Source organism: Sturnira hondurensis, unplaced genomic scaffold (assembly GCF_014824575.4).
Source record: "Sturnira hondurensis isolate 20B ecotype Veracruz unplaced genomic scaffold, ASM1482457v3 Scaffold0001918, whole genome shotgun sequence".
NCBI classification, from domain to species: Eukaryota; Metazoa; Chordata; class Mammalia; order Chiroptera; family Phyllostomidae; genus Sturnira; species Sturnira hondurensis.
In genome coordinates this window covers 594,321-738,499 of record NW_028074549.1, presented here as the reverse complement: position 1 = coordinate 738,499, position 144,179 = coordinate 594,321, and the positions used below count along the sequence as shown (strand labels likewise).

At 38.2% G+C, this 144,179-nt stretch overlaps 1 protein-coding gene across 8 annotated transcripts; it reads right to left on the bottom strand.

The window, feature by feature from the left end:
• Positions 1-34,268: 34,268 nt before the first annotated feature.
• Positions 34,269-140,333, bottom strand: RNASEH2B (ribonuclease H2 subunit B). Of its 8 annotated transcripts, none has more exons than XM_037037751.1 (12): positions 140,006-140,333; positions 88,314-88,385; positions 86,179-86,286; positions 83,640-83,716; positions 78,321-78,435; positions 76,742-76,864; positions 63,300-63,364; positions 61,446-61,551; positions 59,310-59,391; positions 57,474-57,516; positions 42,624-42,666; positions 34,269-35,007 (listed from the first exon to the last, which is right to left on the bottom strand). In XM_037037751.1, the coding sequence occupies exons 1-12, from the start codon at positions 140,067-140,069 to the stop codon at positions 34,850-34,852; spliced, it is 1,056 nt and encodes a 351-aa protein (XP_036893646.1). In that variant the 5' UTR covers positions 140,070-140,333; the 3' UTR covers positions 34,269-34,849. The 8 variants fall into 8 exon arrangements, with proteins under 8 accessions (XP_036893646.1, XP_036893669.1, XP_036893684.1 ...); XM_037037759.1 differs by lacking the exons at positions 34,269-35,007; positions 42,624-42,666 and adding exons at positions 50,950-51,368; positions 53,590-53,670 and having other exon boundaries at positions 140,006-140,292; XM_037037769.1 differs by lacking the exons at positions 34,269-35,007; positions 42,624-42,666 and adding exons at positions 51,291-51,368; positions 53,576-53,670 and having other exon boundaries at positions 140,006-140,295.
• Between the last annotated feature and the right edge of the window lie 3,846 nt (positions 140,334-144,179).

The following is a 144,179-nucleotide window of genomic DNA, read 5'->3' as shown; positions in this document are numbered from 1 at the left end:
TTTCCTCTTTTTTCTTTGTTACTAGAAATAGACAAAGTAAAATGGGTGGAGGTGTTTGTCTACTTGCTCATGGAAGGGAGAAAGACAGAGCCATAGGCTTTAGCATCAGGATGGGACAGAGTCTTGCTTGAATGGTGTGCCTACCTCATACACGATACTACTGCAGGGCTTCCTAAAGTTTCCACTTTGAAAAACAGGATTCTATAATATAGTCTGTGTTAGTAGAATCTAATACGCTTTCAGTTTGGAGTTAGAAAAATTAAACAAAACAAAAACAACCAAGTAGAAAATTTGTAATGGTTCCTCAACTGAAGAACTGATATGGACCCTAGAAACAGGAGGGAGAAATGATATACAGAAAGGGATCGTTAGTCCCACTAGACTCTAAACAGAATCTCTGTGTAAACTGGGAAAACGAACCTATTTGAGAGTGTGTAGCTTCCAGGCATGGATTATAATACAGAAAAGTCACTTCTTCCTCTGGGCTAATGCCATACTCCACCAAGTTTGATCCCCTTAGCCAGGTACCTCCAAAGATAAATGGCACAATCTTGTGTTCAGAACCCAGAGTGGGCATCTCAGCCTCTTTTCTTTTTGTATTTGTGCACATTTTTATTGCCTTTTTCCTCATTAGCTTAAGATTTCTTGTGTTGAGCATTAGCTCTTAACACTATGAGGAAGGGGATGTCTGCCTCTCCATGCCTACCCTTCCACCCTCACTGGAGCACAGCACTGGAGACTCCAGAATCCACAGGAAGGTCAGGACTGACACTGCTTCTTAATCTCAGTTACTTCAGAATATGACCCCATTAACCATCTGGGGCTGAGTCTTTCAAAGCTGGCTATGGAGAGGGGATATAGAAACACTAATATGCATGCTAATGTTCTTCCTAAATTGGCCTCATTTCTCAGATTAGCTACCACAGGACATACAGGCTGGATTTCCAACAGATTTTGCGGAAGCATGTAAGGAAATACCCAGGGGCTGCTGATGTCAGAGGCACTGAAGAAAGTTTCCCTACTTCTACCACTCATGAAGTCTGCTTACATGTCTCTTCTCACCTTTCCTTCTCCTCATGATTTTCTGCAGAAGCAAGTGCTCAGGGAAGTCAATGCAGCAAAACTGTTGCTGTCATGAAGTATACAGACAGCCAGCAGATATTCCCCAAGAGTGATGCAGCACATGGTGAGTACGAGACCACTAACAAAGATCCTCAGTATTGGCTTGCATGTGAAGAGAACTGTGGGTTCATTAACTGATATAGATAATGGGAGATGAGAAAGAGCCAGAAAGGTACAGCTCAGGTGGAATTTAGTGTCTTAGAATAGGATGCTTTGCTGTATTTTGAATATTTTTTAATGCTCTACCAACCCACTCACCTCCCCACCCCAACTGTCTTGGGGTTGCCCTCTGAGTACCTCTAATACTCAAAGAAACTTATTTGTCTCCATGTACCCACTAAGTGAATTACTCTGGACACTGTGCCCTTAGCACATGCCTCATAGCTTATGTTTTAGTAGAAGGAAATAGACATGTAACAAAATAAATGAGATCATTTTAGGTAGTGAATAATGTTAAGAAGAACATAAAACTGAGCAGTGGAGAAGACCATTGACAGCTTCTCTGGGGGAATAGCATTTAAGCAGAAAGTTCCGTGAAGAGAAAGAACGAGGCACATGGTTGTCTGGGTAGGGGCTTCTAAGTCAGGCTATGCTCCAAGGCAGACACAACATTATGTAGAGAAGAGTGGAAGTAGAAAGAAGCAGCAGGGTATGGGGTCAGGGAGGTGGGCAGGAGCCTTGCACAGTGTGGACTTGAGCTTTGATATCCACACACAGAAAGTGTGAGCATGACGTCTGGGACAAGGGGAGAAACTGCTGCCCCTCCATGGGGACATTCAAAGGGAGACAAATGGCTGTTCCATAAATGGCTCAGAAGGGCAGTGGTGTTGAAAAACTGTTTATACTCCATGATGGTGAACACATTTATTTATTAAACTTCTGCTGCATGGGGGCTCCTCCACTGGAAAAACCAACAGGGTTAGTAGGCAAGACTTGACATCTTACTTAGAAGGAGGGGACAGAAATTTATCAACTGGAACTCTGATTCAGAACCTCTTCTAACTCTTGCTTTCTGGAACAAAAACCAATACCAACAACTAGAGAAGGAGAAACTGAGGTTACCCTAGTTTAATGTGGGGGAACTGGAAAGGTTGACAGCTGGCATTTGTTGGGTAACTACTTTGTGTTGGGTGTTTTACCCACATTATTTCATTTGATATGACAGTCCCATGACTATTCCCATAACAGAGGTAAGAAACTGGACATTCAGAAAGTTTATATAATTTATTTCATGTCCCACAATTAGTAAGTGGAAGAAATAACACTTGATCTTCAGGCTTATTTGTCTGTGGAAGGCCATGTCCATGTGAGCCCACTGAGTAACAGAAAAAAATATAATTTCATTGTTTCCCCAAGTGAGAGGCCCTTGCACTTGGACTTCCTGGCTTCACAGTGACCCAGTCATGTTTATCTCAGATCCTCTGGACTCTATCTAAACAAATTTCTGATTGTTGTCTGTGGTAAGCAGGTGTATTAAAAAGAATAGCTGACACACTACAGGGGGCTGATACAATGTGCAATGTAAACCAGAAGCTTGGAGAAATGAGATCCAAGCCAGGTGGGCTGTTGGACCTCATCCTAGCACCCAAACCCAGATCTAATTAATCAGAATTGCTTTTCAAAACTTCAGCTTCTTCTTTATTCCAACGATTGGCAGCAGACATAGAATTTAGCCTTGAGGGATCTGTGTCACCTGCTCTCAGCACCTGCTTTTCATCATAGTTTAAGTCCCAGTTCTCATGGGTTTTGGCTATATGTTATTCTTTTTTTTAAGATTTTATTTATTTATATTTAGAGGGGAAGGGAATGAGAGAAGTATCAATGTATGGTTGCCTCTTGTGGGTCCCCTGCTGGGAACTGGCCTGCACCCCAGGCATGTGCCCTGACTGGGAATCGAACCTCGATTGTGTGGTTTGCAGGCCCGAGCTCAATCCACTGAGCTACGCCAGCCAGGGCGCTATATGTTATTCTTATCTCTGAGGTAGGTGAAGCCTGCCAGAGTCACTTTAGGAGCCCCCACCCTCACCTCCAGCTTCAGGGTCATTCTATCTGGCCCCTATATGGGAGTCATTTTAGAAAGTATTCCCATCCATAGCCAAAACCTGTCAAGACTCCGAAGATTAAATGATCTCCCTGTTTTCCTCTGGGAAGTTGGGAGAACATTCTAGGCTCAACTCATTGATCACTCTGCCATAAACCTCACCAGGTTATATTATCTGGTTGACAAACTTATGACCATTCTCTAGGGGCATTTCCACCTGACCAAGCTCCCTGGTGCAGGCAAGGCTCTGACCTGCCTACTTCCTTGTGATGACTCTGGTTCCTGAAAAATACCTCAGGGCCTTCCCATCAAAATCAGCTGCAGTGGTGCTTTTACAGAACCCAGCCAATACTGTTCTGGAACAGTTGTAGGGTTTGATTACTCACTGCCAAGAAGTGTAACTCCCAGTGCAAGAGTTTGGTGAAAAAGAAAAGGGGTTGTTTATTTAAGGTTATATAGATTTAGAACAATGGCAGATTTCTGCCATTAAGTCCCACTCCATTTAAAACACCCCAAAACACACAATCCTTCCCCTTTTCCAAATCAGGCCAGTTTCAGAATATGCCAGTCAGAAGTACCATCTTTCAGGAAAGCAGAAGTCTGCACCTCAGCACCCCCACTTACAGTTCAGCTTCAAGCACCCCTTATGAATCCATGCTTCACTTGGTGGGTTCCTGCATAACTTTGTTGGCTCTGTCACTGTCTTCTCCAGGAAGGCTTCCCAGCAGGCCTTCTCTTTCTTACTCCAGACCTCGTGCCATGCTCCTCCTTTATCCAAACTGTGTGGCTTCCCTCTTATACACCAGACCTTGTGGAGGACCCCCTTCTCTTTCAACCTGCCCTCATTTTTTAAAATTTTTTTATTTAACTTTTGTTCAAGTACAGTTTTCTTTCTTGTATTCAACCTGCCCTCATTTTAAATGCTCAGCCTAGAACTTCCTATGTGACCTCCTATCTGGCCTCTCCTATGATATGTTAGCATCCATCATTTTTGCCAGTTCACCCGTATCTGTTACCTTCTTTCAGCTTCCCTCTTTAGTCAGGGCAAGAGTTCTCAGGGACATGGGGTCATCTTGGGTGGGTCTTCACCTGCCCTGGCTATGTCACAAGTCACTATATGCTCTTAAAATCACTGTGCACCTTTCACCCTTGCCAGCAGTCCTCTTCCCTTTAGGAAAGGCATGACTATTAACTTGCCATTGCTATGCAAAGTACCTTAAATGTTGTATCATCAACAGGGTTATGGGGGATATGCTCTACTATTTTCAGGGTCCTCTGCCATTTACCCCATCATAGTGGCAAGAAGCACACCAAACTGAGATGTGATACTTGCCCCTTCCTTCAGCTTTCTTTAAAGAGGAGGCCTCATTGAATGGCTTCAAGATTCATCCAACTTCTGCAGGTCAGCTGGGGCAACAGGAAACACTTCAGTGAGACCCAGGCCTGCAGGCAGCACCCAGAACCTCATTTGCATTTTGATAACATGCTTTTATTTCACTCCGCTTTGTCTCAGTGGAGAGACTCCCCAGTGCAATTAAATGGAAGTATTGACTCATAGTAAAATTGGTGTGTGCTGACTCAGATATTTAAGAAACTACCTTTCAGTATTGACTAAAGAATTGGCCTTCCAGCTGTCTTTGCTCACAGGCTTTATTGGCATCTTGTCAGACCCCTATTAATGTGTTTTTTTAAAATTTCAACACGCTTCAACTTGACTCCTACTTGATTTTCCCAGTGATTATAATGAGTTTCAGGCTGGGCATCATACAGCACTTAGGCAACTAGCCCTAGCCCCTCTCTGTTGGTGACCAAAGGTGTCCACTTGCTTGATTCACAGCAGATTAAGTCAGTTGGAGGACTTCTTACATCGACTTCTAATTGTTCCTCTCAAGGACATTAGTGGTGAGGGTCTCTCTTCTGATTGAGCTAAGGGTTTAGTGGTCTATCTACTGAGGGGAAAGGGGTGCTGATTCCTCCAAATTTGACTCTACCTTCCCCACAGAAAGAACTTTACCACTATTTACAATCCCCCTGATGATTCTTGAGTGGTTTTTTGGTCACTTATTGCCAGGTCCTTGCCCCTTACTTTGCAGTCTTGACAATACAAGTGCTTTTTCTCAGACATGTCCAATGACCTGAGGTCCAGGAGGTTTAGAGCCAAGTTAGGGAACTAAGCTCCTATTCTTTGCTTTTCAACTCCTCCTGACCTTTTCTACTTGGGGCTGATGGATGGCATAGCTGTTTTTTTTATTTTAAATTTTATTTATTTATCTTTAGAGGGAAAAGGAAGGAGAGAGGGAGAGAAATATCAATATATGGTTGCTTCCTGTGTGTTCCCTGGTGGGAACTGGCCTGCAACCCAGGCATGTATTCTGACTGGGAATCGAACTGCGATCCTTTGGTTCACAGGCCTGCACTCAATCCACTGAGCCACACCAGCCAGGGCTTTGGCATAGCTGTTTTTAACCTCAGTCTTTCTAGGAGTTGAACTGTTAATACAGCACTGTTCTATAGATGGGATATTGCTTCATTTTCCTCATCCTAAAAGCTGAGGTCATAGAGTGCTTGCTTTCTGAGATAGCTTGAGGACTAGATGAGATATTATGTGAAGACTGTAAAGTGATAAAGACATGTCAGTTATGCCAACCACATAATCACTTAGAGACCTTACTGTTGGTAATTAATTCACTTAACAAATGTGTGAGTCTTGGCACAAAACTGTAAGAGACACTATAGGTGTTTAAAAAAATAAGAATGATTGCTGTGCACAGAGGCTTTAGATTATCAGGCAGAAAGCGATCCACACGAAAGTCAAGACGTCAGCCAAGTGCAAGGTGCTACAGGGCCGATGGTGAGCACAGGTGATGCTGGAAAGACCTCAAAGATTTAGTAAACCTCAAGCAAAGGGTGCAGATGATGGCAGGAATGGACACCACAAGGAGGTGGCTTCTTCTCTGATCTCTGGAAAATTCAGGGGCTTCCAGAAGATGGAGATCTAGTCTGGAGGCTTGATGCTATTATGTAAGTTATGCACAAGGAAATATTTGGTATGTAACAAACAAGATGTCACAGTGTGGGACAAAAATATAATAATATAGCAAAAAGGCTAAGGTCTTGTACCTTTTCAGACTGGGCTGTGAAGATATGCTCCAGCACAGGAGATGGGAAAGAAAGCGTTCAGTGCCCACAATGTGTTTTCTTGGGCCTGGCTCAGACAGAAACCCACTGACTACAGAGACCAGTCTGAAGCTTAACTGATTTGCTCACCCTTCTGTCTTGTTTCAGATTCTGACAAACTGACATCTGAGGAGAGTCCAGTGACTGGACAGGACACATGGAGTCAGCTGACAGAGAAGAGTCTTGAGATCAGACAAAGACACATCCCTTTCTTAATGAAACTCTGCCCCCTGGTTTCTGTGCTCTGTTGTGACAGAGGGAAAATGAACACTTTGACTTCATTTTTCCCCTACTCAGTTTTATTGTGACAAAGAAAAGTAACTTCTTTTCATTTCTCAGCTCAAAACTTCTGAAGCTCCATCTTTTCTCACTGTCTGAGAATAAAAGTCCACAAATGAAACACAATCCTGACAAGCTTAGAAAATGTGCTTTTGTATTCTCAGTTCAAAGGCAACCCCTACATTTTGAGACTTTGGGTCTTGATTATTCTCATAGATCACAAGTTTGTCTGTGGGGCCTGTTTCTGTTTTCTTCTAACAGGAGTGAAAACTTTTCTTGCTCACATCACTATGGTTCCACTGAAGCTTTGCCTCTGAGCAAAAGCCCCAGTGGCCACCATCAGAGGACACCCTGACCTCACAGCTTGGAGCTCATCACATGCAGTATCTTGTTTTAAATGATAATGAGATTGGAAGGAAAGGAGGACAGAAACCCAGAGCTGAAGTTTATAAATCACCCCATAACATAGCCAGGATGTGAAAGGCCTTCATCCAGGGCTTATGAAGCAGAAAATTTTCATCCTCAGCCTTGGAAATTACATGAAACAATGGAATGAAAACTGCATTCCCTAGAGATTTGCTGAAGTAAAATGGATGGGGAAATGTGAAAGTCAAAGGAAGGGAAGCATTAGGAGAGATAGGGAATCAAGGCAGAGTGCAGTAAGATTCCAAGGGCCCTTGAAAGCTCCTGCTCTGCTTCCTGCTGCAGGTGTGGAACCACTTTCTGCAATGGAAAGGGTTGAATATATTCTCAGAGGTGTGCAGTGTGGGAAGAAGTGGGGCAGAAAAGTGGTCTATGGGCAATGCATCTGCACTTAGTGTTGGTGAGAAAATAAATATTGTTATTATTTTTTACCTAGATAATAAAGAAAATATTAAGGGCACACAGAATTTTGTGATTCATGCTTGCTACGACCTTACTTTTCCCTAGAGGCATTAAGTTGCAACACTTCCCAGGAGGGTATAGGCAGGACCTGACTGTCTCTAGTCAATCCTCAAGAGGGGAAAGAAGTAAAGGGAAGGCGACAAGAGTTGAATTTCTTATCTTTGCAGAGAGTGAACTGTACCTTGGCTCTAGAAATACTCAGGTGTGGCACATAGTTCTTCAGGGCTACAGCAACCAGGATTAGACTGAGGGCAAAGTGCAGAATCAAGAGATATGGTTCTTGGCCAGAATGCACCACTTGATGGCTTGGTATTTCAATTTCACCAGCTATAAAATGGGGCTAGTAACAGCTGCCCACCTACCTAACAGGTGTTTTTTGTTTGTTTGGTGGTGAGGATTTATTGAAATACAAGAGCCAAAACGTGAATGCAATACAATAACAGTAGCTACTAACATTTATTGACCATCAACCACATACTAGGCACTGGCTTCGTACATATGTTACATGTTATTTCTGCTCCTGGCAAAAACCCTGTAATAAGATAGCTCTTCCAGGCACTTGATAGATGAAGAAACAGAAACTCAGAGACATTCAGTGGCTTGAGATCACACCATTAGACCTAGTGAATAGCTTAAGCAGGATATGTGTTAGTACAACATCAAAATAGGTAGGATAGCCTGGAGATATGGGCTCTTGAGCTAGGTAGAACCAGGTTTGAAGCCTGGCTCTACCACTTACCAGAGTTTGGAAAAGTTGCTTAACATCTCTGTGCCTCAGTGTCCCCTTTGTAAAAAGGGAATGGTCAGAGGACCTGTCTCATAGGGTGTCATGAAGATTACATGAAATATACATAAAGCACTTAGAAGAGTTACTGACACTTAGTAAGCCCTTTGTACACGCTAGCAATTTTTACTTTTTAAAATGTTCCTATTGTGGTCTCTCTGCTCAAGTAGGGGCAAGAAAAGATGAACCAGCTTGTGACTCTTGTTACTTTCCCTGTATACTTGTCTTCAAAAATCCTGTAACTTAATTATGAGCAAGAACCCAACCCAGGACTATGAACTCTTAGCCTGAGAAATGAAGAACAAAATAGTTTGGTGGAGTGGCAGCCTTTTGTTTTGTTTTTGGAAGAAGAGCAGGAACCAGGGGGATAGCTCCCAGCTAACAGCTTGATTTCCTTCCTTGGCCACGATAGAACATGCCAGTTTAATGCTCAACTATACCTAAAACTGCCAGAAATTGTGGAGCAGGTGCCCTAGCCCTGGTTCAAAATGGAGAGGATTTTGTTCAGTGTTTATTATGATTGAAATAATAAATTTCCACTGTAAATGAATGACAACATCCTGCATTTGGTATCCTCCTGAGGCGTAATATTTGCTCTGGATTAAACATTGGTAGAGACAAACTTTGAGAGCCCAGGAAATCTAGTCAGGCTGCTGACATGTTCCATGAGCCCCTGGAACTCCCAGGGGAGTGTTCTTTCTTTGATAAACTTCTCTGGTCTGGAGCCCTCAGGAGTCACTGTGCCAGGCTGGAGTATGTGAACATTCACTAAGAGGGCAGAATAGCTCACAGGACATGTGCCCCTATGCACACATCTGAATGTGCTATGCTCTGACACCAGGCTCTGGTGCTTGCTTGATATCCACCTGGCTGTCTCTCCAGATAACAGATTTTTGTTTATAAACAGTGAATGCTTTGCTCAGCAGAGAAGAAAGAATAACTCCAGGCTGAGCTCCCTTCCAGCCTTAGGATCTTCCCGGAGAGGAGCCCTCCCACACTAAAAACCTGTTAGGTTCATTTTACTTGTAACCCTGTCTTGCTCCAGCCCCCTCACTCCCTTCATCACAGGGCACAGCCCCAGGGCATGGCAGACTGATCCAAGCAGATGGCTGGTCCAATTTCTGATCTGGTCCAGCAGGCCAAAGACTGTTACAAACTCACAGGCCTCTAGCTCATGAAAAAAGATGGAGATTTTTATTAGTAAGAACTTGAAAATACTTTCCACACCTTCCACTACCCTTCCCCAAGGGATTCCAGAGCTTAATCTCATGGCATCTATAGCCAGTGCTGCCACACCTCCCAACCTCTTACACATCAAGACTCTGGAGGCAGTGTTCACAGATGTGGGCAGAAGGGATAAGGATAGTCAGTCCTTTGCCTCCCTTTCTTCTTCCTTTGTGGACATCTGAACCTGGTTTTCCAATGCTTGGGCCTAGCCAGGGGCTGGTATTTCACTCTTTTTCATTGGGGCTACAACTGGATCATTCTTAGTGACAACCCAACCTCCCCTGCTCCTTCTGTTTCACCCTTTCTTCTTTTCCAACTTTCCTTCAGCTCTAGCTGTGTGTGAGAGAAAGTAGACAAACCATGTGCCTGGCCAAGGAATGAGATAATTTCTCTCCCCACCTAGCAGGTTTGCTATCTGCTAGTCAGGGTTACTGGAAGAAAGCAGAGAGCTCCAGTTCCACAGGGAGACATCTGGCTCCATCAGACTCTTGCTGATGCTAATCTGTTGGTGTCTTATTCTTTATTCTTTTTTGTTTGTGTTGTTGTTCCCAAAGACCACTTCACTGTGGCTGCAAATTCAGATCTGGTCCATCTGAAGGCAAGGGTTCATTTGGCATTATGGCCTCTGCACTTCAAGTCCTGTTATAGGTGTCAGGACATCATTATTATCACTGGCGCGTCTATGTGGTTGTAATGTCAGGGCTGTACTTTCAAATGGAAATTAGGCAATTATGTTCCACATGGAGAAATCTGACAGATGCAAAGGTTTTACACCACTGGCCATGTCATGGGGACAAAGGCAGCCAGGGGATGGTTAAATAAATAAAATGTTTCAAGAACACAGAAAATCCAGGAATAATTAACTGCACAATGAGAGTAAATAGATCCTGTGGCTGTTTAATTTCAGATAATGATAATGACATTTCAGTGAAGAGCTTATCTCATCTTTGTAAAGGTGACATTAGAAAACTGATTACAATGTGCTTTCAAAGAGGAAGATGGCTGCTCTGTGCATTTTTTCCAGTTTCCAAATGCAAAGCTTTAGAGTATTTTAACTTGTTTCTTCCACACTGGGGCAGGATGGGTAGGGAGGAGTGTGGTCCCACTTGGCTTGAAAAGGGCTGATAGCAGCCTGATATCTACCTAACCAGCTTCATGTCAACATTTAGTGTAGACACATAGGCATTAATACAAAAAAATATGGTAACAGGATCATAGCTACTGGCTCAGTTCTATGTGTCAAGACCCAGCCATGTGGCCTACTTTTGTATGAGTTATGCACCACTACTATTCAAGTTTTACAGACAGGGACAATAGCACTACAGGTAAGTAGAAGAACTGGAATTCAGATGTAGCCTTGCCTGAGTCTAGTTTTAGCTCTCAGTCACTGGGTTGCATCCTGACTAATGTTTTAACATAATAGGAAAAAATATACACACTAACTCATGTACCCTTTATCAAGAACCCTCACTCATGTACCCTATGTCAAGCGCACTGTGTCAGACATATATAGTTGGAGTGAACTAAATAGGAGAGACCTAAATAAAATTTAAAATTAAAGTGTTCCCCTAAAATATCCTGCTGTTGAAATGAATGGTTAATTTGGATCTTAAAATATGCAGAAGATTCAACACTCAATGTGTCCAAAACTAGATTTATATTAGCTCACATTACATTTACAAATCCTGGCCATTTTTCTTTCATGTTACAGAAGAAACAACTCAGAGCAGGCTTTGGTCCATGGCTTTGGACTTCAATGGTCTCGGAAATTCCTCACTATGTCAGTCTCAGATGACACTAAAGCTGATGATAATGAGAAGTGAGGGGGGAAAAGACATTTAATCTCTCAGAAAAAGTATTTTTATACTAAGCAGATGACAAAATAAATAAAACAGGTTTCCATAGGGATCTCTAATGCTTTCTCAGCTCAACAAGCTCCATTTGAATGTCCATGAGGCCCCATTGTAGGTAGAATACATTAACCAAATAAAACTGAAAGTTTCAGGAGACAAAATGTCTACTAACTTGTTACTAATAAACACTGATCACATGCATAGCACCCTCAGATCAGGAATTCTTTTTACCTTATCCAAGGGTGGAAAAACATTTAAGGAGATTCTAACATCTTAGACCATTTGCTTAGTCTTATGTTTGGAAAAAAACTTGCTTATGGAAAAATTAGTTTGACTGTCTTCATCTCTACTGATCACATTTATTTGAAAATATTAAAACGATGCGCTTACATTGCAGAAATCAGTAACATTATTAAAGTTTACACATCATTAAGATCTTAATTAAAAAGGATTGAAAAAATTAGTGAGCACAAAAGAGACTGAAGTCTCACATCACACAGAAATGGATCACTGGGGTCCTGACTGGTGTGGCTCAGTTGGTTGAGTATCCTCCCAGCAAAGTGAAAGATTCCTGGTTCGACTCCCAGTCAGGTCACATGCCTGAGTTGTGGGTTCAGTCCCAGTGTATGTGAGAACTAGCTCATTGATGTTTCTCTTCCTCTCTTTCTCCTTCCCTTCCCTGTTTTCTAAAAATATAAAAAAATCTTGAAAAAAGTAGATCACTAAGGAACTTAATAAAGCAACAGGAGCATCATCTCATGGGCAGGGTCAACACAGTAAGGCCTTGTTCCACAGAGACCAAGGGCTGATGCCCTAAGAAGAAAAAATCAGAGATAATAAAATGAAAAAAAACAATTAAAAATCAGAAATTTGGCTCTGGCCAGTTGTGGCTTAGTGGTTGGAGCACTGCCTGCAACCAAAAGATTGTAATTTCAATTTCTGGTCAGGGTATATGCCTAGGTTGCAGTTTGATCCTGACTTGGTTAGCATAACCCCTGGTCTGGGAAGCAACCAATTGAATCTCTCACATTGATATTTCTCTCTCTTCCTCCCTCTCTCTCTAAAAAGCAATGAAAAAATGCCCTTTGGTGAGGATTAAAACAAACTCAGAAATTTAAATTTTTAAAAAGCAAAACTAAAATGGAGGTTAACAACCTCAAAATAGATGTCATAGCTAAGATTGGTTAACATCCATGATCAGTTATTAGCATGTATCTTTACCCCCAAAATTTTGTTTAACAACTTCACTATAAGTGGCTAGTTGGATGAACTATCATGATAAATGCTGTACTTCTCCAAAGTATCTGCTATTTGTTCACTACTTGTTATTACTGTAAATCCCATAGAATACTCCCCCACTGTCTTACTGTTTCAATTTTACCCTACCCCTGACCACTTAAGTAAGGAACTTTATCTTTTTTCTCTCTCGCTTTTTCTCTCTTTTATCCTCTCCCTCAGGATAGTCATTATTAGTCATTATTCCTGACTAATAAGAGTCAGGAATAAACCTGAACTTTATTCCTTACTCTTATTAGTTTGCTTACTCCATCCTCTCAGAGTCATTTTTCATTACTGTAGAAATCTCATATACACTTTTTGCTTTGGTACAGTATTCTTATTCCCATCCACCTTTACTAAATTTCATTCAGTTGTGATTGCTATTGACCGTGCTGTGGGTCTTCTGCTCCTGTTGGTCCAGTACATTTTCAATTTTACTTCAAACCTCATAGTATACTCTTCCCTATTCTTATCCTACATTTCCAATCATCCTTGCATATTTTACTTAAGTTGTACATTTTGCTGTCTCCTTCACCTCAGTTCTATGCCAACTCTTATCAATTCTCCTCCCACTTACCACACAACAAAACTTTCCTCTCTTTTAGTCATCTCATATTCCCTTTGTCACATCGTGTAATATCTGTACCCCCTTGTGGGGGCAACTTTGCCCATAAGTCCACCCATCCACCATGGATGAAAATGAAACTCCCAAGACATGATCTGCTTGGGGAGGAGAGGTGGTTAATCTCTCACAGGAAAAGGACCAAGAACCTCTTCTTCAATGGCTTTTATTAGATTGTAATACACAGGAATACAGGTAAAGCTCATCAATCAATGTCAGGTGGCAAGGACCAAACAATGGATAACATTTCAAAGAAATCTAAGGGCTTAATCTGAGTCAGTGTCTGTCAGGTATGGGGGTTGCAAAAACTTTGGGAGATATACTCATTTCCTGCTCAGACCCTTATCATATGAATGAAAACACTCTCAGTAGAGCAGGCTTCACAGGACTTTGTAAATTTTGTCTTATGCCCGATCACCCCGGAACCCGCTCTAGCTGGCAAAGGGATGTACTGCCTTCCCAGTCATAGGTTTCTAGGTTTAAGTGGATTAGAACCAGGAAGTGCTTCTCCCAGAGTAAATGGGGACTCAGGCTATGTCAGAATAGCTGCAGGGTGAGGATCCATCACTCCCTCTTTGCTGCAGCCCCACCCGCCCCCCCTCCCCCGACAAGTCCTTCCTTGAGGGCCTCCCAAGTGATCATATCTGGCTTAGGTTGTCCCTCCTCTGAGGGGTCTTACCCGACACTGACTAACTGACCAAGCATTGGGGGCAGAGAAGCAGCGCTACTGCCAGGGAGATAAGCTTTGTCTCCTTAGTGGCTCACAATCTGAAGGTCACTCACTCAGCCTTATCCATGGGGAACAGTCACAACTCTTGAAACCAGGCAGAGTGGTTCTCAGTAACCCCTCTTCACTTTTATTAACCTTAGCTCTATTGCTGTTGAGACTGGTGATGTTGTAGGTGGGTTCTTATTGTTGGCATAGGTTTGGCAGTCCGGTAATACTGTTTTGTTAACCAACACCTGTAAAACTGCATACAAGACAAGGTGGGAGTTGTGAATATCAATAAACCCGCTGGAAGGGAAAACCTACAAACAAAGGAATCACCAAAGGTAAAACCCAAGTACAACTAGAGAGCCTACACAAAGACAAGAAAGGGCAACCCTAGAGCATACAGACAGGCAGATCAAAGAGACTGCACCAGTGAATTCCACAGAACCTTACCACAGATGTTTACCCTATAAAGACACCTGGAAGAGAGGAGCACCAGGAATCACAGAAACAAACAAAAAGAGTCACCTAAAATGGGGACACAAAGAAAGAAAACCAAAAGGAAAAGAAGACTCCCCAGAAAAGAACTACATGAACTGAAGGTAAGCAAACTATCAGATACAGAATTCAAAAGAATGGTTATAAGGATGTTCAAGGAACTCACAGACAGCTACAAGGAACTAAGTGGGAACTACAAATGCATGAAAAAGGAAGTAGGAATCATCAGCAAGAACCAGGAAGAAATGAAGAATACAATTTCTGATATAAAAAAATACACTAGAAGGAATTACAAGCAGACTGGATAAAGCAGAGGAATGAATTAGTGAGCTGGAAGGCAAGGCAGAAAGAAATACTGAGGTAGAGAAGCTGCACAAAAAATATAAAGATAGCTTAACAGAACTGCAAGACAACATGAAATGCAACAACATTCAAATCATAGGTATAGGAGAAGGAGAAGAAAAGGGGCAAGGGATAGAAACTCGGTTTGAAAAAATAATGAAAGAAAAGTTCCCTAACATGGAAAGAGGAAAAGTCATGCAAGTTCAGGAAGCACAGAGAGTACCAATCATGATGAATTGGAGGAGGCTACTCTAAGACACATCATAATTCAAAAAGAAACATCAAAAGGCCAAATTTTAAAGAAAAAGAGAGAATCTTAAAGGAAGCAAGGGAAAAATAGGAAGTAAAAAATCAGGGAGCTCAGATAAGGCTAGCAGCTGATTTCTCAACAAAAACACTAAAAGCCATATGGTAATGGCAAGAAATATACCAACTAATGAAAAACAAAGGCCTGAAACCAAGATTATTCTACCAAGCAAGGCTTTGAATTAAAATAAAAGAGGAAGAAAAAGTGTGAGAGCAAGAGAGATAAAGAGGACCAAAGGCAAAAGGAGGAAAATTGAATAAGTACTTATCCAAACTAGCCATAAATGTTAATTGATTAAATGCTCTAATCAAAAGACACATAGGGTAGCTGAATTGGTAAGAAAACATGACCCAAACATATGCTGCCAATAAGAGAAACACCTCAGAAAAAAGATTTACACAGACAGACAATGAGGGTTGGGAAAAAAAATATATATATCCCAAGGAAATGGGCAGGAGAAAACAGCTGGGGTAGCAATACTCATGTAAGACAAAATAGACTTTAAAACAAAGGTCATAAAAAGATTCAGAAGGATGCATCATAATAGTCAAGGGAAGAATCCATCAAGAAGACATAAATATTACAGGAACTAGAATAAAAGATGTAAGGACAACAACCTTTAAGGGGGGTGGAAATGGGAGGGAGGTGGGAGCACTGGGGGAGTGGGCTGGGATGGGAGTGAAAGACAGAAAACTGTACTTGAACAACAATAAAATAAAATTTAAAAAAGAAGACATAAATATTATAAACATACATCCAACATAAATATATAAGAAAAGTCTTGGAGGACTTCAAAAAAGATATAGACAGCAACACATTTATACTAGGGGATCTAAACAACCCACTGTTAACAATGGTTAGATATTCCAAACAAAATATCAACAAGAACATTGAGGCACTGAACAATGTCCTAGATTAAATGAACTTAACTAATATATATAGAACCTTTCATCCCAATGAAACAAAATATACATTCTTTTCAAATGCACATGGAACATTTTCAAAGGTAAACCACATGAGGGAACACAAAACAAGCCTCAACAAATTCAAGAAAAATGAAATCATATCAAGCATTTTCTCAGACCACAAAAGCCTGAAACTATAAACCAACCTCAAGGAAAAAAATCAAAAGCACTAAAATTTGCGGAGATTGAATAGCACACTATTAAACAAAGAATGGATTAGTATTGATATCAGGGAATATATCATAAATTTCTAAAAACACATGTAAACAAACACACAACGGTCCAAACTAATGGGACAGAAAGATGGCAGTTCTGATGGGAAGTTCATAGTGATACAGGCCTACCTAAAAATATAGAAACATTTTAAATAAACAACTTAACCCTAACCTACAAAAGTGGAGGAACAACAGAAAACAAAGCACAGAGCAAATAGAAGGGAAAAGATAAAGCAGATCAGAGCAGAATTAAATGACAAAGAAACTGAAAGAACAATTCAAAGAATCAGGAACTTGTTCTTTGAAAAGGTAAACAAAATCGACAATGCTGATCAAGAAAAAAACATGACCAACATAAATAAACAGAAAGAGAAGAAATTACAATGGATACAACCGAAATACAAAGGACTGGAAGACATTAAAATGAACTATATGCCAATAAATTTGTAAACCTCAGTGAAATGGACAAATTTCTAGAAAAATATAAGAAGTAGAATGCTTGAAGAGTTACATAATGGCTAGTGAAACTGATGAAGTAATCAATCTCCCAGCAAACAAAAGCCAGAGTTCAGAGAGTTTCACTGGAGAATATTACAAAACATTTAAGAAGATCTAACCTCTATTCTTCTAGACTATTCCAAAAAATCCAAGAAGGAAGTCACTCAAACTCTTTTATGAAGACAGCATCATCCTAATCACAAAACCAGACAGACAAACACAAAAAAGAAAGTATAGGGCAATATCTGATGAACATAGACATTCAAATCCTCAACAAAATATTAGCAAACTGCATCCAGCTATATATTAAAAAGATCATACCCATGATCAAGTTGGATTCATCTGAGGGGTGCAAGGATGGTCCAATATTTGCAAATCAATAATGTAATACATCATATAAACAAAAGGAAAGACAAAAATCACATGATCATTTTAATAGATTCAGAAAAAACATTTGATAAGTGAGAGCAGTCATTTACAATAAAAACAATCAGTAAAGTGGGAGTAGATGGATAATACCTCAACATAACTAAGGCCATATGAGAAAAACTTTCATCTGACATCATACTCAATAAATCGAAAATGAAAAGACTTCCCACTAATATCAGAAAGAAGACAAGGATGTCCTCCATTGGCACTTCTATTGAACAGAATATTGGAAGCAATAACCACAGTGATCAGAAAAGAAAAATAAATAAAAGGCACTGAAATTCTAAAGAAGGAAGGAAAACTCACTGTTCGGAAATGACATGATAGTGTACGCAGAAACTCCTATAGACTCCACCAAAAAATACTCGAACTAATAAATAAATTTGGCAAAACAGCAGGATACAAAGTAAATATTCAGAAATTGAAGGCATTTTTGTATACAACAATGAAATATCAGAAAGAAATAAGGAAAAAAATCCCATTTGATATAGCAACAAGAAAAGTAAAGCCCCTAGAATAAACCTTACCAAGGTGGTAAAAGACCTGTAGTCAGAAAACTATACAACACTGAAGAAAGAAATAAGGAAGACACAGAAATATGGAAGCATACATAGTGTTCATGGATTGGAAGACTTAACAATATCAAATTGTCCATGCTACCCAAAGCAATTTATAGATTAAATGCAATACCTATTAAAGTACCAATGATGTATTTCACGGATACAGAACAAACATTTCAAAAATGATATGAAACCATAAATGGCCCAGAATAGCCACATCAACTTCAACAAAGAAGAGGAAAGTAGGAGGGATCACAATACCTGATATCATACTGTATTACAATACAAAGCCATGGTAGTCAAAACAGTCTGGTACTGGCATAAGAGCAGAGACACAGACCAATGGAAAAGAATACAGAGTCTAGAAATAAACCCAACTCTCTATGGTCATTTAGTATTTCAAAAAGGAAGCAGAAGCATAAAATGGAGTGAAAATAGCCTCTTCAACAAATGGTTTTGGGAGATCTGGACAGCTACATGCAAAAAAAAGGAAAATCGATCACAAATACACAACACATACAAAAGTTAACTCGAGGTGGATAAAAGTCTTAAATACAAGTCACAACACCATTAAAGTCCTAGAGGAGAACACAGGAAGGACAATTTGAGATATTTCACACATTTATATTTTCTCCAATATGTCCCTTAGACAAAGGGACATAAATAAAAGAATAAACAAATGGGCCTTCATCAAAATAAATAGCTTCTGCTTGGGTAAGGAAAATATCAGCAAAATGAAAAGGAAATCAACCATATTGGAAAACATATCTGCAAATAATACCTTGGACAAGTGTTTGATTTCCAAAATACATAAAGAACTCATATGACTCTAGTCCAGGAAGACAAACAACCCAATTAAAAAATGGGCAAGGACCTTAACAGACACTTTTCCAAGGAGAACATACAGAGGATGCATAGACATATGAAAGGATGCTTAGCATGAGTAGTCATCAGAAATATTAAATCAAAACCACAGTGATACCACTTCGCACCAGTCAGAATGGCATCATAACCAAATCAACAAACAAGTGTTGGTGAGGTTGCGGAGAAAAGGGAACTCTAGTGCATTGTTGGTGAGAATGGAGAATGGTTCAGCCACTTTGGAAAACAGAATGGAATTTCCTCAGAAAACTAAAAATGGAACTGCCTTTTGACATGGTCCTTCTACTCCTGAGGTTATTGACTAAGAATCCTGAAACAGTTATTCAAAAGAACTTATGTACCCCAATATTCATAGCAGCACAATTTACAACAGCCAAGTCTTGGAACCAACATAAATTCCCTAAGGTTGGAACCAACCAAAGATCCACTCATTTACTGATCAACTCAGCAGTAAATGGGTGGATCAAAAAACTCTGGTACTCTTTTTTTTTAAAGATTTTATTTATTTATCTTTAGAGGGGAAGGGAAGGAGAGAAGGAGAGAAATATCAATGTATGGCTGCCTCTCATGAGTCCCCTGCTGGGAACTGGCCTGCAACCCAGGCATGTGCCCTGATTGGGAATTGAACCATGATCGTGTGGTTTGCAGGCCTGTGCTCAATCCACTGAGCTACACCAGCCAGGGCAAAACTCAGGTACTCTTATACAATGGAATATTATGCAGCAGATAGCTAGGAACTTGTGATAGCTAGGAACTTGCTTCTTCATGACAGCATGGATGGATTTGGAGAGCATTTTGGTAAGCAAAGTAAGTTAGGTGGTGAAAGACAAATAGCACAGGATTGAACCTATAAGTGAAATCTAATCAACAAAAGAAACAAGCAAGCAAATTGTAACCAGAGATACTGAAATAAAGAACAAACTGACAGCAATCAGAGCTGAGGGGGGAGTGGGACAATGGGGAAAAATGGGGCCATCAAGGAATGTGTATAAAGGACACATGGACATAGCAAAATGGGGTTAGGATTGAGGGTGGCAGGTGGGGTTCCATAGTTAGGGTGGAATCATGGGGGAAAATGGAGACAACTGTTTTTGAACAACAATAAAAAAATAAACTGGGAAAAATTGTAAATATGATCTGTGAAATGAAAATTACACTAAAAGGAATTAAAAGCATCTATACTAAGTAAAGGACTGAATCCGAGAAGCATAAGACAAGGTAGAAAGCATTATCCAGTCAGAGTCAAAACAAAACAAAACAAAAACCTCAAAAAGAAGGAGGGTAGTTTAAGAGAGCTTCAGAACATCATAAAATGTAACATCATTCTCATCATAGGAATACCAGAAGAAAAGGAGCGAGGGATAGAAAACATGTTTGAAAAAATAATGACAAAACTTCCCTAACTTGGTGAGAAAAGACATCACTCAGGTTCAGGAAGTACAGAGGGTCTGAATCAAGATGAACTCAAAAAGGCCTATTCCAAGACACATCATAATGAAAATAGCAAATATTAAAGACAAAGAGAAAATCTTAAAGGCAGCAAAGGAGAAACAGCTAGTACATATAAAGGGGTTCTGATAAGGCTATCGGCTGAAATCTCAACAGAAAAATCAATTCCAGAAAGGATTGACAAGAAATATTCTAAATAATGAAAAACAAGGTCCTACAACCAAGACTACTCTATCCAGCAAGGTATCCTTTAAAATGGAAGATGAAATAGAGAGCTTACCACAAAAAAGACAAAAGAATATATCTCCACCATGCAGCACTGCAAGACTTTCTAAAGAGACTGATATAAAAAGAGAGAAGAAAAAGAGGGAGGAGATGGAGAAGAAAGAAGGAAGAAGAAGGAGGAGGAGGAGGAGAGGGAGAAGAAAGAAAGAAAGAGAGAGAGAGAGAGAGAGAGAGAGAAAGAAAGAAAGAAAGAAAGAAAGAAAGAAAGAAAGAAAGAAAGAAAGAGAAAAGAACAAGAAGAAGAAGAGGGAGAAGAGGAAGAAGAGAAGAAGGAGAACGAGAGAGAGAAAAGGGAACAGAGAAAGAAATACAGTTGCAGAAAAATGGCAATGAATAGGTACCTGTCAATAATAACCTTAAATGTTAATGGATTAAATGTTCCAATCAAAAGACACAGGGTAGCTGAATGGATAAGAAAACATGACCCCCATATAGGCTGTCCACAAGAGACTCACCTCAAAAAAAAAAAAGATCTATACAGGTTGAAAGTGAAGGGATGGGAAAAAATATTCCAAGCAAATGGACCTAAGGAGAAAGCTGGGATAGCAACACTTGTATCAGGCAAAACAGACTTCAAAACAATGGCTGCAAAAAAAGACCAAAAAGGTCATTACATAATACGTAAGGGAGTAGTCCAACAGGAGGACATACTCTTTGTAAACATATATGCACCCAACATAGGAACACCTAAATATACAAAGAAAATCTTGTAGGACTTCAATAAAGATACTGACAATAGAACATTCATCATAGAAGATTTTAACACATGACTGTGAAAAATGGATAGACCTTCTGAATAAAGAATCAACAAGCATACTGTAACACTGAATGTCACTCTAGACCAAATGGACTAAAGTGATATATACAGATCTTTTCGCCATGAAAAAGCAAAATATACCTTCTTTTCAATGCACATGAAACATTTTCAAAGATAGATGACAAAGATAGGACACAAAACAATCCTCAACAAATTCAAATCAAATCAAGTATGTGCCCAAATCACAAAGGACTGAGACTAGAAACCAACCTCAAGGAAAAAAAAAAACTAAAAAACATTCAAATACATGGAGACAGAACATGTTACTAAATAATGAATAGGTCAATAATAAGACCAAGGAATAAATCAAAAGCTATTGGGAAACAAATGAAAATGATGAGACAACAAACCAAAACCTATGGGAAACAGCAATAGTAGTACACTGACAGAGAAGTTCATACCAGTACAGGTCAACCTAAGGAAGATAGAAAACCTCAAATAAACAGCCTAACCCTACATCTAGAATCACTTGAAGAACAATAACAATCAAAACCCAGAGTTCGTAGAAGAAAGAAAATAATGAGGATCAGGCAGAACTAAATGACATAAAGACTAAAAGAACAATTCAAAGGAGCAATAAATCCAGGAGGTGGTTTTTTGAAAAGACAGACAAAACTGACAAAGCTTTAACCGGACTCATCAAAAAAGGGGGGGTGCAAATAAATAAAATCAGAAGTGAAAGAGGAGAAGTTACAACCAATACCACAGAAATACAAAGGATTCTAAGAAATTACTATGCACAACTATATGACAAGAAATAGGACAACCTGGGCAAAATGGATGAATTTCTAGAAATGTACAATCGTCTAAAAGTGAATCAAGAAGAAGTGACTAGACAGATAACAACTAGTGAAACTGAAGCAGTAATCAAAAAACTCTGGCACATAAAAGTCCTGAAGTGGATGGCTTCCCAAGTGAATTTACAAAACATCTGAGTAAGAACTAACCCCTGGTCTTCTAAAAATACTCCAAAAATTCAAGAGAGAAGACTGCCAAACATTTTTGATGAGGCATGTATCATCATTATTCCAAAACCAGATAGACACAAAAAAGAAAGAAAAATACAGGCCAATATTGCTGATGAACATAGACAGTAAAATCCTCAACAAAATACTGTCACACTGTATCCAGCAACACATTAAAAAGATCATACCCCATGATCAAATGAGATTCATCCCAGGGATTGCAAGGATGGCATATTTGCAAATGAATAAATGTAATATACCATGTAAACAAAATGAAAGACAAAAAACCACATGATTATATCAATAGATGCTTTAAAATATTTGGTAAAATCCAGCATCCTATTAAGTTAAAAAAAACTCAGCAAAATGGAAGTAGAGAGAGCATATCCCAACATAATAAAAGCCATCCATGAGCCATCCATGAGCCATATATGAGACACCTATAGCCAACATTATACTTAATGGGCAAAAACTAAAATCTTTCCCCTTAAGATCAAGAACAAGACAAGCGTGTGCACTTTCATCACATTTATTCAACAGAGCACTGGAAGTTCTAGCCACAGTGACCAGACAAGAAAAAGAATTAAATCCAAATAGGAAAAGAGGAAGTAAAACTGTTATTATTTGTAGATGACATTAGATAGTATACATAGAAAACCTTATAGTCTCCGCCAAAAAAACTAATCAATATAGTAACTGAATTAGTAAAATAGCAGGATACAATGCCAATATTCAGAAATAAATGGCACTTTTGTACACCAACAATAGAATATCAGAAAAAGAAACTAAGAAAAAATCCTATTTGCTATAGCAACAAGAAAAATGAAGTACATAGGAATTAATTTAAACAAAGAGGTAAAAGTCTTGTACTTGGAAAACTATAGAGCACTAAAGAAAGAAAGGGAAGATATAAATGGAAGCACATACCATGTTCATAGATTGGAAGTATTAATATCATTAAAATAATGATAATCACACAATTCAACACAATTCCTGTTAAAATACCAATGGCATATTTTACATACCTGGACCAAATATTTCAAAAATTTATATGGAACCAGAAAAGTCCCCAAATAGCCTCAGCAATCTTGAGAAAGAAGAACAAAGTAGGGAGGATTGTAACAGGGTGCAGCCAGGAGGGGGGCCCCCAAAAAAAACTTGGACTGGGATCCAGAGCTCAGGGTGTCCAGGAAATATTAAGATGTCCTCACATCCCCACCCCCTGCCCCGGGGGAAGGGGCATATGGAGCAGGGCCACTGAGAGCTGTTTTGCACAGCTAACCTCTGGAATGGTCATTTAACATATCTATAACTTTTAACTGGTTTCATAGATATGTTAAATAGCTGTGCCCATGCTCTGAGCCAGGGGGATGGAAGTGACTTCCACCCAAGATGTAACTGGGGGCTGGTCCCCTGAGTTACAGTGCCTACGTGAGAGCTTGGAATAGATTGGCTCTAGGACATGGGGCCATACCTGCCCAGACTAATGATGGCAGCCCAGTAAACTTGTAATAATACATAAATACTAGCAGGTGTAACTGATTGTGGGAGGAGTCAGAAATGGGGCTGCAAAGGAGGATTGGTGCAGGGATTTAAACCCAGACACGGCAGCCATTAGGAGGGAGAGAGTCATGCAGTTTCAGCAGAGTAAGGGTCCCCTCTTGGCGAGGTGAGGAGAGAGCCACACGGTTTTTGGAAGAGTGCAGACCCCTGCAGCCAGGTGAAAGGGAAAACCATGCGCTTCACCAGAATGAGGACCTTTGTAGCCAGGTGAAGAAGAAAGCCACACGCTTTTGGTCAGAGTGCTGACCCCTGCAGCTTTGGTAGAAGAGGCCCACGTGGCTTTGGGATGCTCCCTTTGGCTGTGTGGCCTGGGAAGCAGGAGACACTTTGCCTGGAAAAATGGGTATGGAGAACTCTTGCCAGTGGACTGTGAGAAGGTACCACATGACTTTGGATTAACTGGAGATTCTGCCTGGACAGTGACACAGCTCACGGTGCCAGCAACCTGAAACACAGACGTGTGCTTCTTTTCCTGAGATATGGTACCCCAAATTAGGGCAGGGGGAGAAGGAAGCGCTGTGTGTGTGTGTGTGTGTGTGTGCAGGTGTATACCCTAAAGGACTTTTATATTTTAATGGAGGCCTTAGGCCTGAATAGCATTAAATAAACATTTCGTTTCCTTTTCACAAATCTCTGGCATTGAGAGATGTTTTTCCAATTGGCGGGGGACAGATGAGCCCAGTAGGTATTATTATACAGTCCTTGGGAGGGGCCCCTGTTGTTGAGTAGCAGTTTTTTGGCATCCCTCGGTGGGCCAAGTATTGCCCCCTCCTTGGACCTTTGTTCAATAACAGGATCACAATACTTTATATCAAATTATACTATAAGGCTAGTATAATCATATCAGCCTGGTACTGGCATAAGAACAGGCACATACATCAATGGAACAGAATGGAAAACCCAGAAACAAACCCAAGTCTCTATGGTCAATTAATATTTGACAAAGGAGGCATGAGCATTCAATGGGTTGAAAATAGCCTAAATGGTGTGGGGAGAGCTGGACAGGCACATGCAAAAATATGAAAACAGATCATCAACTTACATAAGAATAAACTCAAAATGAATAAAAGACTTAAATATGTCATAACACCATACAAGTCCAAGAGGAAAACATAGGTAGGAAATTTTCAGATATCCAATGTAGCAATATTTTTGCTGATATATATCTCCTAGAGCAAGGGAAATAAAGAAAAAATTAAACAAATGTCACCACATCAAATTAAAAGTCTTCTTCAAGGCTAAGTAAACCATCATCAAAATGAAAAAGGAACTGACTGTGTGGGAGAACCTATTTGCTAATGATACATTGGATGAGGGTTTGATCTCTACAATATACAAAGACCTTGACCTTCAATCAAATAGGCAGAGGTGGACATTCTTTGCATCCTCACACAATCACAAAAAGGAATTACAACTAAATTTCAAAACAAGTAACACTGATAACTATCAGAAAATCAAACTGTATGGAAGTCTGACAACCAAGGTTTTAGAGGAGCCACATTGATCCAGTTGGGTAGGAAGGGCAGATAAGTGGAGTGATGGCAGAGAAGCCAGGAGATGAGCTGTGGCATGGAAAACAACAGTGATGGTGGAATCAGCAAGGGTGTACCCGAATTCCTGTGTCATGACAGAAATCAGAAGGAATACCTTGGGAGCAAGCCACCACTGCCCCAGACCAGACCGCACAGCCCAGAGTTTCAGTTCCACGAAGATAAACATCCATAACTTCTGGTTCAGAAAACCAGTGTGGGTAGGTATGGCAGGTGAAACTACCAGATATTCAGAAAACTTCACTTCAGGGTATGCCCATCATAAATCATATGCAAACCCAACAGCTCTGGGATTCAGCACCAGGGCAAAGCTGGAAGGGTACCAGTAATATATGGGGAGTGGCTGAAAGACTGGAAACCGGGCAAGTGCTGGGCAAACCCTCGGACGACAGACAGCAGCATAAAGAAGAAATAAACATTCAACCAGAACAGAAGGAAGAAACAAGAATTCAAGAAAATGAGGATAGTATAAGACTTGGGGAAATCTCCAGACATGGCAACATTTGAATCATTGTGACGCATAAGAAGAGAAAGAGCAAGAAATTGAAAATTTATTTGAAAAAATAAGAAAGAAAACTTCCCCAATTTGGCAAAGGAAAAAGTCAAGTCCAGGAAGCACACAGTCCCAAACAAGATGGACAAAAAGAGGACCACACCAAGATATACCATAATTAAAATGCCAAAGGTTAAAGATAAAGACATAATCTAAAACCAGCAACAGAAACACACATACAAAGGAGTCCCCATTAGTTGACTGTCAACTAATTTGACTGTCAATTCAAACTAATTGACAGTTGACTGTCAATTAGTTGACTGTCAACTAATTTCTCAAAAAAAAACTTTGCAGGCTAGAAAGGACTAGCAAGAAGTATTCAAAGTGATGAAAAGCAAGGACCCACAACCCATACTACTCTATCCAGCAAAGCTGGCCTTTAGAATGGAAGGACAGATAAAGTGCCACCCAGACAAGATAAATTGCCATGGTCCAGCCACAGCAGAGTCCAGGGATTCTTGAAAGGTGGGTAACGCGTCGGTGATGGGTAACAGACAACAACATGCCTCAAAGGACAGTGAAGCTCTGTTCCGTTTTTTGCAAGTACGAGCAGGTTTTTATATTTTCATTTTTGGTAGTGATTAACATTGGTAGGTGCATAGCATAATCAGTTAAGTAGAAAAAATCAATACGAAGGTGACCAGGAAAAGTACAAGAATTTCCATAGTTTCAGTTATGTTAAACAAAAGTTGTTTTGACCAAGAGAACCATTAATCAGACGATTTGAAATAGCTCTATGTACAGAGTTTGAATGTCTTATTGTTTATTAAAGGTCTTAGAATTTGACATGGGGCAAAAGGTATGCTAGACTAAGCAGAGGTTAGGAAATTCATTATAAGCCTTTGTGATATCTAACTGAGCTATCTATCTTTCTGTCTAAAATTCTAAAATGTTGTTTTTTTCATGTACTATGGACTCTAACTCTTTGGTAATCATTTCTACGTGCTTAGTTTGTAGTAGCTAACTGGCTTCTCCTATTTCTTTGCCTGTCTCATTCTAATTGATATATATTCCTATTCAAGGTAAAGGAGGGGCTGTTATTCCAACAACTTTTCGACATTCAGGGGTTATTTCACTAGAGGGGATTTTTCCATCCTTTCAGGCAGTTCCGTGGGGAATACTAATGTTTTCCCCTGAACTGTCCCTTCCTCTTGGGTGATTTTCACAGGAATAAGTAAGTACAGTACAATGCCTAAATTCAGTAGCAAGAGTAAAACAATTAAAATAAAACAGCCAATTGTTAACCCATTTTGGATGCCACATTCTCTTCCGGGAAGACGAATTCCTTGAACTCAAGTCCTCCATGCCTGGACCTTGTCAGACAACATGGTTGGAAGAGGACGTGGCAATAAATCTAAAAGAGTTCATCATCACTAAGCCATTATTACATGAAATGCTAAAGGGACTTATTTAACAAAAACAAGAAGATCAAAGCTATGAATATTAATTAGGCAACAAATTCACAACTATCAGCAACTGGATTAAAACAAACACACAGTTAAGCAAACAAGTACAGAAACAGAATCATAGTTATGGAGATCATTTGGAGGAATATCAGTTGGGAGGGGGAAGGAAGAAAATGGGGGAAAAGTACAGAGATTAAAAAGCATAATTGGTAGGTACAAAATAAAAAGGATGATATTAAGAACAGTATAGAAAATGGTGAAGCCAAAGACCTTATATACATGACCCACAGGACATGATTTAAGCAGGGGTGGGGGCAATTGCTGGAGGATGGGAATTACTGGGTAGAGAGAGGCAAAGGGGGAAAAATGGGACAACTGTAACACTATAATCAATAAAACATACAAAAAAAAGAACTCATGTGACTCAACACCAGGAAAACATCAATCCAATTAAAAAATGGACAAAGGACCTGAATAGACACTCGTCCAAGGAAGGCATACAGATGGTTCATAGACATATGGAAAGATGCTCAACATCACTAGTAATAAGAGAGATGCAAATTGAAACCACAATGAGATTATCAACTCATACCTGTTAGAATGGTCATCATTAATAAATCAACAAAGGAGTGCTGGTGAGGACACACAGAAAAGAGATGTCTAGTGCGCTCTCGGTGGGAATCCAGACTGGTGTAGCCACTGGGGCAAACAGTATGAAATTTCCTCAAAAAAATAAAAAAATGAACTTTCTTCTGACCCAGCGAGTGTGCTGCTGGGAATATACCCCAAGAATCCCGAATCACCAATTCAAAAGAACTTATGCACCCCTATGTTCACAGCAGTGCCATTTAAAGTAGCCAAGTGCTAGAAACAGCCTAAGGGCCCATCAGTACATGAGTGGATAAAAAAAACAGTGTTACATTTACACAATGGAATATTAAGCAACAGAAAGAAAGGACTACTTTTTGTGACAGAATGGGTGGAACTGAATATTATGCTAGGTGAAATAAGCTAGTTGGTAAAAGACAAATACCATATGATCTCACCTGAAAGAGGACTCTAATTAACAAAATAAACTAATGAACAAAACAGAACCACAGGAATGGAAACATGGAACAGACTAACAGTGACCAGAGGGAGAGGTGGGGGGAATAACAGTGGAAAAAAAGGGAAGGGACAAAAGGGACTAGTCAGAGAACATGTATGAATGACCCAAAGGCATGAACAACAGTGTGGGAATTGACTGTGGGAGCGAGGGGTGGACAGAGGACACAGGGGGAAAATTGGGAGAACTGTAATAGTATAAACAATAAAAAAATGATAAAAAGGTAAAAGTAAAGTGAAGTGTATATTATAGGTAGGTATGGGGCAATGCTGAGAGGTGGTGTAGACTGCTGGTAGTTGTTAAAGACAGTATTCTCAAAGATGATTTTGTTCCGGACTACAGGGATATTCTGATGAGTGACTCCCTCTGAAATTGACCAGATATTTATAATTTTGAATTATTACATCTGCTTGTCAGAGCTGCTCCCTTTTTCTTGTGCTGTTTGGCTAAATGGTGTTATTTCCTCCTCCTACTAGTCTGCCTGCCTATTAATCTGTTAGTCAGGAAGAGATGGTAACTAGGGTGTCAGTAGGGGCTGTGCAACGAGGTCTGTGTGTCCAGATCAATCATATCGGAATCTTTAAGGCTGAGGCTAGGGATCAGTATTTTTTTTTATAGAAAGCTTCCAGATGATTCTCCATGTGAAAACACTCACTGATGTGGAAACTGTATGTCACCCTACATGACAGAACTGGCCAATACTGTATCCATGTGGTGGGGGAGGGTGAAACAGGAAAGTCAGAGAAGCCTTTTGTGGAACACAGTGAAGGTCTTGGCCCATGGCTCTCCACTTTTCCTCAGAAAACTCATCTTCAGATGAGTTCAGTAACAAAAAACTCATCTTCATGAAAAAAATATTCTGACAGGCTTTGACCTACTAGATTTCCTGAGTCGTTTTTTATTATGCCTTTTTCAAAAATATATACATTCTCTATTTTGGTCATTAGGATATAGTTGATACATTGCAATATTTCTTAGTTCTTTTGAGAATTTCCACAGGATACATTTAGCCTTCGTCCTCTGAGGTCATTTTCACTTTCATTTTAAATATTAAGTAATAAACCACTTATTAAATGTCAAATACTGTGCAACGTTCTGGGGATACATGCTGCATTGAGTGTCTCCAAGACCACTCCCATATTTGAATGTCTGCTAAAAGGAGATCACGGGAGTTGACACATACTTGTACTCATAGCTAAGATTTACTACAGTGGCATAGGATACACAGCTGAATCGCAAGTGAAAAAGACACCACTGGAATCTGGAGAAATCATGTGCAAGTTTCCTTATGTTCTCTCCTTCCCATGAAGGGTCACAGAATGCACTCAGCAGCAAACCGCAAAAATATGTATGCAATGTTTCTGCCTAGTGAAGTCCATTAGACTCCAGCTTCAGATTTTAATGGGGTCTGGTCATAGAAACTAACCCTCTGCCTAGTGTTTCAAATTTCCAGATCCCCAGAAGGAAGGCAGGAGTTCAGCATAAACCACAGTTTACACAAACAATTTAGACACATTGGACTACTCTGACCATACCAGTGTAAGGAGCTGTTTACCACTTAAGTTCCTAGACATCAACTAAAGGCCAACCTTGCAAGCAGACAATGATAGTTTCAGCCTTGCCATGTTAACTCTTTTTCAGAAATGGTAAGCTGAAATGGTCTCTACCTTCTTGAAGGTGTGTTCTGTGTAACTGGGAAAAGAAACATTCATCTAATCATTATACTGCAAACATAAACATGTCTCTGTGATAGTTTTAGGAAGGAGAAGCACAGGGTGCCATGACAGCTCACACAGGAAGATCTTTCCTGGCTGCCAAGGTAAGGAGAATCTCTCTACAGCTTCCAGATGGCAAACCAGGGAAGATCAGAGATGAGGGAAGAGCAGGGCTTAGGAAGTCACAGGGGGGCTTTAAGAACAGGTGAGGAAACATCATGCCTAAAAGTCATGTAGTCAGAGTAAGCAGGGTGCCACAGAGGGTTTGAAAAGGTAGTGTGGCTGTAACAGATGGGAGGGTTGGAGCTATGTATGGCATGCAAAGACTCATGGGGAAGATTAGAGACTTCATCCTAAGCGCAATGAGAAATCACCGAAAAGTTTTAAGTGAAGTGTGTGTGTGTGTGTGTGTGTATGTGTAGGCAGGTGGGAGGGGATTCAGTTATTGCTGTAAAGTTGAACAATTTGGTTACTGTTTCATAGGGGGAAAAACAGCAAAGGCTGTATACTAACAAATGTGAAACATTATTTTCTGCTCTTTCTTCAGTCATGTTTTTTTTGTTTCATCTTAGTTTATAGACAGAAACAGAACTTCTCAGTTGTGGTGGTGAAACACCTCAGAGCATCTGCAATATCTCTAAGGCTCTTAGTACATCTTTGAAGCAGAATCAATTAACTTCACCATTCTTAGGTCAAACACACAATTTAAAGCAAAACATACATTTTTGACCAAGTAAGAAAGGTCAAGGGATTAATATTAGGGATCTGAAACCTTTAAAAGTTTGAGAATAGAAGAACAGTTAGGACTGCTGGTCAAGATAGATGTATAGGTAACATGCCTCACCTCCTCGAACAACTACAGAAAAAATTACTAGCCTACAAAACAATATCACCCAGAATAGTCGTAAAATTGAGATATATGGAAGTCCAATGACCAAGGATTTACAGAAGCCACATTCGTCCAGATGGGTAGGAGGGGTGGAGATGCAGAGATATGCAGAGAGGCGTGGAGAGGCACAGACAGATGCAGAGACATGGAATGTGTCCCATATCTACATGTGATGGATAAAAATCAAGAAGATACCTTGGGAGTGAGGGATTCCAGCCCCTGACCAGACTATCTGGCCCAGGGTTCCAGTGACAGGAAAAATAGTCCCCATAACTTCTGGCTGTATAAACCAGTGAGAATTGGGGTGGCGGAAGAAACTCTGAGATCATAGGAGACTCCTCTTAAAGGGCCCTCAATGGACTGAAGACTTTTGACTTCCTCTGAGATTCAGCACCAGGGCAACAGCTGGAAGGGCAATAATAGCATGTGGGGAGAAACTGACGTGACTGGTAACGGGGAATGCAGGGAGATAGCTTCCTCCTGGGCAAAAACTCCAGAGGTCAGGCAGTGGCACTGTCCCCTCACAGAGCCCTCCCCCACACAGAGCCAGAGAACGGTAACAGGGGTCGCCCCACCCTGGCTCCACCCCATACAACTTACATGTGTGCTTTTCTAAAATGGGCTATGCTACTAAGACAGGGAGTCAAAACAGCTCTACCCATTATGCAGAAACAAACACACAGGGAGGCTGCCAAAATATGGAGACAAAGAAATGAAAGAGTGTAACAAAATTTCAGAATGAACTAAATAAAATGGAGATAAGCAACCTGTCAGATGCAGAGTTCAAAACTTTGGTTATGAGGATGCTTAAGGAACTAGTTCAGTACTTCAACAGCATAAAAAAGGCCAAGGCAGGAATAAAGGTTACATAAAGTGAAGTAAAGAAAAATCTACAGGGAGCCAGCACTGGAGGGCATGAAGCTGAGAATTAAATCAATTATTTGGAACATAAGGAAGAAAAAGGCATTCAATCAGAAGAGCAAGAAGGAAAAGGAATTTAAAATAAATGAGGATAGCCTAAGGAGCCTCTGGACCATCTTCAAATGCACCAACATCCAAATCATAGGGGTGCCAGAAGAAGAGGTAGAGCAAAAAATCAAAAGCTTATTTGAAAAAAACAATGAAAGAAAACTTCCCTAATTTGGCAAAGGAAATACACAATCAGGTCCAGGAAGTACAGAGAATATCAAACAAGACGGATGAAAAGAGGACCACACCAAGATATATCATAATTAAAATACCAAAGGTTAAAGATAAAGAGAGAATCTTAAAACCAGCAACAGAAATGCACCTACAAAGGAGTTCCCATAAAACTGTAAACTGATTTCTCAAAAGAAACTTGCAGGCTAGAAGGGACTGGCTAGTAGTATTCAAAGTGATGAAAAGCAAGGACCTACAACCTACATTACTCTAACCAGCAAAGCCAGTATTTAGAATAGGACAGATAAAGTGCTTCCCAGACAAGATAAATCTAAAGGAATTCATAATCACCAAGCCATTATTACATGAAATGCTGAAGGGACTTATTTAACAAAAATAAGAAGATCAAAACTATGAATATTAATCAGGCAACAAATTCACAACTATCAGCAACAGAATCTAAAAATCAAACAAACAACCAGAACAGAAGCAGAACTATAGATATGGAGATCACTTGGAGGGTTATCAGCTGGGAAGGGGAAGGGGGGAGAATAGGGGAAAAGGTACAGGGAATAAGAAGCATATTTGGTAGGTGCAAAATAAACAAGGAGATATTAAGAACAGTATAGGAAATGAAAAAGCCAAAGAATTTACATGCATGACCCATGGCTATGAACTAAATGGGGAATTGCTGGAGGAAATGGGGGTACTGGGTGGAAAGAGTCAAATGGGGAAAAACTGGGACAACTATAATAGCATAATCAATAAAATGTATTATAAGAAAATAACAATTACTTGATTACTTACAGTATTTGGTAAGCATCCACTTGAATACTAAGCACAGAACAGTAAAACAGATTCTTGCTCCAAGAAGCTTACCAAATAAGATATAAAATTTTTTTAAGTTATACTTTTAGGAAAAAAATTTAAAAACTAATGGTATGGATTAATTGAGTATATTTATGGTTATTGTTTTTGTATTAATGGAATAGAAATATGTATTTACCATGGAAGAATTCTAACATAAGAGAGAGAGGCAGACAGAGAGTCAAGACATACTTGATAAATGGAGCCTGTAGATGCAGCAGGACTTTTTCAACCAGGCTCTCTCAAATTGGTGAAGCCTTTATATACATGGATGGGAGCATGGTGCTCACACAGAGGCTTCCCAGAGGTAAGTCCTTCTGGAGGAGGAAGAGATAAGGGACCACTATCACACTAGGCAGTCCTCTTGCTCTGAGAGGCTAACCAATTAGCTTAGGATACACAACATACTCAGAAGGAAAACTCTGGTGTTGGCAGTTGCTTTGGTTCAAAATATACAGTGACCTGTAAGGGTAGTGTTTGGAATTGTACAAGGCAGAATATGCCAAATTTTAACTCTACAACTGTATAATGAACTATATATCAGGCTCCTGATCCTTACCCAAATGGCCTAGATTTTAAACAAGTAATTCTCATGGAGTGCAATGCTGAATTCCACAGCTGACTTCCAAGAATTGGGTTTGGGAGAGAATTCACTTATCAGCTACAGAAGCACGGAATATTAAAATTCCCTCCTAATTAATAAAAATTTCTATGTGGAGAGAGATATGTAAAAAAATTAAGAGTATTTCTCAGAACAAGGTTCTACTCATCCAATGGTGTTAGAGAATCAGAAACAAAACTGTTTCCTGAAGAAGAGGTTGGGGATCCTGTTTGAATATGGTAAGATCACCCCATTCCTCTTGCATGTCAAGTGGATGACCCAGCTCAAAGCTCTGAACATTTTTGCACAAAACTCCCCACTACTCCCTAAAACATGCTCACTATGTATCTATATATAGATACTTATATCTATATCTCTCTATATATCTATATATATATATACACTCCACATTAAATTACCTTTTTGGCATCCATTTCCGACTCTCCCCCATATCTTACACCCTCACTCTAAAAAATAATACACATACTGTGCAAATCTTTTAAAAATGAAGCAATGTTTATAACTCCAGCACATCAGAAAATGCACATGCTCAGGTATTATGAACTAGAAGCAGCCACTTTTTAAAATTATTGTTCAAGTACAGTTTTCTTTTACTCCCATCCCAGCCCACCCTCCCAGTGCTCCCCACAAAGCAGCCACTTTTTAAAAAGATTTATTTATTTTTAGACAGAGGGGAAGGGTGCCAGAAAGAGGGAAAGAAGCACCAATGTGTGGTTGCCTCTCACGCACCCACTACTGGAGACCTGGACCACATGTGCCCAGCATGTGCCCTGATTGGGAATCAAACCAATGACCTTGTGGTTTTCAGGCTGGTGCTCAATCTTACTGAGCCACACCAGCCAGGGCAGCAGCCACTTTTTGAAAAAATAAGTAAGTAAGGGTATAAATTAGTTCACCAAAGCTTTTAGTGTAGAATCTAATACTTACAATCACCACCTGGTCACCACATACCTAACACATGCTCGCTTAAACCAAGGAATGCAAAACGCCAATTTGGTCATGCTTATGAAATAACCTGAATTTCACAATGAGTCTTCTCCTCCCAATGTTTTGAAATCTGAAGCACTCCAGTGTAAAAATCCACACTTTTATGGTGATAGGCCTGGCACAGAGGGCTGATATGGCTTGAATTCCTCAGGTTCACATTCTGGGGGTACATTCAAGTTCCATGACAGAATCTCATCCAGTGATATAGGTCACTGCCCACTATACCAGTGAAAATGACCAAAGAAACAGAGCATTTGTGGTTAGTTCTTTAACAAACATCTTTTGGCATTGGGTGATTTTCCAGAAAGTGCAGAAATAAAAGCCCTAGCCTTTCGGGGAAGTCTTAAATTACATGAGAAGCAGCCAAGCCTTGGTGGACCTGCTGTCATTTGTTCTTCTTCCGTCTTTGTGCTGCCACCTAAGGAGAAAAGGAAAACATGTTGTAACCTACAGAAGGGGAGGCCCTGAAATTCCAAGCATCATCTGCACCTTGTGTGGACAGAAAAGCAATGCTGGCTGGTCTAATCCTCTGGCGATCAGCAGCTGAGCTTTTTTACTTCTAAAAGAAGATCTCTGGTGAAACAAGAGGTTTTGGTGATGGCTATCATTGGTGATCTCATTCTACGTCCTGGCAAGTGAATGGGGAAGAAAAATACTTTCTTTCCAGGGCTCACAAGGAGTGAAATACAAAACGTTAAAGTTGCCCAAACTTATGGAATAGACACCATCATTTGAGGGGGAAAAATGAAAATACATAAAAAACAAGGTTCTAACATAATTCTTAAACCATTTTCCTTTTTTCCTTTTCTTTTAAAGGTGGATCATTTTTTAAAAAGTAAGAAGCCCTATGTAGACCTTCAATGTATTAAAAAAATAGAGACTTGCTGGTGGGAAGTAGTCCCTGGTATCCTTTTGAAGAATATCACCGAACACAGTTAAACACTATAAGCTGGTTTCTTACTGAGTTCAAAGTCAATCGCATTTTATTCTGAAGCTACAAGTTACCAGAAAAAAATGTTGATGGAAATCAGATTTCTATGCTATAATGTGGATAAGATGTGACAGAGGTTGGACCTTCCCTGAAGGGCTTTATTAGCCCAGTTTTTCCCACAGCTCCCAGTACTACCTGGATGTCTGTCTATTTGCTCCCTAGAACAGAAACTTCTTGAAGGCAAATATTTTGCGACATGTTTTGTGACATATTTGTGACTTCTGCTGAAAGCTGCATTTCTAGTGCCTAGACAACATTTGACACATAGCAGGTGTTCTAAGGAATAAATAAATCTAAGCTTCCTCCTTGGCTTCTTTTGAAAGAACTAATAACATGACTAACTTTTATTTTTCACATATTCTGATTAAAACACATGTATGGTAGCAATTCTTTTAATGTCTGTGAAGGAGGAAATTCCTCTATAAATCACATTTGATGCTTTCCCCCTTCTCAGATAGGATTGATTAGTGTGTCGCCATCAAAATAACATTTTTTTTTACAAAAGTACAGTAAATACTAAAAAGCTGACAGCTGAATTAAAGATATGACATGCAAATACACCAGCTAAGTGGAAGCATTACTTAAATTCTCACTGTTAAGGATAACTTCAGTTGCAAAATTCATTAAGAATAAAGCAAGATGAAATAAATCTGATTTTTTCTTTAAGATTCACAATTAAACCAGACAACTGAACAGTAAGAAACACCATAAAGCCACACAAGGAATGGTTTGAATAAGAATCTTGGGGAGGCAAAAAGGGCTTGAAGGGGACGAGCAGCATTGCTCTGCCTTCAGTGTGTGCGATCTCATTTTCTATAAAATGACCATCTATAAAACAGAACACCACTTTCTGGTGTGCCTTAGGACTGTAGTGAAAATTAATTTAACTGCTGATATGGGACTGCTATAAACATTATAAAGTACTATTAACCATCAGAAAACCCTTTTTCTGTCTAATGACCCTGAGGAGTATATAAATCTAATCATTTCTTCCCATTATTTAGACAAGGTCAAAGCTTGTGGACATCCTTTAAAAACACTAAGGAAATACCCCTACATTTTTTGCCTTCTAGACAGAGAGCTCTTCGTCGTCCATGAAGAGATTTGATGTAGTTCATTTTGGAGATCTCCAAATTTTTTATTAGTGCTGGAGAAAGGGCTATTTGGGAGAAAATATGTGATACATGGCAGCTATTCAAGTGAGATCAACTTTAAGAACAGAGAAAGTCAGCCCTAACCTATGTGAAGAGGCTATATTTCAAATCTGGTGAGGGATGACTTCCCAGGATATAATCAAATCAGAGTTACAGACTCTGAGAAAAGAGAACTTGATGCAGTGTCTGGGAGCTGAGGTCCTGAGTTTAATGTCTTTTTTAGCTGTGTGACCTCGGGCATATAAGCTGACTTTACCTTTTCAACTGTAAAATGGGGGAAATAATTCAATTGTAAAATTAACCAAGTGTGTCATATGGTTTCTGGAAATATTGAGCTAGTATCTCCTTTTAGATTTTCTTACAGAGATGAGATAATCCATCTAGAGTTAGAAGAGTACCTGATGCATAGAAAGCACTGGATGCATGCTAACTCTAAAGGCATTTTTCTCACATATATAAAGGAGAGGCTCCCAGGCAGCAGTGACAGCGGAAGCACATAAACAACTTACTGGTCTAGTACCATCTCACACAGAAGACGTGATTGTGGGCCAATAGTGCTGGTGATTTGTCTCCATGGATCACAGAATTAAGGCAGAACTGGGACAACCATGACATATAATCCAGCCACTTCAAACTGATCTTTTTAGGACAACTGCTTTTACTTTTTAAAAGTAAATTTCTTAGGTTACTTTGAAACATGGTTGGTCATTTTTCACTTCATTTACATTTTTAAAGATTAAGTTATCATTTACTATTATTGTCATAGTTTGCATACAATATAGACAACACTGTACAATTAGTAAGTAAGTAAATGGGTACATTTTAACTTATTACTTCCAAATTGCCTTTGTGCTTTGCTAAGGCTGTAAGAGAAGTATGATCCCAGGAATGGGCTGCAGCACACTAGAAATAGACCCTGACCAACAAAACACAATTCCACCTGACATTCAAATTAAACCTGATGGAGTAGTATGTCCTTAGGAGTGCAGAAGTATAAATCTTTGAAGATAAAAGATCCTGACCCAAAATATATAATAAAATTATATACCTTTCAGGTGTACGATTCTGTTATATGTCATCTATATATTGTAATGTGTGTGTACCACCCCAAGTCAAGCCTCCTTCCATCACCACTTATCCTCCCTTTACCCTCTTCTACCCCCACCTTCCCCTTTGGTAATCAACATACTATTAGTTGTGTCTATGAGGTGTTTTTTTTCTTTTGCTTAATCCCTTCACATTTTGAAAGACCAAGGTACATCAAGATCCTGATTTTGACCCTTATGAAAAAAGTCAAGTCTCAACTAGTGAGGACACTGGTCAGATTATTTCAACCTACCTGCCTAACACGTACTTAACATTTACCAATTGCACAATCTGTGCCTAGCACTGGGTAGGACTCAAACTTGAATAGCACAGTTTCTGTTATTAAATAGCTTACCTTCAATAGCAGTGATAATTCAAATGTTTAAATTGTTGTTCTTTTCATCTTTTGGCCTTTTGGTTGGGTGTTACTACCCTGGCTCATATAGTCCATTGCCCTAAAACTATAGCTGTTTGGGGAATTAAGTGATTTATTATATGTAAGTAGCTCATAATAGTGCCAAACACATAAATGCTATGTAGTGTCTTTTGTTAGTATCATTTGTTATAGATATTATGAAATCATGAAAAATAGGAAATTAGCAAAAGTTCAAAGTATCTCAAAAACAAAGGAGCATTATATAATATAACTCACCTTTACCATCAAAATGTCAGTCATTTCAAGACAAAGAAAGATTAAGAGATTCATACCCTTATACAAAACAGAGAAGATATGACAAATATATGCAATACAGGAGGCGGGTTAGATCATGGAACAGAAAAACAACATTAATATACAAACAGGTGAAACTCAAATTGTAACAGGGTACAGCCAAGAGGAGGGCTTCAAATAGAGATTTGTAATGGGGTCCAGAACTCAAGGTGTCCAGGAAATATCAGAAAAATATACAGGATGTCCTCACTCCCACCACAAAGCTAAGCTGGGGGATGGGGCACATGGAACAGGGCCATTGGGAGCTGTGTTGTATAACAGCAGCTTTTCAGCTAACCTCTGGCATGGTCATTTCACATATCTATAACCTTAACTGGTTTCATAGATATGTTAAATAGCTGTGGCCATGTTTTGAGCCAGGGGGATGGAAGTGGCTTCCACCCAAGATGTAACTGGGAGGCAATTCCCCCTGGTTACAGCGCCTGTGTGAGAGCTTGGAGAAGATTGGTTCCATGCCATGGGGCCACACCTGCCCAGACTTATGATGGCAGCCCAGTAAAGCTGGAAGAATACAGGAATGTTGGCAGGTGTAACTGATTGTAGGATTGGGAAATGGGGCTGCAGAGGAAGATGGGCGTGGGGATTTAAACCCAGGCACAGCAGCCAGGTAAGGGAGAACCACACCGCTTTGTCGGAGTGGGGACTCTGTGGCTTTGGGGTGCTCCCTTTGGACACGTGGCTTAGGAAGCAGGAGAGACTTTACCTGGAAGAAGGATGAAAGGACTTTTGCTGGTGGGCCATGAGAACGCGCCACATAGCTTTGGATTAACTGGAGATTGTGGCGGTGACACAGCTGATGGTGTCCTGAGCCCGAATCACAAACTTCTACATCTTTTCTGAGATACAGTACCCCAGACTGGGGCAGAGGGAGAAGGACTGTGCATCTTTGTGTATCCTAAAGGACTTTAGTATTTTAATGAAGACATTTAGTCACTAAGTCTGTATAGTTTTTAAATAAAAATTTCCTTTCCTTTTTACCTCTCCAGGTGTGATTAGGCGGCCAATATCCTCAGGAGGAGTGCAGAAAAATTCTCAGAGACTGGGAAAATTCCTAAGTCTCACTCTCCCACACCTGGGAGGGCGGTCTGCCATGGGCAATTATTAGCCCACCCAGGGGACACCAAGAACTGATACAGAACAGACCCAAGGGGATGTATGATATAGTATGTATCACCAAAATGACCCCCAGTAGGTTCGCTGTGCCCACTGCCAGAGGAAAGATGTCTCTCAATGCCAGAGATTTGTGAAAAGGAAATATGTATTTAAAAGCTATACAGACTTAGAGTAGTGACTAAATGTCTTCATTAAAATACTAAAGTCCTTTAGGATACACAAAGATGCACAGTCCTTCTCCCTCTGCCCCAGTCTGGGGTACTGTATCTCAGAAAAGATGTAGAAGTTTGTGATTCGGGCTCAGGACACCATCAGCTGTGTCACCGCCACAATCTCCAGTTAATCCAAAGCTATGTGGCGCGTTCTCATGGCCCACCAGCAAAAGTCCTTTCATCCTTCTTCCAGGTAAAGTCTCTCCTGCTTCCTAAGCCACGTGTCCAAAGGGAGCACCCCAAAGCCACAGAGTCCCCACTCCGACAAAGCGGTGTGGTTCTCCCTTACCTGGCTGCTGTGCCTGGGTTTAAATCCCCACGCCCATCTTCCTCTGCAGCCCCATTTCCCAATCCTACAATCAGTTACACCTGCCAACATTCCTGTATTCTTCCAGCTTTACTGGGCTGCCATCATAAGTCTGGGCAGGTGTGGCCCCATGGCATGGAACCAATCTTCTCCAAGCTCTCACACAGGCGCTGTAACCAGGGGGAATTGCCTCCCAGTTACATCTTGGGTGGAAGCCACTTCCATCCCCCTGGCTCAAAACATGGCCACAGCTATTTAACATATCTATGAAACCAGTTAAGGTTATAGATATGTGAAATGACCATGCCAGAGGTTAGCTGAAAAGCTGCTGTTATACAACACAGCTCCCAATGGCCCTGTTCCATGTGCCCCATCCCCCAGCTTAGCCTTGTGGTGGGAGTGAGGACATCCTGTATATTTTTCTGATATTTCCTGGACACCTTGAGTTCTGGACCCCATTACAAATCCCTATTTAGGGCTCCCATCTTGGCTGTATCCTGTTACAAAACTGGGACACTTAGCCAATCTTTCAAAACCCAAAGTGAACAGCCACCAACAGCTGAGACAAATTTCACCTTACTTTTCAACAGAACTCACAATTTCTCTTCCTTTCTGTTTACTTAGGTTTTTATAGGATTTTGTTTTTTCTCTTCTCCCTTTCATATTTGCATTTTAATTTTTGTTCTTTCACTTCGTTTGTATTCCAAATAACACACTACTCTTGGTGTTTTACTTTTTATTCAGATTATATGTTTGTTATCATATGTTTGTTATTCCCCACACAGCACCCTTCCCTCATCTTTTTTAATCCCCTATTTTTTTATTATATACTTTTGAATTTTGTTGTTCAAATACAGTTGTCTGCCTTTCCCCCCCACCACCCCAGCCATTCCCACCTAGCTTCCCTATTTCCACCACCTCTTGGTTGTTGTCCATGTGTCCTTTATAATTGTTCCTGTAAAACCTTCTCCCTTTTCCTCCATTATCCCCTCCCACCAGCCCTCTGTTTACTGTCAGTTTGTTCTTAATTTCAATGTCTTTCGTTATATTTGCTTGCTTCTTTGTTTTGTTGATTAGGTTCCAGTTAAAGGTGAGATCATATGGTATTTGTCTTGCACCTCCTGGCTTATTTCACTTAGCATAATGCTCTCCAGTTCTATCCATGGTATTGCAAAGGGTAGGAGCTCCTTCTTTCTGCTGTGTAGAATTCCTTTGTGTAAATGTATCATAGCTTTTGATCCATACATTTACTGATGGGCACTTGAGTTGATTCCAGCACTTGACTATTGTAAATTGCGCTGCTATGAACACTGGGGTGCATAGGTTCTTTTGGATTGGTGTTTCAGGGTTCTTAGGATAAAAAAAATCTTAATAGTGGAATTGCCAGGTCAAAAGGCATTTCGCCATCTTCCTAAGCTTTATTACTATAATTGGAAAATTTTATTTTCTCTCACGATACCAAGATTCTATCCCTTACTCACTTTCTCCTCCATCTACCTAGCATAAACACTCTGCTTTCTAAAGTCAGCTCACATTCTTTCCCCCCTCTTATATAAGTCTTATTTCTTTCTACCTTTTATAAACAGTGGATAGTTGGGTGAAATATCACAATTACTGTGGTACTTCTTTAATGGAATTCCTATTTGTTCACTATTTGTTTGTATTTTAAATCCCATAGAATACTCTCCCCCTGAACCTTACTCCATTTCACCTTCTCCCTGCCCATGATCAGTTGAGTGAGGAATTTATTTCATTGTTTTCTCTTTTTAATTTTTCTCCCCTCTCTCAACCTGGATTTTGCTCCTTACTGTTATTAGTTTCCTCCATCTTCTCAAAACCATTTCTTTATGGTACATAGCTCATATTCACTTTTTGCTTTGGTACAATATTCTTAACCCTATTCCACCTTTATTAAACATCATTCAGCTGTCATTGCTATCGACCCTGCTGCTGTTTTTCTCGTTTGATCCAATACCTTTTCAATTTTACTTCAAATCTCACAGTATGTTCTTCCCTTTTCTTACCTTTTTGTTCTTATAGCCCTTTTATGTTTTACTTACATTTTAAAATTTTGTTCTCTCCCTTTCTTCGCCTAGGTTCTATCCCAATTCTTATCAATCCTCCTCTCTCTTACTACTCAATATTATTCCCTTTATCAAATGTTATAATATGTATAATTTCTCTTCACTTGTATTAATCTTAGCTCAACTGCATTTCAGATTGCTGATGTGGTAGGAGGGTTCTTTTTGCTGGCCGAGGTTTGGTCGTCTGATAATACTGCTTTGTTAATCAACACTTTGCTCCAACCAACAAAGAAGTCACCAATAGGTAAAGCCCAAGTACAAAAACAGAGCCCACACAAATGGAAGAATGGGCAACCCTAGGGCACCCAGATATGGGGCTCAAAGAGATCATACCACTGAGTCCCAAAGAACTCCTACCAAAGAAGGCACCCCATGAGCACGGCTGGCAAAGCAGAGCATCCTGAAATGCAAAAACAAACAGAAAGAGTCAACTAATATGGGGAGACAAAGAAGAACCCCCAATGGAAAGGAAGAGCTAATTGAAATGGAGGCAAATTATCAGACATAGAATTCAAAGAATGGTTATAAGGATGCTCAAGGAACTCACTGCACCAGGAAGAAATGAAGATACTAGAAGGAACTACAAACAGGCTGGACAAAGCAGAGGACCGAATTAGTGAGCTGGAAGAAACGGGAGAAACACCCAGGTACAGCATCAGTACAAAAAATGACTAAAGTGAAATGAGGATAGCTTAAGGGAACTTCTCAACAACATGAAATGCAACAACACCCAAATCACAGAATACCAGAAGTCAGCAAGGAACAGAGCAAGGAATAGAAAATCTGTTTGAAGTATAAGAACACAAAATTTCCCTAACCTGTAGAGGTGAAAAGCAATGCAAGTTCAGGAAGCACAGAGGTTCCCAATCATGATAAAACCAGAGGTCTACTCCAAAACACATTAAAAAATAGTGCCAAGTTTCAAAGACAAAGAGAAAATCTTAAAAGGAACAAGGGAGAAACCAGAAGTAGCATACAAGGGGGCTCCAATAAGCCTAACAGCTGATTTTTCTATAGAAACACAAGCCAGAAGGAATGGCAAGGTGTATTCCAAGTAATGGAAAGCAACGGCCTATCCAGTATGGCTCTCATTTAAAATGGAAGGCAAATAAGGAATTTCCCATATAAAAGAGGCCTAAAGGAATACACCTCCACCAAACCAGTGCCGCAAGATATGCTAAAGGGACTGCTTTAAAGATGAAGAAAAAGAGTGAGAAGGGAACACAGGTACAAAGGGGGAAAATGGCAATGAATAAGTGCTATCAATAAAAACCTTAAATGTAAATGGATTAAATGCCCCAATCAAACAATATATGGTGGGTGAATAGATAAGAAAAGATGACCCACACATATTCTGCTGTCAAGACATTCACCTCAGAACTAATAATCTACATAGACTGAGAGTGAAAGTTTGGGGAAAAAAATAACAGAAATAGGAGACTTCTGGCCAACATGGAGGCATAGGTAAACACACTGTGCCTCCTCACACAACCAAAACAAGGACAACGACAAATTTAAAAATAAACACAACCATAACTGACAGAAAACTGTTTGGAAGTTCGACAACCAAGGAGTTAAAGAAGAAACATTCATCCAGACCAGTAGTGGAGGGCCGAGATGGGCAGCCACGTACACAGGACTTGCAGCAAGGTGGCAGCTAGAGGTCTGGGGTGGGCAAGGCAGCTGCTGGTGGACCACACAAGGCAGTGGCTTGCAGACTGGGCAGTCCCACATTCTCATGTGGATAAACCAGGAGGAACAACTAGGGAGCAAGACAGACTGTGCAACCCAGGGTTCCAGCGCACAAAAATAAAGCCTCAAAGACTCTGACTGAAAACACTGGTGGAGGTAGAGGTGACAGTGGGAGACACTCCCATCCTCACAGGAGAGTTCATTGGAGAGACCCACAGGGTCCTAGAATACACGAAAACCAACCCACCCAGGAATCAATGCCAGAAGGGCCCAATTTGATTGTGAGTAGCAAAGGAAGTGATTGAAAACCAGCAGAGAAAAGAGCAAATGGCACTGTTCCCTCTTGTACCCCTTCCCCATGTACAGTGTAACAATTCAGAGACGTGGGTTGCCCTACCCTGGTGAACACGTAAGGCTCTGCCCATTACTAAGTAACAGGTGCAGGGAGACAAAAAAAAAGGCCCAAATGAAAGAACAGTTCAAAGCTCCAGAAAAAATACACCTAAGTGATGAAGAAATGGCCAACCTATCAGATACACAGTTCAAAACACTGGTTATCACGATGCCCTAGGAACTCACTAGGTATTTCATCAGCATAAAAAAGACCCAGGCAGCAATGAAGGTTGCATTATGTGAAATAAAGAAAAATCTATAGGGAGCCAACAGTGATGGGAAGGAAACCAGGACTTAAATCAATGGTTTGGAGCAGAAGAAGAAATAAACATTCAATGAGAACAGAATGAAGAAACAAGAACTCAAAAAAATGAGGGGAGGTTTAGGAACCTCCAGGGCACCTTTATACATTCCAACATTCAAATCATAGTGGTGCCAGAAGAAGAAGAGGAACAGCAAAACACTGAAAACTTATTTGAAAAATTAATGAAGAACCTCTCCAATCTGGCAAAGGAAATAGACTTTCAGGAAGTCCAAGAAGCTCAGAAAGTCCCAAAGAAGTTGGACCCAAGGAATTACACACCAAGGCACATCAGAATTAAATTACCCAAGTTGAAAGATAAGGAGAGAATCTTAAAAGCAGCAAGAGAAAAGGAGGCAGTTACCTTCAAAGGAGTACCCATAAGACTATCAGCTGATTTCTCAAAAGAAACATTACAGGCATGAAGAGGCTGGGAAGTAATGAAAGGCAAGGACCTACATCCAAGATTACTCCATCCAGCAAAGCTTTCATTTAGAATTGAAGGGCAGATAAAGTGCTTCCTAGTTAAGGTCAAGTTAAAGGAATTCATCATCACCAAGCCCTTATTATATGAAGTGTTAAAGGGATTTATCTAAGAAAAAGACCAAAAATACTGTTCCAGTGAAATGACAACAAACTCATAGCTATTAAAAACCAAACCTAAAGAATCCAAAAACTAAGCAAACAACTTTAACAGGAACAGAATCACAGAAATAGAGATCACATGGAGGATTATCAATGGGGAAGTAGGAGGTGGGAGAGAGGGGGAAAAGGTACAGAGAATAAGGAGCATAAATGGTAGGTAGAAAATAGACAGGGGGAGGTTAAGAATAGTATAGGAAATGAAGAAGCCGAAGAACTTATATGTATGAACCATGGACATGAACTGAAGTGGGGGGGGAATGTTGACGGGAGGGGGTATGCAGGGTGAAGGGGAATAAAGGGGAGAAAATGGGACAACTGTAATAGAATAATCAGTAATATATATATATTTTTTAAATGATAGAAAAATCATTACTAGATTCTAAAACTTATAGGTTAATGTTTGATGAAGAATAATTCTTCTAGATTAAGACTACAATATCAACAAAAAAGAGAAGGCTCAGTGCTAGATAATTTTACCACTTAAATTCTTTAAAGCTTTTCAGAAACTGATTATTACTATGAACTGTTATTCCTTCCAGAACACTGAGGATGGAAAGCTAGAATAGTTCTGGTGCTAAAACCTAAAAGCAATATTGCTGTTCAATACAGATGAAAAAATCCTAAGTAGAAGTCTTGAAAAGTAGACTTGACAGTGGTTAAACCAGATAGGGAACATCTCTGATGTCTTTTATCTATTGTCAGGCAGGAACTCAAGTACAGTTTAATAGTAATAAATACTCCACAATCCTTTGTGCCAAAGATAGAACTGATACTACATACCCACACACCCCAATTACCAATTTAAACTTTAAAGAAACTCTAAGTATGAACGAATATTTTTTTAAAATGATATTTTTATCATCTTAACAATAGTTAGTGTCAGAATTAATAGTAAAGTACACTTAAAAAACCATAAGTTAGACAAAAATGGCCAATATTATTACTCTACAACAGTATTCTAGATATTCTTTTCCATGGTAATGAAAGAGTGGAATTTTGTAACCTACTCCACCATTCTTTTGATATTGTTTCTGTAAAGGCTTACTTTAACATGTAGCTTGTGCAGGAACATTTTTGTATAAGACTCCAAGGAACTAACTTCAAAAGATACAGATCCTGACTTTCAAGCATCTCAGCTCTTGGTGACTTGCTGACCTTCGAGCGTGGAGCTAGGAATACATGAAGCTGGGATGATGTGAAGCCAGTATGACTAAATTAGGACGATACACACTGAACCATCACTTGCCTTTTTGGAATAGACTGTGGTTGTCTGCATGTAGAGCATTTTGCATCTCCCTCCTTGATCTTTTTGCTCTGTTCCCCTCTCCCTCCTTATAAAAAAACTTTTGTCTCCAATGAGAGGTGGAGATGGGCTTTGTGACACAAGTCCCCTGTCTTCCAGGAGATGGGCTTTGAGATATGAGTCCCCCATCTTCCAGATGGCCTGCATCTGCAAACTAACCACTTTCCTTTACATCAGTACCTGCCTCTCCAGTATTGGCTTTCATAGTGGCAGGCAGCTGGACCTGCAGTAGGTTACAGTAATATGATACAATACACATAAAAGAGTCACAACTATTAGAAGGAATTGCACACAATTTTTCAGAGTAAGATTATATACCTTATTATGTATTGCAAATCCAATATGAATATGAAAAAATTAGATTAATAGTTTAGTAAATAGGTTATTTTAAAAATGTAAACTTTACCACCAAATAGCCAGTTAGAACTAAAAAAAAAAAGTCAATTACAGCAATAAAAATACCGAGAAAAAAGAAGTATGTAGAACCCATACAAAGAAGAACCCAATGACAGTGAAAGGTATGATTAAGGTTTTAGTAAATACAGAGAAACAATACATTCCTAAATAAGAACACTGATTTTAGTAAAGATGTCTTTTTCCCCCAAATTTTATGGATCTAACAAAAATATCAATGAAAATCCCATGGGAACTTACTCTTAGACCTCACAAAATAATCCTACAGAACTAATGAAAAAATGAACAGGTGAGAAAATAAAATTAGAGCTCTTCTCATAGCATATTTAAATTTTCTAGATGACTTAATTAAATGTAAAACAAAAATTAACTCTTAAAACATTTTCAATGACCAATCAGTGGAGACCATGTCCCTGAGAGGGCACACAAGAATTAATAAATATTCTACGGAAACTGTCCCTTGAAACCTCCCCTAAAACTCCTGCCTTCAAGAGATAAAATCCTCACGACAAAGGACCCCAGCTCTGCCATTATCTCTCTGGGGAACAGCCTTGGCTGTTCCATTTCCCTTCTTCTCTCCCCAAAGACCCACGTCTTCTAAACTCTACATTCCCATCTCAGGGGAGTGATGGGCAGCAGCAGCTGGTCTCAGAATTGTAGGAGACTGTTCTGCGTGGGGTGGGCCCAGCTTCCACTCAGAGATGCACAGGACCCACACCCACAGATAGGTTCTCCTGTGGGGAATCAGGCCTGCAATGTGTCTAGGCCACTTTGAGTTTTGCTTTTTGCTAAAAACTCCCTCACCTAGATTTGTGGCAAACATTTACTGCAAAATAACTTTCTAAAATCCATGCTAAACCTTCCAAGGAGAGTGTAACTGGTTCAATCACTTTTGCTTTTTCATTTGCAAATATCCCTATTCTGTGATGTGATTAGCGGCATTGGCTCTTTTGTTTTCTGTAAAAGGTAACCACCTAAACCAACCTGTGCATAATAAATGAGGACCATCATGTAGTGTGCCAAGAAACCCAATAAAGGCCGGTCCTGGCAAGGGATAAGGTTTTTGCTCCCCTTGAGAGAAAAGCCATAATGTCCCTTTTCCTCCACTGGACTCGGTAGTCCGTGTGAATGTCTCACTTCATCCATAATGACACGGACATTGAAGGCCAGTGTCTGCATTACAGAATAATCTCCAGAACCTGGCTCCAAAGCCCCCTTTTCTCTTACTTCCCAGTGAGCTAGGGCAGCCCATCCTAGGCTCTTTTATTGCCTCTTCTATGCTAAGCCCTAACTGTTTTGGTGTCCCCAGCTTTAATACAGTTGGTTTAGGTGGTTACCTTTTACAGAAAACAAAAGAGCCAATGCCGCTAATCACATCACAGAATAGGGATATTTGCAAATGAAAAAGCAAAAGTGATTGAACCAGTTACACTGTCCTTGTAGTGGCCTGGACTTGTGTTGTAAAATCTTTCCTACATGAAGTCAAGAACCCACACCCTACTAACTGGCCCTGGGTACAGCCACTCAGGGCTAGGCCCCAGTCCAGTAACCTAAGTATAACATTATAAGATTGTGGAAGAAATGGGGCCACCTATTAACCTGACAAGCTCAGGGGAGGCCTATAAGGCAGTCTCGCAAAAATTCAGAGATCTAAAGTAACCACAAAGGATGGTCTTGTCAGGATGTGTGGGGCAGGACAAAATGGCGGCTGAACTAATCCCAAAATGGCGGCTGAACTACAACCCAGAAAAGACGGCTGACATCTAACCAGAGAGCCAAAACGGTGGGCTTTGCCAAAAACGAATATTCGCATAGCAACCTGAGCCCAAGGAGAGCCACCAATGATATATCGCCACTTTGTTTACAGGGGACCAATCCCCAGCTCCCACTAGAAGAGCCAACCAAAATAAAACCCCACCACATTCCCTGCTTGGGCGGGACTTCTTTGGCCCCACTTTGTGGACCGGAGAACCTCGCCCAGGTGCAAAAACCCCAATAAAGCTCTATACTGCCTAACTTTGTGGCTGATTGGCATTTCTTCCTTGGCAGAGCCTAAGAAAAGCTAACAACTGTGTTTTGCTGTGTATAAGGGGCTTCCATGTATACTGCACACCCATGTTTTTGGCTCAGGCTTTCAGGAAGAAAATCTTTCATTTAAATTTTTATTTCAATTATTTATTTATTTATATTTAGAAACAAACCCAATTATCGTATTCCAGGGCATTATTTTGTATATGGATAACATTATTGCTTTCTAGAGTTACCCTTTTAATACATAAGCATAAATAAAAGAATTAAAAACATTTATATAGATACAGAATTACTACTACCCATGTATAATGCTCATCCTCATTTTTCCCTCAAGAACTTGGGCAAAATAGTACACATTACATGGCAAAATACAGTATTAACAAAAAGCAGTTCAGGGTGGGTAGTGCTATCCTAGGCCAGTATTTTCCCCTAACAAAGGTCAATCTGTACCTTAACTGAGCCTGTCTATTGTCTTTTTACATCTATGATAACACGTCTAGGATAGCATACTTTTGAGATGTCAAAGTAACTTCCCATTTTCCCAAAACTCTTTGGGCTCAAGCTGAGACCACCAATCCCCTCACTGTTATTCTTATGTTAATTGTTGACTGACAACTATCCCTTACCCACCTATGTAAAAGAAGTGTCTATCATTTCACCTTTTATCCAATCCCAGAGATTACCCCACCTTGCTTTCTCCTGCTTTCCTAATCTATCACCAATGGGCTTTGTGTAACCCTCTGATGGCTCCTCCTTTGATTCTAATGTATAAAATAAGGTACTAAACTGCCATTCTCCACAGCATTTCTCATTCTGATGAGATATTGCTTCCTGGCAACTGTCCTGTTTGGCTCAAATAAATTCACCAAAAATTCTCTATAGGCTTGAATGTTTCTTACGTTGATAAGATACTTTTAGAGTCAATTAGAAAAATTCTTTCACTCCTAACAATTTAACACAGGGCCTAAATAGGCAATTCTCTCTCTGAGATGAGAAATGATCAGTTAACACAAAAAATATACTGGTACTATCATCACTAATCAGGTAAATGTAAATTAAAACTACCATAAAATGCTTTTCCCACTTACATGCAAAGACAACACTTAAAGCTAACAAGGTGGAATTTAATAACATAAGAATTCACACTACTATTTATTAGAGTGCAAGATACTATAAACTTTCTGTGAAATATATTCCCACAAATATGTATTTGCAGAATTTAGTTATGAACCAGATAGCGGACATCTAAAGATCCATTCAAAGAAAGAATAAAGGATGTGTAAAAATATTTATATATAATCTGATTCTTCAAATAATGAACACTTGAAAATAATCTACATACCCCAAACAGGGTCATGGTTATTAAATAATCAAACATCCAAACAATTAAAAGTTATTGTCATTAAAGAACATACTAATAGTCTGGCCAAATGCTCACAAAATGATGCTGTCAAGGAAAAAAGGTTATAAAATTATAATTCCTTTTATGTATATTTTTATGGCTGAAAAATATTTTATTATATTTATTACATATTATTTATTTATTTATTGTTGCTCAGGTACAGTTATCTCCATTTCTCTCCCACCCACCCTCACCCATCCATCCCCATTTCCCACCTTCAATCTACTACCTGTTTTTGGCTTTCCATTTGTCCATCTGTCCTTTATATTTAATTACTCCTTCCTCTTTTCCCCCCATTATGTCCCTTAAAAACTACTATAAAATGCACCATATTACCTTTGGGCAATGAAAAGTTGGGAGACTACAATTTGTTTTAGACTTGTCTCTTCGTGAAACAACAAAAAAAAATTAAACAAAAGTCAAAACTCTCAATATACTGAAAACCATATTGCTATGACTACGATTTGGCAAAGTTGTACAAAGTAACAGGCACACACTCACATATTGTCACATGTTAGTTTATTGAGGAAACTGAGATGCTAAGAGGTTAATTCTAGTCACTGGATTACTTTTCAGTTATGTTGAAGAAGACTCCAAAGTCCACAAGTCATTTATACAATTACTTTCCCATATTTTATTCAAGAACATAAAATTCAAATAAAACAAAATGTACAAGTGAATCTAAAAACTGCTTCCCCCACCAAAGGGTGGTGACTGAGGGTCAGGAAATACAGTGATATGGAAGAAGGACAAAAATTGAACTGTAAAAGACAAATATTTTTGCTGGATTTAATTTTCAAAGCTTCAAATCTTTCCAACTTTTTCAAAAAATTTTGTACCAAAAAAAGAATCAATACTTTTCATTCCAGTCTTGTCAACTTTAGCCAAAGCCTTTTGAGCTGTAGTCATTTTGCTATTTTTCTATAACGAAAATAAGAGAAAATTTGTTTCAAATACAACATTTATAAATCACACAAGCAAATCAAACCAGATCATGCAAGTGTCAAGGTTCTTTAAAGTAGGCAAGCATTTGCTAACACGCTTCATAAGACAGTGATTATTGAAAAAAGTTCTGATTTCTATTCAGAACTCAGATCTATGAAATAAAATATGCTAAAAGAGGCAGGAGATAAACTGCTGCCTTCTAAGAAGTGGAATTTTACAACCAAAGGTTTACTTTAGGGAGAATAATTCTGGAATAATAATTGTACTTGATAATATTAAGTACAATAACACAAACAATGGAACTCAAACAGGCAGCAACCATCAGAGGGAAGAATTACGGCCTTCTACATGGTGAATAATTCACAGCAATTTACCATTTGATTTTATTCAGTGGTTCCATGGGAAATCAATGACAATGTTATTATAGTCAAAATATAACCTGTATTGCAAAGCATCTTGGATCAGCTAGCTGCCCTTTTTCCCTCCAACCACAAAATGCTTTCCAAAAAGTTGATTCTACATACCTCTGCCTTGTAAATTATCACTTTTTTTTGCTACATCATAGCAGAGGCATAAATAATAGGAATCAGCAAAGAAAAAAAGTCAGTTGCCTCCCTGGGAACTATGAGTCATTGGCAAAGCATCTTTGAAGGGCACAGTATTAGGATCCCTGGAATTTTGTTTCTCATACCTGTCACTTATAATTTTCACTGGATAGTGAAAAGTGACAGTCTCTGAGGTAAGTCATCCCTTGATTAAAACTGACATTCTGATCCAACCCCTCACCTCACTGGTGCTGTGCCCAAGAAGATACAATGAGCAGTTAGAAGTGTATGGCAGAATTACTTCTCACAGAGAAACTAAAAAATGCCCCCACTTACAGAAACCATAGAGATAACCAACTATTTAGTCACATCTCAAGTTGGATTATCTTCTGATATCACATGCCCAGATAAATTAGATATAGATTAATGAATAAAATGTATTTAAAAACTTTAAGTGGTAATTAAACCAGCTTGGAATGGACAAGGTCCTTCTAAGCATAAAAATAGAGAAAATCAGAAACAAGAACAATTTCTATATTTAATCCTCAGAAAAACTTAAAACTATATAAAAATGAAAAGATATCTCATGAAAAGTGTTAACAGCTTTAATTCAGAACGAGCTGTTACAAATCAACAAGAAAAACATTACTATCCCAATATAAAAAACAGACAGGAGATATGAACTGACAATTTGCAAAAATGTAAATGGCTGACAAGCATTTGAAAAACAACTAACTTTATAGTTAAGGAAATGCAGCCTAATTACACAGGCAAACATTCTTAAGAATGCATAATACTAAATGTTGTTAAGAATGTAAGATTAATACTCAGCAGGAATAATGGTTGTGAGTACAAATTTCTACTACATTTTCGGAAAGCATTTCATATGTGTATCTCAATAATTATGGGAGGAGTTCTAAGCTCTTACTCTAAGTTTTAAATTGTGTCTAATGAAATCAGAGATGCAGATTACCAATGTGTATCATTTCATAAAAACAATAAAGTTAAGCTGTGCCCAAAAATAAGGGGATGACTAAATAAATTACATTTCATATGGTGAAATAAAATGAGTGAATATGATAAAAAATTAATATATTTTCAAACAATGCTTAATCACATGTGAAGATTTTCACAACACAGTGATAAATGAAAAGGGCAGAACTATACACACACACCTATACCAATACCAATGTAAAAGCATAGATATAAATTTATAATGCATGCACAAGATAAAACTTAATAAGAAATGTTACAAAAATATTTGTCAGAGTGATTACTAAATTTTGAGGTTATTAACAATTATAATTTCTGGGAGGCTCCTGGACCATAGAGTTGAAAAAACATTACCTGTGGCAGCTCCCTCCCTCTGTCCCACTATCACTTAGAATACAGGCAAAGTTTAGGCACATTCTTGCTAAGCATATCGCTTTTCTTTGATTCCTAAAGGCTTCCTTGCTTGACATTTTCATTGTCATTCACAATTTTGAATTGATGATTAAGTCACGGAAATAAACTTAAGTCATAAGTTCATAATTGTTCATGGTTAAAACTATATAATTACAGTCAAGTATGCAATCATTCCTGGATGTCCCCAGGCAATATGATCACTGAGTGTTAAGAAAGAGTATGTCACTATACCTGGACACACATACCTTTTCAGTCTTCAAATCTTTAGTATTAAACTTAGTATAATCTTCTTTTGCTTCTATGGGTTCATGTGATAATTTTACTTTCTGCAATGTTAGAGCAGTGAAGTGGTGTAAAATATCACCTTGATACATCAATCCATTTAGAAAGAACCAATGTACAATTTGGACATACAATGAAGCCAAATGAAGCAGTTGACCCTGTAAAGCACTTATTTTTTACAAGTTCCTCTACATTTTGCTTATTATCTAGGGAACTAAGCCACACAGCTATTCTGAGGGACAGTTTTGGTAATGGGGGGAAATAATTAAGCAAGTCCCACCCCTAGTCTCTAGGCAGTCTAGTAGTACTGATCACATACTTTGCATGCAGCAGGGATAGGGACTGCTGACTTCCAGGACAGTTTAAGGGGGTGAATGCAGGAATGATACCAAAGATGAGAATTTCCTTTAAGGAGGCCAGTTGTCTAGGGCCAGAACCTCCTCTTCATTCACTTCTTGGGCTGGTATAATATTCATTTAGGAATAACTCTTATCACCATCTTTTTATAACTTCATGTTGTTACAACCTTTCCATTCAATAATCTCATTTCATCCAAATAAGAACAACTTTGCAAATCAAGCAGCTAGCAGAAAAAGGAAGGAGAGAAATGTTAAGCAAATAACTTAAGGCCACCTAGTAAAATATTTAGGGAGAGATCTCAATTTTTGTACAAGCCCTCTTTCCATTAGGCCCAATGCAACTAACATTTACTTCACATTTTCACCTCTCACCTGAGTATTTTGCATTCATGTACATGAGAATCTTGTCAAGAGGTAGACTTAGTCTTAACGTTCTCATTAGAGAAGGAATCTCGCCACATTTATTATGTAAAGGGCACAGAGTAGGGCAGATATGTCTTTAAAAGGAACACTGACTATACAGTGATCCCAACTCAGAATTTTGCAGATTTTCAAGCTCTTTGTGGATACCAGAGCGATAAGACCCAACATGGATCGACCCTAGGAAAATACAATTTTGATCCCAGCTTCAAAGAACTGGTAAAGTTGGTACTAAAAGATGCCACAGCACATATAGATGTCTAGAAATTCTTCTCTAGAACAGACAGAGAGGCATCTGTTCTGGTACTATATCACATAAAGGGGAAAAACTGCTTGGCCACACAGCAACCTCCAGAAAACAAATCTTCAAAAGAAAAAGATTAGTTTATCACATGTGAACTTCGTGCCAGCAGAGTGAATTTAGAGGTAATTCAATTTTAACATGTGTTCAGTAGAAACATGTGTTTCTACTAAAATTAAGACAGTGTTTAGATGATGCATATTTTCACAACATACCATCTTCAATAAGGAGAATAGAACTCAGAGGTAATCACAAAGACTATAATAGTTTCACACCACAATAAGCTTAAAGTTATGAGGATGTTTGCTTTCCTCCTGTGGCAAAATATACTAATACAGATGTCATCATAAACACATAGGTATATTCACTACTTTTTACTAGTAAGTCAAATTAAAAAGTGTTAATGAGAGCTTAAGATGAAAGATGTTTCCTCATAAATGTTAATTTAATAAGATGACTGACCTGTTCAGGTGCTTTAATAGTTCACTATCAAACAAGACACCAGTTATAAGAACTTGCAAATAAGAAAATGGTAGGAGTAGCCACTGCACATAACTAGTTTTACGTTATTCCTAGCCTGCTGCTGAATATGTTGGAAGAAAACCATAATTGTTATATTTACTTATATTTTTGTTACAATAAAAGACTGAATCACTGTGGGTTTGAGGAAATGTTTCAGAAGAAACAGAAATGTGGCTCAGAAAGACATCAACAAAAGGCATGACTAAATGGCTATAGTTCTGGAAAGAGAAGAGCAAATGACAGAGTACCAAAGGAATTAACACTAGGATGAATTTGCCTTACAATTCTTAAAAATGATTTGCAAGAAGAAATTCAGGAACATCTTCAAATCCACTGATTGCATTCAGCTTTGCCAGCTGACAGTGATAAACTCAAAAGATGGATGGAGTGAAGATCAGAAGCTGAGTTTAAACATAGGCAAACATATAATAGTACGAAAATGATGCAAAACATATTAAGGATGACAGGCTCCATGCTATCAATCAACACAGATATAAAGACGAGCCACTAGAACACACTTCCTGAAAACAATCAACTAAATTACTGTAAAATCAATCAAATCATGGACATAGACAGGAAAGCTAGCAAAAAAATTGTACTATGTTCATTTAAACTATGGTACATCATCTAGTGCAATGTGTTCACTGGAACCCCAGGAAGACACATTGAGTAGGAGACCTTGAAAAGCAACTGAAATAATCCAGGAGGCAAGGCTGAGATTTAGGAGAGACAAGATGCTGAGATTTAAATCGGGGCTTGGCAAACTACTATCCATGGGCCAAATCCAGATGGCTGCCTACTTTCATAAATGGAGTTTTTCTGGAACACAGCCACACTGGTGCATTTATGAGTTGTTTATGGCTGACTCTGCATCATAACAGTGGATTTGAGTAGCTGTGACAGAGACCATCTGCTTCAGGAAGGCTAAAATATTTACTATTTGGCCTTTGCAAAGTATGTTTGCTAGCCCCTCAGCTAAGTCATAAATGAAGAAATCATAAACAACTTCAAGTTTGGAAATTAAAATAAGAAAACAGAAAACTAAGTCTGAGAAAAAAGGCTAAAAGCTTCAAAATAGGGTTAGATCCATTCAAGAATGACCTCAAAGTTATGTAGGAAGACAGATATCTGGGAGAAAGGAACATAGTTTTTGGAGGGAGAGAAATAAGTAAGGTACAAATATGCCCATGCTTTTAGACAATTATGTCTCTGTCCCTAAGTGCCACTGTCGGAGACAGTGGACTATTTGGACTGGAAGAAGTATGGGTCTGACTTCCTGGCCCAGTGCTATTCCTCCAGAGAATGAAAGATGAATCAGCTTTGACAACTGGCTGACAGTGGCTCACAACTCACAATGATGCACTATAAATTTCCCATGTTTTTCCAAACGTCAAAGTAATAAATGTTTTTGGAACCAGCACCACCTCCAAATAAAACAAAAAAAAATATCCCCAAACTCTTGAGAATATTGGCCATCTTGAGGTCAGGAAAAAAGAAAAGTTTAACATCCACAACATGTCCACCTTGCATTATAAGGTTTCTATTATTTTGCTGACAGAAGAATGACCTCACTGACAAACTGGTGCATGTTTATTTCTCAGTCTTGGAGGTCAGGCCTGGACTGAAGGACACTATAGTGTGTCATCAGGTGTGGTCTATAATTGGCTTCTCTACTCTCCCAATCTGTGAAACAAACACAAGCTGCTAGCACATAATGCAGAGGAGCTATGGGTGGCAGTTTGAGAATATCTGAAAGAAGAAAAGGCTTTCCACTGACAGATAAATATTATACACAAATTGTGCCTATCATTTCAAGTACAGAAAAAAAGTATGGTCATCCTTGCTCAAAGGATTGTTTGTGTTACAAAAACTATGCTCTATGCATCTCTGTGTCAGTGACAACTAGATTTAGCAAAATTTTAGTATTCCTGGTGATTAATAAAATTAATTATAGGGTCTAGCTAATAAAAATATTTAATTATCATTATATATTTATTATATTTTTATACAGTTTTCTGGCTAACCAACTCTTATTGGGTATTCACAGTACTTTATTATTCAGGTAAAATCTACAAAAATATAAAATACTGATGGAGAGCCCAGTACAATCTTTATTCCACTTAACATCACTCCATGCAATGTGGATTTAGTATGCTTTAAAATACACTACAACAAACTAAACCTATGTGGTAAAAGTATAACATTGTTCCAGGTCCCCCAAAATATCTTAGTCACAGCTTCTTACCTTTGATGGAGGCTTTGGCAATGAAGCTGAAGGTTCTGGAAGCCTAAGGAGTAAAAAATAAGAATTACAGTCATGGTTTTTCATAGACAAGCAAAAAGAAAGGCTGGGCCAGCAAGGTTCAGTAAGCTCTACTTTCTTCTGACAGCTTTACTTCCATATACTGTACAATCATCTCAGTGTAGAGTAAAATTTAACTAAGTGAATAAATCTTCATTTCACTACTTAATACCTTGCACTGGAATTGTGTGAACTAAAAAATAAAAATCAGAACTCATTTGTTGAAATTGACTGCTTTTCTTTAGACTATAAATCTGTGTTTCAGCATTGTAGTATTGTTTCTCCATATATAATGAATCTAGCATATATTTAAAAGTTAAAATTATACAAGGTGGGACCAAAAAAACCCCCCAGAACTCTCTTTTGGAGGGTGAGTACCCTGTAGTACAGGCTTCCCCCACAGGTGAGTGTCCTAGGAACCCTTCTGAATCAGTGTACCAGTTGGTATTGCTGTGAGAAGCTGCATTCAGCTTCAGTGAATTTTTTTGAAGACTCAATCAATGCATTTGCCCATTTCATGATGAATGATTTATGGGCACACCTGCCCACACTGTGCTGAATGTTCAGCAGTTTTTGATCAAAAATGGCATGACCCACATGCCCACCCTCCCTATTCACACAATTTTGCCTCAAGCAACTTTTTCCCCTCTGGATGAAAAAAGTCCTCAAAAGGAAATGTTTTGCTGATGTGGAAGAAGTGAAACAAAAAGTTTCACTTTAGTGGCAGAAGCACTCAAAGTTATCAAAATTGACAAGTTCAAAAACTGTTCTGAGAAATGGAAAAAAATGTCTTGATAGGCTTACTGCAACAAATGGAGAGTACTTTCAAAGTGACTAAAGTTTAAATAAGTAAGAATAAATACACAATCTTTATAAATAAATTCCAGTTTTGGAGGGTCCCTCCTCAGATTATCCCTCCTTGTATTAACCATTGACAAAAGCCACACAAAATGTACCTTTCTTCCATTACAGAGAACTTTAATTGACTTATCTTTCACCCCAAATCTTTAACCAAAACCAAAACCAGTTTCTGCTAATTATTTTTTAAAACACCTAGGCAAGTAGCTAAAAACAGCAATTATATCCATTAAAAAGTCATTTTACTTTCATGTATCAGAGAAAAAAGTTCTAAGGATGAGGAAAAGCTATTAAATCATCACTGCTATAAATTCCGAACACTTACTAAAATCCGAAAAAAAAATTTTTTTTTCAGCCTAAGGTAAAATCTTCATATCATATCAAAAATTTTTATGAAGGAAGGAACACAAATCAAGTTATTCTTAAACCCTTCTGCCCTCAAAGACACAGTGTTTTTTCCTTTTTTGAATTCCAAGTTCTGGATGCAATAAAAGTACTTAGTGAACATCTAATGACAGAGAATATGGTACAGAAATTTTAAATGTAACTTCTAAAAATATTCTACATGCCATCCACTCTTTCTTTCCCACCTTCATTCATTTTTATTACAATTCAGAGAGAACCATATTTGTTAAATCTAACTGGGGATAAAATTTTAACATAGTTTACTGTCTACAAAAATACCGACCCATAATTCTAATCCTAAAACAAGTTCCTGCAACCACTAACCACTAAATCAATTCATTTCAATCAATGAATGTCCATTAAAAATCACCTCCAAACTGTAGAGTCCATGACACAACTAAAAAATAATCTCTTATCAGAAACAGTGATATGATAAGCCATAAAAAACCTTATTGGTTGAACACCAAGAATTAAAAAGGTACTTCCTAATTGTGTCTGCAGATGAACAATACTTACTTTAAATATTTAGATAAGTCATCATTTAATTCCTTAGGGATATAATCAGATACCAGACCATGAGCATAACAAATATAGTTCTCTGGAAAAAAAAACACAACAGAATAAAGAGTGAAAGAAAAAACAGTAATAATTGTGATAGATTTAAAGTCAACCAAAGTTCAAATTATGGCTCTATCTTGCCTTGAAAATTCAAGTTTCTTGTCCATTTGCTCATTTATAAAATGGGGATGCTAGTATTACCAAAGTAGTAAAGTGATATGATGGATGACAATACAAGACTATCAAAGATATGATCATATAATACAAGTACAACACAGTAGATGCCCACTAAATGATAGTTAAAGCCAAAATTCAAAATTGTTTTCTTAGTCGAGGTTCTTGAATATAAATAAAGTTCAAAAATCAGCTGTAACCATCTGAGATATTCATGTCTGTTGAAAAAGACTAATTGTTTCTAGGTCTTTTTCAAAATAGAATAAATCTAATCATCAAAGAGTAATGAGTATGCTCATTTAAGAAAAATAATGCCTATTAAGTTTCTGCTGAATGAAAGTCCTGAACATTATACATACTTCCAAACTAATAAAATGCTTTAAAATGTAAAAAACTAAACTTAGTAGAGTGTATAATCATTAACTGAAAAGGCCCTGGTTGGTGAATCTCAATGGATTGAATGTCAGCCTGTGAACCAAATGGTTGCCGGTTTGATTCCCAGTCAGGGCACATGCCTGGGTCGTGGGCCAGGTCCCTAGCAGGGTGCACGTGAGAGGCAACCACGACATTGATATTTCTCGCCCTCTCTTACTCTTTCCCTCTGTCTAAAATAAATAAATAAATAAATCAAATCAAAAGCATCCGGATCCTTAGTACTGAGTATTAATTAAATAGTTACATAAGACAATAAAATCTGTTTTAAAGCCCTGTTCCTTAATTCAGTACTTTATATACATACTAGGAGATAATCAAATTTAATCATAAGATGGAATAATCACATGAGAATTGTGATTCTCGACTTCTCTGAGACAAAGAGGTTTTTTATTTTTTAAAATGACATCTGTCTAAATAACCTCTAACATCCCTTCTCCTATTAAACAAACAAACAAACAATGGTTTTATACATCTATCCATTCATCCATCAATTTACCTGATTCAATCCCCACTCTTCTTTTGTTAAAACCAACCAAAGACCCTGACAGCTGGTAAACTCCGTATGGCAAGGGCATTGTCTACCACTTCCAGAATGGCTGGAGTCATCTATCATCTGTCTGTGCTGTGTTCAGACAAAGGTTTATTTCTGCAAATCAAAAACTCCCTCAACTACCATCCATCACAAACAGGGCACTGTTCCTAATTTTTACTTATTTTTATGACTAAAGCTAGATGTTTCAGAATTGTATACCTAGAACAGGGAAACACTAAACTGAAGCTTAAAATCAGAATAATTTCTGTCCCACCATTTCAGAATGTTAATTGCATTATATAGGTGTTTTTACTCAACATATACATAAAAATAAGAGCATATTGAGGCAAAAGAATGTACCTTAATAATATAAAATAAAAATTTGCCAATTAAATCAATTTTCATTTAAAATTGAAGTATTGAGACCTACAGTTAGACATATACTTCTTGTATACGCAAATGCAGCTCACTGGACACTCTGTGCTATACAAATAGTATAACAAGTAGCTTGAATGTGGGCTTAAGAGTCAATTTAGCTACTTGGTAGCTGTTTTACCTTTTACTAGTGGTGAGACTTTGAACACAACCTCAAGAATCGCACTCTAAAATGAGACTTACTGGGGTCAGGGGAGATAATGTGTGTAAACTGACAATTTAGTAAAAGGCTTAGCAGACAATATACCCTCAATGAATGAAAGCCAGAGTTGTTAGGGTTGTTATTATTAGTGCAAAGTAAGTATTTGCTCAGTGAATGATTTAAGTATCCATTAGTGATAGAAGTGACCGATGGTAGAAATATTACATTTGGAAAAAAATGCACATCTGCCACAAGACAGACAATGGCAAGAACGCGAAGCTTCTGAGACATTAAGATTTTGAAAAATAAGATAGGCATTTATTCATAAGCAATATACTCCAGATGAATATTATTTCCTATGAAATTATTTACTTACCTTCCTTGTCACTGGAAATCTGGGGACTGGAGAAAAATGCATTTGACTGTACCCGAGCACCAACATTGACGTTATTGGTTTTTAATGCTGCTACAGTCTGATTAACCTATGAAATAACCAAATGGAAATACTAGGGTATTTTAAACTAACTCCAGATAGTCCTCAATCCATTTAAGATTCAGGAAGAATTATTTCTTCAGGAGATATCAGAAGATGAGAAATGACTGAACATTTGGACAAAGTCTGAGCAGCATCTATAGCATTTCAGGATTATCTCAACACATAGACTTCCTAAGGGCTACACAATATGAGAGTACTGACTCTGGAATCAGGCTGCTTGAATTTACTCTGTGACCATGAGCTAATTACTTAACTCCTCAGTGAAATGGGAATAAAAATGCTACCTACGTCATAGGATTGTTATGAAGATTAAATGAGTTAATATACAAGGTGGGAGAAAAGTAGATTTACAGCTGTTCATATGGAAAATATTACAAAAATTAATGACAATATAAGAATAAACTCTGTATCTCACATACTCACAACTGTAAACCTATTCTTTCTCACCCTGTATTTAAGGCCCTTAGAACAGAACCTAGCATAAACTTTATATGAAATTATTTTCTAAACAAAATAATGTAAATTTCCCAAATCCTAGAAATTTTAGAAAAGAAATTCAATAAATGTAAACTTCACTTTGCCATTCATGTCATTACCCATTTACTAAGGGCAAAAACTAAATGTCAAGATTCTGTTCGGTACTTACACTCATTCTTCACCTACAAAGACTAATACTAAAGTGAATAAAAAACGAAACATAGGGGCACTTTTAAGATCTTTTCACTACTTTGTACAGTAGAAGTCTGATGCTACAAGGTTCATTTGCATGCTCCAAGGCTCTTAATGTGCCCAGTAACATATGACACACAAACAGATTTTTCATAAAATTAAAAGATAGAAGAGAATCCTAGAAATCAGTACTGTAACTACTGGTATCACTGAATTTGCAAAAACTTCATCAAATATAGATCTCCTCTGGTGAGATTCTTAATCAATGTGAAAGTATACTATATCCTTCGATCAATGGCTTTCAAAGTATTTTTTATTTTGTTCTTTCTTTAGCCACAGTCCAGAGTAAGAAATACACAGCAAGTCAATATGGAAACATTTATAAAAATATGTTTCATAGAGCCATACTTAATTCTTGCTCGTATTCTGTAAAATTTTAATACATCTTATCCTATCCTAGCCATCATATGCTATTCTATCCCATTAAAAGAAAAATACTGTTGCAACTTATTAAATCAATCTGAAAACACTGCCAGACCTTATATGCAGTCTACTTCTTAGGATCACTAAGTTACAGGGTGTGCCTGGAAGATGACCTTTCTTTAGCATCCAGACAGAGTGGGACACACTTCCTCTACACCTGAATCCAGTCTGCCTCAGCCCTTGCCTGGCTGTGTGGGAGCACCATCCACCTCTGAGACACCTGCAGGACCAGTCACAGCAAATGTACATCAAGCCTGTTACTTTTCTAGCTTGGAAAACTCAGATCTCCACCAACAAAGAGCAAGAACTTCCTTAATTCAGTGGTGAAAATCATATGGAAATGAAAGGTCACTGCAGGTCAAAAACAAACAAACAAACAAAGAAAAACAAAAACAGAAAGAAAAACAGTATCTAGTAAACTCCAGAGACAAATGAGTTAGGAATGGTGAAAAGTAAAAGATTTCTTTTCATATTGAATATCTTTATATAGTCTTCCTCTCTTAGTTGGAAATACAAGATTCTTTAGAATTTTAAAAAGGATCATTGCAATTTTTTGTCATAGGTACTAGAGAGGTACCATACCTTCTTTCCCAGCCACTTTAATGTCTTCTCTTTGCTGTACTTGTAGTATTTCTTTTTGTCTATTTCTGGATTAAATTAAAAGAAAAAACTGAAAACAGTAGGTTAAACAAAAAATAAAACTCATAAGGTTATATCATATGCAAGATTTTTAAATATTTTATACTTCATATAAAATATTTTATATTCAAAATATTTTAAATTGAAAAACTCAATGTGCAAACCTGAGAGTACACTTGAGACATTAAAAAATTCCAAAACAGATTTTGGGTACCTCGTGTTATTTGTTTACTTATGTTCCAAATCATTGTGGGTACCTCATGTTTTATCTAACCATTAAATGAGTGGAAATTAAAGCAAATCATCAGATTATAGAAACAAATCTGTAGAAAAGGTAATTTTTAAATAGAAAATTAATGAGAAGAAAACTTTACTTTTCTACATAAGTTTAAGATCACCTCAATGTTTTCAATGGAAAACTACTTTTCTAAAATAAAAATGAAAATTCCAAAAAAGAAAAGTGAAATTAAATGTAGATGCCTAGAAACTTTATTCCATATCATAATACATATATTTAACTACTCAATACTGACATAGTGGGATTAATGGAGAAAAATGATAGGCATTTATACATAAGCAACATAACATACTTCAGAGAAAAATCATTTCTGATAGAATTATTTACTTACCTTCCTTGTCACTGGAAATATTTCACCGTTACAGTATAATCACTGCTATTTCAAGGAAATTTAAATTTATGATATTTTCAACCTGCCTTATAAATTATTCTTCCTGTCCTCACAATCCACCTACTATGTCCATGAACCACTCTTTCCTCGTTAACACTTCATTCATGGGGTTTCTTGATCTCTATATGATCAGCGGAGGTGGCACTTTTCACACCTGTCTCCACACGGAAATTATCCTGTAACCACTGGAAATCTTAAGGGCAGGGGCAAATGCTCACATGTGACTTTGTGGGAGTCATCTGAGATTATATAGAATGACGTTTTCTCTTTCTTCTGTAATCGTAGGTGGGAAATGGAAACTGCTTTTTCAGGGATCGCTTTTCTGTAATCTGTTAAATTGCTGAGTTCACTAAATCGTTTGCATGGGAGAGAGGCTGGCAGGTCCCTAGCCTTAACACTTGAACATTTCCTTCCCATTTCAGCCAGTGGCTGTCAACACTGTGGGCAATAGAAGGCAGGCTGGAGTGATGACTGGACCTACGCACCTCTCTCCTCAGGATCTGCCACTAAATAACAATAGGAGACACTGTTGCAAATGGCATCCTGTCAGAAGTTTGATAATTGGACTTTTGTACCTTGGAGGGTGCAAAATCTGTTCTCTCTAGGACTGCCTAGGCAAACAGCCTGCTGCAGAACCAGGTAAAGGAAACTGTACATGAATTCCCTAGCAACAATGCCCTACTCCATGTACAGTTGGGGAAATCTAAGAGCATACAGCAATCACTAAAAAAATATGCACTACTCAATGGATTTTTAGAAGTGCTGTTCACTAAATGGGCAAAGGACCTGAATAGACAATTTTCCAAAGAGGACATACAGATGGCCCAGAGACGTACAAAAAGATACTCAACATCACTAGCCATCAGAGCGATGCAAATTAAAACCACAATGAGATACCACCTCACACTTGTCAAATGGCTATCATTAATAACTCAACAACAACAAAAAAACAGGTGCTGGTGAGGATGTAGAGAAACCACTGATGCAATTATCGTGAACAGTATGGAATCTCCTCAACAAACTAGAAATCAAACTGCCTTTTGACCCAGCGATTCCACTACTGGGAATATACCCTAAGAATGTCAAATCACCATTTCAAAGAACTTATGCACCTCTGTGTTCATAGCAACATTATTTATAATAGTCAATCGCTGGAAGCAGCCTAAGTGCCTACCAGTAGATGATCAAAAAACTGTGGTACATTAGACAATGGAATACTATGCACCAGAAAGAAAGAAGGTACTCCTACCTTTTGAGACAGTATGATGAAACTAGAGAATACACTAAATGAAACAAGCCAAGTCGGTGAAAGAAATATATGATCTCAGTTATAATAAAAATCATGCCCTGGCTGGTGTAGCTCAGTGGATTGAGAGCGGGCCTGCGAACAAGAGGATCGTGGTTTGATTCCCAGTCAGGGCACATGCCTGGGTTGCAGGCCAGTTCCTAACAGGGGACACATGAGAGGCAACAATACATTGATATTTCTCTCCCTCTCTCCTTCCCTTTCCCTCTAAAGAGAAATAAATAAATAAAATCTTTAAAAAAAGAAGAATCTAACAAAATAAATTTACAAGCAAAATAGAACCAGTGGCATAGAAACATGGAACAGACTGACAGTGGTCAGAGGAGAAGGGGGAGGGAGATACCAGTAGAAAGAAGGGGAAAGAATTAGTCAAAGAACATGTATGAATGATTCACAGACTTGGACAAAGTTGTGGGAATTGACTGTGGGAGCAGGAGGTAGGCTGGGTGGAAGAGGGCAAAGGTAGAAAAGTTAGGACAATCACAACAGAGTTACAGTAAAAAATAAAACAAAGTGCTGTTCACTGCCTAAGACAAATAATCTCCAAAGAATCTCACTGCTCAGGTCTCTCCTAAGAAATACTACCCTGACTACTCACTTCCCCGTGTCTCTACCTCTAAATTCCCTGAAAGAACATTCTACAGTCTGCCAGTTTCCTCCTTCTCTCCCACTCTCCAAGTCCCTTAAAATCTACTCCTTTCCCTCTCAAAAATACCCTTTGAGAAGAGACATAGGCTCTGAACCGTACTTTCTTGGTACCTACATACATAGCGCACGATATCACCTTGAGAAGTCACTATTAAATGGTATGATTCACACAAACCAGATAGCACACAACACTTGGCTCAAAACAAATACTTAATATTAGTTAAGAAAAAATAAGAACATGTTCATGAAAATAGCAGCAGAAACTAATACAAATCTAGGCTTGTGCTACAATCTTTTTTTTAGTGAATAAAGTTTTTTTGAAAGTAAACTTTATTGATTATATTATTACACTTGTCCCATTTTTTTCTCCCCTTTATTCCCCTCCACCCTGCACTTCCCCTCCCACTAACATTCCTCCCCCTTAGTTCACATCCATGGATCATGCTTATAAGTTCACTGGATTCTCTGTTTCTTGTACTATACTTAACCTCCACTGTCTATCCTGTAACTAACATTTATGCTTTTTATTACCTGTACCTTTTCCCTCGTTCGCCCCCTCCCCTTACCCACTGATAACCCCCCATATAGTCTCCATTTCTGCAATTCTGTTCTTGTTTTAATTGTTTGCTTAGTTTTTTTTTTTTTTTTTTAGGTTCAGTTGATAGTTCGGAGTTTGTTGTTATTCTGTCATTCATAGCTTTTATCTTATTTTCCTTAGATAAGCCCCATTAACATTTCATACAGTAAAGGCTTGGTGATAATGAACTGCTTTAACCTGACCTTATCTGGGAAGCACTTTATCTGCTTTTCCATTCTAAATGATAGCTTTGCTAGATGAAGTAGTCTTGGATGTAGGTTCTTGCCTTTCATGATTTTGAACACTTCCTTCTAGCCCCTTCTTGCCTGCAAAGTCTCTTTTGATAAATCAGCTGATAGTCTTATGGGAACTCTTTGTAGGTAACTGTCTCCTTTTATCTTGCTGCTTTTAAACTCCTTTATCTTTAGCCCTGGCTGGTGTAGCTCAGTGGATTGAGCCCGGGCCTGCAAACCACACGATCCCAGTTCGATTCCCAGTCAGGGCACATGCCTGGGTTGCAGGCCAGTTCCCAGTTCCTGGCAGGGGGCGCACAAGAGGCAACCATACATTGATATTTCTCTCTCTCTCTCTCCTTCCCTTCCCCTCTAAGATTAATAAATAAAATCTTTTTAAAAATCCTTTAATATTGGGTAATGTAATCATGATGTACTTTGGTGTGTGCTTCCTTGGGTCAAACTTTTATGGGACTCTCTGAGCTTCATGGACTTCTTGGAAGTCTATTTTATTTGCCAGATTGGTAAGTTCTCCTTCATTATTTTCTCAAACAAGTTTTAATTTCTTGCGGTTCCTTTTCTCCTTAAAGTTGTCCTGGAGGTTCCTAGGCCTCTCATTTTTTTGAATTGTTTCTTCATTCTGTTCTGGTTGAATGTTTATTTCTCCCTTGTTTCAAACTGTTGATTTGAGTCCCAGTTTGCTTCCTTTCACTGTTGATTTCCTGTGTATTTTTATTTCACTTTGCATAGCCTCCCCTTCTTCCTCCATTTTGGGGCCATACTCAAACATTTTCTGTATCTTGATTACCAGTTTTGAACTCTGCACCTGTATGTTGGTATATCACTGAAGTACATCTTACAGTTAATCTGTACAGATATACAGTTCATCTCTATATCACTGAAGAGCTAGATGAACTCTGTATCTATCTCTTCAGTGCTTAGTTCTATTTTTGGAGCTTTGATCTGTTCCTTCTTCACTTGGGCCGTATTTTTTTTGTCTTGGCATGCTTATTATGTTGTAAGGGGCTGAGCCTTAGGTATTTGCCAGAGTAGGGCAAAGCATGTAGCTGTGTTATCGTGGTGTATGTAAGGGAGGGGCCAAGAGGGAACAATGCCACTTGTTTGGCTCTTGTCCAGCTTTCAGTTGCTTCTCCCCCACCCATAAGCAAATCGGCTTGGGCCTTTCTGGTGCTGATTCCTGGGTAGGCTAGGTTTGTGTATGTTCTAAGACCGTGTCTGTCTCTCCAGTGAACTCTCCTGTGAGGCTGTGAGTTTCTCCTGCTACCTCAACCCCCATAGGTTTTTACAGCCAGAGGTTTTGAGGCTTTCTTTTCCTGTGCTGGAAATCTGGATTGCTCAGTCTGTCTTGCTCCCCAGTTGTTCCTCCCAGTTTATTTGCATGCAAATGTGGGACCTACCATATGCCAACTGCCACTTCACCCTTCTGGTCTAGCTGAGAGTCCTCTCCATCCCCTCTGCCCTTCTTTAACTTCTTGGTTGTCTGACTTCCGTACTGTTTGATTTTCTGGCACTTCTGGTTATTTTTTGTTTTTAAATTTGTCCTTCTTTTGGTTCTGTGAGGAGGCATAGTATATCTACCTATGCCTCCATATTGGCCAAAGTCCACATTCTTTATACATATTCTTTCTCTGAACGCTCAGAATGAATGCCTAATGAAAAACATTATCTGTTACCATCTTAATGGACGGAATGTGAGTAATGGACTGGACAATAAATTGTCCATAGTCACTGTGCTAGTAAGTAGGAGCAGTGGGATTCCTTCCCAAGCTGACTGCAAGGCTGTGGATCTGATGTTCATTCTACCAAAATTAATCAGCTATTCACCTACCTCAGGATTTCTGATCCTGTTTTTTTTGTGGGTAAAACCTCTCCTCCACGGTTCAATAAAGCCTTTCTCTCAGTATTTCTGTATATCTAGTAACTTTTTCTCTGAATTCTTTCTAGCTCTACTTCTCCCTCCTTTGAGGCCAATAATAACTCCTGAGGAGACTTCATCCTGTCTCAACAAAAGTAAACAAACCCAATCAGGAAGCCCACAACCCTGAGCCAAGGCCCTCTGTGCCTAAAGCCAAACTGTTCACCTTCTCTCAAACCAACCTTTTAGGTGCCCAGGCTCAAATCTCAGAGTCATTACTCACTCCTACCTTGATCCCCACATTCCATCACGGTAGTCCATGAGAGATGGGAAAGGGCCAACATTATCTTGTAGGGCACAATGTGGGAGGGAAAAAGCAAAGAATAAACTGTGTCAAATCAGGAGGCTTAGATTCTTATGCTGGATAAGTAACCACTTCATTTTTAAAAAATCAATTTAATAATGTTTATATGATACATAAGTCCACGTTGAGTGTTCAATTTGCAGAATATGGACAAATGTATACATAGTCATGTAATCATCACCCAAGAAGTTCCTTAAGACCTTCTGTCATCAATTCTCCCATCACTATCCACAACTCGGGCGACCACTGATCTGCTATCATTATAGATTCATTTTTGCTTTATTCTAGAACTTCACAGAAATGGAATCACAGATTGTGTACTTTTCTGTGACCATCCTTCTTTGCTCAACATAATTTCTTTGAGATTCTTCCATTCTGTTGCAGTTAGTAATAGTTTCTTACTTTGTATTATGGAGTATATCCGGTGTATGCATTCCCGTAGTTTGTTTACCCACTCAACTAGTAAAGAACATTTAGGTTGTTTCCAGTTTTGGACTATTTTGAAAAAGTTGCTGTGAAATCAAAAGGCTGTTCTGAACATTCTTGTATAAGTCTTTGCACAGATCTATGTTGTCATGAGTCTTGGGTAAGTATCTAGGAAAAGAACTATTGAGTCATAAAAAATCTCGGCTGGGAATATAAGACAGAAAACTGTACCTGAACAAGAATTAAAAAAAAAAAAATCTCCAAGTAGTCATACCATGTTATGCTTCCACTAGCCAGGTAGGGGAATTCCAATTGTTGCACAACTTATCATCTGCCTTTTTTGTTTTAGGCACTCTTACGATACTAATGATATTTCCTTATGGTTTTAATTTACATTTCCCCCAATGACTAATGATACTAAACACCTTTTCATGTGCTTATTGAGCTACTCAATCTTTCCTGAAACGTCTGTTCCAATTGCTTGCTGATTTTTTTTACTGGGTTGTATATCATCTTGTTATTGAATTAAAAGAGATCTTTATACATTGAAATACATGTTTTTTATCAGATATGTGCCATGTAAATATTTTTTTCCAATTATGGCTTTATCCTCTTTTTTTCTTAATGGTGTCTTTCAAAAAACAGAAGCTATTAATTTTGATGAAATGTAATTTATAAATTTCTTTCATTTTGTTTTGTATTCAGGTGTACAGCTTAGCTGTTAGACAATCATATACTTTATATAGCATTCCCCTGAATATCCCCAGTACCCTAACTGGCACCATAGTTAGTGCAATACTACAGTCTATATAAATTTTTTATGGTTAGCAGTTTTTATGCCCTAAGAAATCTTTGCCTATCCACACAAACGTTTTCTGTTTTATTTTAGATACTTATTTAAGTTTTCATTTTTGCATTTAAGTTAGTGATTCATTTTGAGTTCATTCTTCTGGATTATGGTGAGGTGAAGAAATCTTTGCCTATCCACACAAAGGTTTTCCATATTTTTTCTTTTTTTAAAAAATTTTATTTATTTATCTTTAGAGGAAAAAGAGAGAAACATCAATGTATGGTTGCCTTTCGTGCGTCCCCTGCTGGGAGGTGGCCTGCAGGGAACCAGCCTGCAACCCAGGCATGTGCCCTGACTGGGAATCGAACTGCAATTCTCTGGTTCGCAGGCCCGTGCTCAATCCACTGAGCTACACCAGCCAGGGCTCCATATTTTCTTTTAGAAGTTCAAGTTTTCATTTTTTCATTCATGTTAGTGATCACTTTTGAGCTAATTCTTCTATATGACAGTGAAGTGAGGGGAAGGTCAACATTAACCATTTTTCATATGGAGATTCAGTTTTTCCAGGTCATTTTTTTGAAAAGACTATCCTTTCACCCACTGAATTATCTTGATATCTTAAGTGCAGCTGACTTCTAGATTCTCTATTCTGTACCTTTTCTATCTGTCCTTGTATCAATGACACACTTTCTTGATTATTTTAAGCTTTATAATAAGAGTTAAAATCAGATTGTGTAAGTTCTCCAACCTTTTTCTTCTTCAAAATTGTTCTGGCTAACATAAGTCCAATTTCTGCTAGGAGAAATGACCACCTTAACAATGTTGAATCTTCACATGAACAAGTATAAAGGACACATGGACAATAACTAAGGGTGGGGGGTGGAAAGGGGAGGGAGGCGGGGAGCATGGGGCAGGGGGCGGACAGGGTTGGGAATATAAGACAGAAACCTGTACTTGAACATGAATTAAATAAAAATTATATAAAAAAATAAAATAAAATAAAATAAGATTCGATTAAAAAAAACAACAATGTTGAATCTTCTAGTTCATAAACATGGTATATGTATTTGTTTAATTCTTCTTTAATTTCTCTCAGCAGTGTTTTGTGATGTTCAATGAACAGGTTATTACACATATTATGTTATATTTATTCCTGGGCCTTCATGATTTTTGGTATTATTAATGGTATATGTTTTTTTAAAAAAATTTTTTTTAAATAAAAAAATTAAAAAATGGTATATATTTACTTCCATTGTCTGATTATTCACTGCCAGCATCTGGAAATACAATTGATTTTTGTATATTGCTCTTATATCCTGGGACCTTGTTTATTAGTTCTAACACTTTTTTATAGATTCTTTCAAGCTTTTTAAATACATGAACATATTGTTTATGTGTCAATGTTTCATTATTTACTTTCCAATCTTTACATCTTTTATATTTTTCTCACCTTATTGAAACTGCTAGGACTTCCACTTCAAAACTGAAGAGAAGTGGTGAGAACAGACATTCTTACCTTGTACCCAATCTTAGGGGAAAATTGTGTTGTCTTTTACAATGAAATACGATGTTAGCTTCACAGATATCCCTTACCAGACTGAGGAAGCTCCCTTCTATTTCTAAGTTGCTAAGAATTGATACTATGACTGAATTTTGTCAAATTTTCTTTTCCTGCATCTACTTAGATGATCATCCAGTTTTTCTTTTACATTGCTTAAATATAGTGAGTTATATTGATTTCTCTAATGTTTAACCAACTTTTATTACTGTGATAAACCCCATTTTTTTTGTTTTCAAACAAAATTATAGACATATAGGTGTAGATATAAATACATAAAACAGACACAATGCAAGCAGACATTACTGTATGCTTACTCCCAGGTCTCTGGCACCAGGTAGAACTCTGACCCCCTCCCGTGTTTCCCACATAGGCCATAACTCTGCATGCTTTGGGGTAGGGAATCTCATGTGGCAGGTAAAGAACTCCTGGTGGTCTCAAAGGCCAATGCCTCCTTCCAGTTGTCTCTATCGCCTCTCACCAGAGCATAATGCAGATGTTTAGGCTTTAATGGCAGTAGGTTTCCCAGTAGTGGAGGGAGGGAGGGGTGCAGCATTGCCTGAGTGTGGTTATAATTCTATTATCCTTTATATATATTTTATTTGTTAACATTTTGTTAATTTTTTTTGTCTTTTATCATAAGGAATATTGGCCTAATTTCCTCTTTGTAACAATTTTGATTTTGGTATGGGGTAATTCTGGCTTCATAAAATTAAGTAGTTGGAAAATATTCCTGCTTCATCTAATTTCTGAAAGAGTTTAAGTATCTTTTTTTATTGTGAGCACTCTTTCTTCCACAAAGTATGGCAAAATTCACAACGAAACCAGCTGGGCCTGGTGTATTTTTTCTAGTAAGTTTTTGAAGTAAAATTTATTGTAAATAAAACATTTTCTGGACAAGATGATCATTAAGAAATATCAAACTTGAATATCCCATTATGCTACATAAGGACCAAGTGCATAAACTACTGCTTTACTTTAAAATCTACAAATTTTTATAAGCAAAGAGATTTAAAATACTCATTAAGGTCACAGATTACCAATAATTATGAAAAATACTAAAACACGTTCATCCATATCCTAAATTTATTATTTGTGAGAATTAGTGAGTTAGAAAATACGCACACATGTTGGAAAGTTTTCTTTTTCCAATGCATATGGTGCCAATAAAACTTGTTTTAAATATCTGGAAAGATTTGGTTTACAAAACAGATGGAATAAAAGTGAGTCCACAATTAAATACTATGTTCAATAAATGGATAATCTGTTCATAAATTTTCATTTCCCTGATTGACTATTGAAGAAACAGCCTAGAGTATATTTTCACATCCAATTTCTCAATATTTTCCACAACTGAGAAACTCCTATGATCTCTTTTTTTCCTTGTCTCATGGGAATAGAAACTTGGCAAATGTATTCAGGGCATTTTACTCAGGTAAGTTTTCCTGGCTCTTCCTGTTAACCACACTGGACAGCACAATGCAGTTTTTGCTTGCAATATGAAAGAGTGTTACACTCAAGGTGAAGTTCATAACCCTTTTATTAGTCCTTTCTCCTGTCATCTCTCTACTGAATGACCTTCTTTGGCAAGAAATGTGCTGAGCCCTACAGCTTATCAAAGACACATACATCATTGTGTCTTCACTATTAAAGCCAGCAGTGCTAGCTAAAGTCACTGCTATCATTGTTCAGGATACAAACAACCATGGCTGTGTTTATTTGGCAGGGAGAAGGCAAGGGGGAAAGGTTTTCATAAACCCACCAGGCTTAACCATATTTTTAATGTCACAGACTTTTAACACAACATCTGGAGTCTAATACCAAAATATCTGGCTGGGGAATTAGAGAGTATGTGAGGTTTTACCCTATCTCATAGTTCCTGTAGAGAGCATGGAAGTTAAAAAACGGCAGTTTTCTTCTTGACTTTTGTTCCCTGTCATTGATATTACCTGACCACTCTTTAGCTGTCTTCTTTGCTTCTTATTTAAAAATCCTAGCAATACAGAGAATAGAACCAAACACTAAATTATAAATGGACAATAATACTAAATTAAATAAGCAGCCAGCACCCAAGGCAATCACTAAAACAGGATAATGCAGTGCCTTGAAAACAGAAAAACTCACTGCCAGGATGAGAAAAATTACCTTTTTCCTTAAGCTGTCGAAGTTCTCTCTGTCTCCTATGCTATCCCTCTCTTTTTGCCTCACAAAGGAAAATTATTAAGAGGTAATAAAAGATTCATTTTTTTCAATGCTCACCCAAGGACATGCTTATTGGTTTTAGACAGAAGGGAAGGAAGGGGGAGAGAGAGAAACATCAATGTGAGAAACACTGATCAGTTGCCTCTGGCACATGTTTTGACCAGAGACAGAACCCACAACTTAGGTATATGCCCTGAATGGCAATTGAACTCATGAGTTTTGTGATTATGGAATGATGCTCTAGCCAATTAAGCCACACAGCCGGCACAAGATTTTTTTAAAGTTTCTATTTTTACATGTGACAACATGTGTTACACAGTTATAAGAAGGGAAAGAATTGCTGCCACAGAAACAGACAAGACATGAGTTCAAATATGATTCGACCACTTCAAGTTCTTTGATGTTAACTTACTTATACTCTGTGAGTCTGTTTCCTCATTTGTAAAAATGCAGGTTATAATAACCATAAAAAGGAATTCAACTGCCAGGATTCAACAATATATGTAAAACAGTATTCTATACAGCTGGTATAGAATAATTTCTTAAAACACGAAAGATACTTTTATTATCTGATTATCCCCACTCTCCTTTTTAAAGCACTTGAATATATTAATAAACAGACCATCAAAGAAATGTGTATTGGTCACCACTGTGTACCTAGTACTTAAACACCAGCAAAGAATTAAAAATGTCTCATTTGGAAGTCTTAATAATACTTAGATTTGTTGAGCATTTACTATATGCCCAGCGCTCTCTAGGCTTCATTTACTTGTATTATTTCATTTCATTCCTAAAGCATCTCCCTGTTGTAGATACTAGATACTATTAATTGCAACACTTAAATAATGTTCAGATGTTGGTCATTCAGAAACCTCAACACCATGAAGCTAAGAGAATGAAAGTTTTATTTTATGAGTTCGAAGAACTTTGTAGAATACTAATTATAATGTGTAACAGAATATAAAGCATACTCTCAACCCTTCAAACTCTTCATCTGACAAGGATGCTCAAAAGCTTGGTTTGTTCAAAACCATATAGCAAATACGCTTTTAATTTTCCTTGCAGACCATTAGATCCTGAGATCAAACTGCCAGATTGCCCTTAAAGAAATTATTTTCCCAAAAGATATGAAGCAAATATGACAACTTATTAATTTTTTTATTATTGAAGTTGGTGGTACAAATAATATTTGTAGATTTTTCTTCAGTTTTTCTGTACCTTTATATTTTTAGTTTAAAAGTTGCTTTATCTGCTTACGTACTTTTATTTTCAAAGCAGATATATTATTAGTCCTTCTATATACCAGGTTTCTAAAAACTCTAGGCTTCAAATTATTTATTTATTTATTTATAATTTTTATAAAGATTTTATTTATTTATCTTTAGAGGGGAAGGGAAGGAGGGAGAGAAATATCAATGTATGGTTGCCTCTCATGTGTCCCCTGCCCTGCCGGGAACTGGCCTGCAACCCAGGCATGTGCCCTGACTGGGAATCGTACCACGATCCTTTGGCTCACAGGCCCTTGGCTCAATCCATATTTATTTATTTTTTATTGTCGTTCAAGTACGGTTGTCTCCATTTTTCCCCCATTACTTCCCCCCACCCCAGCCATCCCCACCTCCCACCCTCAATCCCACCCCCCTGTGGCTTTGTCCATGTGTCCTTTATAAATGTTCCTGATAACCCTTTCCCCTTGCCCCCCATTCTCCCCTCCCACCTCCCATCTGGTTGCTGTCAGTTTGTTCTTAATTTTAATGTCTCTGGTTATATTTTGCTTGTTTGTTTTGTTGATTGGGTTGTGACTTCATCAAAAAAAAAAGCTTCTGCACTACTAAAGAAAACATCTTTCTTTTTCCATGATTGAATGGCAAAGCCAAAGTAACTTGGGTTAAATTTCACACAGTAAAATATGTATGCAATTCTCTAGAAGTTTTGGCAGTTTTCTTCATAATTAAATTCTTCTCCTAGTGAACTATTGTCTGTAAAACTTAAAATAATGAGAAATTTAAACACAATATCAAAACAAGAAAGAAGTATCTTGTACACCTCATTCTCCAATCAGCCTCTTTATCAAAATGCACACAATTCCACATTACTCACTTCACCCCTTGAACCAAAATTCAAATATGTACAATATTTTCCTTTATGCCAGTTCTATATATAAGGACTGACATGTTCTATATATAAGGGCTTCCCAGCCTCTGGGAATCTGGCCTCAGTTTCTCCAACATACTCTCTATATAAGGACTTCATGAAGCTCCAAGGAAAATGCACAAGATTTTGAAATGTACAACTAGTTATATAGAGCCAAACAAGGTAAGTATAGTGCATGTAGTTCTAGTATGCAACTTCAGAAGCTAAGCAATGTTGCAAAGTGCAAAAGATTAGGACAGGAATTCAGATGATTCAGTAAGAGGTCAGGGATTTGGTGTGCAAGAAGGAAGAAATGAGAGAGGGGGAAGCTCTCACTTTGAAACAGCTGCTGTAAGCTAAAAAATGCCAACGCATCAACACCCTTTCTGAATCTGGGTCCCTGGGTTCGTGTTTAACTGTTCTTATATTGTTAATATAAGAATTTTGAAAATAAGAGTTAATTGCATTTTCAACTGTGTCAACTTGACATATTAAAATGAATTATAATTATTCCTCATTACTTTAGCGTTCAGAAATGGTTATGAAGTACTCACTCATTTGTCACCAGAAAATGATTACTTACTTCTGCCAAGCTCAGCATGAGGAAATGTCTTTAATGTACTGCTTTGATAAAACCTTGGCACCACAACCCCCTCAGATACAAAATGGAGTAGTAAGTCTGGCCAAGTGTGAATGTAGTAGACCCCCTGAATATAAAATGCAATCAATGAGGTTCTCCCCTTTCCCACTGTAAGCTTACATTTCTTGGAATTGCCACTTCCTTGGTCCCAGAACTGTCCTAGTTGGCCAAACTGTGTGTAACTCTGAATAAACACAACTTAGCCTATGTTTCAGTTCTAGCACTGTTTCCATTTTAACCTAGAAACTACTTGGATGATTTTTTGAGACACAGATGCTGTTTACAGCTTCTAACTGATCAAAATACAATCACACATACTGTCTCACTTCCTTCTCTCAACATTCAAATGAATAATATCTAAAATCCATCCCTTTGTTATTACTCCAGCCTGCTCCTCCCACCCATGTTTCCTATCTCCACGTTGCTACCACTATACATCCTCTGGCTCAGGGCACAAACCCAGAAGTCATCTTTGACTCCTCCTTCTCCTCCATTACCATACAATCACTAAATAAGATGAGTTCTAGCTCCAAATTGCTACTTCTTTCTAGTTCCATCTTCTAAGGCCAGGTTACCATCATCTCCCGCTCAGACTACTGCAACAGCCTCTGGGAATCTGGCCTCAGTTTCTCCAACATGCTCTATACCACTGACTTTTCTGCTTAAATCTTTGCTGACATTCCAGTACCATTAAGTGAAGTCCAGACAAATATAAAAGCTAAGGGCTAATATAAAAGCCCTTCACCATTTGAACCCTTGCCTAGCATTCTTGCCCTGTTTCTTCCTTACATACCTAAATCCATCCCTGGTATCCTATATTCGGGCCACACTAAACTCCTTGAAATTTCTTAAATGTAACAAACTTTACCATAACCCTCTTTGATGTTGCTACTCTGATATCTGCTTCAGGAATGGACTCGGAGAGCAAAATAATACTGACTGACTCACACTTCCATTCAACCTAGGCCAGGTTATAAACTTGTCCTGTGCATCCCCAGAAAATCCTGAGTTAATTTCTATTAGTCCCTATTGTTTGTTTGCCCTACTTGTCATTTGTTCCTATCAGACTCAAAGTTAAGTGAGAAAAAGAATAATGACTTATTTATATAAGCACTGCTAAAGCCTAGTACCAGTGCTCAAAATATGTTTCTTAGTAGATACTCCGTAAGTGCTTCTTGAAACAATGAAAGAGGTATAGGTTTTATGTAATCTTAAAATGAGAAATCTGAGGCAGAAAGCAGTTAAAGTAATGGATTAATTCAAAAAAGTGAGACTAAAGCCCTGTGAACCCTGGCCCTGTAGGAGACAGAACACCACACTTCACTACTTATAATGTCAAAGACTGAACATCTCAAAGCAACAAAGGACCAGAATTGCAAGTGGAAACAAAATCTGAATGACAGTTTCCCCTATGACCCATAATAAGCATGACATTCAGTGGCCTTTAAGCAGCTGCATTCTCAGAGAGATGCTTAGCCTTTCCAGCAGCCATTATAGCCTCATTTCAAATACTGTATACTACCTTTTTCCTCTGTCACATGTTGAAGTAACTTCTCAAGTTCAGGAAGTTTCAGCAACAAGATGCAATTCGGAAACATGTCATCCACCACAACTTGATCTAGAGGCTGAAACTTTCCCTGAAAAAAAAAAACTTCAGTCAGTCAGAAAGCAAGTATGCCAGTCAACAAACTGACATATTTTTAAAAATAGAGAAAAAGATACATTACCTCATAGCTACACTTTTTAACTAAGTTGTAAGCCACCTGTTCCACCCTAAACTGGGATAAGCTCCAGAACTGACTCTCAGCTCCCTTGAAAGGATTCCAACCTCCAAAGTACAGATATAGGGTAAAATAAGGCAGTAAAATTCTGGGAAAGCACTGGAAGTTACAGAAACTTTCAAAGATGGTTGAGAATGCCTGGGGCTGATCCATCCCATTTAATTTGAAAAAGAACCAGCTGAGGTCAGAGGAGTCCTGACTGTCACCCAGGGATAAGCCTAATCAAGCCCACAGTGTACATCTCCTCTCCCCTCCTCAGTCTTCCAGGGTTCAAACACCACAAGAAACAAATTCCAAAAGTGAATCCACTGTCAGAGCTAACAATGCTTCCAAATTTAAACTACAATAAAATAAAAGATAGTTATAGGGATAAGGACAATGAAGCTGCAGATACATTAAATCATGTTGACATAGATAAATGTACATGCCTCGTGGCCAATGGGCCAGAGGTACAGAAAAAAGAAATTCAGAACATTCTTTTTCTCAGTTAGGTTTATTTTTTCTTAACTTTACTAGTGGTGTGAAAATACCTGAATTTGCAAAGGTGTATGGTTTTGCCGATGTCCCACTTCTAGCTCACTGTACTTTTCTGTTAGTGACAATTCCATTTGAAGACAGAAAACTTGTGTCTGATCAGTTTTCTTTGTACAAATACAGCTTGTTTGTTTTAAGGGTGAAATTTTATCATTCATTCAGTAGCATGTGTGACAACTTGCTATACTGTCTGTTAGGTTAACAAGTGGCAAGAAATTACTCAATGTAAATGTTCTCTTTTTCCTTCACATAGTAAAGTAATTCACAGATTTCCCAAGTCTTATTATTTTAGATTTCGACCTTAATCTATATTCTACCATGATCAACTAAATTTTAAATATTTAACTACTTTAAAACAATATTCTACATATATATAAAATGGAATTTTACATATAAAATTATAATAAAAATATTCTACATATATATTGTGTAATATATATTACAATCATAGTAATATAATTTCATAATTCATATTTCATTCTTGTTTTCTTTACCATATATGCATAAAAAGGAAATGCAATAAGCAACTTGTTTTGAATCTAGTTAATAACAGTTGGGATAGCTAAAATAGAAACTTATTTCTTTTTATGTTAAAATGTATAATTAAATTATCTTCTAATTAAAAAAGAATACATCAACATTTTAAAGGTATACACGAATATACTTTTTAATTAAATAGAAAAAAATAATGTCTAAAATGTAGACAAGGAAATACATAAAATCTCATTGGTTAATTCAAAGGGCATTTTTAATATCTGAGAAGAGAAAGATGGTTTACAATGAAAAACAACTACCATCTTGATTTCTGCTTAATTCTGTATCTGTCAACATAAATGAGCTATAGTATCCCCATAGATTCCCAGAAAGTCAGACTGGGGGTTAATTCACCAGTTATTGTCTTAACACAAAATAGGGAAATACTTCCAAAATAGGATGGTGGAGGCTTTAAATGTTCATCAGTGCTGGTTGTTGGCTTTCTCTCTGTTAATGTATTCTGGAAAATAGCCCTGGCTGGTGTAGGTCAGTGGATTGAGCATGGGCCTGCGAACCACACCATTGCAGTTCGATTCCCAGTCAGGGCACATGCCTGGGTTGCAGGCCAGTTCCCAGCAGGGGACTCACGAGAGGCAACCATACACTGATATTTCTCTCCTTCTCTCCTTCCCTTCCTCTCTACAGATAAATAAATAAAATTTTTTAAAAAACCAAAAAACAAATGGGAGCCAACCAAAGTTTTCAACCTTGTTGCCGAATATTGCTAGCCCTTCCTGGTGGTGACTAGAACCAGTTATATTCATTAGACACCCATGGGTTACTAGCCTCATTGCTGGTATGCTCTATTTATATTGTCTACCAAGATAACTTACAGATAATGGGAAACATGATTAAACTAAGAATAAAACTTCATTAATCCATACAAAAGAACAGAGAATATAGAAAAGGAAGAAAATAAAAGAAGCTAAGCTGCATCAGGAGAAAGCATGACTTAAAAGTTTTAAGTCACTTTTATTACTTTCAGGATTTATAGCAAACTCAATTAATATTCCCACAAAATAGAAGTTTTGGCAGTTTGGTATAAGGAGTAAATGAAATGAGACAAAGTAGCATTTAAATTATATGTAAATATTGAGTGCAAAGTAACAGATTCTTCTAAGCAGTTTAAATAACACTTATTCCTTAAATTTGTTCAAAGGTTTTTTAAACTGTGGTTTGTAGATCCCTGGGAGTCCTCAATAGTCCTGTAGGGCCCACAAGCTCAAATCTATTTTCATAATAATGCTAAGATATTTGTATTTCTAACATGTTGACACCTGCACTAACGATTCCAAAGCAAAGGTGGATAGAACCACTGGCTCATCAGCATCCATTGGTAAGGATGGTGACAACAAACTGTCCTGGTAGTCACTGAATTCTTCACCACGATGCACAGTTAAAGAAACTGGCCCATTTTATGAGACCATTCTGTGTGATGTGGGCCCAGCTTCCACTCGTAGAAGCACAGGACCCACGCCCACAGATAGGTTCTCCCATGGGGAATCAGGCCTGCATTGTACCTAGAATGCTATGAGACTTGCTTTTGCTAAAACTCCCTCACCCTGAATTGAGGCAGTAAACATTTACTGCGTATCTTTAAATTAACTTCCTAAAATCCATGCTAAACTTTCCAAGGATGAGTATAACCAGTTCAACCACTTTTCCCTTTGCATTTGCAAATATCCTTCTGTGATGTGATTAGCGGCATCCTCTCCTTTGTTTTCTATAAAAGTTAACTACCTAAAGCGAAACCTGTGCATCATAAATGAGGACCATCAAGTAATGTGCCCAGAAAAGCAATAAAAGTCTGTCAAGGCAAGGGTCAAGGCGCTCTCCTCTCGAGACAGTAGCCGTGACATTCCTTTTCCTCCACTGGACCAGGTAGTCTGTGTGAATTTGTCTCGTATCTCATCTACAATGCCGTGAACCTCATGAGTTGGCGTCCACGTCACCATTTCATTTACGGATATGCTTGACCAAAATCAGCAGCAATTATTTTTATTTAAATTTTGACTTTTGAATGCTAGTCTTTTAAATACTCTATGCGATAAAAGTAGTGTTGCTAAAGTGCTTCTGCTACCTGTGAAGGTGCAGGACTGTCTCAAGGAAAACATTTATGTTGTGTTATAAGCTGAACTAGCTATTGTTTTCATAGATGCCATTTTTACCTGGGGAAAAAAACTGTGAACTTCAGTGATTCAGACATGGATATGTGGCAGAACATAAATGAAGTAAAGCCACTATGAGGGAAAGACTGACAGTACTTATAGCCAATAATAAAATTTTAACTTTCAAAATTGTAGAAAATTTATTTATGCCATTATGACAGCTCCTGAATACTTAAAGAAGAGCTATCAATAAAGGTCAGTGTGTGTATGTATTTAATGAGATGTGTCAACATTTAGAAAATCAGCATAATTCAGTAAAACAACACCTTCCAAAGGTGTACATGGGTAAAAGATCCATTCTCAGTACAAGACAGAGCAATAGATTTTAATATAGCAGAGCATGGAGAGTTCATCAACAGGGTTTCATGTTCTACAGTGCAACTGAATTTTAAGAAACAATGCCTCGTCGATTTTTGGAATACTGTCAAAGAATAATGTCCACAATTGTCTGCTACTATTCCTCCCTTTTTTGACTATGTATCTGTGTAAGTCTGCATGTTCTTCATATATTTCCACCAAAACAATATATAGAAACAGACTGAATACAGAAGCAGATATGAGAAGCCAGTTGTCACTATTAAGCCACACATCAAAGAGACTTGAAAAAAATGTAAAACAATGCCATACTCATCACTGAATTTTACTGTTTCATTGAAAATGTGTTATTTATGTTAGTAGGTACTGTGCTTGTTATTTTTATTTTAAAATAAATTAATAAAATTATTTTCTCAATTTCTCAATTTTAATTTCTAATGTGGTAAATATTGATAGATAAAGCCCACAGGAACAAAAAGCTCTTTGGGGTCCTTAATAATTTTTGGAGTGTAAAGGCATCCTGAGACCAAAATGTTCCAGAACCTCTGGCTGAAATTATTACTATTAATAAAATCTGTCTTAGCCCTAGCTGGTGTAGCTCAGTATATTGAGCTCGGGCCTGTGAACCACATGATTGTGGTTCGATTCCCAGTCAGGGCACATGCCTGGGTTGCAGGCCCAGCAGGGGACTCACGAGAGGCAACCATACATTGATATTTCCTTCTCTCCTTCCCTTCCTTTCTAAAGATAAATAAATAAAATCTTTTAAAAAAATCTGTCTTTATCTTACAAAGGAAAATTTTATCTAGCTGGAGTTCAGTAAGTCTCAACTTGAGCTTCCTCATTAATGAGCCTTTTACTAGATGTGCCCCCAGTTTACTTATTTTATAGTCTCTCTCAAATAAGAAAAACATTATCTCCTTCCTTCTCTTAAACTTGAGATCAATTTCTTAAAATTTGTATTATATTTCAAAACAAATGAGTACTTAATGGTAAAATTTTTCATTGCAAGGCTGTGTCAAACAAGTAAGGCACATAGACAGCATAGAGGACTAAGTAATTTTCAGACACCACGAGTAAGATAGTGCAAGATTCAGGTGTTGGTTCTCAGGTCTCACTAATCCATATCAGGACATCTGACACACATGTTCTATACCAACCAATTTTAAATCTGAATTGTGGGGAATCTACATCTGGATCACTGAAAGACAAGAGAGGAGATCAAGCAAAAAACAACATATCCTGGTTCCTCATTGTTATTATCCCAAACTAGGAAACTCACCCCTTTTAAAAACACTTTTAAAACAATATATTTATTGATTTGAGATAGAGAAATACATCAATGTGAGAGACAAACATTTATTAACTGCCTCTCATATGTACTCGAACTGGGGATAGAACCTGCAACCTAAGTATATTCCCTGGCTGGAAACTGAACCCATTAACTTTTTGGTGTATGGGGGCGATGCTCCAACCAACTGAGCAGCACCAGCCAGGATGGAAACTCACCTCTTTGTCAGCCTTTATAAAGTAGTGGAGGAGCAGAAATAAAGGATCCATGGGTGTGGCAAAGTAGAGAAGACCTCCTACAGATTAAAAAGAGAACAAAGGGAATTAATGTCTGAAAAGACAATTTAGTCATTTCATCTTAATTCCAATGTAGGAACAATTCATTGAAAAGTGTATGTGAATTTTCAAATACAGAAGTTCTCCTTACACAGGCCCAAGATTCTATGCGATTCTCTCAAAAGGTAGAATGCGGTCCACAAGATTTTATTCCAAAGAGCTTCAAATCCCTGTGTGTAGATGAGACTCAAGACAATGAAATCAATCTTTAATTCTTCATTTCTCTTTTGAAATAATTTTTAACAGAGGTTTCCCCATTGCTCCATAAAGACAAGGACTAGGGGAAATATGGACAGAATATTAACCACGTGAATACAGGAAACCTATATAAGCCTATCTGTAAAGCTACAGTAAAATGCAATTTCCTGTGCTTTTGAGGACAAAGCTAACAGAAAGCAATAGAATTTTCTCTGTACATAGTTCCTGCTTTGGTCTGTGGGTTCAGAGATTTGACTTACTAATGACTTTAAGTTCAGAAGGTTTTTACTCACCCCAGACCCTACCCCAAAGAAAAAGGCAAGAAAATAGGACTCTAATAAGTGAACATAAGAACTGGAAACTCTGCAGTAAGATTAATTGTGCTCTCCAGGCTAAAAGGAAAAAGGAAAATCAAACAAACTAGCCCAACTACTCCCCACTTTTCTTTCCTCTATCACACTTCCCTCCCAGTATCCTCTTCCAGACTTCCTCTTCTACAAAAATGAATCAGAAGAGGAAATCCATCAAAATGAAATAATACACAATTAATTTATCTCCATATTTATTATTTTTATTTCAGGAAATACATTTACTTACTTTTATTCTCTAACAGACCAACCTACTTATATATCCAAGAAATTATAACCCTAAGTTATATACATGAATACATTTCATACTTAGAAAAAAAATCAAGGAATTTCATATTCTGATATTAGACTTTTTTTTAATCCTCATCTAAGGATATTTTTTTCATTGCTTTTAGGGAGAGAGAGAAGGAGAGAGGAAGAAAGAGAGAAACATTGATGTGTGAGAGAGAAAGAAACAGTGATCAATTCTGGTACATGCCTGGTCCAGGGATAGAACCCAAACCCTATGTATGTGCCCTGACAAATAATTGAACCTGCAACCTTTCAGTTATGGGACAATGCTCCAATCAACTGAGCCACACACACTAGAGTGACTTGTTTTTTAAAGTAGAAGAGAAGTTTATAAAAACAACCTGTCAGGTTCTCTAAATTTATTTTATATAAGGCATGTATTACATTCAGAAATTAGGAATAGGTTTCTAGGTTTGAAAACAGTATCCTGGTGGTCAATTTTAAAAACAGCTCTTTAATTTTAAATTTTACAAAATGAAAATAGCAGGTACCTCTGCTATGAACCTAAAACTACTCTACTTAAAAAAAAAAAAAGCAAGCAGGTAAGCCAGTCCAGTCCAGAAGAAATTATCAATATTTTCCAGTTCCATATGGATATTACCATGTTATTCTAGCTAGACTCAGGCACAAGTGTATATGTTACATTACAAACTGGAACTCTTATGTACTGCCAAATGAACAAGCATGGTAACAAGGGAATACCAGACTATACCTAGACTACCATTGAACTTTGGCAACTAAACACTACTTTAATTCTTCTCATACACATATGTATATAAAATTTACCACTAGCATAAATTCCTTCTTCTGGAATGTCTTAGAAGAAAGACAAAGTGACCTTCATTCCTCAGGACAAAGTAGCTATATACACAGTCAAAAGAAAAACAGCATTCTCTCGAAAGAGAATAGTCAGAGGGAATGCAGAGTGCCTCAACTATGCCATGACACCCTACCCCTACCCTCACCCCCAACACCCTCACTCTCAGATCCATCAAAAAAAAAAAAACATGTAGTATCCTTTTTCCTTCTGAGTCAAAACTACTCCAAATTAAAGAACATTAAAAGAAATAGAACTTTGGTGTTGGGGGCTGTGTGTGTGAGTTTGGGGAAGGGTGGCAGCATTAATTTATAAAACAGAGCATTAAAAAATCTTTGTCATATTCTATTCTATTTTAGAAACTACATCAGTATCTATTTTCAAGGAATTAAGATGTTAAAAACTTGAAAATCCTCAAACGTGGCTAACAGAAGAGCGAAGAGTTTCTAGTCAAGACAATGTGTACTCCATGGTACAAAGATCATCTGCCTTCTAAAAAGAATGTTAAATGTTTAAAGTCATTAGTTAAAAATTTCTTACCATCTAAACTATATAAGTATTGATACAAACTTGCTCAAATTATTTTTCCTTTCTTCTTGATTAAACCCTGCAGTGATTCCATGGAAGAAAAAAACAGTGACCAGACTCTTAAGCCAAGAAAAGAGACTGGTATGCCTGTGAAGGATAGAAAAGCTAGTGCTAGAGTTATATTGTTCCGTTCATGGAAATGTGTACACTAGTCACTTACCTGATTGAACTGATTGATTTATAAACCATGAATGGTGTTTTTCCTTGAAAATTTTTATTTCAAACAGCTGCTGTAGACACATATTGAACAAGTAAAGAGCTCCTTCCCCTGTTAAAGACAAATCTGTTTTTTATTTGTAAGTTTTCACACACACAAAAATCAGAGACTATCCAATATTTCTGAGCAATGTTCCTAAAACAAACATAAACATACACAGATTTACATTCTATACAAACTGACTTCAAAGAAAGTTTATAGCTATTATATGCAGATGCTTGTTTTCTAGTTCTATAACTAATAAAAGGCAAACTATTTATCTTAACTGTTTCTAAGCCTCTTACTGAATCCTCCATCAGAGCAGGAAGGAAAACACATTCTTAAAGTATCCAAACCTAATGGTTCAGCCAGATGAACTGAGCTGGCATGGTGATCTCAGATTCCATGATAGTGTGTGGCTACCCATACACAGGGACCGAGACAGAAACAGAATGTACAGACCCTGAAGGCCAGTTCTGAGTGAAAAAGGAAAGGACCCTCTAATGCATAAAATGTCTTTTCTAACCATAGAGAAATCAAGGACTTTGAATCTATCTGTACCACATGCTGGGCTTGTGCCATTGGGGAAGTTACGTAAACCTTTCTGCACCTATTTTCATATCTGTAAAATGGGAGCAATAGTGAACCTACTTCACAGGGTGTTTAGAAAGATTAAAAAGAGAATACATGCAAAGTTCTTAAAGTAGTATTTGGCACAGAGTAAATGCTCAGCAAATGTTAGTCTTTATTTTTTCCATAGTTAATGTAGCAAATACAAAAACATTTGTTCAAACCTCTGTTGCCTATGTACATTTACATTAAAGAAAATTTTTCAAGAAGCCTGAAATTTCTGTACTTATACTTTTGTTAAATGCTTTATAACCTTTGCTGCTACCTAAAACTTGTCTTGAAGATGTAACTCTCACCTCAACTTAGTCTTATGTATTAGTAAGAGCTCCAAATAATATAGTGGACAAATTATATTATATTATACAGTGGACAAATATAGTGGACAAAATAAAATTACTCAATTTTATTTTGAGAAAAAGAAAAGTAGAGAAAGCTAAAACTTTTTTCTTTTGTTACTTCTACTTTATGTTTTTCCAACAATAACAACAAGAAGGCACTACCTACTGGCTTCCCCTTGCTTTTACTATTCAGCATTACAGTCATCAGAAGAATCCTCTAATTTTCTGAGGATCTATTCAAAACTTTAAAAAATTAACAATGAACTTTTAACATCTTATAAATAAGTCTATTAAAGAACAATGCCATATTGAAATAAATATCATTAGTATTACTACATATTTATAGTATATTTTAATCATTTTTACCTAAAAATTAGAAGACAAAACAGAATACACTGAATATAAAGTTAAAATAAAATTACTTCTGACAAAATATATCTTTAATATACAATACTTTTAATACAAAAATTTCATCTCTTAACAAGGAAAAATATACCTTCTGGTCAGCTAAAAATGAAACTGCTCATAATCTTGGTATGCCATGTAAAAGCCTTCTTTCCCCATCCCACCCCCATGGCTGTTTATATTACCTTATAGGAGACTAACTACTCTAAGAAAAGTTGGCTTAAGGAAACCAAAGAAAATTAATGTCTTCAGAGAGAAATCAAACATGCTACTTTGTTTAGCCGTCATTTCTGATGAATGAACAGGTCTATGGATTAAAATGATAAGAATAAATAAAAAATGTTTAGATTGAGTGAATCACTTGAGATGACTAGGAATGTCAATAGCTTACTTTTGTCACCTTTAAATACCATTTTATATTTATTTTTTTGTTTAATCTTTATTGTATTTTTTTACATTACTTTTTAGTCTTTATACCCCCTCCCCTAGCAATCACCACACTGTTGCCCAAGTCCATGAGTCCTTTTTCCTTTTTGCTCAATCCTTCCACCTCCTAACCTCCCTCCCACTACCGCCTGTCATCCTGCTCTCCATCTATAAGTCTGTCTCCATTTTGGAAGCTATTCAATTAGAATAAACATACAAAGGCAAATTAGTACAGTGTTCAAAAAATGTTCAAGTTACTCTTATCAGAAGGGAAGAAAGAGGAGTGGAAAAACAGCTTACCTGAACAGGGGTTAACTAACTTTACAAACATAAGCCCAGTTTTCATCATCTTTGAAGCATCTTTCAAACATTCTGAAAAGAAATGATGAATTTGTAAAATCAAGACATTTGTTTTGTTGTTCTAATTTATCCTGATTTTCTTTCTTTTATTCACAATTTGTATTTCTAAAAATTTTAACTCAATTCTATGGCTTAGGAGTTGTGTAATTTTTTTAAATTTAATTCTTGTTCAAGTACAGTTTTCTGTCTTATATTCCCAGCCCTGCCCTCCCTGTGCTCCCCACTTCCCTCCCATTTCTGCCCCCCACCTTAGTTATTGTCCATGTGTCCTTTATACTTGTTCATGTGAGTCCATCCCCTTTCCCCCTGTGATTCTCTCTCCTCTCCCCTCTGGTCCCTGTCAGCCTGTTCCGTATTTCAGTGTCTTTGGTCATATTTTGCTTGCTTGTTTGTTTTGTTTAGATTCCTGTTAATGGTGATATCATATGGTGTTTGTCTTTCACTGCCTGGCTTATTTCACTCAGCATAATGCTTTCCAGTTCCATCCATGCTGTTGCAAAGGGTAGTACCTCCTTCTTTCATTCTGCTGCATAGAATTCCATTGTGTAAACGTACCATGGTTTCTTGATCCATTCATTTACTGATGGGCATCTAGGTTGCGTCCAACTCTTGGCTATCGTGAATTGTGCTGCTATGAACATAGGGGTGCATAGGTTCTTTTGGATTGGTGTTTCAGGGTTCTTAGGTTATACTCCTAACAGTGGAATTGCTGGGTCAAAAAGCATGTTCATTTTTAGTTTTCTTAGAAAATTCCATACTGTTTTCCATAGTGGTTGTACCAGTCTGCAATCCCACCAACAGTGAACTAGGGTCCCCTTTTCCCCACAACCTCTTTAGCACTTGTTGTTTCTTTGTTTATGATAGCCATTCTGACTGGTGTAAAGTGGTGTATCTCATTGTAGAATTTAGAGCAAATTACCAGTTTCTCTGTAAAGTGCAGTGGGGTTTTAGGTTATTTTAATTTATTTGAGAAGCAATGAGGAACAAAACTCTATGGTCTGAGTTATTAAAAGAGTCCATTCTGCATGGTATGGGCCCAGCTCCCACTCCGAAAGAACAGTGGAAAGTAAGGTCTGGTACACAGGATACACACTCACAGATAGGTTCTCCTGTGGGGAATCAGGCATGCATTGTACCAAGGACACTTTGAGACTTGCTTTTTACTAAAAGTCCCTCACCCTGAATTGAGGCAGAAGTATCTTTAAAAGTAACTTCCTAAAATCTATGCTGAACCTTCCAAGGATGAATGTAACCAGTTCAACCACTTTTCCCTTTACATCTACAAATATCCTTCTTTTTTTAAAAAGATTTTATTTATTTATCTTTAGAGAGGAAGGGAAGGAGAGAAGGAGAAGAGAGAAATATCAATGTACAGCTGCCTCTCATGGGCCCCTGCTGGGAACTGGCCTGCAACCAAGGCATGTGTCCTGACTGGGAATAGAACCACAATCCTTTGGTTCACAGGCTCGTGCTCAATTCACTGAGCTACACCAGCCAGGGCTTACAAATATCCTTCTTTTTGATGTAATTAGCAACATCTTCTCCTTTGCTTTCTGTAAAAGGTAGACACCTAAAGCAAACCTGTGCATAGTAAATGAGGATCATCCTCAATGCATATGCTCAGAAAAGCAGTAAAAGCTTGTCAATGGAAGTGAGGGGCGCTCTTCTCTTCAGAGAGGGGCTGAGGCACTCTCCCCTTGAGAGAGTGGCTGTCCTGTCCCTTTTTCTCCACAGGACTTGGTAGTCTGTGTGAATTTGTCTCATCTCAGTCACAACGCCATAGACAATGCTGATCAGTGTCTGCATCAAGTTATAACTTTGGTTCAAACAACTACTTGACAGTTTTTTCGCCTTGGGCAAGTTCTTCATGTCCTGTCTCAGCTGTCACATTAATAAAGTGATAACATATATACTTGCCTTTCAAAGGATTAAATTAGCTAATCTGTTGAAAGTACTTGACATATTTAGACATTATTACTACACATAATATAGTTACAATTACTAATATTATTTTATCATCATTATGAAATAGAACATTTTAAAAATAAATATTTCCAGAATATTTATATATTTGCCCCTAATTGTGATTACCTAACCTTATTCTCTGCCCATTTTTCAAGGGGGGTATTTACCTTTCTCTTACTATTTTATGAGGAGTCTTTATGCAGTAAGAATATGAACCCTGTGTCATACTTAAAAAGGCCTTCTCTTTCTCAAGATTAAATTTTCTTCTAATACCTTTAGCCTATCTGGAATATACGTGGGTATACTATAAGGAGAATATCCTACTTTAATTTTACTTCAGTGAGCTCTCTATCCAGTTGTATGAACACCATCTACTACAGGCCCATAATTAAAATAATTCCTTTAAGTCTCTCAATGGACATTCTATTTTGATCCACAATTTATGTCTACATTAACATTAGTTACTTCATAATTGTAATTATAGCTTTAAATTTTATTTTAACATATCATGAGGTAAATTCCTTCATAATGTTTCCTCTGTAATATTTCACTGACATTATTTCAATCATATAATTTAAAACATAAAGACCATGACAATTTTATTTATAACATCCTCCATACTAGTTGAGTGGCATATTCATATAACTCATTTAAAGACTCTATCTCCAAAGAAAGAAACTATCTCCAAATAAACCTTATTTGACTAATAAGGAAATAGAACAACAAACTACCAAAGAGCCAATCAAAGCTTCTGGGAAAGAAGAGAACTTTTAGTCACTTCCATTTTCTATGGACTCCCCTCCCTTCACCCCATTTCAGATCTTCATAAACATATTTATATAGAGGAAGCAAGTTTAGGAATTGGCTTACTCATGAATGGTTAAAATATAACTATTTTTTCTAAAATAATAGTGGCATTAAATATATAAAGAAAAAAAGCATAACTTTAAGATTTACTACTTGCAATCAAGTGGAATGACGGTAACCTAATTTACCCTCCCACCTGATACAACCAAAACCAAAAACACAAAAATATACAAAACAACTATTTTCAAGAAAATGAACATTGACGGTGATCTCTGAGAGATGGGAAACAAGTAAGGTGAGCCCTGTGATTGCCCCAGGTCACTGCCTTGATAGTTTCCAGGCCATGGAGCAGAACAGGAGAACCCAGGTGAAGCCAGGCAGACTCCTTGAGTTGAACAGAGGAAGCTGAAAGTTCTAGAGACACCAAGACTACAGTTCATAGGTCAGAATACAAGAAAGGAGAGAGATACAAAGAAATAAAACCCCAGAGATCTGCAAGGGGAAGGCAGGGAGAAAAACCATCTGAACATATTAGATGGAATAGTACCTCACATTCACTCAGGACCTTGAATTGCGCCTATGCCCAGACACACTGGAAAACCTCATAATTCAGAGGGATTGGTAAAGCCCTCAAAAAGGTCTTGCCTTAGTAATATCTAACAGATAACTGTACTAAAAGCTGCTCTGATTCCAATGAACTAATTTTAAAAGAAAGACCTAAAGAATCAAGCTGTGTTCCAGGAAGAAGCTCATCATTGTTTTTAGGACTAGAAAAAATGTAAACAGCTCTGCCTGGCTTTAGGAATTGTACCTAGATCCCTTGTGGCTAAGAGTGAGGGACTATCTTTGGAATGCAAGCCTCAGGAGACAAAGCTTGTCTCTGCTAGAAAATGCTGCCTCAGTTTCCTTTCCCTGCCCCCAAAGCTTGGTTGGAAGTCAATGACAGTTAAGACTACTCACAGCGGGGGGCAACCTAAGCCAGCCTGGATCACTTGGGAAGCCTTCATGGAAGGACTCGGGGAGGGAGGGCAGCGCTGCCAGGAAGACAGAATAATGGACTCTCACCCCCTTGGCTTTGACACAGCCCAAATCCCCATGTTCTCTGGGAGAAGCACTTCCTGGCTATAATCCCCTTAACCCTGAATACCTGTTGGGGAGAGGTGCAGCTCTTTGCCTTGCTAGAGCGTGTCCTGGGGGAAAATCTGGTTTCACAAAGACTTTCTGATAAACCTGTGAAATCTGCTCTGCTAAGAGTGCTTTCATTCATATAATGGTCTGAGGGGAAAGGAGTATGTCTCCCAAAGTTTCTGCAACTCTCTTCCTGACAGACACTGACTCAGACTCTGAAGCCCTCAGATATCTTTGAAATGTTATCTACTGTTTGATCCTTGCTGCCCTGTATTCTTGTGTATTGCAACCCAATAAAAGGCTATGGAGCAGGAGACTCGGGGCCTTTTTCTCCTCGGGGCCTTTTTCTCCTCGGAGAAACTGCCACTGCTGACCTTTGTCCCGAGAAACTGGCCACCATCCCACGGCCTTTTCCCAGCAGAAAAAAATGGCCACCCCTCTTCCCCAAGCAGATCACATCATGTCTTGGCCATATTCATTCTCATCCATGGCACCCGGAGGGACTTGCGAAAGAAAAGTTGCTCCCACAGAAAAATATTCACCCGCCAAAAGAGTAAAATTCACAATGTCTGGCATCTAATGAAATATTACTAGGCATTCAAAGAAGCAATAAAAATGGCCTATAGAGGAAAAAATAAAAAAATCAATTATTGAGATATGGATATTGATATTAGACATATGTGTTAGAATGAAAGATTAAATAAGAGTGTTAAAAACAGTGTTCCTCATATAACAAAAAGGTAAGTAGAAACAGAATTTTTTTTCAAAAGACCCAAGTTAAGAAGAAATTAATGGCAGAAGATTAATGAACTAGAAGATACAGCAATAGAAATTTTCTAAAATTAAAAGACATTTAAATTAAAAGTAAAAGGATTATCAGTGAACAGTGGGACTTTAAGCTTCTTAATAATGTATATATAATTGGAGACTCCAAAAGACAATGGGGAAAGAACATTTGAAGAAAAACATGGTTGAATATCTTCAAATTTGATGAAAGCCAGACACCCACACACCCAAGAAGTTCAATAAACCCAAAGAAACAGAAATAAAAGTATACATCAGAATTAATAGTTCATATGTACCATTGTTTTTGGATCCATTCATTTACTGATGGGCACCTAGGGTTGCCTCCAACTCTTGGCTATCGTAAATAGCTAGCGACATTGAGCAGCTTTTCATGTATCTCTGGACCCTCTTTATGTCCTCCTCGGAGAAATGTCTGTTTAAGTCCTTTGCCCACTTTTTAATTGGGTTGCTTGTCTTCTTAGAGTGGAGTTGTATAAGTTCTTTGTATATTTTGGAGATTAAACCCTTGTCTGAGGTATCATTGGCAAATATGTTTTCCCATATAGTTGGTTCTCTTTTTATTTTAATACTTCTTTCTTTAGCTGTGCAAAAGCTTTTAATTTTGATGAGATCCCATTTGTTTATTCTTTCCTTTATGTCCCTTGCTCTAGGGGACGTATCAGTAAAAATGTGGCTGCATGGAATATCTCAGATTTTCTTGCCAGTGTTCTTTCTCCTCTAGGACTTTAATGGTGTCACAGCTTATATTTAAGTCTTTTATCCACCTTGAATTTACTTTGAGGTATGGTATAAGTTGGTGCTTGAGTTTCATTTTTTTTGCACGAAGCAGTTTAGTTCTCCCAACACCATTTGTTGAAGAGGCTATTTTTATTCCATTTTAGGTTGCTGACCCCTTTGTGCAATATTAATTGACTGTAGAGAGTTGGGTTTATTTCTGGGCTCTCTGTTCTATTCCATTGGTCTATGTGCCTGTTTTTATGCCAGTACCAGGCTGTTTTGATTACAGTGGCCTTGTAATACAGCTTGGTATCAGGCATTGTTATCCCTCCTACTTTGTTCTTCTTTCTCAAAATTGCAGCTGCTATTCAGGGTCATTTATTGTTTCATATAAATTTTTCAAGTGTTTGTTCTATGTCTATGAAATATGCCATTGGTACTTTAATAGGTGTTGCATTGAATCTGTAAATTGCTTTAAATAGTAGTATGGACATTTTGATGACGTTAAATTCTTCCAATCCATGAACACAGTATATGTTTCCATTTGTTTGTGTCTTCCTTAATTTCTTTCTTGAGTGTTGTGTAGTGTTCTGCATACAGGTCTTTTACCTCCCTGGTTAGGTTTATTCCTAGGTATTTTCTTTTTCTTTTTGTTATATCAAATGGAATTTTTTTTTCTTTATTTCTGCTTCTGCTGTTTCATTGTTGGTATACAAAAATACCTTTGATTTCTGGATATTGGCTTTGTATCCTGCTGTTTTGCCAAATTCATTTATTAGATCAAGAAGTTTTACAGTGGAGTCTAAATGATTTTTCATGTATACTCTCTTATCATGTGCAAACAGTGACAGTTTTGTTTCCTCCTTTCCCAATTTAATGCCTTTTATTTCCTTTTCTTCTCTGATCACTGTGGCTAAAACTTCCAATACTATATTGAACAGAAGTGGTGAAAGTGGACAACCTTGTCTTGTTCCTGATCTTAATTGAAAAGATTTTCGTTTTTGCCCATTGCATATGATGTTGGCTTTAGGTCTCTCATATATAGCCTTTATTATATTGAGGAATGCTCCCTCTATTCCCACTTTGCTGAGCGTTTTTATCATAAATGGGTGCTGTACCTTACCAAATGCTTTTTCTGGGTCTATTGATGTCATCATGAGATTTTTGCCTTTCCTTTCATTTATCTCATGTATTACATTGATTGATTTGCGAATATTGTACATTCCTGAATATTTCATCCTTGGGATAAAACCCACTTGGTCATGGTGTCTTATCTTTTTAATGTATTGTTGGATGTGGTTTGCCATTTTTTTATTGAGAATTTTAGTGTCTATGTTCATCAGTGTTACTGGCCTGTAGTTTTCTTTCTTTGTTGTGCCTTTATTTGGTTTTGGGATTAGGATGATGCTGGCTTCATAAAAAGAATTTGGGAGTCTTCCATCATTTTGGATTTTTTGGAATAGTCTGTGAAGAATGAAATTCTATGCAGCAGAAAGAAAGGAGCTCCTACCCTTTGCAACAGCATGGATGGAACTGGAAAGCATTATGCTGAGCGAAATAAGCCAGGCAGTGAAAGACAAATACCATATGATGTCACCTTTAACGGGAACCTAAACAACAAAACAAACAAACAAGCAAGCAAAATATGACCAAAGACACTGAAATATAGAACAGGCTGACAGAGACCAGAGGGAAAAGGGGATGGAATTTCAGGAGAAAAGGGAAAAGATTTACAGGAACTAGTATAAAGGACACATGGACTAAAACTAAGGGGGGTGGAAATGGGAGGGAGGTGGGGAGCACTGGGAGGGGTGGGCTGGGATGGGAGTAAATGACAGAAAACTGTACTTGAACAACAATTAAATAAAAAATAAAAACAAATCAGGTTTAAAAAAGAAAATTATGCATATAATGACATATGCCATATAATAATGTGTGTGTGTATGCATAGTGAAGCCTGAAAGGATATACTCCCCAAATGTAACCAACCAGTTATCTTCAAGTAATGCCATTATAGTTTATTTTCTCTGTGCAAAAAGAAAAGAATTAATAATTCAAATCCAGTAATAAAGAGAAAATTTTAAAAGCAGAGGAAAAAAAGAAAAGATTATGTACTGAGGCACAAAGCTAAAAGTGACAGTAAATTTCTTGTTGGAAACAATGCAAGTCAGAAGGCAACAGAAAAAGTACTAATAGAAAACATGACAGACACAGGGAATATACGCTTGAAAAAATGAAGGTGATAAATTGAGTTTTTCAGACGTATAAGAACTGAAAGAATCACCAACAGTCCCACATTACAAGGAATGTTAAGGGAAGGCCTTCCTGCAGAAGTAATGTGACACCAGATGAAAATATAAATCTAAACAAAGGAATGAGGAACACTGGTAATGATGACTGCAAGAGTGAATAAATAAGAATTTTATTATTATTTAAATCTCTTCAAAGACCAATGACTAAACAAAAATAGTAATAATTTAGTGCAGGGTTTATAACATAAATATAAATAAAATGTATGAGAACAGTAGCATAGAGGAGAGTAGGAATAAAATGACAGTATGTTATTGTAAATTTCTAATGCAACATGTGACATGATGTAATATCACCTGGAAGTATTATGATCGAAATATGTGTAAAATAAAGTCACTACCAATTACAGTAACCACTAAAATTACAAAAAAATGCTGTCACTAACAAGACAACAAAGGAATAGAATCAGGAAAAGTATGTAATCCAAAAGAAGGTAGGAAGACGGTAACATAAGTACAAAGAACTGATGAGGCAAATAGAAAACAAGCAGCAAGTTATCAAAATCAAACCTATCCATGTCAATAAACACATTCAATGTAAAAGTCCTGCACACCCAACTAAAGTCAATGATTGGCCCTGGCCAGGGCCAACTGGGTAGCAGATTGGGTAGCAGATTGTCCTGATATGCTAAAGTCGCCAAGTCTGATCCCCAGTCAGAACCCATACAAGAAGCAAGTAATGAATGCATAAACACGTAGAACAAACCAATGTTTCTTTCTCTCTTAAATCAATCAATATTTTTTTAAAAGGCAGTAACTCTCAGATTGAATAAAAAAGTAACAAAACTTTTTTCAAAAGGTAAGATAAAACTACAGGGTGGGGCAAAAGTAGGTTTAGAGTTGTTTATATGGAAAATGATACAATAATTATAAATAATAATAGAAAAATAAACTGTGTTTTGTGTACTCAACAACTGTTCACTTACTTTTGCCCAACCCTGTATATTCTGCCTAGAAGAAACACATTTTAAATATAAAGATTAAAAGTAAAATGAAGGAAGAAGATATGGTGTGATTCTCATGCTACCAGTTATTAAAAGAAAGAAGAAATAACTCTGCTAATAACAAAGATTATTTGCAGGGATAAGGAACGTCATTTCACAATAATTGAAAGCTCAAGAAGAAATAATCCTAAATGTGTATGTTCACAAATAGAGCACTGCAAGAAGTACAAAGTAAAAACTGATAGAACCCTTGGCTTCATTTCTAATCCTTGGCAACCACTAATCGGTTCTCCATCTCTGTAATTGTAACTTGAGAATGTAATAAACCATACAGATTCAATTTTAAGACAGTTTAAAGACTTTCATTCCTGAAACTTATAAGAAAATGTAAAGTATACATTTTAACACTGTTAAGAACTTTCCCCCTAAAGTAAAACAGGTTATGGTTTCCTCTCCTTTTCTCCATTCGTGTTTGTTAGCATTATATTTCTTCACCATTCAAGGCATAGAAAAGGGGGGGGGACATCTCTCTTCTTTTGCAATACCCTTTTATTTACAATTTTTAGGGTGTGAAAATCATGGCATTTATTTGTATTCAAGAGGCAGCATAGCTTAGCTAAAAGAGAACAATAGTGAGAATAAAGAATGCCAGTTCTGTCCCTCTCTGACTCAGCAGAATTGCCATATTCCTCATCTGCCTAAACTTCATTTCCCACCTTGATAAGTCAAAGGTGTAAAGCAAATGTTCTGTAGTATTTCTTTTTACTTCACTTTTATTGTTGTTCAAATACAGTTGTCTCCATTTTCTCCCCACCACTCCCCCTAACTCCAGGGATTCTCAAATCTCTTGATTCTACCTGCCTTTGGTTTTGTCCATGTCTCCTTTATGTTCCTGAAAACCATTTCCCCTTTTCCCCTCATTATCCCCTCCTGACTCCCCTGTGGTTACTGTCAGGCTTGTTCTTTATTTCCATGTTTTTATTTCCTGGTTACATTTTGCTTGCTTGTTTTGTTTATTAGGTTCGTCTATAGATGACCTCATATGGTGTTTTGTCTTTTAGGGCCTGGCTTATATCATCATCATAATGCCCTCCAGATCTATCCAAGCTGTCACAAAGGGTAGGAGCTCTTTTTGTTCTGCTGCGTAGTATTTCATTCTGTAAATGTACCATTGTTTTTTGATCCATTCACTTACTGATGGGTACTAGGTTGCTTCCAACACTTGGCTATATAAATTGTGCTGGTATGAACATTGGAGTACAGAGGCACTTTTGAACTGGTATTTCAGGATCCTTAGGATATAATCCCAGTAGGGGAATTGCTGGATCAAAAGAAGTTCTACTTTTAATTTTTTGAGGAAATTCCATACTGTTTTCCACATTGGCTGCACCAGTTTGCATTCCCATCAATAATACACTAGGGTTGATTTTTTCCCACAATTTGTTGCTTATTGATTTATTTATAATGGCCATTCTCACTGGTGAGAAGTGGCATCTCACTATGGTTTTAATTTGCATCTCTCTGATGGCTAGTGATGCTGACCTTCTTTTCATTTGGCTATGAGCCCTTTGTATGGTCTCCTTGGATAAATGTCTGTTCAAGTCCATTACCCATTTTTTAATTGGGTTGTCTTCCTGAAGTGGAGTCATATGAGTTATTTACATATTTTAGAGATCAGACCCTTCTCTGAGGTATCACTAGTAAATATGTTTTCCCATACAGTTGGTTCGCTCTTCATTTTAACACTATTTTCTTTGGGCATGCAGAAGCTTTTTATTTTGACAGGATCCCATTTGTTTATTCTTTCCTTTATGTCCCTTGATCTAGGGGACATATTTGTGAAAATACTGCTACATGGAATATCTCAGATTTTCCTGACTATGTTCTCTTCTAGAACTTTTATGGTGTCACGACCTACATTTAACTCTTTTATCCACCTTGAATTTATTTCTGCGTGTGGTGTAAGTTGGTAATTGAGTTTCACTGTTTGCATATAGCTGTCCAGCTCTCCCAACACCATTTATTGAAGAGGGGCTATTTTTACTCTATTTTATGCTTCTTCCCCCTTTGTCAAATATTGAGCACAGAGACTTGGGTTTATTTCTGGGCTCTCTATTGAATTCCATTGGTCTATGTGTCTGTTCTTATGCCAGTACCAATCTGTTTTGATTGTAGTAGACTTGACATATAGTTTGCGATCAGGTATTGAAATCCCTCCTATTTTGTACTTCTTTCTCAAAATTGCTGTGGCTATTTGGGGTCCTTTATGGTTCCATACAAATTTTTGAAATGTTTCTTCTATACCTGTGAAATATGCCACTGATACTTCAATAGGGATTGTGTTGAATCTACAAATTGCTTTGAGTAGCATAGACATTTTGATTATGTTACTTCTTGCAATCCATGAACACAGAACATGCTTCTTTTGTTTGTGTCTTCCTTAATTTTTTTCTTCACTGTTGTGTTGTTTTCTGAGTACAAGTCTTTTAACTCCCTGATTAGGTTTATTCCTAGGTACTTTTTTGTTGTTGTTGCTATAGCAAATGGGATTTTCTTCCTGATTCCTGCTTCTGATATCTCACTGTTGGCGTACAAAAATGCCTTTGATTTCTGAGAGCTGACTTTGTATTTTGCTGTTTTGTCAAGTTCACTTATTACATCAAGTAATTTTTTAGTGGAGTTTATAGGATTTTCTATGCATACTATCATGTAATCTGCAAACAATGACAGTTTTGCTTGCTACTTTCCAATTTAGATGCCTTTTTATTTCTTTTTCTTGTATGACTGCTATGGCTAGAACTTCTAATATATTATGTTGAACAGAAGTGGTGAAAGCAGATGCCCATCGGTAAATGACTGGATCAAAAAGCTATGGGACATTTACACAATGGAATTCTATGCTGCAGAAAGGAAGAAGGAACTCCTACCCTTTGCAACATCATGGATGGAACTGGAAAGCATTATGCTGAGCAAAATAAGCCAGGCAGTGAAAGACAAATACCATATGATATCACTGTTAACAGGAATATAAACAACAAAACAAACAAGCAAGCAAAATATGACCAATGACACTCAAATACGGAACAGGCTGACAGGGTCCAGAGGGGAGAGAATCATAGGGGAAAAGGAGAGGGACTCACATGGACAAGTATAAAGGACACATGGACAATAACTAAGGTGGGGGGCAGAAATGGGAGGGAGGTGGGGAGCACTGGGGGGGGGGTGGCAAGGCTGGGAACATAAGACTGAAAACTGTACTTGAACAAGAGTTAAATAAAGATTAAATTTAAAAAAAAAGTGGTGAAAGCAGACATCCGTGTCTTGTTCCTGATCTCAGTGGAAGGATTTTCATTTTTACCCAGAGTTTGATATTGGCTGTAGGTCTCTGATATATGGTCTTTGTTGAGGAATGCTCCTTTTACTCCCACTTTGCTGAGTGTTTTTATCATAAATGGGTGCTGCACCTTATCAAACACTTTTTATGCATCTTTTAATATGTTACGATCTTTGTCTTTCATTTTGTTTATGTGATATTACGTTTATTGATTTGCAAATATTGTACCATCCTTGCATCCCTGGGGTGAATCCCACTTGATCATGGTATATAACTTTTTTAATGTGTTGCTAGATGCAGTTTGCCATATTTTGTTGAGGATTTTAGCGTCTACGTTCATCAGCGATACTGGCCTGTAGTTTTCTTTCTTTGTTGTGTCTTTATCTGGCTTTGGGATTAGGATGATGCTGGCTTCATTAAAACAGTTTTGGAGTCTTCCATCTTCTTGGACTTTTTAGAATTGTGTATGAAGGATAGGGGATAGCTATTCCTTAAACGATTTGTAAAATTCTCCTGTCAAACCATCCACCTGAGGGCTTTCATGTGCCGAAAATATTTTGATTATTGCTTAGATTACATCAGCTGTTATTAGTCTGCTCAGGCTTTCTGCTTCTTTATTCAGTTTTGTAAGATCATATTTTTCTAGAAATTTGTCCATTTCATCTAACTTTTCAAATCGTTGCATACAGCTGTTCATAGTAATTTCTTATAATCATTTGTATTTCTGTGGTATCAAGTTGAGTAACCTCTCTTCTTCCCTTTCTGCTTTTTTTTTTGCGCCCTCTCACTTTTCTTCTTAATAAGTCTCATTAAAAGCTTGGCAATTTTGTTATGTTTTCAAAGCAGCAGCTCCTGAATATTGATCCTTTGAATTGTCTTTTTAGTCTCTATGTCATTTAATTCTGCTCTGATCTTGACTATTTCCTTAGAGGAGAGAATTTTTAAAGCAGCAAGAGAAAAGGAGAGTTACCTACAAAGGAGTTCCCACAAGACTATCAGCTGGTATGCATATTTATTAAAATGTGAATTAGGTGCTTATATTTGATAATCAGGTGATTTTACATAAAGTGAAGACTTCAAGTACTTTTCCCTGAATATGAATAACAAGTAGGCAAAGTTTTTGTTTGAACAATCAAAAAACCTGGCAACAACAAACTAACAAACTCACTTTGTCAGACGACAACTACCTCTCTAGTTGCCCTTAGAACTCTGCAGTGTTTTGTACACTCATCTTATGGTTGGATGATTATCAAACGGTGTATCTTTCTGTACTAAACTGCCTTCTCACTTTCTAGGTTCTACATACCCAAATCAGGATGAGGAAGTAAGAGGTGCTAAATAAATAACCATTTAATAATAAACACCACCGTCTTATCGAATCTCATTTGTATCAACATCTTTCTCTTATTACCCTTCACACCGAAGGTATAGCTATCAATTGAACAAAGCCCCTGTCCACACAGAAAAACTGTCTTCAAATCCCTTCATTTCCCCTGTCTACTTCTTCTCCATGCTAGTCCATCAATTCCCCTGCTCTGCTCTCACCTCTCCATCATCCAGTCTTACATGCCAGGGAGTAAGATACAGATCTGCAAGCACATGGAGGTCCTTGGACCAGAACTGTGCTGTCCAAAAGGAATAAAATGCATTCCACAAAATCAACCACAATGTTATTTAAAACTTCCCACAAGCCACATTACAAATAGGTCAAATAAATTTCAGTGGTATACTTGTTAAACAACTATACTGAAAATATTTCCATTTCAACATATAAAATCTTCATATGAAGTGTGGGAGCATGTTAGCTAGGCTTTCATAGACAACTTTTACCACATTGAGGAAGTTCTCTATTCCTACTTATCTGAATTTATCATGACACTATTAAATTTTCTCAAATGTTTCTTTTTCTGTGGCTATTGAAATGATTACATAGCTTTGGACTTTATTTTATTTAAATGGTATATTTACATTGATTATGGTATTTTAAATCAACCTTACATCCCTAGAACAAATTCCACTTAATCAGGGTGTATAATCCAGGATGGATTTGGTTTACTAATTGTTGAGGATATTTGTACCTAAGTTCATAAAAGATATTGTTCTGTAGTTTTCTGTATAATGTCTTTGGTTTGGGGATGAGGGTAATACTGGCCTCATAGATGAGTTGAGACATTCTCTGCTTTTCTACTTTTGGGGAAAGTTTGTCAAGGATTGGTATTAATTTGTTCAATGTTTACTAGAATTCACCAGTGAAGCTATCTGGGTTTGGGCATTTTTTTTAATGGAAAGATTTAAATTTACTAATGTAACCTCATCAATTGTTATTGATTTATCCAGAGTGTACATTTCTTCTTGAATCAGTTTTAGAAGTTTATGCCTTTCTAAGAATTTGTCCAATTCATCAGTTATTTTTTTTGTTGGTATACAGTTGTTCATAGTATGTCCTATGAGACTCTTTCATTTCTTTATAATCAGTAACAATGCCTCCACTGTCATTCCTAATTTCAGTAATTGGAGTCCTCACTTTTTTTATTATTATTCTATTACAGTTGTACCAATGTTTCCCTCTTTGCCCAGTTCTGCTCAGCCCAACCCTACTACCACTGTCAATCCAGACACCAGTGTCCATGCCCATAGGTCATTTATACACATTCTTTGACTACTCCCTTCCCCTTGTTTCAACCATTATACCCACCTCCCTCCCATGTCATGCTCTGGTCACTGTCAGTCTGTTGCATGTTTCCATGTCCCGGCTTCTATTTTGCTTGTTAGTCTATTTTGTTCATTAGGTTCCTCTTATAGATGATATCCGGTTGTGGACCGTTCTGACTGGTTCTAGGAATTGTAACTCTACCCGCTGTAGCTAAGGATGAAGGAGTGACCTCTGTGGAATTCAAGCTGCAGGAGACAAAGCTTGTCTCTGGTAGCAAATGCTGCCTCAGTTTCCTCCCTGCCCCTAAAGCACGGTCGGAAGTCCTTGACAATTAAGACCCCTCACAGTGGGGGGAAACCTAGGCCATACACTATCACTTGGGAGGCCTTCATGGAAGAATTCGGGGGGGGGGGGCGCTGTAACAAAGAGGAGGCAATGGACTCTTGCTCCCACCCCGGCTCTGACATAGCCCAAGTCCCCATTGTTTTCTGGGAGAAGCGCTTCCAGGCTTTAATCCCCTTAAGCCCGAATACCTGATGGGGAGGGGTGCAGCCCCTTGCCTTGCTAGAGCATGTCCTGTGAAAAAATCTGGTATCACAAAGACTTCCTGAAAATCCGTGAAATCTGCTCTGCTAAGAGTGCTTTCATTCATATGTTAAGGGTTCGAGCAGGAAACCCTAAAACTCTGCCTGACAGACTCTGACTCGGACTAAGCCCAAAGATTTCTTTGAAATGTTATCTGTTTGATCCTTGGTGCCTTGTATTCCTGTCTATTACAACCCAATAAAAGTCCTTGAAGGAAGGGGCTCAACGCCTTTTTCCCGAGAAACTGGCCACTGCGCAAGGCCTTTTTCTTCTGGGAAACTGGCCACCTCTCCTCCACAAGCAGAGCACATCATGTCTCTGTCATGTTTACTCTCATCCGTGGCACACAGGGGACTTGTGAGGAAAGTCACCCCCACAATATTGTATGGTATCTATCTTTCAAGGACTGCCTTTTTTCACTTAGCATGACATTCTCCAGGTCCATCCTGGCTGTTGCAAAAGGTAGGAGCTCCTTCTTTCTTTCTGCTGCGTGGTATTTCACTGTGTAAATGTACCAAAGTTTTTGATCCATTCATCTATTAATGGGTACTTAGGCTGTTTCCAGCACTTGGCCATTATAAATAGCACTGCTAGGAACATAGGGGTGCATCAGTTCTTTTTGAATTGTATCAGGATTCTTAGGGTATAATCTCAGAAGTGGAACTACTGGGTCAAAAGGCAGTTACATTTCTAATTTTTTTGCAGAAATTCCATACTGTTTCCTATAGTGGCTGCACCAGACTGCATTCCTACCAACAGTGCACTAGAGTAGCCTTTTCTCCACATTCTCACCGGCACATGCTGTTTGTTGATATACTGATAGCCATTCTCATAGGCGTGAGGTAGTATCTTGTTCTGTTTTTATGTGCATCTTTCTGCTGGCTAGTGATGTTGAGCATCTTTTCATATCTCTATGGCCACAAGAAAATTAAAGTACCTAAAATTAATTTAACCAAGAAAGTAAAATACCTGGTCTCAGAAACTATAGGCCACTGAAGAAAGCAATTGAGAAAGATACAAATAGGTAGTTGGGGCTTGGGACCGGCTGCCATCTTAGTTGAGGGACTGAGGAGTCACCTCCGCCCCAAGTCCCAGTAACATGCATTTAATAGTGGCCTCTGGAGACAGCACCTTAACCCAAAGAAATGACTCGTGACTTGAATGGTGAGAACTTCAGATTTTAGGGAGAGGGGGAAGAAAATGGAGGCGGAGTAGGGCGGTGTGACTCCAGATCTCCTACGCCTGGGAGAAAATCCTGGTAGATCTACTGAGGAACAGCTCAATCAATTCCCCAACCAACGATGGGGAATTGTTGCATAGATGCTTCCCCAGCATTTTTGAAAATAAGAGACCAGAGGTAGTGATGGACCAAACAGCTACAGGTTGGTGGGGTCTCAGGGACGAGAGCAGGGACAGGGCAGGGCCGACGCCAGCCCTCAGCTGGCGCGTAATGGCCCTGAGCGATAGTTGCCACAGCGGTCAGGGCCCAGAGACTTCCGTACGTGCCCAGCAAAAGGGGAGTCTGCCACGGAGGACTAGTCGGGAGCCTGGCACCCAGTGGAGACTTGGGCTAGCTGCGGGGTCCTTGGAAGAGAGGTGCCTCCCTCCCTCCCCATCTAGGCGGGGCTGGGTGGCAGGGACCTGTGTGCCTAGGTGTGCAGGGAGGGTGGCAAGCACAGGGGGCCGTGTTCAATTGTGATCTCTGTGGTCGCCAGGCTGCCAGCCCACTAGCACGCCAGCGCAGGAAATTTGAGAGGAGCATTGTCCTAACTGGTCGGGTTGGGGCTTGGGCTGGGCTGAGAGGGAGGCTTTCTGGAGAAGTTTTTATTGGAAAGTGGACTGACGTGTTCTTCTGTGAAGGCAGCCTGACTTGCTTCTCACCAAGCCACGGGACTGGGAAGGACCAGTACCAGATCGCGTGGGACCCAGGCAGCCTGTCAGATGAGCGGACACCTGCACCCCAGTCTCGCCTGCACCCCAGTCTCGCAGTCTGGCTGGAACGTGGCAGTGTGCCTGGGCCTACAATCCAGCCCACAGAGAAGTCCTGTGGAAACCAGAAAAATGGGATTGGACAGTTTGAAACCAACAAGGAGAGTTTTTTTTTTTACTTTTCTAAAAAACTTTTTTAAAACTTTTTTTCAATAATCGTGTACTTTTTTAAATTTTAGTGTTGCTGTATCTTTCAGTACTCTGTTCATCTCCTTTCTTTTTTCCTGTTTTAGTCCTTCTTTCTTTCATTCCAAACTTATGGCTTTTTCCTCACTTCTCCTGCCCTTTTTTTGTGTGTTTGTTGCATTCTATACCACTGTAAATACCTCACAACACATCTCTTGGGTCTTAGCCCACTTTAAAAGTCCCTGAATTCTATTACTGTAGTGATTAATTCTACTTGCTCACACGCTATGTGGATTTACTATTCTTTACTCTCACCTTACCTCAAAATCTGAACACCCGCAACCTCACTGCTTTCTAGATAAAACTCACAAGTCTTCTCTCCGCAACAAGACACTTATCTTTCGTCTATCCTTTATTAAAAGTGGGTTGAAGATTCCAGTTAACACTATATATAGCCTAAACATCTTCTATCTCTTTTCTACCAGCTGTGACTAAATATCATAAAGTACTCTCCTGCTGTCATAAACCATTTCGCCTCCCCCTCCAACTGATCATACACACAGAAAGAAAGGAGTAGGTGCCAGTGGAAAATATCAAGATAAATGCAGAAGACTGCAGCACTGAATTTCACAGGTATTCTACCACAGAAGTTCACACTATAAATCGAGGGAGTCAGAACAGATCAATTTAAGAAGCTGATGCTAACAAGAAGAGTCTCATAATAAATGGGAAGACAAAGAAACAATGCCCAAATGAAAGGAAAGGTGGAAGTGTCAGAAATAATGTTAGATGAAAAAGAGGCAAATCAGCTATCAGATATTGAATTCAAAGCACTGGTTATCAGGAAGTTCAAAGAGCTCACAATGAGCTACCAGAAACTAGAGGGGCACTACAAAAAACTAGAGGGGACCAACAATGAGCTCTCCACAAACTACATCAACATGAAAAAGGAAATAGAAACTATCAGCAACGGCCAAGAGGACATGAAGAATACAATTTCTGAACTGAAGAACACAGTAAAAGGGATGAAAAGCAGGATCTCTGAGGCAGAAGATCATATCAGCACGTTGGAGGACACAGTAGAAAGAATCTCCCAGAAAGAGCAAGAAAGGGAAAAGAGGCTCAAAAAGAATGAAGAGGGATTAAGAGAAATGCAAGATAATATGAAATATAATAATATCCGAATAATAGGAATGCCAGAAGGAGAAGAAGAAGAACAAGGGATAGAAAACCTGTTTGGAAGAGTAATGATGGAAAATTTTCCTAATTTGATGAGACAAAAAGTTACACAAATCCAGGAATCACAGACAGTCCCATTCAACAGGAACCCAAAGAGGCCCACTTCAACACACAACATCATTAAAATGGCAAAATTCCAAGACAAAGAGAGAATCTTAAAGGAAGCAAGGGAGAAAATGGAAGTAAAATACAAGGGAGCCCCAATAAGGTTAGATACATATTTCTCAATGGAAACACTCCAAGCAAGAAGAGAATGGCAAGAAATATTCCAAGTAAAGAGAAACAGAGGCCTACAACCAAGGCTACTTGAGACAGCAAGGCTCTCAATCAAGACAGAAAGACAAATAAAGAGCTTCCAAGACAAAAGAAGTCTAAAAGAATATGCCTCCACCAAACTAGCTATAAACGAAATACTAAAAGGACTGCTTTAAGGAAAGGAAGGAAAAGAGAGAGACAGAGAGGAACTGTGGTACAAAAATGGCAATGAATAAGTACCTATCAATAATAACCTTAAATGTAAATGGATTAAATGCTCCAATCAAAAGACATAGAATAGCTGAATGGATAAGAAAGCATGACCCACACATATGCTACCTACAGGAGACCCACCTCAGGACAAAAAACCATCACAGACTAAAAGTGAAAGGCTGGAAACAAATTTTCCAAGCAAATGGTCAAGAAAAAGAAGACAGGGTAGCAATTCTAATATCACACAAAGGAGACTTCAAAAAAGGGTCCATAAAGAAAGACCCAGAAGATCACTTCATGATACTCAAGAGAAGAATCTATCAAGAAGACAAAAGCATTTTCAATATGTATGGACCCAACATAGGAGCACGAAATACATAAGAAAAATCTTAGAGGACTTCAAGAAATATATGGACAGCAACACAATTATATAGGGGATTTTAACACCCCACTGTCTAAAATGGACAGATCTTCCAAACAAAATAGCAACAAAAATAAAGCTACACTAAACAACACGCTAGATGAAATGGACTTGACTGATATATATACAGCCCTTCATCTCAAAGAAACTAAATACAAGTTCTTTTCAAATGCACATGGAACATTTTGAAAGATAGACCACATGATAGGGCACAAAACAAGCCTCAACAAATTCAAGAAAATTGAAATCATACCAAGCATTTTCTCTGATCACAAGGACTGAAATTAGAACCCAACCCCACAGGAAAAAAAAGAAAGCACCCCAAATCATGGAGATTGAATGGTATGCTATTAAACAACGAAAGGGTCAAGATTGAAATTAGGGAAGAAATCAAAAATTTTCTGGAAACAAATGAAAATGAACTCACGACAACCCAAAACTTCTGGGACACAGGCAAGGCAGTCCTGAGAGGGAAGTTCATAGCAATACAGGCTTAGCTAAAGATAGAAACATTTCAAACAAACAACCTAACCCGACGCCTACAAGAACTCGAAGAACAACAATAAAGACAGCCCAGAGAAATTAGAAGGAAGGAAATAACCAAGATCAGAGCAGAATTAAATGACATAGAGACTAAAAGCACAATTCTAAGGATCAATGAATCCAAGAGTTGGTTTTTTGAAAAGATAAACAAAATAGAAAAGCCTTTAAGTAGGCTCATTAAGAAAAGAAGAGAGAAGACACAAATAAACACAATCAGAAATGAAAGAGGAGAAATTACAACTGATACCATAGAAATAGAAGGGATTGTAAGGAATTACTATGCAGAACTGTATGTGAATAAATTTGAAAACCTAGGTGAAATGGACAAATTTCTAGAAAAATATAATCTTCCAAAACTCAATGAAGAAGAAATACAAAGCCTGAACATACCAATAACAGCAAATGAAATTGCAGCAGTAATCAAAAAACTCCCATCAAACAAAAGCCCTGGACCAGATTGTTTCACAGGATAATTCTACAAAGCATTTAAGGAAGAGCTAACCCCTATCCTTCACAGACTATTCCAAAAAATCCAAAATGATGGGAAACTACCAAACTCTTTTTATGAAGCCAACATCACCTTAATTCCAAAACCAGATAAAGACACAACAAAGAAAGAAAACTTCAGGCCAATATCGCTGATGAACATAGACGCTAAAATCCTCAACAAAATATTGGCAAATCGCATCCAACAATACATCAAAAACATCATACACCACGACTAAGTGGGATTCATCCCAGGGATGCAAGGATGGATCAATATCTGCAAATAAGTGAATGTAATACACCACATAAACAAAAGCAAAGACAAAAACCACATGGTCATATCAATAGATGTGGAAAAATCTTTTGATAAGGTACAACACCCATTTATGATAACGGTACTCAGCAAAGTGGGAATACAGGGAGCATTCCTCAGTATAATAAAAGCCATCTATGAAAGACCTACAGCCAACATCATTCTCAATGGGCAAAAACTTAAAGCTTTTCCACTAAGATCAGGAACAAGACAAGGTTGTCTACTTTCAACACTTCTATTCAATATAGTAATGGAAGTTTTAGCCTCAGCAATCAGGCAAGAAAAGGAAATAAAAGGCATCCAAATCCAAGAGGAGGAAACAAAACTGTCATTGTTTGCAGATAACAAGATAGTGTAACATGGAAAATCCTATAGCCTCTAGCAAAAAACTACTTGAACTAATAAATGAATCTGGCAAAATGGCGGGATACAAAGTCAATATCCAGAAATCAAAGGCATTTCTGTATACTAACAATGAATCAGCAGAAGCAGAAATCAGAAAAACCCATTCGATATAGCAAAAACAAAACTAAAATATCTGGGATTAAATCTAACCAAGGAGATAAAAAGCCCTGTATGCAGAAAACTACACAACATTGAAGAAAGAAATCAAGGAAGGCACAAACAAATGGAAACATATACTGTGTTCATGGACTGGAAGAATTAACATCATCAAAATGTCCATGCTACCCAAAGCAATTTATAGATTCAATGCAATACCTAGTAAAGTACCAATGGCATATTAAACAGACATAGAACAAACACTTCGAAAATTTATATGGAACCATAAAAGGCCCCGAATAGCAGCCACAACTTTGAGAAAGAAGAACAAAGTAGGAGGGATCACAATACCTGATATCAAAGTGTATTACAAGGCCACTGTAATCAAAACAGCCTGGTACTGGCATAAAAACAGGCACATAGACCAATGGAACAGAACAGAGAGCCCAGAAATAAATCCAACACTCTATAGTCAACTAATATTCAACAAAGGGAGCAGTAACATAAAATGGGGTAAAGATAGCCTCTTCAACAAGTGGTGTTGGGAGTACAGGACAGCTACATGCAAAAAAATGAAACTTGAGCACCAACTTACACCATACACCAAAATAAATTCAAGATGGATAAAAGACTTAAACATAAGCCATGACACCATTCAAGTCCTAGAGGAGAATATTGGCACAAAAATCTCAGATATTTCACGCAGGAACATTTTTACTGATATGTCCCCTAGAGCATGGAATTTAAAGGAAAGAATAAAGAAATGGGATCTCATCAAAATAAAAAGCTTCTGCGCAGCTAAAGAAAACAGCATTAAAATAAAAAGACAACCAACTGTATGGGGAAACATATTTGCCAATGATACCTCAGACAAAGTTTTAATCTCCAAAATATACAAAGAACTCACACAACTTCACTCTAAGAAGACAAGCAACCCAATTTTAAAAAGTGGGCAAAGGACTTGAACAGACACCTCTTCAGGGAGGACATAGAGAGAATCCAGAGAGACATGAAGAGATGCTCAATTATCACTTGCTATCAGAGCGATGCAAATTAAAACCACAATGAGATACCACTTTACACCAGTGAGAATGGCTATCATAAACAAAGCAATAAACAACAAATGTTGGAGAGTGTGTGGGGAAAAGGGGACTCTGGTCCACTGTTGCTGGGATTGCAGACTGGTACAACCATTATGGAAAACAGTATGGAATTTTCTCAGAAAACTAAAATTGCACTTGCCTTTTGACCCAGCAATTTCACTGCTAGGATTGTATCCTAAGAACATATGCACCCCAATGTTCATAGCAGCACAATTTACAATAGCCAAGATTTGGAAGCAACCTAGGTGCCCGTCAGTAAATGAATGGATCCAAAAACTATGGTACATATACAGCAGGGAATTCTATGCAGCAGAAAGAAAGAAGGAGCTCCTACCTTTTGCAACAGCATGGATGGAACTGGAAAGCATTATGCTGAGTGAAATAAGCCAGGTGTTGAAGGACAAATACCATATGATCTCACCTTTTACAGGAAGCTAAATAACAAAACAAAGCAGCAAGAAAAATATAACCAAAGACAGTGAAATAGAGAACAGGCTGACAGTGCCCAGAGGGAAGAGGGGAGGGAATTTCAGCAGATACAGGGGAGGGATTTAGAGGAACATATATAAAGAATACATGGACAACAAGTGAGAAGGGTGGAAGTGGCGGGGGGAGCACGGGGGTTGGGATGGGATGGGAGTAATAGACAGAAAACCGTACTTGAAAAATAATTAAATTAAAAAATATATTTAAAAAAGAGAAAGATACAAATAAATGGAAGCATATACTATGTTTATGGATTATAAGACATAATATTATTAAAATGTCCATCATATCCAAAGCAATTAATCGATTCAATGTAATCCCTATTAAAATATCATTGGTATTATATTACTAATATAAAGTACTCCAAAAATTTGAATGAATCCCAAAAGATCATGAATAGCCTCAGGAATGTTGAGAAAGGAGAAAGTTGGAGGGATCACAATACTTGATATAAAACTATACTACAAAGCCAGTATAATCAAAATAGCCTGGTAGGTATTGACATAAAAAATAGAGATATAGATAAAAGGAACAGAATTGAGAGCCCAGAAATAAACCCAGGTCTGTATGGTCAATTAATATTTGACAAAGGTGGCATAATCATACAATGGAGTAAAAATAGTCTCTTCAGTAAATAATGTTGGGAGATCTGGACAATTGCTACAAGCAAAAAAAGAAAAGAAATTATACCACTGACTTTGCAGCAATCTTCCTTCTGGGAATATATATTTTTAATGTAAAAGAAGACGTTAATTGAGGACTTGAGGATCTAAACTATATGCTATATAGAGAACAAAGAGGTAAATGGCAGATGTAAATCCTACCTTTTCAGTAATTACATGGAATGTAAATGCCCTAACCATTCTTATTAAATGCAGAAATTGGCAGATTGATGGGGTGGAGCATGAGCCAACTGTATGCTAACTATAAGATAAACACTTTAGAGTAAACATGCAAAAGGTTGAAAATAAACAGATGGAAAAAGATAAACAGTAATCAAAGGAGAGTTTGAGCGGCTAATCAATGAAGTAGACTTTAAAACAAAAATTGTTATTGATTACAAAGAGATATTTTATAGTGAAAACAAAGTTAGTTTATTAGGAAGATATAACAATTATAAAAGTGTATATACCTCAAGAGAGAGTCCAAAAGTACATGAATCAAAAACTGACAATTTGAGAGCTATACTTGAACAATAGTAGTGGGAGGATTTAGTAACTCATATAGACATGTAGCTAAAAGGAACAGAATAGAGAACCCAAAATAAACCCAGGTCTCTATGGTCTCACCCCATTCACCAGAATAAACTCAAAATGGATAAAAGACTTAAATAAGTTATGATACCATAAAAATCCTAGCAGAAACCATAGGTAGTAAAATTTCAATATTTTTGCTGAAATTAACTCCTAGAGAAATGGAAATAAAAGGAGAAAATAAACAAATGGGATTAAATAAACCATCATCAAAGTGAAAAGGGTACCAACCATATGGGAGAATATATTTACCAATGATACATCCAACAAGGGTTTAGTCTCCAATATATAAAAAAAACTCATATGACTGAACACCAGGAGGACAAAGAATCCAATTAAAAAATGGGCAAAGGACCTGAATAGCCACCTCTCCAAGGAGGATATAAGGATGGCTCATAGACATATGAATCTACTCTTTTTTATTCAACATACATAAAATGCATTCCACAAATGTGAGCCATATGTCATTTAAAATTTTCTAGAAGTCACAGTACAAATAAGTCAAATAAATTTCAGTGATGTTTCTTAACCCAATGCTGTATTTCTTGAAGATGTCACTTTTGTTCATTTTTTCAAGAGTCAACAGTTGTTTCATTAATGTTTCTCTGTTGTTTTACTATTCTCAACTTTGTTTATTTCCACTTTAATCTTTATTTCTTTCCTTCTACTTGTTTTTAATTTGGTTTGTTCTTTTTCTAGTTGCTTAAGGTAAAGATTAGGCTATTGATTTGAGATCTTTTTTATCACAGAGCTATGTATGTTGCTTTAAAAATTGCTTTACCTGTATCCCTTAGGTTTTTGATGTATTATTTCATTTTCATTTATTTCAAAGTACTTTATAGTTTCCTTTGTAATTTCTTCTTTGATCCATTGGTTATGTGAGAGTATATTGTTTAATTTCCACATATCTGTGAATTTCCCAAATATCCTTCAGTTATTGCCTTGTTTTTATTTCACTATTTTTGGAAAGCATAGTTTATATATTTTATTCCTTCAAAACTTATTGAGGTTTGGTTTATGGCCTAGAATATGGTGTGTTCTAGAGAATGTTTCATGTTCACTTGAGAAGAATGTGTAGTCTACTGTTGTTGAGGCCTTGTTGGTTCTTATAGTGTTGGTCAAGTTTTCTATTTCCTTAATAATTCTTTTCCTAATTGTTTTATCCATATTAAAAATGGGTTACTAAATCCTCCCACTACTATTGTTCAAGTATAGCTCTCAAATTGTCAGTTTTTGATTCATGTACTTTTGGACTCTCTCTTGAGGTATATACACTTTTATAATTGTTATATCTTCCTAATAAACTAACTTTGTTTTCACTATAAAATATCTCTTTGTAATCAATAACAATTTTTGTTTTAAAGTCTACTTCATTGATTAGCCGCTCAAACTCTCCTTTGATTACTGTTTATCTTTTTCCATCTGTTTATTTTCAACCTTTTGCATGTTTACTCTAAAGTGTTTATCTTATAGTTAGCATACAGTTGGCTCATGCTCCACCCCATCAATCTGCCAATTTCTGCATTTAATAAGAATGGTTAGGGCATTTACATTCCATGTAATTACTGAAAAGGTAGGATTTACATCTGCCATTTACCTCTTTGTTCTCTATATAGCATATAGTTTAGATCCTCAAGTCCTCAATTAACGTCTTCTTTTACATTAAAAATACATATTCCCTGGAGGAAGATGGCTGCAAAGCAGTAGGAAACAGATTCCACTTCCTCCTACACAGGGGAGAAAAACCTAGCAGATCCATGGAGAAACAGAGCAAACAGCCAACAGTACCCCAGCATATATGAAAATAGGAGACAAAAACTGTAGCAGACATTGAAAAAACACATGGTAAGAAGAGTGGTTCAGGACAATAAGGTTTCAGGGACCAGCGCTGGGACCAGGGTGGCTGCAGTCCCAGGCCTGGGTCGCCTGCTGGGTCTGCCACAGGGCTCTTGGAGACAGCTGGCTCAACTGCTCCCGACTCCGCCAAACAAGGTTTGAGCAGCACCAGGAGAGACCTGGTTGCTTGAAGCTACAGAGAGGGGAATAAGGACTAAGTGGCAAAAACACAGGGACTCTGAACCACCACGGAGTCTATGGACCCGGCTGGAGAGTAGAGAGTCGGGCATGAGGAGCCCTGACCCCGATAGTTCCTGGTCTGGCTGGAGAATTGGGCTGTGCTAGAGGCCAGGCTGCTGGTTTGAGTAGGAGGAATTACTCTAAAAGATAAAGTGAAAAAACAGATACTGGGGACTCCTGCAGCAATCGCTTCAACATCCTCCCCACCCAGCTGGGCAGTGCTCCCGAGGTGGCACGCGAAGCCCTGTATACCCCCATAGCATTGGGAAGTGTGCGCGCCCGAACTCTTGGGGCGGGGCGCGGCGGCATGGCTGAACACGCACCTGCTAAACAGGGAGAGTGCGCTCTGTGCAAGTCCCCAGCTCACAGCGGTAACCTCTAAGAGTGCACTCTGAGGAAGGCCCCAGGGAGAGGCAGCAGGCTATCTCTCGGGAGAGTGCGTGACCAACTGAGTGCTCTTGAAGAGAGTAAAACGAAACCAATTGCCCCTCAGCCTGCTACAGCCAGCAAGATGGGAAAAACTGGTGTGGCCAATTTGAAACCAACAAGAGGCTTTTATTTTTAAGTAATTTTTCATTTTCTAATTTTTAATCTATCAATTCCTTTTGCCTCTCTTTCTTTCTTGTTTTATTCCTTCTCCTTTCCAACTGTATCTATCTCTTCATTCTTCTTTCTTCTGCCCCCTTTTTTTAATGCACAACTGACACACAAAAACCTGGAACTGTGAAAAGACCAGAAGTGATCCAAACAGCGGACATCCCAACAGCTGAGACAGTGAGACAAATTTCACTTTGCTATTATAGAGAAACTGAAAGTTTTTTTTCATTGTTCTTACATCTTTTATTTGAATAGTATTTCTGTATTCCTCTTCTTACTGTTTAGTCTTTCTCACTTGGCTGGTTATATTGTATTGTTTGACAGGTTTCCCCTGTTCTCTGTTTCATAATGTATTGCTAATTTACTATCCTTCACTTCATTTGAGTTCCATTAGCACACTACTCAAGGGCATATACTACCTAGTCTTGTTATCCACATAGATTCTGTCATATAATTGTTGCTCTAATATCATTATAAATAACAGCTGTTCCATGCAATAGCAAATACTACACAACACCCCTCCCAGACTCAGCCCACTTCACGGTTTCCTGAACTCTATTACTATAGTGGTTAACTCTATTCTCTAACACAAAACACCTATTTACTATTCTTAACTCTCAACTAACCTCAGAACCTGACCTACCACAACCATACTGCTTTCTAGATCCAACTCACAATCCTTCCCTCCACAACAAGAGCCTAATCTTTTTTCCATGCTTTCTAAAAAGTGGTTAGTAGGGTGGAATACCAAGGTTAACACTATACATAGCCAAAGGATCTCCTATCTCTTCTCTACCAGCTGCTACTGTCAATATCATAGAATACTCTCTTGGTGTCTTGAACCATTTTAACTTTCCAATACAACTGATCATAAAAAAGAGTAGGTGGAAGCTATGAACACCAGGATACCTGCTGGAGTAGAAAATCCAACAACGAAGGAACCACCAATAGATAACAACAGAAGAAGGTGAAGGACAGAGTGGAAGCCACAATAACCTCAATCTGGGACTTATCTAGAAATATAACTAAATAGAGGAGAAATTACCGAGAACAAACAACTAAACAAGAGCAAAAGAGAATCCTCAAAACCTTGTACACATGGAAGAACCAGCTTCAACACAACCAGCCCTGACGAGCACAACAAAATACAGAAGATGGACAGAGTGACCCTTAGTTAACCAGCTGGTGGGAAGGACCCACCAAAGAAAGACCCAACAACAATCAAAACCCAAAGACGACCACAAAACCAACTTAAACGACAGCCCAAGACCATTGAGCTTTGGAGACCAAGGAGACTACACCACTGAATCTCACAGGTATTATACCACAGGAGTTCACACCACAAACCCAGGGAGCCAGAATGACTTAAAGAAGCTGAGCCTAATAAGAAGAGTTTCACAAATATTTGGAAGACAAAGAAACAATCCACAAGTGAAAGGAAAGGAGGAAGCCTCAGAAAGAATGGTAAATGAAATACAGGCAACTCAACTATCAGATACTAAGTTCAAAGCAATGGTTATCAGGAAGTTCATGAGCTCGCAGTAAATTACCATAAACTACAGGAAAACTACAATGAACTCACTGCAAACTATATCAACATGAAAAAGGAAATAGAAACTACCAAAAAGCCCCAAGAGGAAATAATACAATTTCTGAACTGAAGAACAGAGTAGAAGGAATAAAAATCAGGATCAGAAGATAGCATCAGTGACATGGAGGACAAAGTAGAAAAAAACACCCAGAAAAGGCAAGAAAAAGAAAAGAGGCTCAGAAAGAATAAAGAATGAAGAATAATGTAAGAAATATGAAATAATATCCATATAATAGGGATAGCAGAAGGAGAAGAACAAGGGATAGAAAACCTATTTGAAAAAGTAATGATAGAAAACTTCCCTAATCTGATGAGAGAAAAAGTCACACAAATCCAGGAATCACAGAAAGTCCCAATCAGGAGGAACCCAAACACTCCCACTTCCACACACATCATAATTAAAATGGCAAAATTCCAAGAAAAAGAGAGAATCTTAAAGGCAGCAAGGAAGAAAAAGAAAGTAACATACAAGGGAGCGCCAGTAAGGATAACAGCTGACTTCTCAATGGACATACTCCAAGCCAGGAGAGAATGGCAAGAAATATTCCAAGTAATGAGAACCAGAGGCCTGCAACCAAGGCTACTTTACCCAGTAAGGCTCTCAATCAAGACAGAAGACCAAATAAGGAGCTTCAAAGACAAAAAAAGTCTAAAACAACAGACCTCCACCAAACCAGCACTGCAAGAGATGCTAAAGGGAGTGCTTTAAGAAAAGGAGGAGAAAGGAAGAGGAACACAGGTAAAAAAATGGCAATGAATAAGTACCTATTAATAATAACCTAAAATGTAAATGGATTAAATGCTCCAATCAAAAGATATAGAATAGCTGAATGGTAAGAAAGTATGACCCACATATATATGCTGCCTACAAGAGACCCACCACAGGACAAAAGACCTACACAGACTAAAAGTGAAGGGCTGGAAACAGATTTTCCAAGCAAATGGACAGAAAAAAAAAAAAAAAAAAAGCTGGGTAGCAGCTCATATCACACAATACTCATATCAGACAAAATAGACTTCAGTAAAAGGGCCATAAAGAGAGACCTAGACATTCATAATACTCAGGAAAAGAATCCATCAAGAAGACATAAACATTATAAATATATATGCACCCAACATAGAAGTATCCAAATACATAAAAGAAAGTCTTAGAGGACTTCAAGAAAGATATTGACAGGAACACAATTATAGTAGGGGATTTTAACACCTCACTCTCAAAAATGGACAGATCTTCCAAACAAAATATCAACAAAGATAAGTGGCACCCAAAGATAAGTGGCACTGAATAATGTCCTAGATGAAATGGACTTAACTAATATATATAGACTCCTTCATCCCAAAGAAGCTAAATACACATTCTCTTCAAATAAACATGGAGCATTTTCAAAGATAGATCACATGATAGGATAGAATAGAAGCCTCCACAAATTCAAAAAAATTGAAATCATATCAAGCATTTTCTCTGACTACAAGGGACTGAAACAAGAAACCAACCCCCAAGGAAAAAACCCCAAAAGGTCAAACTCATGGAGATAGAATAACATTCTATTAAACAATGAATGGGTCAAGAATGAAATTAGGGAAGAAATCAAAAAGTTTCTACAAGCAAATGAAAATGAACTTAGAGCAACCCAAAATGTATGGGACACAGCAAAGGCAGTCCTGAGAGGGAAGTCCATAGCAACACACCCTTCCAAAAAACATAAAAACATTTCAAAAAACAACGTAACCCTACACACACAAGAACTTGAGGAACAACAACAAAGACAGCCCAGAGCAAGTCGAAGGAAGAAAATAACAAAGATCAGAGCAGAATTAGAAAGAAAAGGAAGTAAAAGGCATCCAAATCGGAAAGGAGGAAACAAAACTATCACTGTTTGCAGATGACATGACAGTGTACATAGAAAATCCCATTGACTCCAACAAAAAAAATGCTTGATCTAATAAATACATTTGGCAAGACAGTGAGATACAATGTCAATATCCAGAAATCAAACACATAATTGTATACCAACAATGAAACAGCAGAAGCAGAAATCAAGAAAAAATCCCATTTGACATAGTAACAAGAAGAATAAAATACATAGGAATAAACTTAACCAAGGAAGTGACACACCTGTATGCAGAAAACTACACAACACTGAAGAAAGAAATCAAGGAAGACACTAACAAATGGAGACATATACTGTGTTCATTGATCAGAAGAATTAACATCATCAAAATGTCCGTACTACCCAAAGCAATTTACAGATGCAATGCAATACCTATTAAAGTACCAATGGCATATTTCACAGACATAGAACAAACACTTCAAAAATTTATATGGAACTATAAATGACCCCGAATAGCAGCTGCAATATTGAGAAAGAAGAACAAAGTAGGAGGGATCACAATACCCGATACCAAACTGTATTACAAGGCTACTGTAATCAAAACAGCCTGGTACTGGCATGAAAATAGGCATAGAGACCAATGGAACAGAACAGAGAGCCCAGAAATAAACCCAAGTGTCTATGCTCAATTATTATTCAACAAAGGGGGCAACAACATAAAATGAAGTAAAAATAGCTTCTTCAACAAATGCTGTTGGGAGAACTGGACAGCTATATGCAAACAATGAAACTCAAGCACCAACTTACACCATACAAACAAATATATTCAAGGTGGATAAAAGAGTTAAATATAAGCCGTGACACTATTAAAGTCCTAGAGGAGAACACTGGCAGGAAAATCTCAGATATTTCACACAGCAACATTTTTACTGATATGTCCCCTAGAGCAAGGGACATAAAGGAAAGAGTGAACAAATGGGATCTCACCAAAATTAAAAGCTTTTGCACTGCTAAAGAAAAGAGTATTAAAATAAAAAGACAACCAACTATATGGGAAAACATATTTGCCAATGATACCTCGGACAAGGGTTTAATCTCCAAAATACACAAAGAACTTACACAGCTCCAGTCTAAGAAGACAAGCAACCCAATTAAAAAATGGGGAAATGACTTAAACAGACACTTCTGCAAGGAGGACATACAGAGGATCCAGAGACACATGAAAAGATGCTCAATATTGCTAGCTATCAGAGAGATGCAAATTAAAAACACAATAAGATACCACTTCACTGCAGTCAGAATGGCCATCATAAACTAAGCAACAAACACCAAGTGTTGGAGAGGTTGTGGAGAAAAGGGAACCCTGGTGCTCTGCTGGTGGGATTGCAGACTGGTTTAACAACTATGGAAAACAGTGTGGAATTTTCTCAGAAAACTAAAAATGGATCCATCTTTTGACCCAGCCAGTCCACTGTTAGGATTATATTCTAAGAACCCTGAAACACCAATCCCAAAGAACATATGCACCTCAATGTTCATAGCAGCACAATTTACAATAGACAAGTGTTGGAAGCAAACTAGGTGCCCATCAGTAATTGAATGGATCAGAAAACTATGGTACATTTACACAACGGAATTCTATGTAGCAGAAAGAAAGAAGGAGCTGCTACCCTTTGCAATAACATGGATGGGACTGGAAAGCATTACGCTAAGTGCAATAAGCCAGGTGGTGAAAGGCAAATGCCGTATGATCTCACATTAAACAAGAACCTATACAACAAAATAAACAAACAAGCAAAATATAACCAAAGACTCAGAAACAGTGAACAGGCTGTGTAGAAGGGAGGGAATGTTAGAAGGGGAAGGGTTTACAGAAACAAGTATAAAGGATGCATGGAGAAAAACTAGGGGGAGGGGGTGGAAATGGGATAGAGGTGGGGAGGGCTGGATGGGTGGGCTGGGATGGGAGTAAAAGACAGAAAATTGTACTTAAGCAAGTCAAAGTAAAAAAATTAAAAAAAAAAGAATAAGAAACCTTTCCAAAGGACTGTTAAAATATTTCATCTCATTGGGGAATAATAAAAAAAGTAGAGGAAGATTCAGTGAAAAAAAAAATATATATATGTTCTAGTATACCATTTTAATTCCCTTGTTTGTTTTACTATATTTTCAGGATAGTTATTTTCTTAGTGGTTGTGCTAGGAATTAAAATTACCACCTTATCTTACAACACTGTAGTTTGGATTAATAATAACTTACAAATTTCAATAATATATAGGAATTACCTGTAATCCTCTTCATCCTCACTTTTTGCTACTACTCTATAAATTACATCTTTATATAAGCCCATTAAGTTTTATTATTATTATGAAGTTGTATTTTAAATCAAATAGGAAAAAAGAATTACAAACAAAAATACTTGTAGTTTTTTATATTTATTTATATATTTATCTTTCCCAGTGTTCTGTATTCTTCATGTGGATTAAACTATCATCTGGTGTCTTTTCCTTTCTATCTAAAAGACTCCCTTTATGGTTTTCGTGGGTCAGGTCTATGAGTGATGAATTCTCTCAGTGTTTGTTTACCTGAGAATGTTTTACCTTTCCATCAGTTTTGAAGGAGAGGTTTATAATATTTAGAATTCTTGGTTACATGTGTTTTTCTTTCAGCATCTTGATTATGTCATACGACTAGCTTCTGACTGTTATGATTTCACATGAGAAGTCAGCTATTCATTTTCAAGAGCATCCTTCACTTGAATACCATTTTTTATTGCTGTTTTCAAGATACTCTCTTTTGCCTTTGGCTTTGACAGTTTGAGTATGATATGCGGAGGCATGGATCTTAGTTTATCCTACTTAAATGTGTGTTGAGCTTCCTGGATGTGTAGATTAATGTTTCTTATCAAATTTGGGACATATCTGGCCATTAATTCTTCAAGTATTCTTTTTTATCCTTTCTTTCTTTGGGACTACTGTTATATATATGCTACTATGCCTGATGGTGCACTACAAGTCTCTGAACTGTGTTAACTTTTCCTAATTCTCTCTGTTCCTCAGGTTAGATAATCTCAATTAACCTTTCTTCAAGTTTGTTGTTTCTTTGCTCTCCTAGCTCTTGAGCATAATAGTGAAATTTTCATTTCAATTATTATGCTTTTCAACTCCAGAATTTAAATATTCTTTCATAATTTCTATCCTTATTAATGTATCTATTTTGTGAGACTTCATTGTCATACTTTCCCTTAATTTTTTCAACGTGCTTTCCATTAGTTCTTTGAGTGTATCTACAATATCTGATTAAAATTTTTACACAATAGGTCCAAAATCTGGGCCTCTTCAGGAAGTCTCTGTTGTCTCTTACCCCCACCTTTGATGAGCCACACTTTCCTGTTTCTTCATGTATCTCATACTCTTTATTTGAAAACTGAACACTTCAGATAGAATAGTAATTAATGTGACAATTATGGATATACGCACCCTCCCTCTACTCACCAATATTTGTTGTTGTTGCTCCTTTTGGTCATCACTGCAGTTGTTGCTTTTTGTTTAGTGACTTGTCTGGACTAATTTTATAAAGTAAGCATTTTCTGTAGTAAGCAACCACAGATATCTCAATTTGCTTAATGGTTAACTAATTATAGAACTATGATTTCCTTAAGCATTGTGAAGCAGTAAGTCTCCCAACACTTGCTGAGAGGTTCTGCCAGTGTGATAGGGTATAACTTCAACATTTGTGCACTTTAAACTTCTGGCTTAGTTTTTAATTATTGCTTGCCTGGGGCCTCAACATCAGTCAGAGGTTAGAGATTAGGGCACTTTCAGGTCTGTCCTGGGAATGTACACAACCATTCATATGTGTACAGCCTTCTAATTCCTTAGAATATGTCAGAGCTCCTCAAATCCCCTAACTAGTATTTTATTGCCTTATTTTTCTTTTGAGCACTGTCTCCTCAGTGGCTGATAGATTAAACAAGTAGCACTGATTATTTCTGACTAAAACCTTGGGAATAGGGTTTTCCTGCAGAGCAAGTTCTCAAATCCATCAAGGCCAAGTGATAGCAATGCCCTGTGAACGCGACTCTTCAAGGGAGCTGTGTAACAGGTCAAATAGGGATAATGTTCCAAGAATGAGACTTCTGAAGAGTTCCAAATAAGGCCTGTCCCATCCAGTGGTTGCAAGGCAACTGGTTTTTTACAAGTACCATGTTTTCAACACTGCTGGTTTTCAAGGCTGCTGCAGACATGAGCAGAGGGAGATGGGGACAGTTCAATTTAGAATGCCACAATCTCTGCTTAATGAGATTCAGCAGTTTTTTTCTTAAATAAACACTAATTTCGAGAGTTCTGAAAAACTTGATTTTGGTCATCTTTTTCAATGTTTTCATTATATTTATGAATTTACTCCCACCAGAATATGAAGGCTTAGCATAAAAAGAGAAATCCTATTGCTATGACACTGCTGATAAATTTCTTAGTCTATACATGGCCTAAGATACATAAAATTACCCATAACTATAAATTAAAGGCTCTAGAAAAGTTAGTTTTTAACTTTCATTTACAAGAGGAAAACCCTGGCTCATCCTTAGGCTGTTAGTTCCTCACCCTCCAGACTTGGAAGGTACATCTTTTTTTCTGATTTTTACCTGCATCTAGCACAGCTGAATGATAACTAAATTAATTAGGGGGGGAAATCTAGTTTTAGAACAATGGGAAAGAATCAGAAAGGGAAGAGGGGGTAGTGTGGAAAGGGGTTCTCCTCTATAAACCTACTTAGAGCTGATGCTTATTTCTTTAACAGTATCAGCATTAAGAAGTATGCAATATATGAGGTCTGACAGGTGCACAATCCAATCCCAGCTCTTTTTGTTACTCAGCAGTATGACCCTGAGCAAGATATTCAATCTTCCAGTGCCTCAGTTATTTCACTTTTAAATTGCGTATAACAATAATTATTTTACAGGTTTTTGGTAGACTTTAATAAAATATTTATGAAAGAGCCTAGAACATGCAATTAATTAGCATGTTCTAGAATCTCAATTAAGAATCAGTTTTCTTTCTCTCAACTACATGGAAACATTAAGGATATGTAGAGAATAATAAGATAGACATATAGAAGTCAAAAACTCCAAGCACAGAATTACCTAAGAGCCTAACAATTAGTTTCTAAAGAAAAGATAACTTAGAACCAGTATATCCTTATTAAAAATTTTAAACAGAATGCATCTTATGTGCAAAAATCAAGGCAACATATAGCAAAGTACCCAGCAGAGTTACCGGCACATGGAATACACCCAATAAATATTATATAAATGTGTTGTTCAATTTTAGAAAGAGCAAGTTTTGATACCTAATGAACAGAACTTCATTTATCTAGAAAATTTACTCAATTGAACCACTTTTTCTAAAACTCTGTTAAATAAGACTCCACATTTTATTTTTTAAAAGAGTAAGCTTTACACTTTTTAAAAACTGTTTTCTCTTACATAAGAGATGACATAAATCATGCTTGCTAAAAGAGTGTTTTTACAAAAAAAGAAAAAATTCAGACAAATCAGAAACATGTACTCATTCTTTGGAGCCAGTCCTAATTAAATAATATCTTAAATTTCCCAATTACCTCAAACCCTGCCATTCTAGCTTTTTATGTCAAGCCAGTTCTATATTAGTTTTCTTAGAGTTTCTGTAAAGATTAAATTTTGTGTCCCACTTGTCAGCATTAACTCTAGCAACAAATCCTCCATCTAGTTATTATTCTGATCTAATTACTTCACAAAACTGACTGCTACTTTTCTGATATTTGAACCTAAAAAAAAAGAAAACATACCATGACAATGATGTAACTCTAATGAACGTAAGTAACAAACAACTGCTAATATTTATCAGGCATATTCTACCATATTTTTAGGACTATAAGATACACCCCCCACCCATTTGGGAGGAATAATGGTTGTTAATGCTGCTGTTGAGTTCTGTTTACATATACATTGGTGAAATATTATGTTACTTATGTTATTAAATATTTTACATTTTTTTGCTTCAAAATTTTTTTCCAATTTTCCTCTAAAACCTGGGTGCATCTTATGGTCCAAAAATATGGTATATCCAGTCACACCTTGGTTCTCGAATGTCTCCCATCTCAAACAATTTGGTTTGCAACCAAGTTGTTTACAGAAAAAATATCTCAGTTGTCCACAAAACTTCGGTTCTTGACCCAACAATGCTTTCATGCTGCTCCTGTATAATCAGTTACATATCTCTCAGTCAACAAATGTAGGAGAGAATGCATTGAGTAAGAGCCAGTTGGACACTAAAACTTCTGTTGTTAACATCTCAGGAAATTGTGCTATGAATTATTTTCATGTTTTTGCTGTTGTTGCTAATTATTACTAAAATATAGTAAGTCAACATGGGTGATAAGATTAATGATAGAGGCAAAGTGAAAAGGAAAGTTTTGAAAACAACAATAGAGCTTTAATAAGGAATAATTGTAAAGTATGATAGATTTGTTCATGTGTTTGACCTGGCTACTGAGTATGACATGGCGAGATCAATGAATTAGCAATTTTAAAACATAAAGAGTGCAGATGTCACTATGGGTGTGAAAGTGCTCACAAAGTAAGTCCATGCAATTGAAGAGGTAGAATACTTGTTGATTTGGATAAATGAAAAGCAGTTAGTTCGGGATAGCATTTTGGAGGCAAGGATATGTAAAAAAGTGAAGATGCTGCAAGTTGACCCCCTCAAAGACACTCCTGGAATGAGTGCTGAACAGGATTCATTTCAGGCTAGTAGCAGGTAGTTTGTTAAATTTAAGAAAAGTGGCATTCATACTATAGTGAGGCATGTAGAGGCTGCCAATTCTGACAAAGTAGCTGCTGACAATTTCGTGACTGGATTGCAAGAGTATGCAGAGGCTGATGGATTTGTTCCCCAGCAAGTGTTTAATTGTGATGAGAGAGGCTCTTCTGGAAGAAAATGCTGAAGAGGACATATATCACACAGGAAAGTGACTGCCAGGACACAAGCCAATGAGGGCAGGTTAATATTACTGTCATATGGGAATGTGAATGGGGTCTTTAAATTGAAGCCTCTAATCATCTACCATTCAAGAAAAGTAATGTCATGAAAAACAAATTGAATATGATGTGGAGGGTAATAGCAAAGCTTGGGTAACCAGGCAATTTTCTATTCAGTGTATTTATGAAGTGTTTGTCCCAAGTGTGAAGAAATATCTCTGGGAAAAACAATTGTCACTCAGGGTACTTAATGTAAAGGACAATGCCCCTGCCCATTCTCCAGGCTTGGAGGCCAAGTTGGTGGCATCGTACAGCTTTATCATTGTTAGGTTCTTGTTACCTAACACAACTCCTCTCATCCCAACCATGGACCAGCAGGTGATTTCTAATGTTAAGAAATAACAAAGGCACTGTTTCAGAGGTGTTTTGAGGTGACTTCTGAAACTAATTTAACCCTCAGGGAATTCTGGAAGGAATATTTAATATTTTCACCTGCTTGAGGCTCACAGACAAAGCAGGGGGCAGGGAGGGAGAAATATCTCCCAGGACCATGCAATCAGCCTGGAAGAAACTGTGGTCTGAGTCTGTTGCTGAAAGACACTTTGAGGGCTTTGAAGGTGATGTCTGTTGTGGAGGATACTGTGTCTCTGGACAAGTTCATGGGCTTAGAGGTGGATGATGATATGGAGGAGTTGGTGGAGGCCCACAACACTGAGCTGACCACCAACGAACTCCCAAACCTCCAGAGGAAGCAGCAACAGATGACAGCTGAGAGGTTCTCCTCAGAGGAGGAAGAGGGAAGGGAAGGTATTCCTACTTCATTACTTAAGAAAATGCTTAGAAAATGGGGGGGGGGGGGAATGTTAAGTTTTATTGAGAACTATCACCCTGACAAAGAAGTAGCAAACCATGCAATAACTTGTGCAATGACAATGCAGTGTTTCAGGCAAGTGTTAAAACTCATGGAAAAATAAACATCACTGCACAGGTTTTTAGTGATACAGAGACCCAGGAAGCCTGAAGCAAGTTCTAGTGGAACAAACATGCAAAAGAGAGAAAGAACCCCAGAGGAACAGCTACCTGTTTTTATGGAAGGGGACTCCCCTTCCAAACAATAATATCCCTCCTCTCCATATTTAGTCATCAACAGCTCTCAACATTAAGGTAAGTTCTAGTGTATGCAAATTTTCACTTTTTACTATACATTTGATTTCCTTTTTGTTTTTAAAAAATTTATTTGCAGATTAAATAGTACCTTAAACATGTACCATATATAAGAAAGGTTAAAACAGGAAATCACTTGGGGATCTGGAAAGGATTAAATCAATTTATATTATTTCGAATGGGAAAAATGATTCAGTTTTCAATCTAATTGCTTTTCAAACAGCCTTCTGGAACAGCTTAAGTTCGAGAAACAAGGTTCCACTGTACCAGGCCATGTCCTATATATGTTATATAATGTAACCCTCATAATACCTCTAGGTACTATTTTAATTTCCACTTTTTTGGATGAGAAATTTGTCCAAAGGTAAGAAACCTGTCTAAGGTCACAGATCTATCCAAATACACACACACCCTAAGATTTATATCAGGCAAAAAAACATTTTAAACTATGACACTTTAGAGACACGCTTAATCTCATGTCCCATCCTTCTTAACTGAGAAAACACAAACTGCAGTTCTGAAGCACAAAAAGTATCTTGGTCTGACTATTCTGTGACACAAATATCTCAAATTCATCTCTCTTCCTTCTTCTGTCCTACTCAGACTTGAGGACCAGAGCATCATCTAATCAGCTGCCCCAACTTCAATCCAAGCAGTATCCCACACTGCCAGGGCTGCAGCAGAAGAAAAAGAATGGGGGGGGGGGGGACAGGCAGGAAATGGGGAATGCGAGAAAGAGACTAAGTCAGGATCAAAAATACATAAAGGATGAGAAAAGTCTGTTGTGGAATACAGGAAATATCTAGTGATAAAAACAGATAAAGGCTGACCAATGGCAAGAAAATAAAACCCATTTTCCTATAAAATACTACAGTATCCTATACATAGCTGCATACACCCCCAAGTTATCTGTGACATTTTAATGCTTTGAAATTAGGGTACATAGCATGTATCAGCACACAGACTTGACCATAGTAATTCTGAAAAGTTAGTCATGAAGTGTAAGCCAAACAGGGACATTATTTATCACCTACAGACTATATAATATGGGTTGTACAGCTGATATGAACTTGTCTATCAACCAGTTTTTAAACTTGGCAGGTCTTCCTTTTCCTTCTCTTAGTTAAAAGAAGTTTCTCCAATACTTCCGGCCACTATGGAGGTGTAGGAAGATATACTTTGCCTCCTTGCACAACCAAAACAAGGACAACAAAAAAATTAAAAAAAAAAAAAAAACAGAACTGCCAGAAAATCGAACTGTATGGAAATCTGATAACCAAGGAGTTAAGGAAGAAACATTCATCCGGAGTGGTAGGAGGGGTGGAGAAGGGCAGTGGGGATGGAGAGGACCAGAAGGCTAGACCAGAAGGGTGAAGCGGCAATTGGCAGACAGTAGGTCCCACATTTGCATGCAGATAAACTGGGAGGAACAAGTAGGGAGCAAGACAGACTGAGCAACCCAGGCTTCCTGCCTCAAAACCTCTGGCTGCAAAAACCTATGGGTGTTGAGGCAGCAGGAGAACCTCACAGCCTCACAGAAGAGTTCCTTGGCGAGACCCGTGGTGTCGTAGAACATATGCAAACTCACCCACCTGGAAATCAGCATCAGAAGGGCCCAATTTGCTTGTGGGTAGTAAAGGAAGTGACTGAAAGCCCGTGAGAGCTGAGCAAGTATGCTTGTTCCCTCTCAAACCCTTCCCCGACAGAGAGCACCACAATGCAGCAACATGGGTTGCCCAGCCCTGCAAATACTTAAGGCTCTGCTCCTTACTATTTATCAGGCAAGTGGAGAAAAAATATATGGCCCAAATGAAAAAACAGATCAAAGCTACAGAAAAACTATAACTAAGTGATGAAGAGAAACTTATCAGATGCAAACTTCCAAACACTGGTAATCAGGAGGCTCACAGAAATGGTTCAGTATGGTCCCACAATAGAGAAAAAAGTGAAAGCTATGAAAAGTGTAATAAAGGAAAATGTACTGGGAACCAATAATGACAGGAAGGAAATCAGGACTCAAATCAATGGTTTGGAGCAGAAGGAAGAAATAAACATTCAACCAGAACAGAATGAAGAAACAACAATTCAAAAAAATGAAGAGAGGCTTAGGAACTTCTGGGACAACTTTAAATGTTACAACATCCAAATCACACAGGTGCCAAAAGGAGAAAAGAACAGCAAGAAATTAAAAACTTATTTTAAAACATAATGAAGGAGAACTTCCCTAATCTGGCAAAGGAAACAGACTTCCAAGAAATCCAGGAAGCTCAGAGAGTGCCAAATAGGTTGTACTCAAGGAAGGACAACCAAAGCACATCATAATTACATTACCCAAGATTAAAAACAAGGACAGAATCTTAAAAGTAGAAGGAGAAAAGGAGACAGTTACCTACAAAGGAGTTCCCATAAGACTATCAGCTAATTTATCCAAAGAAAACTTGCAGGCAAGAAGGGCTGGAAAGAAGTGTTCAAAGTCATGAAAGGCAAGGACGTACATCCAAGATTACTCTATCCAGCCAAACTATCATTTTGAATGGAAGGGAAGATAAAGTGCTTCCTAGATATGGTCAAGTTAAAGGAGTTCATCATCACCAAGCCCTATTACATGAAATGTTAAAAGGAATTGTCTAACAAAAAGAAGATCAAAAATACCAACAGTAAAATGACAACAAACTCACAACTACCAACAACCAAACCTAAAACACAGAAACAAAAACAAAAATGAACTAATAAGCAAACAAGTAAAACAGGAACAGATTCACAGAAATAGAGATCATATGGAGGGTTACCAGCAGGGACGGGGAGGAGACAAAATGGGGGAAAAGGTACAGGGAATTAGAAGCATAAATGTTAGGTACAAAATAGACCATGGAAGGTTAAGCATAGTATGGGAAATGGAGAAGCCAAAGAACTTCTGTGTATGACCTACAAACATGAACTAGGGTGGGGGAATGATTAGGGGCGGGGGAGGTTACAGGGCAAAGGGGAATAAAATGGAGAAAAAATGGGACAACTGTAATAGCGTAATCAACAAATTAAAAAAAAAAAAAACAAGTTTCTCCCTATCATTTACAATACAAAGACATGAGATAGGATAAAGAGTGCCTTTTTTGCCAAGTGCTCTTCTGACTTGGAAGCAGTGATTTGTTCATGACCCTGTCTGATTTTTGGCACATAGCAGATAAGGTCTGAGAACATACACCAAATGGAGAAGAAAGAACAAACACCAAAGCACCGTTCACTTTATTTTTAGATACCGTATCAAGGCTACTAATGTTTGTTCAGAAGATCTAATGGGGAATTTAAAAATGAGAGTATCACTGTCATGCTCTGTGTCCGAAATAGGTCCCAATCATTTTCTTTAGACACAAGCCACTAGCATATACTCAGAACCCCTAGTTTCCTTCTGCCTGATCACCAGATACTTCCTTGAAACCACTTTGCTAGGACACAAATATAATGCATGCAAGACAACTCTAATGTTCAAGTTCTTTGCCACTTCTGGAAATGTCTGTTTCAGTAATAACTAAATGCCTTCTCTTCCTAAGATGTTAGAGTTGCCATATAGTCTGAGTCATTTTCCTAACTTAGAAGCTTTCAGCTTCCCCAAATATCATAGGAGGCAAACCAAGAAAGCTAGAGAAAGGTACGCACTAGAATAATAATTCCCAAGTAATAGGTTCTTCTAAGAACATCTTTTTATTTTGAAGCCTTGAAGAAAAAATAAAAACTGGCTTTAACCAAGACTAGCATAGAAGATAAAATCTCCATTAGTCCAGGGCTGCCCCTATCAACAGTGTTGTTTCTAGGAATGTCCTGTACACTGAAGAACAAGCTTATGAAAAACTTCAGGCTTGTAGCAACTCAGAGCCACAAAGAGCAGCAAGCAATATAGAAAGATGGCACAGAGACCTTGAAATATCTGGGAAGCAAGAAACAGACCTAAATGGGATGTCAATAACAACTGAGGCTGGGTCCAGGAAAGGTGTGCACAGTCCCTGGTCATCAAACAGCAGGAACTCCAGTCCTTCTTGATCTTCCCACCTCTGCAACAATAGCAACTATCCCATTCTTTCAGCAGAATGGCCTTTGGCACATAGCAGGGGTCCTGGAGGACACAGGAGAGCTGGCAAACTATGCCACTTACTTCCTATTGAGTGTTAGACAGATTACTTGATTTCCTTTAGTCTTGTAGAATGGTGATAATAAAGCTTGCCTTGACTACTTCCCAAGGTCATTGTGAGGGTCAAATACAATAACATACATTGGAGTGTGTTGTAGAAATATAAGACCTAGAAGATGGGCTTCCTATGGCTTACATAAACATTGGCTAAATAAAAGAGAGTATAATTCATAGCCAAAATAAAACTCTCCATACAAATAAACCTATGCCATAACTGTATGCCACCCAGTCAAGGAAAGCACCTATAACTGAGAAACTCAGAATGTTAGACTGAAACAGATCCCGTTACAAGTGCCTCAAGCTTCTGACCAAAGCTCAGTCACACTGGTGAGTGATGGAAGTGGCTGGCTCTTGTGCTATCTTCACTCTTTCCTTCTTCCAAAAAAGCACTCTCTATTCTCATGTTCTCATGTATGACTGTCCACCTTCTCTCCCACCTGGTGCTTGTAATGGAGCCTGACATTCCCTGGCTGCAGCTTATATAGGGGTGCTGGTTGGGGTTCCTGTGATCACAGTAGGGACAGTCACAAGGCTATTTTGAAAAGTTTAAAACCAGAACTAAGAGGAGCAGCTTCTCCCTGCAGACACCAGGATATGAAGCTTGGGTGCAGCATGCAGCCAGTTTCCCACTAAATAGAGGAAATTGGTTTGAGATGTTAACTCTCAGAGAGGCAAAAACCTGCCCCTTTGGATGCTGAAACAGCTGACTTCTACATGTCTTATGTTCTTCACCACCCCACTATCCCTGCCCCCAACACATAGCTGCCTCTCTAGCAATATGTGAATTCTCTACGAACTCCTAACAAAGTGTTAAGTTAGATTTTGTAACACAATCAGGATGCATTGGCCCCACATTAAAGAAATGCTATGCAGACTTATGGTCCATTTACACTGGCATCTCCTTTATATCAATGGATGTTTGCAGGAGACTGTGATTGTCCTAAGTAAACTCAACCTCAAATGGCTTTCAAAACATCTTAGCTTGCCACTGTGTCCATTATGGCTCTGTGAATTTATCTTTACCTCTCTTGCATCTATCTGTATTTTCAGTCTTTATCCACTCTTAAAGACAATCCACTCTAAATATGTAGTCTACCCTGTGAAAGCACTGCTTATTTGATATATTTCTTATAATATAAATAAATTCATAACAAGCCTTTTCAATGCTCAAGGTATGACCTACAAATTCTCTTTGTCAACTATGTGTGACTTATGAGTTTCTAGATTTACTAAAATTAAGAGAAAAAATACCCTACTCCCTTAGCTCTCCATCAAAGTAATTTAACTCTTTAACTTTATGAATAAGTAGAGCAAATAAAACCATATAACACTCTTGTATAACCCCAATATCCCAGATAGTTTTAATGAATGTTACAGTAAATAAGTAGAAAGAGTAAACAGTGAAATAGAAGCAGAAGTAGAAAAACTGGAAAAAATTAAACACTGAATTCATTCTGTGATATATACAACATAAAAAGAATGTAAAAAAATGTTTCCAAATTGTGATTTCTAGGTAGTAAAATGATGGACAAATTCTTTTCTCCCTTTATATTTTTCTGCATTGCTAAAATTTCTTTATTGGGTATGTGTTACTATTCTAATAAAAAATAACTAAAAATATACTGGGAGAAAAATGTGTAAATGAAGAATTAATTAGTCTAATTTAGTCTCACCAAATGTTGTTGGGTTTAGGTCCTTGCAGGGAAATGAGCTCTCACTAGAGACATCAGCCAACCTGCATCTTCCTCGTTTCAGAGGCAGATAACAAAATATGAAGTTCTGACACTTTCACCAGGTAGCCCATTCCACTTTAGCAGGCAGACATACCTAAAAAAGAAAGTCACTTTATTGCCCAGGCTGGTGTGGCTCAGTGAATTGAGTACCAGTTTGAGAACCAGAAGGTTGCTGGTTTGACCCCAGTCAGGGCACATAACTAGGTTGTGGCAAGGTCCCTGGTTGGGGGCATGTAAGAGGTAACCGCACATTGATGTTTCTCTTTCTGGCTTCCCTCTCTTTCTGGCTCCCTTCCCCTCTCTCTAAAAATAAATAATAATATCTTTTAAAAATTGTTTAAAAACAAATTTAAAGGATCTCTGAACAAAAAGGGTGACAGTCCTAAGTAGCACTCTCTGACTTCAGAGGCACTGAGCAAAGTTGGGCTCTGAAGCTTATGGCCAAGTTTCCCAACACTAAGAAGCTAAATGTGGCTACTCAGGGAAAATGGACCAGGATCCTACCCAACTACTAGCATGTGTTGGGTATTCAATATAAAAATGATAGTGAGCTGAATAATCACAAGGAAATGTGCAGGTGACTAAAGAGGTACCATTCACTTACACATTAATGGCGAAGAGGTGGAGAGGGGAGGCTTCCTAGAGAAAGTGACATCAGCACTTCTTTAAAGGATAAGTAGACATTTGGCAGGCAGAGAACATGGAGAAGAGCAGGCCAGTGTCTACGCAGACATAAAGTCAAGGGCATTCTAAAAAAGAGAAGTTGGACTGGGGCAAATGGCTTAGCTTCACAGAAACTAAACTGTAACCGAGCTTTAAAGAAAGGGTAGTTTGGATAGAAGTGAAAGAAGAAAAAGAACTGCACATGTTGGGAGGAACCACCCTAGCTGGTTTCAGAAGCTGTAAACCCCCCATGGCTAAGGCTGAGTAAAAAGAACTTTGGATCATAAGCCACTAAGGAGAAAAAACTTATCTTCCCAGCAGGAGTGCTCACTCTGCCTGCTTTCCTTCACCCTGCTTGGCCCCAGGGCAGATGATTGGTTAGCCAATGACCAGTAAGATTCCTAAAAGGAGGGATGACCTAAGACAGGCAGGCATGGTCACAAATGGGCCACCAGGGAAGGACTTGGGGGACTACAGAAAAAGGGGGTGATGGACCCTCACCCCTCAGCTTTGACATAGCCTGAGTCCTCATTCTGTCTCTAAGAAGTCTCCTAATCTCTTGGCTGCCTTATTTCCCTCACCTGACTTAAGCCTAAAACAATACCATAGGGTGGTGCAGCCCTAGGCAGGAACGGGCCGTTCCCCTGGGTGTTCAGGCCTAAGAAAGAATGAATAAAATCATGTGAAACCTGCTTTGCTAAGACTGCCCCCAATTTTCTGATAAGGATCCAAGGATAAAATGAGTTTGTTTCCCAGTTTTATGCCCCTTTTGCTATCTGCCCCTGAGTCAGAATAAGCCCTCATAGTTCTTTGAATGTTATCTATTGTTTGATCATTATTGCCTGACAATGATCGATGAGCTTTACCGGTATTCCTGTGCAAACTGAACCCAATAAAAGCCCATTGAGGAACAGGCTCAAGGCCCTTCTCCTCTGAGAGACTGGCTACCTTTCCTCCCCAAGCAGATCGTCTTTTGGTAGACTTACTCTCATCTGAGATGGTCGTGGGGCGGGGGGCACTCTCCTGGGCAAAGCTCCCCCACATGCATAAGCAGACAATACTGAAGGAAGAAATAAAATAAAAAGGCATTTTTTCCTTTCAATAAGTGTTTATTAAATGCCTATTCTGTCCCAGGCCCCAGGCAAAGAACTTGGGGTGCAAAAAAGGAGCTTTCATGTAATTCAAACCAACAGAGAGCAACCCCACAAGACTGGTACTGCTCTCCCCAATGTAGAGGATGAGAATATTGAGGCTTGACAATGAGCACACAATTTCTCCAAGAACACAAAGCTAAACAATTGCACAAATCTAATTTTAAGTATGTTCTATTATAGTCAGGCTTTAGTTGTTTGTTTCTTAACATCATGGTTAAACCTCAGAGGATATGGAAAAACCTCATGTAGCTTCTACTCTGCTATTCAAATAAAAATTATGAATATTGCTTACTTTCTTTTTATGATGCTTTTCTGCCCTAGAGGATAAATATGTGGGACTCATGAGATCTCACTTACAAAACTGTTCTTCGGAACAATTACTAGCAGGACAAGATCAGGCTCTAGAAACAGCCTGATTACACTAACTGGCATCTGATTAAGTCCATCCACTTCAGAATGCTCCAACAGCAAGGGAGCAGATACAGTGGTCACCTGGGAAAGGTCATTCAGATTCCCACCAAAAAACATTTCATAAAGACAAAGTCAGATTCAGGATTTGTACAGAAATGTTACATATGCTTTGTGCTAGAAAACTCAGACTCTTACACCACTGAAGGCCTACAGACGACTAATTAGTAAGTGACATACCTTCCCAAAAGCTGAGCTTAATTATTCAGAGGTTGTCTAAAATCAGCACCTGACCCAGCCAGGTCTTCCCCCCCCACCCCCCCACCCCATTCTCCTGGCAAGCTAAGTGCAGGTTCCTTCCACGTGAATAAGCTCTTCTGAAAGTAAAGACACTTTCAGCCCACAAGGTATATTTCTAAACACAAACAGACATACATGCAAACAGTTTGACAAAGAACAAAAAACATGCTTAAATATTCTTTCTGAGATTAACCACATGCACTTATGGAAAGAAAGGAAAATGTTTTTTGCTTTGTTTTGTTTTAGGGTCACTGAAGTCATTTCAGTCTGATTGTAATTCTTCTTTTTCCACATACTTTTACTGTTGTTCAAATAAGAAGTGCTCTTGGGGACTTATTAAAAAGCTAGAAGACTCTAATCAATAATAGCACTGATATAAATGTGCTCCATCATTAAACAGGGAATTTAGTTTTCCATTTTAAACTTCATTTATCTTTAATTCTTTAATTAGAACATAATTCTATAAAGCTTGCATTCATACAATGCTTTCAAATACATATATTTGCATTCCATTTGGAGAGGCTCTGATATCATTATCTGCAATTGTTATGGCACCTCACATAAAAGGTTCATAACTATATTTGGAATGTCTAGGTAGGCAGGCAAGCCTGGGATTCTTATCTTCCAAAAAGTAACCCATCCTCTACCACTCAAAACTGGTATTACTTATGCTGGCTGTGGGGGAAATAAGTATCAAGTACGTACAACCTTTCCTAAAATACTTTTAAATATGTATTTGTATGAAATAAAGGGCAATCTTACTTTACTACAAAACTCATCTATAGTTCAGTTTGATCAGGGAGCTGACTAAAGAACACTTTCAGCCTAAGTGGACCTCAGTAAGTTGTGTGTATGTGTGTGTGTTTAACTGTCCTGAGCTCATTTCTGTCCTTGCTTTCTTTTTTCCTCACACAACATTAGGGTTTTCCAATGTTTTAACAGTTCTTTGGAGATGGCTAAACTGGGTTCAATCACATTAACAATAAACACAGTCTCTGTTCTGAGCTGGCTTTTCACATTAGAATCCACTCCAACTTGGTAGAACTGACAAGCATACCAAAACTAGAGAAAACTATTTACAATATGACTTAAACATTTAATTTTAGAGCCCTGGCTGATGTAGCTCAGTGGATTGAGCGCGGGCCTGTGAACCAGACAACCGCGGTTCGATTCCCAGTCAGGGCACATTCCTGGGTTGCAGGCCAGTTCCTGCCAGGGGCCAGTTCCCAGCAGGGGATGCATAAGCAGCAACCATACATTGATGTTTCTCTTCCTCTCTCTTTCCCTTCCCCTCTAAAGATAAATAAATAAAATATTTTAAACAAAAAAAAACAACATTTAATTTTAGAGCACCAAAGAAGGATGGAAGCTTCTATCATATTTCAGAAAGTACAGATATTAAGTCTCTTATAAGTAACTAAAACTGCAAAAAAACTGGTATTCCCAGGCCATTTTTGAGAAATGTTTAAGACCATCCTAAAACTACAAGAAATGCTTACCCTGCTGAAAAGTAAAGTAGTTCTGTCTCCACCAGCCTATGAAAATCAAGGCTCCAAGTCTAACCACCTCATAAGCACCTCTTCCAAGTTCTAGCTTTTGTTGTCCTAGGATATTCAACTTCTTTAAGCAATGAAAAACAACGGCAGAGAGACCTAAATAGTGCTTTTTAAAATTGTATCCTTCAACATATAACACAATGCTATGGCAGGCAACTCAATAAAAGTAAATTAAACGCTGGGGGAAAAGAGTCATCTCAAGGTTCAGTGGCTTTACATTTGTCTCACGGATAAATCTGTAAATTTCTGTTGGCTGTTTGTTAATGTGCTCACTTTCCAGTATATAAAGTAACCTTTTCAGATTCTTCTGCCAGAAGTTTTCTAAAATTGAGCACGAATTGAGCCCATCAAAAACTTTTAATACAAAACACTTCTCATATAATTTTGTTTAGTTTACTAAGAACCCAACTTTACTGTAGCTATGGTGCTACACTCTCAAACACATAACTTACTAGAGCTGATTTCTTAACAAATAACATGTGTAGCCTCATACCCTGTGCTCTCCCCTGACCATGCACCTTCTGGCCCACCACAAACAGATCTAAAATTCAGGATGACCATTCCTACTTCCCAATCCAGCTCTCAACGGGTAGTTTTACTGCAGTGGTTCTTAAGTGTGGTATCCAGAAGAGCAACATCAACATCATCCACGAACTTTTTAGAAATGCATATTGTCAGGCCCACCCCAGACTCACTGAATTAAAAACTCTGGGGATGGGCCCACCTCCCCAGGTATCCCATACCCTCAAGTGTGAGAAGCACTGTTGCACTGAAGTAATTATCAAAGCACCGGTGTGTGTACCCTCAGAGCCTGCAGGTGGCACTAAAGACTGGCTAGAAAAATTATAGGAGCAGGAAGCAGAAATTGTTACAGAACCTGCTGCCTGACAGTTCCTTCTATCAATTCCTTAACAGTTGCCTCAGCCTTCTCCAGTGAGTTCAAAGGTCATAGTGCATCTGAGTTTTGAACGGGAACTGGATTTAAATTCTTCTCACAGCCCCAACAAGTAGACATAGTAAAGCAACAATTTTACAATTTAAAATCAATATTTAATTATTTGAAGGTTTTGGTGTTTAATATAATGAGGGAATAAACACATGTTAAAAATGAATGTCAATACTAATTACACAGAAAATAAGAAACTTAAATTATTCTCAGCCATTGTGTATATCTGAATAATAATAATGCACTTGATCTGAAAGAATAGAGTTCCTACCCTTAAAATCTCACTGAATTGATGTAACAAAAGTAAGGTTTTTTGTTTTTTTTTAATGTACACAGAGAGTCGTTTACTAGATTCTGTCAAAACCCTAAATTTTGCATTAACTTTTATATACAAACATCTCTAGTGAGGATGTGGAGCAACAGAAAGTCTCATACACTCCTGATCAGAGAGAGTGTAAATCAGTACAACCATTTCAGAAAACTGTTTTAGCAGTGTCTAGTAAGGCTGAACATAAAAATACCTAATACAAGCAATTCTACTCCTGGGTATGCACCCTGGAGAAATGAGTTCCTCAGTATATCCTAGAATTGTAAGTCATAATAGTAACCAACTGGAAACAATCTAGAAGTCCATCCACAGTACAGGAGATAAATATTATGGGTATTAATACAATAAAATTCCGTATTTTTAGGACTATAAGATGCACCTGTTTTAGAGAAAAATAGGAAAAAAATTTTTGAAGCAAAAAATGTGGTAAAATATTTATCTACCTGTTACTCCGCTCCACAGCCGACCCCCCATGAGCCAGATAAGCCAAATTTGGACTATAAGACACACCCCCATTTCCCCCCCAAATTTGGGGGTGCGTCTTATAGTCCGAAAAATATGGTACACAGAGAAATGAAAATACAAACTAACCAACAAACTGCTATGCCCAATATGGATGAATCCTATAGGTATATTGCTGAGTGAAAGGGCTAAATACAAAGGAGCACACACTAATCCAAAAAGCAAAATGAGACTCTGGTGACAGTGGTCAGCAGAGAGGTTATTGGCCTTATCGACCAAAAGGCATGAGGAGCTCACTGAAAAAGTCCTACATTTTGACCTGGAGGATGGTTACAGGGATTGAATTACACTTACATGGTTAATTCAGTTGCACACTTAAATGTCTACTCTTCAATGTACGTATGTCATACCTCTTTATAAATGTTGAAAAAGTTAAACATACTCATAAAAGTATTGACAAACTGAGTAACAATTTTCAACATCCACCATAAAATCTACATTACTGGGCAACTATATCAGCAGCAGCAAATGACTATAGCATTGACGCTCAGCAGCTAGTGTTCCTTATTTCCAATGTTATGTCATCATACTAACATCATTCTATAAAAGGGCCAAACCCTTCTGCTTTCACTCCCTAGTCCCAAACTCCTTTTATCTGCCACTTAACGGGGCCCATCACATGTGGCAACTGATTATCATCCCAAACTCTCACAGGCTCTGGATGGCTGATCCTCAGGATGGGGATGGGAGCTGAAAACCTGAATTCAGCAGTCCTGTCATTACCTAATCGCCTCTTTAACCACTCCTGTCCAAACCCTCACTACCAGACAGCTTCCGTCCCGCCTTGCCATCCAAGGCTAGTAACCAGGGTGGGGGCCGTGTTTCCCAGGCAATTTCGGGCCTACTGGATCCTCGTTTCCAATCCAGTAGGAACACAGACGCGGGGCCCAAAGTCAAGGAGAGGTAGGGAACACCGAATTACATTTCCTCAGAAGACACCTCCAGGCATCACAGCGCACCCCGAACTCACGCTTGTCCCCACAAGCCTGGGCCGCTCCCACCAGAGCTACAAAGAACGTAAGCGAAGCCAGGGGAGTCAGTGTACGTGTTGGGGGCGGGGGCTGATACTCGGTCCGTTTCTACGCTTTCAGCTTTAGGTTTTAAAACCACAGCTGGTTGTAACGTGTGACCAAGAAGAGGGGCAATGTGTTCAAGGGAGAGAATCTGATTCAACATCCGGGACCCAGGGACCTAGGGAAGCGTAAACCTGAGCAGGCCGCGTCTGGTCTCAGGGAGGGCGGTTGGAACTACAAGGGTGCTGGCGGGGTGCGCCCGGAGATTACTAAGCTAAACCAGCCCGGAAGCCACGACCTCCGCGCTCTGGAGCTAGCCGAGCGAGGCAGGAGGCTGTGCCTAGAGTGCTTCCCCAGGCAGGCGTGTTTACCTGGAAGCAGGAACACTAGCTGCTGAGCGTCAGTGCCTTCCCCGTACTCCACGCGGCCCGCCATGCTGCCAGCCGCCTCTCGCGCCCGAGTGTGGTACCAGCGGGCCCGAAAGTCGCCAGCCTTAGCCCTTGAATCACCAGGCCTGGCTGCAACCCAGAGGAAAATTGCGAGAGAAGGGTCTATTCCGGGTGGCGCAGCACGCTGACCGCCTGGCGGGGTCCTGGAGGAGGCCCGCGGTATGAATTTGGTTTAGTTTCCGGAGTCATCCCTATTAACTTTAACTTCCGGAGCCTGGCTCGGGTTAAGTTGAAAATTTAGCGCCCGGCCGGAAGCGATTTGTGTGGTGGCGCCCAACCACGTAACGGTTACTGCCTTTCCCCTCCGCCAGTGGTAGCTGCACACCCAGGGCGCGGAGTGACGCTGCACCTGGGGCAGCAGCGCTTGGACTTAGCGGCGGTGGGCGGGGTCACTTCGGACCTCAGTGCCGGGTGTTTGCATCCAAGGGTCCTCCTACCAAAGGAGGTGAGCGGGAGCGGACTAGACTGGACTGGGGGGAGGGGATTGGGGCCCGGGGATGGAAGGTAGCAGTGGAACACACCTGGCAAGGGAGGAAAAGCATGGAGCAAATCCGTGTTAGTGACAACTGCTATTACATCTGAAGCCTTAGGTACTCTTGGTTTTCCATATATCTTGACCATCAATTGTATTCTGAGTAGGAATTAATGTCAGAATAGTATTCGCTTTGTGATTGATAACTGTTGCAATTAGTCTTCAAAGTGGGCTGAGTCCTTATCACTAAAAAGAAATATTACAATTTGAGGCTCAAAATATGAACTTATTATTTTGGAACGCCTTGTAATAAAATTAAAACATTTTTAAAGCAAAGTTTAAAAAGTCGAGGTCGTGAAATCAAGGGACTCAAATTGTTAAAAGTTAAATTTTAGTTGAAAAGGTGATGCTTGGTGTACATGGTTTTAAAAAACATAATAAATATTTCTCCTATACTTTAAAGAACAGTATGTCTCCCTCCTACTCCAGATCCCCCAACTACCTTCCCCAGGGTAGTTACTGTTTACTATTCTTGTCTTCCAGAAAATTTCCACGCACTTAAAAATTTTTATGTTTTGCTTTTTTAACAAATGGAAGAATGCTATATATCTCTTTATGAACTTTACTTTTTTTGTTGTTTAATCTTGAAAATAGTTAAATTCTACAGGGCTATCTCAGCCTCCTAAAAAGACTTTAGTTTCAATCCTGTTTCTCCCTGGGAGGGAAATAGCTGAAGTTGATTGCAGGACACAGGTGGTGGAAAGGAAGACTTTCTGGCCAAGGAGAAGCACCCAGATGCCAACTCTGGGACAGGTGTCAGATTAACCTTGTTCTGATCTCTTCCCTCACCTAAGATTATACTTGGGTAAAGCTCTGGTGTGTAGGCCAAATACCCAGGCACACCATAATCATGACTTAACACCTACAAGAGAAATGTTACAACAGTTCCTGTGCTCCAACATACCAGCTATTTTTATTTTTATCTGATCTTTTCCAGCTGTTGGCTGTTTGAATGTGTATTATATATGGTTGTTTTCACAGGGAAAAGCCAATTTTCTCTGCTTTTTCCCCTTTACGTCATAAACATGTTTCCCATGGCATCTAGAACTGTCAATGTTAATGAAGTCATGTTATTTCACACTGCTAGTGTTCCAAGATTACTTAACAACTTCCAACTGTCCAGGATTTAGGTTATTTCAGAGTAGTATTATGAATAATGCTACAAAGTGTACTATATACTGTAGCAGGTAGAAACAACGAACTAAATGTACACAATGGGTCCTTTATATCAAGAGAAAAAAAGACACAGGAACAAATTTATAGCAGAATACCATGTAGGTAAACTTAGAAAAAAACGCTAAAAAATGATGCGGACTCTGGCTAGCAGTGTCCACAGTGTTGTGAATACAATGAACAAATTCACATGGACTACTGAAGTCCTGTGGAGAAAAAGGGATGGCACAGTCACTCTCTGAGTGAGAGAGCGCCTGCACCCTTGCCTGAACAGGCTTTTATTGTTTCCTAATAGCATACATCGAAGAGGGTTCCCATTCATTATGCTCAGGTTTGCTTTAGGTGATTACTTTTTACAGATAATGAAGTAAAGGATGTTGCTGATTACTTCTTACAGATTAACAAAGAAAAAATGTTGCAAATGCAAGGGAATGGTAAAAGAGATTGGTCTGGTTACACTCCATCCTTGGGAGAATTAGCACAGACTTTAGGAAGTTACTTTAAAGATATGTAGTAAACATTTTCTGCTTCAATTCAGGTTGAGGGAGTTTTAGAAAAAGCAAGCCTCAAAGCAGCCTATGTATAACGCAGGCCTGGTTTCCCAAGGAAAAACTGATCTGTGGGTTTGGCTCCCATGTGCCAGTTTTCCAACAGGGCCAGACTACATTTAGCATTGCCAAGCGGATTGGTTCCCTATAATTCCCCCCCCCCCTTGTTTTTAGTTAGGATTGCCACAAAACTTGCTACTTGCTGATCTTTTATATGCCCTGGGAAAATAATTTGTAAATGCATCAAAATATACAAAGCATTGTTAGAATCAGTAAGCAACTAGAGACCCTAAAGACCCACATTCTCCGGTTAAGTCCATCAAACCATTGTTGTTGTTGTTGTTTAGACAGCCAAGATTATCACAGAGGGTTTGAAAAACCTCCTGCTTGGTCAAGCATTGAATGTCCTGCAACTGCTGATGCAGCTCTAGCTGCAATTTATCAATTTGTCCATTTAAGTTGGTAGAAAAAGCCCCTGTTAGGCAATGTTGAATATTGCTCCAGGAGTGCTGGCTGGAATTCCACTGGAGCAGGGTGATGCTAGCTTGGAGAATCCAGGATCACAGGTCAGCTGTTAACAGGTCACTAATGAGTCCTGGTGCTCGTTGATCCAGTCCAGTGCTGATTCAACTGCAGAAAGATGAGTCAAGATCTCTATCAATCTGGGCCTGTTGGAGCATTTCTAAGGTAGTACTGGTTAAGAGAACATTAACAGTATGAGCAGTTTGAACTGAGTTAGTGAGGGTGGCAGTGGTCCTGGCAGCAGTAGCTGTGATAACTATAGCAGAGACAATGAATGCAATTAGGGTGCCAATGAACCATCAGACTCTAAAGGAGGACAGCACGTTGTTAAGCATTATTATGCCATTGATATCCTCCCATTTTCTGGTTGCATCAACTGGCACCCATATTTGAGTTTGTCTTCTAACTTAATGAAGCATAGTGAGGTTTAGCTGAGTAATGTTGAGATGGATAAGGCAGCTGGCATATACAGAGCCTTCAGTAAGTTTTTGCTGATTCATTATAAAAGACCTGGGTTGTCCCTGGGGTTGCTAAAAACAGGTATGGGTGAAAGGTACAAACCATGGCCCAATCTTGTTCTGGAGGATCAAGCTTGTAGCAACATCCCAGAAAACCTTCAGGGTCACAACCAATTTTTATATATAGATGCTTTCAAGTAATAAAAGGCAAACCCATTTTCCAAGAGTTATAATGCCACGTGCTAATGTGGTTAGCAGAAAAAATTCTGATGATAGGTGCGCCAGTGCCAGGCCCCTCGCACCACATATTAATATATAGTTGTTGAGCCTGAGCCAGAACTGTTGTTGTATCAGGCTTAGCTAATATTTTCCAGTTAGCTCCCCAATTCTCTACCACAAAAGGACTTTTGCGAGAAAAGCAATGGTGTCATTCGGTCCTTAGCGTAAAGATCAGAAGACTGAATCTTTACGGCTGGTGTCTAAGGTGCAAAAAGGAACTGGAGAGGGGTTGAAAGTATGGTAGACTCCCTCATGGTTATGCAGGCCAACTGTGGCTACCATGGAAAGTTGATAGTAATTACTGCATTGCTCTTTGTTTGCAGGGTAAAGTTGCTTTTTTAAAGGAAAGCACAAAGTGATAAGAAGGACAGAAAAACACATTGGTAAGTGTTCAGCAACATACACAGCATTTTTCAGCACCGTAACCAGTGTTTGTTTTATTTTAGTGGGCATGTAACAGGGTGCAGCCAAGAGGGGGGCCCCAAATACGGATTTGGAATGGGACCCAGAAGTCAGGGTGTCCAGGAAATATTAGAAAGAAATATAAGATGTCCTCACCCCTTTTCCCCTCATGTGTGAGTTGG

Bases quoted from the DNA above. Each gene is read 5' to 3' on its own strand.
- RNASEH2B (XM_037037751.1), bottom strand. From the start codon at position 140,069: ATGGCGGGCCGCGTGGAGTACGGGGAAGGCACTGACGCTCAGCAGCTA. The intron at 86,287-88,313 runs GTAAGCTGTTTT...TGTCTTTAACAG, and splicing joins GTTAGTTAACCCCTGTTCAG to GGGAAGGAGCTCTTTACTTG. The intron at 59,392-61,445 runs GTAAGTAAATAA...TTTTTTTTCCAG, and splicing joins GATTTCCAGTGACAAGGAAG to AGAACTATATTTGTTATGCT.